At 42.1% G+C, this 144,179-nt stretch overlaps 1 protein-coding gene across 1 annotated transcript; it reads left to right on the top strand.

Annotated features, from left to right (window-relative positions):
* The first annotated feature begins 48,765 nt into the window (after positions 1–48,765).
* On the top strand, positions 48,766–143,210 carry trabd2b (TraB domain containing 2B). Its single transcript, XM_021603941.3, has 7 exons — positions 48,766–49,342; positions 52,486–53,055; positions 103,079–103,225; positions 122,653–122,827; positions 139,867–139,963; positions 141,819–142,079; positions 142,271–143,210. The coding sequence occupies exons 1-7, from the start codon at positions 49,235–49,237 to the stop codon at positions 142,506–142,508; spliced, it is 1,596 nt and encodes a 531-aa protein (XP_021459616.1). The 5' UTR covers positions 48,766–49,234; the 3' UTR covers positions 142,509–143,210.
* Positions 143,211–144,179: the final 969 nt, after the last annotated feature.

Here is a 144,179-nt window from a genome sequence, read left to right as displayed (position 1 = left end):
AATGATCCTTGGTATGACCTTCTTTATACAATTCTGTATAGTTTAGTACAATTTCAAACAGCAAAATGATCCTTGGTATGACCTTCTTTAAACAATTCTGTAGAGTTTAGTACAATTGCAAACAGCAAAATGATCCTTGGTATGACCTTCTTTATACAATTCTGTATAGTTTAGTACAATTTCAAACAGCAAAATGATCCTTGGTATGACCTTCTTTAAACAATTCTGTATAGTTTAGTACAATTTCAAACAGCAACATGATCCTTGGTATGACCTTCTTTAAACAATTCTGTATAGTTTAGTACAATTTCAAACAGCAAAATGATCCTTGGTATGACCTTCTTTAAAGAATTCTGTATAGTTTAGTACAATTTCAAACAGCAAAATGATCCTTGGTATGACCTTCTTTAAACAATTCTGTATAGTTTAGTACAATTTCAAACAGCAAAATGATCCTTGGTATGACCTTCTTTATACAATGCTGTATAGTTTAGTACAATTTCAAACAGCAAAATGATCCTTGGTATGACCTTCTTTATACAATTATGTATAGTTTAGTACAATTTCAAACAGCAAAATGATCCTTGGTATGTTCTTCTTTAAACAATTCTGTATAGTTTAGTACAATTTCAAACAGCAAAATGATCCTTGGTATGACCTTCTTTAAACAATTCTGTATAGTTTAGTACAATTTCAAACAGCAAAATGATCCTTGGTATGACCTTCTTTAAACAATTCTGTATAGTTTAGTACAATTTCAAACAGCAAAATGATCCTTGGTATGACCTTCTTTATACAATGCTGTATAGTTTAGTACAATTTCAAACAGCAAAATGATCCTTGGTATGACCTTCTTTATACAATTATGTATAGTTTAGTACAATTTCAAACAGCAAAATGATCCTTGGTATGACCTTCTTTAAACAATTCTGTATAGTTTAGTACAATTTCAAACAGCAAAATGATCCTTGGTATGACCTTCTTTAAACAATTCTGTATAGTTTAGTACAATTTCAAACAGCAAAATGATCCTTGGTATGACCTTCTTTATACAATTCTGTATAGTTTAGTACAATTTCAAACAGCAAAATGATCCTTGGTATGACCTTCTTTAAACAATTCTGTATAGTTTAGTATAATATCAAACAGCAAAATTATCCTTGGTATGACATTCTTTATACAATTCTGTATAGTTTAGTACAATTTCAAACAGAAAAATTATCCTTGGTATGACCTTCTTTATACAATTCTGTATAGTTTAGTACAATTTCAAACAGCAAAATGATCCTTGGTATGACCTTCTTTAAACAATTATGTAGAGTTTAGTACAATTGCAAACAGCAAAATGATCCTTGGTATGACCTTCTTTATACAATTCTGTATAGTTTAGTACAATTTCAAACAGCAAAATGATCCTTGGTATGACCTTCTTTAAACAATTCTGTATAGTTTAGTACAATTTCAAAAAGCAACATGATCCTTGGTATGACCTTCTTTAAACAATTCTGTATAGTTTAGTACAATTTCAAACAGCAAAATGATCCTTGGTATGACCTTCTTTAAAGAATTCTGTATAGTTTAGTACAATTTCAAACAGCAACATGATCCTTGGTATGACCTTCTTTAAACAATTCTGTATAGTTTAGTACAATTTCAAACAGCAAAATGATCCATGGTATGACCTTCTTTATACAATGCTGTATAGTTTAGTACAATTTCAAACAGCAAAATGATCCTTGGTATGACCTTCTTTATACAATGCTGTATAGTTTAGTACAATTTCAAACAGCAAAATGATCATTGGTATGACCTTCTTTATACAATTCTGTATAGTTTAGTACAATTTCAAACAGCAAAATGATCCTCGGAATGACCTTCTTTATACAATTCTGTATAGTTTAGTACAATTTCAAACAGCAAAATGATCCTTGGTATGACCTTCTTTAAACAATTCTGTATAGTTTAGTACAATTTCAAACAGCAAAATGATCCTTGGTATGACCTTCTTTATACAATGCTGTATAGTTTAGTACAATTTCAAACAGCAAAATGATCCTTGGTATGACCTTCTTTATACAATTATGTATAGTTTAGTACAATTTCAAACAGCAAAATGATCCTTGGTATGACCTTCTTTAAACAATTCTGTATAGTTTAGTACAATTTCAAACAGCAAAATGATCCTTGGTATGACCTTCTTTAAACAATTCTGTATAGTTTAGTACAATTTCAAACAGCAAAATGATCCTTGGTATGACCTTCTTTAAACAATGCTGTATAGTTTAGTACAATTTCAAACAGCAAAATGATCCTTGGTATGACCTTCTTTAAACAATTCTGTATAGTTTAGTACAATTTCAAACAGCAAAATGATCCTTGGTATGACCTTCTTTAAACAATTCTGTATAGTTTAGTACAATTTCAAACAGCAAAATGATCCTTGGTATGACCTTCTTTATACAATTATGTATAGTTTAGTACAATTTCAAACAGCAAAATGATCCTTGGTATGACCTTCTTTAAACAATTCTGTATAGTTTAGTATAATTTCAAACAGCAAAATTATCCTTGGTATGACATTCTTTATACAATTCTGTATAGTTTAGTACAATTTCAAACAGAAAAATGATCCTTGGTATGACCTTCTTTATACAATTCTGTATAGTTTAGTACAATTTCAAACAGCAAAATGATCCTTGGTATGACCTTCTTTAAACAATTCTGTAGAGTTTAGTACAATTGCAAACAGCAAAATGATCCTTGGTATGACCTTCTTTATACAATTCTGTATAGTTTAGTACAATTTCAAACAGCAAAATGATCCTTGGTATGACCTTCTTTAAACAATTCTGTATAGTTTAGTACAATTTCAAACAGCAACATGATCCTTGGTATGACCTTCTTTAAACAATTCTGTATAGTTTAGTACAATTTCAAACAGCAAAATGATCCTTGGTATGACCTTCTTTAAAGAATTCTGTATAGTTTAGTACAATTTCAAACAGCAACATGATCCTTGGTATGACCTTCTTTAAACAATTCTGTATAGTTTAGTACAATTTCAAACAGCAAAATGATCCATGGTATGACCTTCTTTATACAATGCTGTATAGTTTAGTACAATTTCAAACAGCAAAATGATCCTTGGTATGACCTTCTTTATACAATGCTGTATAGTTTAGTACAATTTCAAACAGCAAAATGATCCCCGGAATGACCTTCTTTATACAATTCTGTATAGTTTAGTACAATTTCAAACAGCAAAATGATCCTTGGTATGACCTTCTTTAAACAATTCTGTATAGTTTAGTACAATTTCAAACAGCAAAATGATCCTTGGTATGACCTTCTTTAAACAATTCTGTATAGTTTAGTACAATTTCAAACAGCAAAATGATCCTTGGTATGACCTTCTTTAAACAATGCTGTATAGTTTAGTACAATTTCAAACAGCAAAATGATCCTTGGTATGACCTTCTTTATACAATGCTGTATAGTTTAGTACAATTTCAAACAGCAAAATGATCCTTGGTATGACCTTCTTTAAACAATTCTGTATAGTTTAGTACAATTTCAAACAGCAAAATGATCCTTGGTATGACCTTCTTTAAACAATTCTGTATAGTTTAGTACAATTTCAAACAGCAAAATGATCCTTGGTATGACCTTCTTTAAACGATTCTGTATAGTTTAGTACAATTTCAAACAGCAAAATGATCCTTGGTATGACCTTCTTTAAACAATTCTGTATAGTTTAGTACAATTTCAAACTGCAAAATGATCCTTGGTATGACCTTCTTTATACAATGCTGTATAGTTTAGTACAATTTCAAACAGCAAAATGATCCTTGGTATGACCTTCTTTATACAATTATGTATAGTTTAGTACAATTTCAAACAGCAAAATGATCCTTGGTATGACCTTCTTTAAACAATTCTGTATAGTTTAGTACAATTTCAAACAGCAAAATGATCCTTGGTATGACCTTCTTTAAACAATTCTGTATAGTTTAGTACAATTTCAAACAGCAAAATGATCCTTGGTATGACCTTCTTTATACAATTCTGTATAGTTTAGTACAATTTCAAACAGCAAAATGATCCTTGGTATGACCTTCTTTAAACAATTCTGTATAGTTTAGTATAATTTCAAACAGCAAAATTATCCTTGGTATGACATTCTTTATACAATTCTGTATAGTTTAGTACAATTTCAAACAGCAAAGTGATCCTTGGTATGACCTTCTTTAAACAATTCTGTATAGTTTAGTATAATTTCAAACAGCAAAATGATCCTTGGTATGACCTTCTTTAAACAATTCTGTATAGTTTAGTATAATTTCAAACAGCAAAATGATCCTTGGTATGACCTTCTTTATACAATTCTGTATAGTTTAGTACAATTTCAAACAGCAAAATGATCCTTGGTATGACCTTCTTTATACAATTCTGTATAGTTTAGTACAATTTCAAACAGCAAAATGATCCTCGGAATGACCTTCTTTATACAATTCTGTATAGTTTAGTACAATTTCAAACAGCAAAATGATCATTGGTATGACCTTCTTTATACAATTCTGTATAGTTTAGTACAATTTCAAACAGCAAAATGATCCTTGGTATGACCTTCTTTAAACAATTCTGTATAGTTTAGTATAATTTCAAACAGCAAAATGATCCTTGGTATGACCTTCTTTATACAATTCTGTATAGTTTAGTACAATTTCAAACAGCAAAATGATCCTTGGTATGACCTTCTTTATACAATTCTGTATAGTTTAGTACAATTTCAAACAGCAAAATGATCCTCGGAATGACCTTCTTTATACAATTCTGTATAGTTTAGTACAATTTCAAACAGCAAAATGGTCCTTGGTATGACCTTCTTTATACAATTCTGTATAGTTTAGTACAATTTCAAACAGCAAAATGATCCTTGGTATGACCTTCTTTATACAATTCTGTATAGTTTAGTACAATTTCAAACAGCAAAATGATCCTCGGAATGACCTTCTTTATACAATTCTGTATAGTTTAGTACAATTTCAAACAGCAAAATTATCCTTGGTATGACCTTCTTTAAACAATTCTGTATAGTTTAGTACAATTTCAAACAGCAAAATGATCCTTGGTATGACCTTCTTTATACAATGCTGTATAGTTTAGTACAATTTCAAACAGCAAAATGGTCCTTGGTATGACCTTCTTTATACAATTCTGTATAGTTTAGTACAATTTCAAACAGCAAAATGATCCTTGGTATGACCTTCTTTATACAATTCTGTATAGTTTAGTACAATTTCAAACAGCAAAATGATCCTCGGAATGACCTTCTTTATACAATTCTGTATAGTTTAGTACAATTTCAAACAGCAAAATTATCCTTGGTATGACCTTCTTTAAACAATTCTGTATAGTTTAGTACAATTTCAAACAGCAAAATGATCCTTGGTATGACCTTCTTTATACAATGCTGTATAGTTTAGTACAATTTCAAACAGCAAAATTATCCTTGGTATGACCTTCTTTATACAATTATGTATAGTTTAGTACAATTTCAAACAGCAAAATGATCCTTGGTATGACCTTCTTTAAACAATTCTGTATAGTTTAGTACAATTTCAAACAGCAAAATGATCCTTGGTATGACCTTCTTTAAACAATTCTGTATAGTTTAGTACAATTTCAAACAGCAAAATGATCCTTGGTATGACCTTCTTTAAACAATTCTGTATAGTTTAGTACAATTTCAAACAGCAAAATGATCCTTGGTATGACCTTCTTTATACAATGCTGTATAGTTTAGTACAATTTCAAACAGCAAAATGATCCTTGGTATGACCTTCTTTATACAATTATGTATAGTTTAGTACAATTTCAAACAGCAAAATGATCCTTGGTATGACCTTCTTTAAACAATTCTGTATAGTTTAGTACAATTTCAAACAGCAAAATGATCCTTGGTATGACCTTCTTTAAACAATTCTGTATAGTTTAGTACAATTTCAAACAGCAAAATGATCCTTGGTATGACCTCCTTTATACAATTCTGTATAGTTTAGTACAATTTCAAACAGCAAAATGATCCTTGGTATGACCTTCTTTAAACAATTCTGTATAGTTTAGTATAATTTCAAACAGCAAAATTATCCTTGGTATGACATTCTTTATACAATTCTGTATAGTTTAGTACAATTTCAAACAGAAAAATGATCCTTGGTATGACCTTCTTTATACAATTCTGTATAGTTTAGTACAATTTCAAACAGCAAAATGATCCTTGGTATGACCTTCTTTAAACAATTCTGTAGAGTTTAGTACAATTGCAAACAGCAAAATGATCCTTGGTATGACCTTCTTTATACAATTCTGTATAGTTTAGTACAATTTCAAACAGCAAAATGATCCTTGGTATGACCTTCTTTAAACAATTCTGTATAGTTTAGTACAATTTCAAACAGCAACATGATCCTTGGTATGACCTTCTTTAAACAATTCTGTATAGTTTAGTACAATTTCAAACAGCAAAATGATCCTTGGTATGACCTTCTTTAAAGAATTCTGTATAGTTTAGTACAATTTCAAACAGCAACATGATCCTTGGTATGACCTTCTTTAAACAATTCTGTATAGTTTAGTACAATTTCAAACAGCAAAATGATCCATGGTATGACCTTCTTTATACAATGCTGTATAGTTTAGTACAATTTCAAACAGCAAAATGATCCTTGGTATGACCTTCTTTATACAATGCTGTATAGTTTAGTACAATTTCAAACAGCAAAATGATCATTGGTATGACCTTCTTTATACAATTCTGTATAGTTTAGTACAATTTCAAACAGCAAAAAGATCCTCGGAATGACCTTCTTTATACAATTCTGTATAGTTTAGTACAATTTCAAACAGCAAAATGATCCTTGGTATGACCTTCTTTAAACAATTCTGTATAGTTTAGTACAATTTCAAACAGCAAAATGATCCTTGGTATGACCTTCTTTATACAATGCTGTATAGTTTAGTACAATTTCAAACAGCAAAATGATCCTTGGTATGACCTTCTTTATACAATTATGTATAGTTTAGTACAATTTCAAACAGCAAAATGATCCTTGGTATGACCTTCTTTAAACAATTCTGTATAGTTTAGTACAATTTCAAACAGCAAAATGATCCTTGGTATGACCTTCTTTAAACAATTCTGTATAGTTTAGTACAATTTCAAACAGCAAAATGATCCTTGGTATGACCTTCTTTAAACAATGCTGTATAGTTTAGTACAATTTCAAACAGCAAAATGATCCTTGGTATGACCTTCTTTATACAATGCTGTATAGTTTAGTACAATTTCAAACAGCAAAATGATCCTTGGTATGACCTTCTTTAAACAATTCTGTATAGTTTAGTACAATTTCAAACAGCAAAATGATCCTTGGTATGACCTTCTTTAAACAATTCTGTATAGTTTAGTACAATTTCAAACAGCAAAATGATCCTTGGTATGACCTTCTTTAAACAATTCTGTATAGTTTAGTACAATTTCAAACAGCAAAATGATCCTTGGTATGACCTTCTTTATACAATTCTGTATAGTTTAGTACAATTTCAAACAGCTAAATGATCCTTGGTATGACCTTCTTTAAACAATTCTGTATAGTTTAGTATTATTTCAAACAGCAAAATTATCCTTGGTATGACATTCTTTATACAATTCTGTATAGTTTAGTACAATTTCAAACAGAAAAATGATCCTTGGTATGACCTTCTTTATACAATTCTGTATAGTTTAGTACAATTTCAAACAGCAAAATGATCCTTGGTATGACCTTCTTTAAACAATTCTGTAGAGTTTAGTACAATTGCAAACAGCAAAATGTTCCTTGGTATGACCTTCTTTATACAATTCTGTATAGTTTAGTACAATTTCAAACAGCAAAATGATCCTTGGTATGACCTTCTTTAAACAATTCTGTATAGTTTAGTACAATTTCAAACAGCAAAATGATCCTTGGTATGACCTTCTTTAAACAATTCTGTATAGTTTAGTACAATTTCAAACAGCAAAATTATCCTTGGTATGACCTTCTTTAAACAATTCTGTATAGTTTAGTACAATTTCAAACAGCAAAATGATCCTTGGTATGACCTTCTTTAAACAATTCTGTATAGTTTAGTACAATTTCAAACAGCAAAATGATCCTTGGTATGACCTTCTTTATACAATGCTGTATAGTTTAGTACAATTTCAAACAGCAAAATGATCCTTGGTATGACCTTCTTTATACAATTATGTATAGTTTAGTACAATTTCAAACAGCAAAATGATCCTTGGTATGACCTTCTTTAAACAATTCTGTATAGTTTAGTATAATTTCAAACAGCAAAATGATCCTTGGTATGACCTTCTTTATACAATTCTGTATAGTTTAGTACAATTTCAAACAGCAAAATGATCCTTGGTATGACCTTCTTTATACAATTCTGTATAGTTTAGTACAATTTCAAACAGCAAAATGATCCTCGGAATGACCTTCTTTATACAATTCTGTATAGTTTAGTACAATTTCAAACAGCAAAATGATCCTTGGTATGACCTTCTTTAAACAATTCTGTATAGTTTAGTACAATTTCAAACAGCAAAATGATCCTTGGTATGACCTTCTTTAAACAATTCTGTATAGTTTAGTACAATTTCAAACAGCAAAATGATCCTTGATATGACCTTCTTTATACAATTCTGTATAGTTTAGTACAATTTCAAACAGCTAAATGATCCTTGGTATGACCTTCTTTAAACAATTCTGTATAGTTTAGTATAATTTCAAACAGCAAAATTATCCTTGGTATGACCTTCTTTATACAATTCTGTATAGTTTAGTACAATTTCAAACAGAAAAATGATCCTTGGTATGACCTTCTTTATACAATTCTGTATAGTTTAGTACAATTTCAAACAGCAAAATGATCCTTGGTATGACCTTCTTTAAACAATTCTGTAGAGTTTAGTACAATTGCAAACAGCAAAATGATCCTTGGTATGACCTTCTTTAAACAATTCTGTATAGTTTAGTACAATTTCAAACAGCAAAATGATCCTTGGTATGACCTTCTTTATACAATGCTGTATAGTTTAGTACAATTTCAAACAGCAAATTGATCCTTGGTATGACCTTCTTTATACAATTATGTATAGTTTAGTACAATTTCAAACAGCAAAATGATCCTTGGTATGACCTTCTTTAAACAATTCTGTATAGTTTAGTACAATTTCCAACAGCAAAATGATCCTTGGTATGACCTTCTTTAAACAATTCTGTATAGTTTAGTACAATTTCAAACAGCAAAATGATCCTTGGTATGACCTGCTTTATACAATGCTGTATAGTTTAGTACAATTTCAAACAGCAAAATGATCCTTGGTATGACCTTCTTTATACAATTATGTATAGTTTAGTACAATTTCAAACAGCAAAATGATCCTTGGTATGACCTTCTTTAAACAATTCTGTATAGTTTAGTACAATTTCAAACAGCAAAATGATCCTTGGTATGACCTTCTTTAAACAATTCTGTATAGTTTAGTACAATTTCAAACAGCAAAATGATCCTTGGTATGACCTTCTTTAAACAATTCTGTATAGTTTAGTACAATTTCAAACAGCAAAATGATCCTTGGTATGACCTTCTTTATACAATGCTGTATAGTTTAGTACAATTTCAAACAGCAAAATGATCCTTGGTATGACCTTCTTTATACAATTATGTATAGTTTAGTACAATTTCAAACAGCAAAATGATCCTTGGTATGACCTTCTTTAAACAATTCTGTATAGTTTAGTACAATTTCAAACAGCAAAATGATCCTTGGTATGACCTTCTTTAAACAATTCTGTATAGTTTAGTACAATTTCAAACAGCAAAATGATCCTTGGTATGACCTTCTTTATACAATTCTGTATAGTTTAGTACAATTTCAAACAGCAAAATGATCCTTGGTATGACCTTCTTTAAACAATTCTGTATAGTTTAGTATAATTTCAAACAGCAAAATTATCCTTGGTATGACATTCTTTATACAATTCTGTATAGTTTAGTACAATTTCAAACAGAAAAATGATCCTTGGTATGACCTTCTTTATACAATTCTGTATAGTTTAGTACAATTTCAAACAGCAAAATGATCCTTGGTATGACCTTCTTTAAACAATTCTGTAGAGTTTAGTACAATTGCAAACAGCAAAATGATCCTTGGTATGACCTTCTTTATACAATCCTGTATAGTTTAGTACAATTTCAAACAGCAAAATTATCCTTGGTATGACCTTCTTTATACAATTATGTATAGTTTAGTACAATTTCAAACAGCAAAATGATCCTTGGTATGACCTTCTTTATACAATTCTGTATAGTTTAGTACAATTTCAAAAAGCAAAATGATCCTTGGTATGACCTTCTTTAAACAATTCTGTATAGTTTAGTATAATTTCAAACAGCAAAATTATCCTTGGTATGACATTCTTTATACAATTCTGTATAGTTTAGTACAATTTCAAACAGAAAAATGATCCTTGGTATGACCTTCTTTATACAATTATGTATAGTTTAGTACAATTTCAAACAGCAAAATGATCCTTGGTATGACCTTCTTTAAACAATTCTGTATAGTTTAGTACAATTTCAAACAGCAAAATGATCCTTGGTATGACCTTCTTTAAACAATTCTGTATAGTTTAGTACAATTTCAAACAGCAAAATGATCCTTGGTATGACCTTCTTTATACAATTCTGTATAGTTTAGTACAATTTCAAACAGAAAAATGATCCTTGGTATGACCTTCTTTAAACAATTCTGTATAGTTTAGTATAATTTCAAACAGCAAAATTATCCTTGGTATGACATTCTTTATACAATTCTGTATAGTTTAGTACAATTTCAAACAGAAAAATGATCCTTGGTATGACCTTCTTTATACAATTCTGTATAGTTTAGTACAATTTCAAACAGCAAAATGATCCTTGGTATGACCTTCTTTAAACAATTCTGTAGAGTTTAGTACAATTGCAAACAGCAAAATGATCCTTGGTATGACCTTCTTTAAAGAATTCTGTATAGTTTAGTACAATTTCAAACAGCAACATGATCCTTGGTATGACCTTCTTTAAACAATTCTGTATAGTTTAGTACAATTTCAAACAGCAAAATGATCCATGGTATGACCTTCTTTATACAATGCTGTATAGTTTAGTACAATTTCAAACAGCAAAATGATCCTTGGTATGACCTTCTTTATACAATGCTGTATAGTTTAGTACAATTTCAAACAGCAAAATGATCCTTGGTATGACCTTCTTTATACAATTATGTATAGTTTAGTACAATTTCAAACAGCAAAATTATCCTTGGTATGACCTTCTTTAAACAATTCTGTATAGTTTAGTACAATTTCAAACAGCAAAATGATCCTTGGTATGACCTTCTTTAAACAATTCTGTATAGTTTAGTACAATTTCAAACAGCAAAATGATCCTTGGTATGACCTTCTTTAAACAATGCTGTATAGTTTAGTACAATTTCAAACAGCAAAATGATCCTTGGTATGACCTTCTTTATACAATGCTGTATAGTTTAGTACAATTTCAAACAGCAAAATGATCCTTGGTATGACCTTCTTTAAACAATTCTATATAGTTTAGTACAATTTCAAACAGCAAAATGATCCTTGGTATGACCTTCTTTAAACAATTCTGTATAGTTTAGTACAATTTCAAACAGCAAAATGATCCTTGGTATGACCTTCTTTAAACAATTCTGTATAGTTTAGTACAATTTCAAACAGCAAAATGATCCTTGGTATGACCTTCTTTATACAATTCTGTATAGTTTAGTACAATTTCAAACAGCTAAATGATCCTTGGTATGACCTTCTTTAAACAATTCTGTATAGTTTAGTATAATTTCAAAGAGCAAAATTATCCTTGGTATGACCTTCTTTATACAATTCTGTATAGTTTAGTACAATTTCAAACAGAAAAATGATCCTTGGTATGACCTTCTTTATACAATTCTGTATAGTTTAGTACAATTTCAAACAGCAAAAATGATCCTTGGTATGACCTTCTTTAAACAATTCTGTAGAGTTTAGTACAATTGCAAACAGCAAAATGATCCTTGGTATGACCTTCTTTATACAATTCTGTATAGTTTAGTACAATTTCAAACAGCAAAATGATCCTTGGTATGACCTTCTTTAAACAATTCTGTATAGTTTAGTACAATTTCAAACAGCAAAATGATCCTTGGTATGACCTTCTTTAAACAATTCTGTATAGTTTAGTACAATTTCAAACAGCAAAATGATCCTTGGTATGACCTTCTTTAAACAATTCTGTATAGTTTAGTACAATTTCAAACAGCAAAATGATCCTTGGTATGACCTTCTTTATACAATGCTGTATAGTTTAGTACAATTTCAAACAGCAAATTGATCCTTGGTATGACCTTCTTTATACAATTATGTATAGTTTAGTACAATTTCAAACAGCAAAATGATCCTTGGTATGACTTTCTTTAAACAATTATGTATAGTTTAGTACAATTTCAAACAGCAAAATGATCCTTGGTATGACCTTCTTTAAACAATTCTGTATAGTTTAGTACAATTTCCAACAGCAAAATGATCCTTGGTATGACCTTCTTTAAACAATTCTGTATAGTTTAGTACAATTTCAAACAGCAAAATGATCCTTGGTATGACCTTCTTTATACAATGCTGTATAGTTTAGTACAATTTCAAACAGCAAAATGATCCTTGGTATGACCTTCTTTATACAATTATGTATAGTTTAGTACAATTTCAAACAGCAAAATGATCCTTGGTATGACCTTCTTTAAACAATTCTGTATAGTTTAGTACAATTTCAAACAGCAAAATGATCATTGGTATGACCTGCTTTATACAATGCTGTATAGTTTAGTACAATTTCAAACAGCAAAATGATCCTTGGTATGACCTTCTTTATACAATTATGTATAGTTTAGTACAATTTCAAACAGCAAAATGATCCTTGGTATGACCTTCTTTAAACAATTCTGTATAGTTTAGTACAATTTCAAACAGCAAAATGATCCTTGGTATGACCTTCTTTAAACAATTCTGTATAGTTTAGTACAATTTCAAACAGCAAAATGATCCTTGGTATGACCTTCTTTAAACAATTCTGTATAGTTTAGTACAATTTCAAACAGCAAAATGATCCTTGGTATGACCTTCTTTATACAATGCTGTATAGTTTAGTACAATTTCAAACAGCAAAATGATCCTTGGTATGACCTTCTTTATACAATTATGTATAGTTTAGTACAATTTCAAACAGCAAAATGATCCTTGGTATGACCTTCTTTAAACAATTCTGTATAGTTTAGTACAATTTCAAACAGCAAAATGATCCTTGGTATGACCTTCTTTAAACAATTCTGTATAGTTTAGTACAATTTCAAACAGCAAAATGATCCTTGGTATGACCTTCTTTATACAATTCTGTATAGTTTAGTACAATTTCAAACAGCAAAATGATCCTTGGTATGACCTTCTTTAAACAATTCTGTATAGTTTAGTATAATTTCAAACAGCAAAATTATCCTTGGTATGACATTCTTTATACAATTCTGTATAGTTTAGTACAATTTCAAACAGAAAAATGATCCTTGGTATGACCTTCTTTATACAATTCTGTATAGTTTAGTACAATTTCAAACAGCAAAATGATCCTTGGTATGACCTTCTTTAAACAATTCTGTAGAGTTTAGTACAATTGCAAACAGCAAAATGATCCTTGGTATGACCTTCTTTATACAATCCTGTATAGTTTAGTACAATTTCAAACAGCAAAATTATCCTTGGTATGACCTTCTTTATACAATTATGTATAGTTTAGTACAATTTCAAACAGCAAAATGATCCTTGGTATGACCTTCTTTATACAATTCTGTATAGTTTAGTACATTTTAAAACAGCAAAATGATCATTGGTATGATCTTCTTTATACAATTCTGTATAGTTTAGTACAATTTCAAACAGAAAAATTATCCTTGGTATGACCTTCTTTATACAATTCTGTATAGTTTAGTACAATTTCAAACAGCAAAATGATCCTTGGTATGACCTTCTTTAAACAATTCTGTAGAGTTTAGTACAATTGCAAACAGCAAAATGATCCTTGGTATGACCTTCTTTATACAATTCTGTATAGTTTAGTACAATTTCAAACAGCAAAATGATCCTTGGTATGACCTTCTTTATACAATGCTGTATAGTTTAGTACAATTTCAAACAGCAAAATGATCCTTGGTATGACCTTCTTTATACAATTATGTATAGTTTAGTACAATTTCAAACAGCAAAATGATCCTTGGTATGACCTTCTTTAAACAATTCTGTATAGTTTAGTACAATTTCAAACAGCAAAATGATCCTTGGTATGACCTTCTTTAAACAATTCTGTATAGTTTAGTACAATTTCAAACAGCAAAATGATCCTTGGTATGACCTTCTTTATACAATTCTGTATAGTTTAGTACAATTTCAAACAGCAAAATGATCCTTGGTATGACCTTCTTTAAACAATTCTGTATAGTTTAGTATAATTTCAAACAGCAAAATTATCCTTGGTATGACATTCTTTATACAATTCTGTATAGTTTAGTACAATTTCAAACAGAAAAATGATCCTTGGTATGACCTTCTTTATACAATTCTGTATAGTTTAGTACAATTTCAAACAGCAAAATGATCCTTGGTATGACCTTCTTTAAACAATTCTGTAGAGTTTAGTACAATTGCAAACAGCAAAATGATCCTTGGTATGACCTTCTTTATACAATCCTGTATAGTTTAGTACAATTTCAAACAGCAAAATTATCCTTGGTATGACCTTCTTTATACAATTATGTATAGTTTAGTACAATTTCAAACAGCAAAATGATCCTTGGTATGACCTTCTTTATACAATTCTGTATAGTTTAGTACATTTTAAAACAGCAAAATGATCATTGGTATGATCTTCTTTATACAATTCTGTATAGTTTAGTACAATTTCAAACAGAAAAATTATCCTTGGTATGACCTTCTTTATACAATTCTGTATAGTTTAGTACAATTTCAAACAGCAAAATGATCCTTGGTATGACCTTCTTTAAACAATTCTGTAGAGTTTAGTACAATTGCAAACAGCAAAATTATCCTTGGTATGACCTTCTTTATACAATTCTGTATAGTTTAGTACAATTTCAAACAGCAAAATGATCCTTGGTATGACCTTCTTTAAACAATTCTGTATAGTTTAGTACAATTTCAAACAGCAAAATGATCCTTGGTATGACCTTCTTTAAACAATTCTGTATAGTTTAGTACAATTTCAAACAGCAAAATGATCCTTGGTATGACCTTCTTTATACAATGCTGTATAGTTTAGTACAATTTCAAACAGCAAAATGATCCTCGGAATGACCTTCTTTATACAATTATGTATAGTTTAGTACAATTTCAAACAGCAAAATGATCCTTGGTATGACCTTCTTTAAACAATTATGTATAGTTTAGTACAATTTCAAACAGCAAAATGATCCTTGGTATGACCTTCTTTAAACAATTCTGTATAGTTTAGTACAATTTCAAACAGCAAAATGATCCTTGGTATGACCTTCTTTATACAATTATGTATAGTTTAGTACAATTTCAAACAGCAAAATTATCCTTGGTATGACCTTCTTTATACAATGCTGTATAGTTTAGTACAATTTCAAACAGCAAAATGATCCTTGGTATGACCTTCTTTATACAATTATGTATAGTTTAGTACAATTTCAAACAGCAAAATGATCCTTGGTATGACCTTCTTTAAACAATTCTGTATAGTTTAGTACAATTTCAAACAGCAAAATGATCCTTGGTATGACCTGCTTTATACAATGCTGTATAGTTTAGTACAATTTCAAACAGCAAAATGATCCTTGGTATGACCTTCTTTATACAATTATGTATAGTTTAGTACAATTTCAAACAGCAAAATGATCCTTGGTATGACCTTCTTTAAACAATTCTGTATAGTTTAGTACAATTTCAAACAGCAAAATGATCCTTGGTATGACCTTCTTTAAACAATTCTGTATAGTTTAGTACAATTTCAAACAGCAAAATGATCCTTGGTATGACCTTCTTTAAACAATTCTGTATAGTTTAGTACAATTTCAAACAGCAAAATGATCCTTGGTATGACCTTCTTTATACAATGCTGTATAGTTTAGTACAATTTCAAACAGCAAAATGATCCTTGGTATGACCTTCTTTATACAATTATGTATAGTTTAGTACAATTTCAAACAGCAAAATGATCCTTGGTATGACCTTCTTTAAACAATTATGTATAGTTTAGTACAATTTCAAACAGCAAAATGATCCTTGCTATGACCTTCTTTAAACAATTCTGTATAGTTTAGTACAATTTCAAACAGCAAAATGATCCTTGGTATGACCTTCTTTAAACAATTCTGTAGAGTTTAGTACAATTGCAAACAGCAAAATTATCCTTGGTATGACCTTCTTTATACAATCCTGTATAGTTTAGTACAATTTCAAACAGCAAAATTATCCTTGGTATGACCTTCTTTATACAATTATGTATAGTTTAGTACAATTTCAAACAGCAAAATGATCCTTGGTATGACCTTCTTTATACAATTCTGTATAGTTTAGTACATTTTAAAACAGCAAAATGATCATTGGTATGATCTTCTTTATACAATTCTGTATAGTTTAGTACAATTTCAAACAGAAAAATGATCCTTGGTATGACCTTCTTTATACAATTCTGTATAGTTTAGTACAATTTCAAACAGCAAAATGATCCTTGGTATGACCTTCTTTAAACAATTCTGTAGAGTTTAGTACAATTGCAAACAGCAAAATGATCCTTGGTATGACCTTCTTTATACAATTCTGTATAGTTTAGTACAATTTCAAACAGCAAAATGATCCTTGGTATGACCTTCTTTAAACAATTCTGTATAGTTTAGTACAATTTCAAACAGCAAAATGATCCTTGGTATGACCTTCTTTAAACAATTCTGTATAGTTTAGTACAATTTCAAACAGCAAAATGATCCTTGGTATGACCTTCTTTATACAATGCTGTATAGTTTAGTACAATTTCAAACAGCAAAATGATCCTTGGTATGACCTTCTTTATACAATTATGTATAGTTTAGTACAATTTCAAACAGCAAAATGATCCTTGGTATGACCTTCTTTAAACAATTATGTATAGTTTAGTACAATTTCAAACAGCAAAATGATCCTTGGTATGACCTTCTTTAAACAATTCTGTATAGTTTAGTACAATTTCAAACAGCAAAATGATCCTTGGTATGACCTTCTTTAAACAATTCTGTATAGTTTAGTACAATTTCAAACAGCAAAATTATCCTTGGTATGACCTTCTTTATACAATGCTGTATAGTTTAGTACAATTTCAAACAGCAAAATGATCCTTGGTATGACCTTCTTTATACAATTATGTATAGTTTAGTACAATTTCAAACAGCAAAATGATCCTTGGTATGACCTTCTTTAAACAATTCTGTATAGTTTAGTACAATTTCAAACAGCAAAATGATCCTTGGTATGACCTTCTTTAAACAATTATGTATAGTTTAGTACAATTTCAAACAGCAAAATGATCCTTGGTATGACCTTCTTTAAACAATTCTGTATAGTTTAGTACAATTTCAAACAGCAAAATGATCCTTGGTATGACCTTCTTTAAACAATTCTGTATAGTTTAGTACAATTTCAAACAGCAAAATTATCCTTGGTATGACCTTCTTTATACAATGCTGTATATAGTTTAGTACAATTTCAAACAGCAAAATGATCCTTGGTATGACCTTCTTTATACAATTATGTATAGTTTAGTACAATTTCAAACAGCAAAATGATCCTTGGTATGACCTTCTTTAAACAATTCTGTATAGTTTAGTACAATTTCATACAGCAAAATGATCCTTGGTATGACCTGCTTTATACAATGCTGTATAGTTTAGTACAATCTCAAACAGCAAAATGATCCTTGGTATGACCTTCTTTATACAATTATGTATAGTTTAGTACAATTTCAAACAGCAAAATGATCCTTGGTATGACCTTCTTTAAACAATTCTGTATAGTTTAGTACAATTTCAAACAGCAAAATGATCCTTGGTATGACCTTCTTTAAACAATTCTGTATAGTTTAGTACAATTTCAAACAGCAAAATGATCCTTGGTATGACCTTCTTTAAACAATTCTGTATAGTTTAGTACAATTTCAAACAGCAAAATGATCCTTGGTATGACCTTCTTTATACAATGCTGTATAGTTTAGTACAATTTCAAACAGCAAAATGATCCTTGGTATGACCTTCTTTATACAATTATGTATAGTTTAGTACAATTTCAAACAGCAAAATGATCCTTGGTATGACCTTCTTTAAACAATTCTGTATAGTTTAGTACAATTTCAAACAGCAAAATGATCCTTGGTATGACCTTCTTTAAACAATTCTGTATAGTTTAGTACAATTTCAAACAGCAAAATGATCCTTGGTATGACCTTCTTTATACAATTCTGTATAGTTTAGTACAATTTCAAACAGAAAAATGATCCTTGGTATGACCTTCTTTATACAATTCTGTATAGTTTAGTACAATTTCAAACAGCAAAATGATCCTTGGTATGACCTTCTTTAAACAATTCTGTAGAGTTTAGTACAATTGCAAACAGCAAAATGATCCTTGGTATGACCTTCTTTATACAATTCTGTATAGTTTAGTACAATTTCAAACAGCAAAATGATCCTTGGTATGACCTTCTTTAAACAATTCTGTATAGTTTAGTACAATTTCAAACAGCAAAATGATCCTTGGTATGACCTTCTTTAAACAATTCTGTATAGTTTAGTACAATTTCAAACAGCAAAATGATCCTTGGTATGACCTTCTTTATACAATGCTGTATAGTTTAGTACAATTTCAAACAGCAAAATGATCCTTGGTATGACCTTCTTTATACAATTATGTATAGTTTAGTACAATTTCAAACAGCAAAATGATCCTTGGTATGACCTTCTTTAAACAATTATGTATAGTTTAGTACAATTTCAAACAGCAAAATGATCCTTGGTATGACCTTCTTTAAACAATTCTGTATAGTTTAGTACAATTTCAAACAGCAAAATGATCCTTGGTATGACCTTCTTTAAACAATTCTGTATAGCTTAGTACAATTTCAAACAGCAAAATGATCCTTGGTATGACCTTCTTTATACAATTATGTATAGTTTAGTACAATTTCAAACAGCAAAATGATCCTTGGTGTGACCTTCTTTATACAATTCTGTATAGTTTAGTACAATATCAAACAGCAAAATGATCCTTGGTATGACCTTCTTTAAACAATTCTGTATAGTTTAGTACAATTTCAAACAGCAAAATGATCCTTGGTATGACCTTCTTTATACAATTCTGTATAGTTTAGTACAATTTCAAACAGCAAAATGATCCTTGGTATGACCTTCTTTAAACAATTCTGTATTGTTTAGCATAATTTCAAACAGCAAAATGATCCTTGGTATGACCTTCTTTATACAATTCTGTATAGTTTAGTACCATTTCAAACAGCAAAATGATCCTTGGTATGACCTTCTTTATACAATTCTGTATAGTTTAGTACAATTTCAAACAGCAAAATTATCCTTGGTATGACCTTCTTTATACAATTCTGTATAGTTTAGTACAATTTCAAACAGCAAAATGATCATTGGTATGACCTTCTTTATACAATTCTGTATAGTTTAGCACAATTTCAAACAGCAAAATGATCCTTGGTATGACCTTCTTTATACAATTCTGCATAGTTTAGTACAATTTCAAACAGCAAAATGATCCTTGGTATGACCTTCTTTAAACAATTCTGTATAGTTTAGTACAATTTCAAACATCAAAATGATCCTTGGTATGACCTTCTTTAAACAATTCTGTATAGTTTAGTACAATTTCAAACAGCAAAATGATCCTTGGTATGACCTTCTTTATACAATGCTGTATAGTTTAGTACAATTTCAAACATTAAAATGATCCTTGGTATGACCTTCTTTATACAATTATGTATAGTTTAGTACAATTTCAAACATTAAAATGATCCTTGGTATGACCTTCTTTATACAATTATGTATAGTTTAGTACAATTTCAAACAGCAAAATGATCCTTGGTATGACCTTCTTTATACAATTCTGTATAGTTTAGTACAATTTCAAACAGCAAAATGATCCTTGGTATGACCTTCTTTAAACAATTCTGTATAGTTTAGTACAATTTCAAACAGCAAAATGATCCTTGGTATGACCTTCTTTAAACAATTCTGTATAGTTTAGTACAATTTCAAACAGCAAAATGATCCTTGGTATGACCTTCTTTATACAATTATGTATAGTTTAGTACAATTTCAAACAGCAAAATGATCCTTGGTATGACCTTCTTTATACAATTCTGTATAGTTTAGTACCATTTCAAACAGCAAAATGATCCTTGGTATGACCTTCTTTATACAATTCTGTATAGTTTAGTACAATTTCAAACAGCAAAATTATCCTTGGTATGACCTTCTTTATACAATTCTGTATAGTTTAGTACAATTTCAAACAGCAAAATGATCATTGGTATGACCTTCTTTATACAATTCTGTATAGTTTAGCACAATTTCAAACAGCAAAATGATCCTTGGTATGACCTTCTTTATACAATTCTGCATAGTTTAGTACAATTTCAAACAGCAAAATGATCCTTGGTATGACCTTCTTTAAACAATTCTGTATAGTTTAGTACAATTTCAAACATCAAAATGATCCTTGGTATGACCTTCTTTAAACAATTCTGTATAGTTTAGTACAATTTCAAACAGCAAAATGATCCTTGGTATGACCTTCTTTATACAATGCTGTATAGTTTAGTACAATTTCAAACATTAAAATGATCCTTGGTATGACCTTCTTTATACAATTATGTATAGTTTAGTACAATTTCAAACAGCAAAATGATCCTTGGTATGACCTTCTTTATACAATTCTGTATAGTTTAGTACAATTTCAAACAGCAAAATGATCCTTGGTATGACCTTCTTTAAACAATTCTGTATAGTTTAGTACAATTTCAAACAGCAAAATGATCCTTGGTATGACCTTCTTTAAACAATTCTGTATAGCTTAGTACAATTTCAAACAGCAAAATGATCCTTGGTATGACCTTCTTTATACAATTATGTATAGTTTAGTACAATTTCAAACAGCAAAATGATCCTTGGTATGACCTTCTTTATACAATTCTGTATAGTTTAGTACAATTTCAAACAGCAAAATGATCCTTGGTATGACCTTCTTTAAACAATTCTGTGTAGTTTAGTACAATTTCAAACAGCAAAATTATCCTTGGTATGACCTTCTTTATACAATTCTGTATAGTTTAGTACAATTTCAAACAGCAAAATGATCCTTGGTATGACCTTCTTTAAACATTTCTGTATAGTTTAGTACAATTTCAAACTGCAAAATGATCCTTGGTATGACCTTCTTTATACAATTCTGTATAGTTTAGTACAATTTCAAACAGCAAAATGATCCTTGGTATGACCTTCTTTATACAATTCTGTATAGTTTAGTACAATTTCAAACAGCAAAATGATCCTTGGTATGACCTTCTTTAAACAATTCTGTATTGTTTAGTATAATTTCAAACAGCAAAATGATCCTTGGTATGACCTTCTTTAAACAATTCTGTGTAGTTTAGTACAATTTCAAACAGCAAAATGATCCTTGGTATGACCTTCTTTATACAATTCTGCATAGTTTAGTACAATTTCAAACAGCAAAATGATCCTTGGTATGACCTTCTTTAAACAATTCTGTATAGTTTAGTACAATTTCAAACATCAAAATGATCCTTGGTATGACCTTCTTTAAACAATTCTGTATAGTTTAGTACAATTTCAAACAGCAAAATGATCCTTGGTATGACCTTCTTTATACAATGCTGTATAGTTTAGTACAATTTCAAACATTAAAATGATCCTTGGTATGACCTTCTTTATACAATTATGTATAGTTTAGTACAATTTCAAACATTAAAATGATCCTTGGTATGACCTTCTTTATACAATTATGTATAGTTTAGTACAATTTCAAACAGCAAAATGATCCTTGGTATGACCTTCTTTATACAATTCTGTATAGTTTAGTACAATTTCAAACAGCAAAATGATCCTTGGTATGACCTTCTTTAAACAATTCTGTATAGTTTAGTACAATTTCAAACAGCAAAATGATCCTTGGTATGACCTTCTTTAAACAATTCTGTATAGTTTAGTACAATTTCAAACAGCAAAATGATCCTTGGTATGACCTTCTTTATACAATTATGTATAGTTTAGTACAATTTCAAACAGCAAAATGATCCTTGGTATGACCTTCTTTATACAATTCTGTATAGTTTAGTACCATTTCAAACAGCAAAATGATCCTTGGTATGACCTTCTTTATACAATTCTGTATAGTTTAGTACAATTTCAAACAGCAAAATTATCCTTGGTATGACCTTCTTTATACAATTCTGTATAGTTTAGTACAATTTCAAACAGCAAAATGATCATTGGTATGACCTTCTTTATACAATTCTGTATAGTTTAGCACAATTTCAAACAGCAAAATGATCCTTGGTATGACCTTCTTTATACAATTCTGCATAGTTTAGTACAATTTCAAACAGCAAAATGATCCTTGGTATGACCTTCTTTAAACAATTCTGTATAGTTTAGTACAATTTCAAACATCAAAATGATCCTTGGTATGACCTTCTTTAAACAATTCTGTATAGTTTAGTACAATTTCAAACAGCAAAATGATCCTTGGTATGACCTTCTTTATACAATGCTGTATAGTTTAGTACAATTTCAAACATTAAAATGATCCTTGGTATGACCTTCTTTATACAATTATGTATAGTTTAGTACAATTTCAAACAGCAAAATGATCCTTGGTATGACCTTCTTTATACAATTCTGTATAGTTTAGTACAATTTCAAACAGCAAAATGATCCTTGGTATGACCTTCTTTAAACAATTCTGTATAGTTTAGTACAATTTCAAACAGCAAAATGATCCTTGGTATGACCTTCTTTAAACAATTCTGTATAGCTTAGTACAATTTCAAACAGCAAAATGATCCTTGGTATGACCTTCTTTATACAATTATGTATAGTTTAGTACAATTTCAAACAGCAAAATGATCCTTGGTATGACCTTCTTTATACAATTCTGTATAGTTTAGTACAATTTCAAACAGCAAAATGATCCTTGGTATGACCTTCTTTAAACAATTCTGTGTAGTTTAGTACAATTTCAAACAGCAAAATTATCCTTGGTATGACCTTCTTTATACAATTCTGTATAGTTTAGTACAATTTCAAACAGCAAAATGATCCTTGGTATGACCTTCTTTAAACATTTCTGTATAGTTTAGTACAATTTCAAACTGCAAAATGATCCTTGGTATGACCTTCTTTATACAATTCTGTATAGTTTAGTACAATTTCAAACAGCAAAATGATCCTTGGTATGACCTTCTTTATACAATTCTGTATAGTTTAGTACAATTTCAAACAGCAAAATGATCCTTGGTATGACCTTCTTTAAACAATTCTGTATTGTTTAGTATAATTTCAAACAGCAAAATGATCCTTGGTATGACCTTCTTTAAACAATTCTGTGTAGTTTAGTACAATTTCAAACAGCAAAATTATCCTTGGTATGACCTTCTTTATACAATTCTGTATAGTTTAGTACAATTTCAAACAGCAAAATGATCCTTGGTATGACCTTCTTTATACAATTCTGTATAGTTTAGTACAATTTCAAACAGCAAAATGATCCTTGGTATGACCTTCTTTAAACAATTCTGTATAGTTTAGTACAATTTCAAACAGCAAAATGATCCTTGGTATGACCTTCTTTAAACAATTCTGTATAGTTTAGTACAATTTCAAACAGCAAAATGATCCTTGGTATGACCTTCTTTATACAATTATGTATAGTTTAGTACAATTTCAAACAGCAAAATGATCCTTGGTATGACCTTCTTTATACAATTCTGTATAGTTTAGTACAATTTCAAACAGCAAAATGATCCTTGGTATGACCTTCTTTAAACAATTCTGTATAGTTTAGTACAATTTCAAACAGCAAAATGATCCTTGGTATGACCTTCTTTATACAATTCTGTATAGTTTAGTACAATTTCAAACAGCAAAATGATCCTTGGTATGACCTTCTTTAAACAATTCTGTATTGTTTAGCATAATTTCAAACAGCAAAATGATCCTTGGTATGACCTTCTTTATACAATTCTGTATAGTTTAGTACCATTTCAAACAGCAAAATGATCCTTGGTATGACCTTCTTTATACAATTCTGTATAGTTTAGTACAATTTCAAACAGCAAAATTATCCTTGGTATGACCTTCTTTATACAATTCTGTATAGTTTAGTACAATTTCAAACAGCAAAATGATCATTGGTATGACCTTCTTTATACAATTCTGTATAGTTTAGCACAATTTCAAACAGCAAAATGATCCTTGGTATGACCTTCTTTATACAATTCTGCATAGTTTAGTACAATTTCAAACAGCAAAATGATCCTTGGTATGACCTTCTTTAAACAATTCTGTATAGTTTAGTACAATTTCAAACATCAAAATGATCCTTGGTATGACCTTCTTTAAACAATTCTGTATAGTTTAGTACAATTTCAAACAGCAAAATGATCCTTGGTATGACCTTCTTTATACAATGCTGTATAGTTTAGTACAATTTCAAACATTAAAATGATCCTTGGTATGACCTTCTTTATACAATTATGTATAGTTTAGTACAATTTCAAACATTAAAATGATCCTTGGTATGACCTTCTTTATACAATTATGTATAGTTTAGTACAATTTCAAACAGCAAAATGATCCTTGGTATGACCTTCTTTATACAATTCTGTATAGTTTAGTACAATTTCAAACAGCAAAATATCCTTGGTATGACCTTCTTTAAACAATTCTGTATAGTTTAGTACAATTTCAAACAGCAAAATGATCCTTGGTATGACCTTCTTTAAACAATTCTGTATAGTTTAGTACAATTTCAAACAGCAAAATGATCCTTGGTATGACCTTCTTTATACAATTATGTATAGTTTAGTACAATTTCAAACAGCAAAATGATCCTTGGTATGACCTTCTTTATACAATTCTGTATAGTTTAGTACCATTTCAAACAGCAAAATGATCCTTGGTATGACCTTCTTTATACAATTCTGTATAGTTTAGTACAATTTCAAACAGCAAAATTATCCTTGGTATGACCTTCTTTATACAATTCTGTATAGTTTAGTACAATTTCAAACAGCAAAATGATCATTGGTATGACCTTCTTTATACAATTCTGTATAGTTTAGCACAATTTCAAACAGCAAAATGATCCTTGGTATGACCTTCTTTATACAATTCTGCATAGTTTAGTACAATTTCAAACAGCAAAATGATCCTTGGTATGACCTTCTTTAAACAATTCTGTATAGTTTAGTACAATTTCAAACATCAAAATGATCCTTGGTATGACCTTCTTTAAACAATTCTGTATAGTTTAGTACAATTTCAAACAGCAAAATGATCCTTGGTATGACCTTCTTTATACAATTATGTATAGTTTAGTACAATTTCAAACAGCAAAATGATCCTTGGTATGACCTTCTTTATACAATTCTGTATAGTTTAGTACAATTTCAAACAGCAAAATGATCCTTGGTATGACCTTCTTTAAACAATTCTGTGTAGTTTAGTACAATTTCAAACAGCAAAATTATCCTTGGTATGACCTTCTTTATACAATTCTGTATAGTTTAGTACAATTTCAAACAGCAAAATGATCCTTGGTATGACCTTCTTTAAACATTTCTGTATAGTTTAGTACAATTTCAAACTGCAAAATGATCCTTGGTATGACCTTCTTTATACAATTCTGTATAGTTTAGTACAATTTCAAACAGCAAAATGATCCTTGGTATGACCTTCTTTATACAATTCTGTATAGTTTAGTACAATTTCAAACAGCAAAATGATCCTTGGTATGACCTTCTTTAAACAATTCTGTATTGTTTAGTATAATTTCAAACAGCAAAATGATCCTTGGTATGACCTTCTTTAAACAATTCTGTATAGTTTAGTACAATTTCAAACAGCAAAATGATCCTTGGTATGACCTTCTTTAAACAATTCTGTATAGTTTAGTACAATTTCAAACAGCAAAATGATCCTTGGTATGACCTTTCTTTATACAATTATGTATAGTTTAGTACAATTTCAAACAGCAAAATGATCCTTGGTATGACCTTCTTTATACAATTCTGTATAGTTTAGTACAATTTCAAACAGCAAAATGATCCTTGGTATGACCTTCTTTAAACAATTCTGTGTAGTTTAGTACAATTTCAAACAGCAAAATTATCCTTGGTATGACCTTCTTTATACAATTCTGTATAGTTTAGTACAATTTCAAACAGCAAAATGATCCTTGGTATGACCTTCTTTAAACATTTCTGTATAGTTTAGTACAATTTCAAACTGCAAAATGATCCTTGGTATGACCTTCTTTATACAATTCTGTATAGTTTAGTACAATTTCAAACAGCAAAATGATCCTTGGTATGACCTTCTTTATACAATTCTGTATAGTTTAGTACAATTTCAAACAGCAAAATGATCCTTGGTATGACCTTCTTTAAACAATTCTGTATTGTTTAGTATAATTTCAAACAGCAAAATGATCCTTGGTATGACCTTCTTTAAACAATTCTGTGTAGTTTAGTACAATTTCAAACAGCAAAATTATCCTTGGTATGACCTTCTTTATACAATTCTGTATAGTTTAGTACAATTTCAAACAGCAAAATGATCCTTGGTATGACCTTCTTTAAACATTTCTGTATAGTTTAGTACAATTTCAAACTGCAAAATGATCCTTGGTATGACCTTCTTTATACAATTCTGTATAGTTTAGTACAATTTCAAACAGCAAAATGATCCTTGGTATGACCTTCTTTATACAATTCTGTATAGTTTAGTACAATTTCAAACAGCAAAATGATCCTTGGTATGACCTTCTTTAAACAATTCTGTATTGTTTAGTATAATTTCAAACAGCAAAATGATCCTTGGTATGACCTTCTTTATACAATCCTGTATAGTTTAGTACCATTTCAAACAGCAAAATGATCCTTGGTATGACCTTCTTTATACAATTCTGTATAGTTTAGTACAATTTCAAACAGCAAAATGATCCTTGGTATGACCTTCTTTATACAATTCTGTATAGTTTAGTACAATTTCAAACAGCAAAATGATCATTGGTATGACCTTCTTCATACAATTCTGTATAGTTTAGTACAATTTCAAACAGCAAAATGATCCTTGGTATGACCTTCTTTATACAATTCTGCATAGTTTAGTACAATTTCAAACAGCAAAATGATCCTTGGTATGACCTTCTTTATACAATTCTGTATAGTTTAGTACAATTTCAAACATTAAAATGATCCTTGGTATGACCTTCTTTATACAATTATGTATAGTTTAGTACAATTTCAAACAGCAAAATGATCCTTGGTATGACCTTCTTTATACAATTATGTATAGTTTAGTACAATTTCAAACAGCAAAATGATCCTTGGTATGACCTTCTTTATACAATTCTGTATAGTTTAGTACAATTTCAAACAGCAAAATGATCCTTGGTATGACCTTCTTTAAACAATTCTGTGTAGTTTAGTACAATTTCAAACAGCAAAATTATCCTTGGTATGACCTTCTTTATACAATTCTGTATAGTTTAGTACAATTTCAAACAGCAAAATGATCCTTGGTATGACCTTCTTTAAACATTTCTGTATAGTTTAGTACAATTTCAAACTGCAAAATGATCCTTGGTATGACCTTCTTTATACAATTCTGTATAGTTTAGTACAATTTCAAACAGCAAAATGATCCTTGGTATGACCTTCTTTATACAATTCTGTATAGTTTAGTACAATTTCAAACAGCAAAATGATCCTTGGTATGACCTTCTTTAAACAATTCTGTATTGTTTAGTATAATTTCAAACAGCAAAATGATCCTTGGTATGACCTTCTTTAAACAATTCTGTGTAGTTTAGTACAATTTCAAACAGCAAAATTATCCTTGGTATGACCTTCTTTATACAATTCTGTATAGTTTAGTACAATTTCAAACAGCAAAATGATCCTTGGTATGACCTTCTTTAAACATTTCTGTATAGTTTAGTACAATTTCAAACTGCAAAATGATCCTTGGTATGACCTTCTTTATACAATTCTGTATAGTTTAGTACAATTTCAAACAGCAAAATGATCCTTGGTATGACCTTCTTTATACAATTCTGTATAGTTTAGTACAATTTCAAACAGCAAAATGATCCTTGGTATGACCTTCTTTAAACAATTCTGTATTGTTTAGTATAATTTCAAACAGCAAAATGATCCTTGGTATGACCTTCTTTATACAATCCTGTATAGTTTAGTACCATTTCAAACAGCAAAATGATCCTTGGTATGACCTTCTTTATACAATTCTGTATAGTTTAGTACAATTTCAAACAGCAAAATGATCCTTGGTATGACCTTCTTTATACAATTCTGTATAGTTTAGTACAATTTCAAACAGCAAAATGATCATTGGTATGACCTTCTTCATACAATTCTGTATAGTTTAGTACAATTTCAAACAGCAAAATGATCCTTGGTATGACCTTCTTTATACAATTCTGCATAGTTTAGTACAATTTCAAACAGCAAAATGATCCTTGGTATGACCTTCTTTATACAATTCTGTATAGTTTAGTACAATTTCAAACATTAAAATGATCCTTGGTATGACCTTCTTTATACAATTATGTATAGTTTAGTACAATTTCAAACAGCAAAATGATCCTTGGTATGACCTTCTTTATACAATTCTGTATAGTTTAGTACAATTCCAAACAGCAAAGTGATCCTTGGTATGACCTTCTTTAAACAATTCTGTATAGTTTAGTACAATTTCAAACAGCAAAATGATCCTTGGTATGACCTTCTTTATACAATTCTGTATAGTTTAGTACAATTTCAAACAGCAAAATTATCCTTGGTATGACCTTCTTTAAACAATTCTGTATTGTTTAGTATAATTTCAAACAGCAAAATGATCCTTGGTATGACCTTCTTTATACAATTCTGTATAGTTTAGTACCATTTCAAACAGCAAAATGATCCTTGGTATGACCTTCTTTATACAATTCTGTATAGTTTAGTACAATTTCAAACAGCAAAATTATCCTTGGTATGACCTTCTTTATACAATTCTGTATAGTTTAGTACAATTTCAAACAGCAAAATGATCATTGGTATGACCTTCTTTATACAATTCTGTATAGTTTAGCACAATTTCAAACAGCAAAATGATCCTTGGTATGACCTTCTTTATACAATTCTGCATAGTTTAGTACAATTTCAAACAGCAAAATGATCCTTGGTATGACCTTCTTTAAACAATTCTGTATAGTTTAGTACAATTTCAAACATCAAAATGATCCTTGGTATGACCTTCTTTAAACAATTCTGTATAGTTTAGTACAATTTCAAACAGCAAAATGATCCTTGGTATGACCTTCTTTATACAATGCTGTATAGTTTAGTACAATTTCAAACATTAAAATGATCCTTGGTATGACCTTCTTTATACAATTATGTATAGTTTAGTACAATTTCAAACAGCAAAATGATCCTTGCTATGACCTTCTTTATACAATTCTGTATAGTTTAGTACAATTTCAAACAGCAAAATGATCCTTGGTATGACCTTCTTTAAACAATTCTGTATAGTTTAGTACAATTTCAAACAGCAAAATGATCCTTGGTATGACCTTCTTTAAACAATTCTGTATAGTTTAGTACAATTTCAAACAGCAAAATGATCCTTGGTATGACCTTCTTTATACAATTATGTATAGTTTAGTACAATTTCAAACAGCAAAATGATCCTTGGTATGACCTTCTTTATACAATTATGTATAGTTTAGTACAATTTCAAACAGCAAAATGATCCTTGGGATGACCTTCTTTAAACAATTCTGTATAGTTTAGTACAATTTCAAACAGCAAAATGATCCTTGGTATGACCTTCTTTATACAATTCTGTATAGTTTAGTACAATTTCAAACAGCAAAATGATCCTTGGTATGACCTTCTTTAAACAATTCTGTATTGTTTAGTATAATTTCAAACAGCAAAATGATCCTTGGTATGACCTTCTTTATACAATTCTGTATAGTTTAGTACCATTTCAAACAGCAAAATGATCCTTGGTATGACCTTCTTTATACAATTCTGTATAGTTTAGTACAATTTCAAACAGCAAAATTATCCTTGGTATGACCTTCTTTATACAATTCTGTATAGTTTAGTACAATTTCAAACAGCAAAATGATCATTGGTATGACCTTCTTTATACAATTCTGTATAGTTTAGCACAATTTCAAACAGCAAAATGATCCTTGGTATGACCTTCTTTATACAATTCTGCATAGTTTAGTACAATTTCAAACAGCAAAATGATCCTTGGTATGACCTTCTTTAAACAATTCTGTATAGTTTAGTACAATTTCAAACATCAAAATGATCCTTGGTATGACCTTCTTTAAACAATTCTGTATAGTTTAGTACAATTTCAAACAGCAAAATGATCCTTGGTATGACCTTCTTTATACAATGCTGTATAGTTTAGTACAATTTCAAACATTAAAATGATCCTTGGTATGACCTTCTTTATACAATTATGTATAGTTTAGTACAATTTCAAACAGCAAAATGATCCTTGGTATGACCTTCTTTATACAATTCTGTATAGTTTAGTACAATTTCAAACAGCAAAATGATCCTTGGTATGACCTTCTTTAAACAATTCTGTATAGTTTAGTACAATTTCAAACAGCAAAATGATCCTTGGTATGACCTTCTTTAAACAATTCTGTATAGTTTAGTACAATTTCAAACAGCAAAATGATCCTTGGTATGACCTTCTTTATACAATTATGTATAGTTTAGTACAATTTCAAACAGCAAAATGATCCTTGGTATGACCTTCTTTATACAATTCTGTATAGTTTAGTACAATTTCAAACAGCAAAATGATCCTTGGTATGACCTTCTTTAAACAATTCTGTGTAGTTTAGTACAATTTCAAACAGCAAAATGATCCTTGGTATGACCTTCTTTATACAATTCTGTATAGTTTAGTACAATTTCAAACAGCAAAATGATCCTTGGTATGACCTTCTTTAAACATTTCTGTATAGTTTAGTACAATTTCAAACTGCAAAATGATCCTTGGTATGACCTTCTTTATACAATTCTGTATAGTTTAGTACAATTTCAAACAGCAAAATGATCCTTGGTATGACCTTCTTTATACAATTCTGTATAGTTTAGTACAATTTCAAACAGCAAAATGATCCTTGGTATGACCTTCTTTAAACAATTCCGTATAGTTTAGTACAATTTCAAACAGCAAAATGATCCTTGGTATGACCTTCTTTAAACAATTCTGTATAGTTTAGTACAATTTCAAACAGCAAAATGATCCTTGGAATGACCTTCTTTAAACAATTCTGTATAGTTTAGTACAATTTCAAACAGCAAAATGATCCTTGGTATGACCTTCTTTATACAATTCTGTATAGTTTAGTACAATTTCAAACAGCAAAATTATCCTTGGTATGACCTTCTTTAAACAATTCTGTATAGTTTAGTACAATTTCAAACAGCAAAATGATCCTTGGAATGACCTTCTTTAAACAATTCTGTATAGTTTAGTACAATTTCAAACAGCAAAATGATCCTTGGTATGACCTTCTTTATACAATTCTGTATAGTTTAGTACAATTTCAAACAGCAAAATTATCCTTGGTATGACCTTCTTTAAACAATTCTGTATAGTTTAGTACAATTTCAAACAGCAAAATGATCCTTGGTATGACCTTCTTTATACAATTCTGTATAGTTTAGTACAATTTCAAACAGCAAAATGATCCTTGGTATGACCTTCTTTATACAATTCTGTATAGTTTAGTACAATTTCAAACAGCAACATGATCCTTGGTATGACCTTCTTTATACAATTCTGTATAGTTTAGTACAATTTCAAACAGACAAAATGGTGGAAAGATAGGCTCACAATAACTAGTCCTCAGACTACAGTACTAACGCTTCTTCTTCACAGTTGATTTACCTCTGAGTGAGCATTATGAGTATGGAATTAGTAGCCTGCTGTCAGACACAGTCATGATTAATTGGGGAGCAGAAAAAATGAAATATGTTGCCAACCACAATAATGGCCCTGGTGTAGATTTTAAGCACAAATAGGCCGGTTTCCATGGCTTCCCTGGTCAGCATAACCGACTTTCATAAATAACCAAATTAGCACAGCTTCAGTGCTCAGCTTGAACCCAGGCACTGGCGATGCAGAGTAATCTGTTATTCTAACTCACCAAACAGAGAAAAACCTGTGAAGATATTCACTTCAACAAACAGAGACCATTTTAACAAGACTCAATGGTCCATGTCTGTTTCAAAGTCCCTAAGCGTTAAAACATTACCTTGCATTATCTTACACTGAGAAATACATTTAATTTGACTGAAGCAAGGGTAATTAATGAGGATGTTGGTTTACAAGGTGGTCCTTGGTATGTATGTCAGACTCCGTGTCTATTTTTGAGGGGTCAATGTTCATGGAGTTGTGAATGGATGTGTTTTTTAAGTGAACAGGAAAAGTGACAATTTCAACACCCTTATAATTACTTCCACAGTAACACGGAGGGTGACTTAGCAGCAGGGAAGTTAATTAGGCCAGTGTATTCACGCTGGGGCAGGTCCAATCCTGGTCCCTCTGGGCTGTGGGCTGGCTGTGTTTGGTTTGGCTCAGTGCTGCTGGGCTGGTGGAGGGTGCAGGTATCACACCTGATTAATGACTGGCTCCTCTGTCCTCAGGCACTTCCTGTTGTCCTTGGCTGAGCCTCCTCGATCTGCTCTCTTCTCTCACTTTATAACACACATTGACACACACGTGCACGGACGCATACACACACTAACTAACATGCAACTACACTTTAAACTTTACTAATGTGTTATTCATGTGTTGTAATACATTTCATGAACGTGTTGTACATATCATTGTGTGCATTTTTGACCTGCTGTGTGTCCTTTACATTCCTCTATGTGTGACCTCGGTGTCTAGTGTTATAGAGGTTAAATGGGTTAATGGAATCAGTGGAGCGCTCGCTTGGGAAACATTGAGGGAGGTTCTCATAACAGCCTCCAAACTCATTCCTCCATTCCCCATCTCAGCGCCTCGGTCTCATCTTTCTCCCAAAAGTCTCAGCCAGCCCTCGTGTTTTCCCTCACCAAGATTCCCACTATCAGCCTGAGAAAAAAAGAGAGAGAGAGAGAGGGTGAGAGAACAAAAGACGTGAGAGAAACTAGATAGAGAGTGAGAGAGAGAAAAATATTTTTTAAAAGAGAGAGAGAGAGAGAGAGAGAGAGCTGCCTAGTCATCTGTGTGGCCCACAAAAGGGACGGACCAGAGCACACACTAAATTCTTCTGTTTGTCGGCTTCCAGTGTCAAGAAGATAAATGGTTCATTATACCATTTATATGAGTGGGTGTGAGGACTGTATGAGAATATGTGAATTGCTGACAATGTTCAACTATATTTGTGTATGTTTTGAATCATGGCTGGGACAAGGTCTGGAGCTATGGCTGAAGTCTTGATGTGGATGGGGCTATGCCATTTGCAGAGGCAGGGTATAGCCTCTGGAGTGGGTTGAGACCAGATTATTATGAGATTTGTTTTAAAGAGGGATGGTTAACCACATAACGGCCCTGCTGACGGAGAGTTGAACGGCCTCCTGGGTTTGGGGAGGCTCAACGAGGCACTGGGTGATAAATCACAGACACTGCAGGAGGAGACCACAGGGCCAGCCTTCCTTTACCATGCATTTTAGCAGGCCTGCCTTAAAAAACACTGGGCTACACACGCACACACACACACACACACACACACACACACACACACACACACACACACACACACACACACACACACACACACACACACACAATAATTCAATTTCCAGCCACACTAATTCCATTTCCAGCACCTCAGCCTGTATTTGACATAACATCCATTCGATTTTAACGAGACAATCCAGGTTTACAGTAATGTGCTGAAGGACATATCAGCTAGTTTTCCAAACCAAAGGATTTTATTAATCGCTAATCTTCCTTCTATGCCTTACTGTGACACTCTGTCAGATCCATGGAACCATCCCACACTATAAACAGATATCCTTGTCTGTCTGTTGGATCAAACATCTCAGTGGTGAAGGACAAGGTGTTTTTTTAGAAGCATAATAATGACTTAGTGGACTGTAATTCAAAACTCCATGGATCACTTTCATCACAAGGATGACCTCTGTGATTACTATAATTAGAGACATTTATGTAATGTTTATGTACCATACTCATATGATTTTTCGTCTATAGAGCCAAGATCGGATCTGAAATACTGATATCAAATGTTGTGTAATTTGTTCATATCTACAGTGCATTGGGAAAGTATTCAGACCCCTTCACTTTTTCCACATTTTGTTACACTACAGCCTTATTCTAAAATGTATTAATATTTTTTTTCTGTCATCAATTTCCACACAATACCCCATACAGTGAAAACAGTTTTTTAGAAATGTTTGCTAATTTATTACAAATAAAAAACAGAAATACCTTATTTACATTGCTGCTGCTACTCTCTGTCGCTGCTGCTGCTCTCTGTTTATCATATATGCATAGTGACTTTAACTATACATTCATGTACATACTACCTCAATTGGTGCCGACCAACCAATGCCCCCAGACATTGGCTAACCGGGCTATTTGCATTGTGTCCCGCCACCCACCACCAACCACAACCCCTCTTTTACGCTACTGCTACTCTCTGTCCATCATATATGCATAGTCACGTTAACCATATCAACATGTACATACTATCTCAATCAGCCTGACTAACTGGTGTCTTAGAGCCTGTAAGTAAGCATTTCACTGTAAGGTCTACTACACCTGTTGTATTCGGGGGCACGTGACAAATAAACTAATCATTTGATTTGATTATTCAGACCCTTTGCTATGAGACTCGAAATTGAGCTCAGGTGCATCCTGTTTCCATTGACCGTCCTTGAGATGTTTATACAAATGTTTTGGAGTCCACCTGTGGTAAATTCAATTCATTGGACATGATTTGGAAAGGCACACACCTGTCTACATAAGGTCATACAATTGACAGTGCATGTCAGAGCAAAAACCAAGCAATGAGGTTGAAGGAATTGTCTGTAGAGCTCCAAGACAGGATTTTGTCGAAGCACAGATCTGGGGAAGGGTACCAAACACATCCAGCAGCATTGAAGGTCCCCAAGAACACGGTTACCTCCATCATTCTTCAATGGAAGAAGTTTGGAACCACCAAGACTCTTCCTAGAGCTAGCCACCTGGCCAAACTGAGCAATCGGGGGAGAAGGGCATTGGTCAGGGAGGTGACCAAGAACCCGATGGTCACTCTGACAGAGCTCCAGAATTCCTCTGTGGTGATCGGAAAACCTTGCAGAAGGACAACCAATCTATGCAGCACTCCACCAATCAGGCCTTTATAGTTGAGTGGCCATATGGAAATTCATCCTCAGTAAAATTCACATGACAGTCCGCTTGGAGTTTGCATAACAGGAACCTAAAGGACTCTCAGACCATGATAAACAAGATTCTCTGGTCTGATGAAACCAAGATTGAACTTTTTGGCCTGAATACCAAGTGTGACGTCTGGAAGAAATCCCACAGCATGATGCTGAGGGGATGTTTTTCAGTGGCAGGGACTGGGAGACTAATCAGGATTGAGGGAAAGATGAACGGAGCAAAGTACAGAGAGATCCTTGATAAAAAAACCTGCTCAAGAGCGCTCAGGACCTCAGACTGTGTCACGCCCTGGTCTTAGTATTTTGTGTTTTCTTTATTATTTTAGTCAGGCCAGGGTGTGACATGGGTTAATTATGTGGTGTGTTTTGTCTTGGTTTTTTTTGTAGGTATTGGGATTGTGGTATAGTGGGGTTATCTAGAAAAGTCTATGGTTGCCTGAAGTGGTTCTCAATCAGAGGCAGGTGTTTATCGTTGTCTCTGATTGGGAACCATATTTAGGCAGCCATATTCTTTGAGTGTTTTGTGGGTGATTGTTCCTGTCTCTGTGTTTGTTTGCACCAGATAAGTTTAGGTTTTCACGGTATGTTTATTGTTTTTGTATTGTTCGTGTTTATCTTTGATTAAAGATGTATCGAAATAACCACGCTGCATTTTGGTCCTCCTCTCCTTCATCGGAAGAAAACCTTAACAGACTGGGGCGAAGGTTCACCTTCCAACAGGACAATGACCCTAATCACACAGCCAAGACAAAACAGAAGTGGCTTCGGGACAAGTATCTAAATGTCCTTGAGTGGGCCAGCCAGAGCCCGGACTTGAACTCGATTGAACATTTCCAGAGAGACCTGAAAATAGCTGTGCAGCGACGCTCCCCATCCAACCTGACAGAGTTTGAGAGGATCTGCAGAGAAGAATGGCAGAAACTTCCTAAATACAGTTGTGCCAAGCTTGTAGCCTCATACCCAAGAAGGCTCGAGACTGCAATCGCTGCCAAAGGTGCTTCAACAATGTACTGAGTAAAGAGTGTGAATACCTATGTTAATGTGGTAATTTTTTTGCAAAAATTCCTAAAAATCTTTTTTTGCTTCGTCACTATGGGGTATTGTAAGTCGATTCATGAGGGGGGAAAACTATTTAATCAATTTTAGAATTAGGTCTGAATACTTTCCGAATGTATACTGAACAAAAATATGAACGCAACAAGCAACAATTTCAAAGATTTTACTGAGTTACAGTTCATATAAGGAAATCTGTCAATTGAAATAAATTAATCTATGGATTTGACATGACTCTAAAAAGACATTGGAGGCGGCTTATGGTAGAGAAATAACATTTAATTCTCTGGTAACATCTCTGCTGGACGTTCCTGAAGTCAGCATACCAATTGCACGCTCCCTCAAAACTTGAGACATTTGTGGCATTCTGTTGTGTGACATAACTGCACATTTTAAAGTGGCCTTTTATTGTCCCCAGCACAAGGTGCACCTGTGCAATGATCATGCTGTTTAATCAGCTTCTTGATTTGCCACACCTGTCAGGTGGATGGATTATCTTGGCAAAGGATAAATGCTCACTAACAGGGATGTAAACAAATTTGTGCTCAACATTTTTGAGAAATAAGCTTTTTGTGCGTATGAAACATTTCTGGGATTTTCATTTCAGCTCATGATAGATGGGACCAACCCTTTACATGTTATGTATATATTTATATAAAACAGCTATTTCAAAGCTTTCATATCGAAATCAGATACTTTCATATCTACTTGTCCTTCCTCAAAAAGCTCAATGCCGTCAGACAGTCAAAGACAGAAGCAGTCCTATTGTGCTCCACAACCTTAAGTTCAACTTCACACACAGTTTGCCTGACACCAGATCCAGTTCTCCTTCCTCAAACACCATCCTCTTTCTTTCAGACAGACACATAGCAATAGAGCAAGCCAAGACAAACAGGAACTCTGGAATTGTTGGCATTTTTTTTCTCTCCATCTTTTCCCCCTCTCTCTGGATGGTAACTGGTGGTTGGGCTCTGAAATGTTTCAACCAAACAGAGAATTCTCTGTCAGGGCTTAAAGGGGATTACATCTCACATTACAGACTGCGATTCATATAGACTTAGAATCCAGAGTCTTCTAAACAAAATGTGGACCTGTGGTGTGGACACAGGCTCCAGGCATAAGCGACAGTTTTGGGAACTCAGTCGGGTCTTATTTTACTGTTCAGAGTTAGAATAGTAGAATACACAATGTGCAATTTTGAAATTTGGTTGTGCATCACCAGTTTTTCTATTCTTATGTCAGACACTGACAGTCACTCAATTAGCCATGTCAGATAAACATGTTTAGATTGTTAAATTAGTCTTGCCAGCTTTCTAAACTTATCGACCGGGCACACAGGGCATGTGCCCAGGGGCCCTGACCCTCAGGGGGCCCCCACTGATTTTGATAGTCACTTTCACTCCGATATCATAAACAGTGCATACGAAACATTTTCTCTCTAACTCATGGCAAAATTAGTAGAACTGCATGACATTTTTTCTAAAATTGCTAAACTTCTCTCAGTCCCATGGCAAAATGTGTAGAATTGTAGAAAACTTTAAAACTGCAACATTTTCTCTACTACCCTAAATGTGAATTGCAGGAAATGTACTTTAAAACTATAAAAAGAGGTTTCCCACTAAAATATTTTGCCTGTGAGGTAAAGGGGGTACCCCCAACTAAATCTCGCTTAGGGCCCCCAAAAGGCTAGGGACAACCCTGTGTGGACATGAAATAACTGGAAATAACTGGAAATAAGAACCACATTTGTAAAGAATATCTCCTCCAATAATGCAGACGTCTTGAATTTATGTCTGTCTGTATGGAACATTGTGACATTTTCAAACATAAAGAGACTTGCATACTTCTGACAAAATGCATGACTGTCTCTGTCTTCAACCTTCGACTTCTCTTACTAATTTATGTTTTGGTGCTTTTACACATGACTTTGGTACTTGGAGGGCCTTGATGCAAACAAAGTGTGCCATTATTATCATTTAGATAAGCCATCTACCATTAATGTTGCATGTCCCGTCAACTAAATGATAATGTTCTTTAACCACTAATTGAGCAGGAATCATGTTTTCAAACATGGTGGTGTTATGATATGGTCTGTGTACACTGTGAGTGGGTATTGAATCACAGCCTGTGTCGCAGTGTTATCTGCCCCCACTGTCTATATATCTATGATCACATGCCTGTCAACCAGCCATGCCTCATTTAGACCCTGGAGATACATGATGAACTGAAAACTAACTGCTGACACCGGTCCTGACATGCCCAGTTGCCCACAATGGATTTAACACAAACACAATTCTCAGAGGTTTATAATGTGAGCTGGGTGGACTGAGAGAGAGAACAGTGACAGTTAGAACAGCAGGCCTTGTGATGGACCTTTATGGACTCCACACACCACTCACTGATGGACCTTTATGGACTCCACACACCACTCACTGATGGACCTTTATGGACTCCACACACCACTCACTGATGGACCTTTATGGACTCCACACACCACTCACTGATGGACCTTTATGGACTCCACACACCACTCACTGATGGACCTTTATGGACTCCACACACCACTCACTGATGGACCTTTATGGACTCCACACACCACTCACTGATGGACCTTTATGGACTCCACACACCACTCACTGACGGACCTTTATGGACTCCACACACCACTCACTGATGGACCTTTATGGACTCCACACACCACTCACTGATGGACCTTTATGGACTCCACACACCACTCACTGATGGACCTTTATGGACTCCACACACCACTCACTGATGGAGCAGAAATCCAATTCAGCTGGACAGCGGGCTGTGTATCACGGCGTGTGCCAGAAATTACTCATGAAATAATATTTGGACAGCTTCAATATGAAGACTGCAATATCAAAAAGTGACAGTCATCACTGAGCGTTTCCAGTGAGTGAGTGGCCGTAATATTGGAACCGATGTGATTTGGTCCCGTTCCTCGCCTCAGTAGGTTGTTCTGTGCTCAGCCCTCACTCATAAATCAAGTGGGCAACCTGTTGTGCGTGCTGCTGGGTTTTTAACCTCCCGGCGTGCAATATGTGTTTTAACACTCTGTGGTCCTTCCCTCACACCCACACCACTAAAACAAACCCTGTGTATACCTCAACATGTGGTCCAGCCTCCAACACACTCCACTCACAGCCCTCTCTACCTCTCCACAGCACTGCATTGAGCTGATGTGTGTCCATCGGGTGTCAGGGTAATGGATGAAGCTGGGCTCTGCTACCCACTGGAGCACATTCCTACTAATGGGATTCCCTGGTGGGGGTATTAACCTTCACACCATGCCTGCTGCCTGCTTGCTACCTGGGTCTGGGACTGACTATGCTTGGGGCGAGGAACATACCTGTGAAATCAGCAACAATTAATCTTCTATGAGGAGGGCAAGAGGCCTGGTGTGGACTAGAGGCTGTCAACATTAGTGTTGTTGATGTGCAGGCTGGAGGCACAAGGAACTGAGCTATAGAGCTGAACTCAGCTCTCTACCAGGTTGAGGAAGGATATAGTGTCCTTACCCAACACACTGTATTGCAGTACACAGTCTCAGCTTATAGCGCATATAGTGCAGGTAGATGAGAGGCATATTGTATACAGTATAAATACACACACACACACACACACACACATGAACACTCACACAGACACACACACACACACACACACACACACACACACACACACACACACACACACACACACACACACACACACACACACACACGCACATGAACACACACACACACACACACACACACACACACACACACACACACACGCACATGAACACTCACACACACGCACAGATACACACACACACACGGCCAAAGAGACACAGTCACAACATCCTCCCAGAAGTACAAAAATGGATCCTGGCAGGACAATAAATAAATCAAAAATGAAAGGAGAGCGAGATGCATTTTATTTTCTTAGGCATAGAGAATATTACAGTATAAACCTTGACACATGTTTGAGATCAGCTGAAGAAGCAGAAGATTACTTCTACTCTTTTCCTGGAAGGCCTTTCTGTTTTGTACATGTGTGTATGTTGCAGTTCACTCACACAGGCCTGTTTCATGTGTTTCTGCTTTGTTTGGGAGAGGGGAGCTGAGGCGGCTTCCGGGCGGGCTCTGCTGACAGCACTTCTGCTCTAAGTCTAGCAGGAGAACAAGTCAAGTGTGAGTGAGGAGAGGCTGTAGAGACGCCCAGAGAGGCGTGCAGTCTGGACGAGGAAGCAGGCTGACTACACACATGAGGAGGGGTGGGGGAGAGCTTCACTGAGCTGACCTTTCTCCTTTCCGTCACCTTTCATCCCCATAGCAGAACCTTTTTTGGTTCCAGGTAGAACACTTTTGATACCTTTCCACAGAGGGTTCTACATGGAACCCAAAAGGTTTCTACCTGGAACGAAAAAGGGTTCTCCTATGGGGACTGCCAAATAACCCTTTTTTCTAAGAGTGTACAGTCCATCAGACCATCAGTGGTTTTAGTTCTGTCACTCAGTGGATTTACTACCATAACAAATGGAACAGGGTCTTCTGGGTTATGGGAGACCAATACAGAGTCTGTGCCACTCTGAGTGCCTCGCTTTGATCAAGGAATGGAAACCAAGACAACCAAGCAATGACCAGACCGAGATGACAGAGAGAGGGAACTGGAAAAATAAGGGGGAAGACCATAAAAATAAAAACTGAAAGGAAACAGAGAAGTAGCTCTGCATTACATTACATTCATAGTCAACATGCCCTTGAAAAGTGCCTTTCAAATGAAATTCCCTAGAAACCACTCAGTCCCTCTCTCTCCCACGGCCTCACGCTTCGTCCTGGCATTTCTCTAGACCTTATTAATCACTGAGATCTGAGGAGTGTTATCTCTGAAGCCTCCATGCTGCGCTATCAGTCAAGGCGTCAGGGTTAAAAAGTTCTCTCTCTCGCGCCAATATCTGTGTGGGTTGTGAGAGTTGGGGATCGTGTTACAGGCTGGAGGCATGTTGCTCCCTGCGCTGCAGCCCAGGAAGACCCAACAGAGCACAGTGTCGGCCATGTTGTACAGGCAGCACGACAGGATAGATGTCTTGATAGGATCTGAGGAATACCAGACCTCCTCCAGCATCTTATCATGTAATGACTGACTGACTGGGAACTACTGAAAGCCTTAACTAGGAGGTGTTCAGCAGCTGACAAAGAGGAGTTAGTTCTGGTCAAGTTAGATCATAAAGGCATGATTGATGTAAAATAGATGGGTAAGTATTCAGACTTGGGAGCGAACTCAATATCCTGAAGATTGAGCATTCCCAACATGCACAGACACACAACCATCCACTTATGAAGTCATATCCTGCATGATGTTATAAGGCACAGCGGCAGAACACAGTACCACCCCAGAGTTGGTGAGTTAGTCTGATGCTCATGACAAATACTAAATAAACTGTGGTTGAACGCAGCATAAACAAGGTTGAGGTTTCGGCCCTGATGAAAACGCTGGCATCCACACACACAGCTTGCTGCGGCTCCAACAGAGGACAGGCTTTATTTCTCTGGGCAGAGCACGGGCTCCTGTCCCTGGTCTGCTCACGCTACAGACAGAAGGAAGAAGTAGAGCACAAGAACTACACCCTATAACATGGGACGGACAGCTATATCTGAGTATCGTCTGTGAGCCCACAGAATCCATTTCTTTGGTTGCGATAATATCCTTGGCTGATATGCTTTCTGAATTCAATGCTGATCCCATTGTTGCAACACCTAGAAATGAAAGCTGCTTGCAATTTAATCTTTTTCAAAATAACTAAATGAAATGTTAATCTTCAAAGGAGGCTCACGTCTAGATCTCCATTCAATACAGTCTAAAGCAAACCGAGTCTAAAGAAAGACGGATCCTAAAAACAGTGGTGTCTGTGGACCAGTAGGACCTGGAATGACATCATGCTGCAAGGTGTTTATGTGTTTCTCTATGAGCCGTGGAGCCGTGGAGCCGGGGTTTGGGGCATTGGTATCACAATCACTCCAACCAGGATAAGCTGTCCGACCGACCAGAATAGCAAATGTGAAAGGATTGTTGACTGACAACAATCTCATACAACAGTGTCATATTATTTCCATAATATTATGATATCCACAGCATCCTTTGTATGGCTCTGAGCTCTACAGTCCTGTCACAATGGCTGCTGTAATCCTACATGATGACTGGAGACAGAGTTTTATTCTTCTTCTCTGATTCTTTTACAATGCAGATAGATTTACTTATCAGCAGGAAAAACTCCAGTCATTCCCCTCTTCTCCTGTATAGGGAGGGAAAAGGCTAACAGGGGCCCCTGAAAATACATCATACAATGAGTCCCATGGGCTGTGATCAATGGGAAGATGCAATGCATCATGGGATCAGAGGACGAGTGAGTGTGCCAGCCAGTCCTTTGATGTGAGTGCTCAATGTGCTTCAAAAGACAAACACAGGGGTCCATTTGTGTGTGTGTGTGTGTGTGTGTGTGTGTGTGTGTGTGTGTGTGTGTGTGTGTGTGTGTGTGTGTGTGTGTGTGCGTGCGTGCGTGCGAGAGAGAGAGAGAGAGAGAAAGAGAGAGAGAAAGTAAACATTACTCATTTTCAGTGGTGTAAAGTACTTAAGTAAAGATACTTTAAAGTACTACTCAAGTTGTTTTTTGGGGTATCTGTACTTTACTATTTATATTTTTGACAACTTTTCCTTTTACTTCACTACATTCCTAAAGAAAATAATGTACTTTATACTCCATACATTTTCACTGACACTCAAAAGTACTCGTGACATTTTGACAGGAAAATGGTCCAATTCACCTGCCTATCAAAAGGACATCCCTGGTCATCCATCCCTACTGCCTCTGATCTGGCGGACTCAATAAATACAAATGCTACGTTTGTAAATGAATGTCTGAGTGAGAAAATGTGCTGTCTGGTTTGCATAATATAAGGAATTTTTAAATTATTAATACTTTTACTTTTGATACTTAAGTGTATTTTAGCAATTCCATTTCCTTTTGATACACAAGTGTATTTAAAACCGAATACTTTAAGACTTTTACTCAAGTAGTATTTTAATGAGTGACTTTCACTTTTACTTTTTTGTTAAGGTATCTGTACTTTTGCTACAGTATGACATTTTCCACCACTGTTCCACAATGGAAACTTAGATTATTCTAATTGTTCACACTATCACATATAATCCAAAGAAAGGAGAGAACAAATTCCAAGCAGCAAAAAATCCCCTGACTGTCACACTATCCATCTCTCTCTCTCCAGTCTCTCCTGTCACACTATCCATCTCTCTCTCCAGTCTCTCCTGTCACCCTATCCATCTCTCTCTCCAGTCTCTCCTGTCACCCTATCCATCTCTCTCTCTCTCTCTCCAGTCTCTCCTGTCACACTATCCATCTCTCTCTCTCTCTCTCTCCAGTCTCTCCTGTCACACTATCCATCTCTCTCTCTCTCTCTCCAGTCTCTCCTGTCACACTATCCATCTCTCTCTCTCCAGTCTCTCCTGTCACCCTATCCATCTCTCTCTCTCCAGTCTCTCCTGTCACCCTATCCATCTCTCTCTCTCTCTCTCTCTCTCCAGTCTCTCCTGTCACCCTATCCATATCTCTCTCTCTCTCCAGTCTCTCCTGTCACCCTATCCATCTCTCTCTCTCTCTCTCTCTCTCTCTCTCTCTCTCCAGTCTCTCCTGTCACCCTATCCATTTATCTCTCTCCAGTCTCTCCTGTTACACTATCCATTCATCTCTCTCCAGTCTCTCCTGTCACACTATCATCTCTCTCTCTCCAGTCTCTCCTGTCACCCTATCCATTTATCTCTCTCCAGTCTCTCCTGTCACCCTATCCATCTCTCTCTCTCTAGTCTCCCTATCCATCTCTCTCTCTCTCTCCAGTCTCTCCTGTCACCCTATCTATTTATCTCTCTCCAGTCTCTCCTGTCACCCTATCCATCTCTCTCTCTCCAGTCTCCCTATCAATCTCTCTCTCTCTCTCTCCAGTCTCTCCTGTCACCCTATCCATCTCTCTCTCTCTCTCTCCAGTCTCTCCTGTCACCCTATCCATCTCTCTCTCCAGTCTCTCCTGTCACCCTATCCATCTCTCTCTCTCCAGTCTCTCCTGTCACCCTATCCATCTCTCTCTCTCTCTCTCCACTCTCCTGTCACCCTATCCATCTCTCTCTCTCTCTCTCTCTCCAGTCTCTCCTGTCACCCTATCCATCTCTCTCTCCAGTCTCTCCTGTCACCCTATCGATCTCTCTCTCTCCAGTCTCTCCTGTCACCCTATCCATCTCTTTCTCTCTCTCTCAAGTCTCTCCTGTCACCCTATCCATCTCTCTCTCTCCAGTCTCTCCTGTCACCCTATCCATATCTCTCTCTCTCTCTCTCTCTCTCTCTCTCTCTCTCTCTCTCTCTCTCTCTCTCTCTCCAGTCTCTCCTATCACCTTATCCATCTCTGTCTCTCTCTCTCTCCAGTGTCTCCTGTCACTCTATCCATCTCTCTCTCTCTCTCCAGTCTCTCCCTCCTCCTGATTGCTGAGAGATAGCCATCCACTGAATGTTATTACACGCAAGTGGGGTGATCTTACAGCAGAAACAGTGGAAAACACACACAACCCCAGAGCATCCTAACGTACAGTAGTCAACCTCCTAGTTTCGACTATGTTGTCCAAAACATTGTTTCAGCCTCTGTGTGCTCCACAAACACAGAATCAGTCATAGGAAAAACACGGAAGTTGAACACAGATCTAGCGGTAGATAGGATAACAGTCGGTTTCAACATACACTACTGTATCCCTCCTCCCCACCATCCATCCATCACTGCCTGGAGACCATGTTATATATGACGGAAAGTTCCTCTGGATCAACTGACCCCCTTATGACAGCCTTCCCCTCCCCCACTTCTCTCCCCCCTCCCCACTACTGCACAGACTCTTACCCCTCGCTACCTCCAGGACATCCGGAAAGTGAAACCACAATAAGAAAGAGTCAATATTATTCAAAGTACACAAAGCAGGAAGATCTTTCAGCAGGCTGAACATGGAGAGAGGAGAGGGGGAGACGGTGTCTAGTGTAGCTCAAGACAGTGTGTGGATGAAGGGGAAGGACGGACTGAAGCCCGAGCTCCACAGTCAATCACATTGTCAGCCTCTCCTGTGAAGTAAAGAAGCCTGAAGCAGTGTTGGGCCATTCTCTAGATACGTCAGCATCATCCATACTCACATTCTCTAGATACGTCATCATCATCCATACTCACATTCTCTGTGATGTTCTTTTTTTATCTACCAATCACTACATGTCAAAATCTGTCTCTGACTATTGTCAGACTACGTCTCTCTCACCCCTTGTCCTCTGCAAGCTACCGTAGAAAGTGTAGGTATCAACACACTTCTGTATTCCACCACTAGGGGTCCCTCTTCACATGATGAACACCATCATACATTGTGACACCATAAAACAGTTACAATGGACATGAATGTGTCCTCTTTTATACCAAATAGATGTGTAGACACAGAGAGAGACTGAGAGCTAATACCTCAGCTTTGGTCTTCTACAGAGCATCAGGCCGGCTGTCATGAAGCCACGTGGACATGTATACACAAGACCCATAGAGCTGTGGGCCTGCAGGTATTACCAGAGGACATTATCAGAGGACATTACCAGCATGCATTACCAGAGGACATTACCAGAGGACATTATCAGAGGACATTACCAGCAGGCATTACCAGAGGACATTATCAGAGTACATTACCAGCAGGCATTACCAGAGGACATTACCAGCAGGCATTACCAGAGGACATTATCAGAGGACATTACCAGCAGGCATTACCAGAAGACATTACCAGCAGGCATTACCAGAGGACATTACCAGAGGGCATTACCAGAAGACATTACCAGCAGGCATTACCAGAGGACATTACCAGAGGGCATTACCAGAGGGCATTATCAGAGGACATTACCAGCAGGGATTTCCAGCTGGCATTACCAGAGGACATTAACAGGGGGCATTACCAGCAGGCATTACCAGAGGACATTACCAGCAGGAATTATCAGAGGACATTACCAGCAGGCATTACCAGCAGGCATTACCAGGGGACATTACCAGAGGATATTACCAGGGCATTTGTTAGTGTTCTCTTTCCCTTTGTCCATGTGTATGTGTGCACTCACGCACATACATTTCTTATAAGCATATTATACCGTAGTGATCAATGTCCGAAAATTGACATTGAAAATGCGTGTCAATGACAGGTCCAATCATGGATGTATTGTACAAGTTTCCCCACTACCAAGATAACTGAACTGAAACAATGAGCACATGCACAGAATAAGAGCTCTGTCTAACTTACTGTCCCCCTCGTGCTATCTCTTTCTCCCTCTCTCTGTGCCTGTGTCTTGCTAACACGTCCCCAGACATCCATTTTCAGGATTGAGGGTTTTCTGTGGTTTGCAAACAGAACATTAACTTTAAAGTATTTTCTTATGCCGTCTGTCTCTGGTATATATATATGCTGTAAATCCTGGCCGTTGTCCAGGAATCTCCTGCATGCAGCAGCTCATAAGCCTCGTCTAACCAGCCAAGAATGTGAACCAGCCTCCTTCAAAGAGAAGCCTTTCACAAGGTGTGGTTAAAGCAGGTAACTGTGTCTGCAGGTGGTCACATTACAACAGAGGAGGCTGCAACTGAAATCACCTGTCTTGCACAAGAACTAACTGCAAGGGGAGTTGCAAGGGCAAATAGGTACATTCGGATTAGATTAGATATGAGTAGGCCAAGTCTAGGAGGTAGGTATTCTTATCCTGATGCATGAAAAAAGCTACTTTGAAAATGTTTTCATAACCAATACTGTGGGGTAGACATAAATCAAACCCTTAGTAGACTGATTTGGGATCAGTTCTTAGATGAAACGATCACAAGTCAGCTCATCAATGTGAATGTAGAGGGAGATAAAAGACACATAAAAGACAGCAACAACCCCAGAACAAACAGATCATTTGTTACATGTGTATCCAGAATCCAGTTGGAGAACCGTGAGGACAGTCAGAGTCAAACACAGACCAGGCGTCCAGAGATGATAGGAGAGGAGTGAGGAGAGAGAGTTAAAACAAGACAGAGGACAAAGAATGGCTTGTCCAGGGCCTTTCTGCCATCGCCCCAGAGGGGAGGCCCGGGTGGCACTTGTTTGAGGGCCTCCCATGATAAATGGCCCACTACTTGATTCTGTCACACTGTCTGCCATGTGGACAATAACATGGGTCATGGCATAGTTTTGACACTGTGGACTGAAGAGAGGGAAAACTTTGTCTCTCAACATGGCCATTCATCGGAACCATTCAGAATTACACAAGATGACCATATCTAAGAGGGCTATTATAAGATAAATAAATAAAAAAACTCTTCACATTTGTCTTTACTGAGATGTTTAATTGTAGGCATTAATCACTCATGACTTGGACACTGGGTCTAAGGGCCCATATTAAACTCTTGTGCAAAAACTGTCAAACAAGCAATGACAGTGATACATGTGAACCAAATGAAAATGAAACATATGACATGTTTAACATAACTTCAGATTTGTTGAAGGACTCCTGGCTTGAAAGGCACCAGACTGGCATTGCAACATTGTCTCACCTGCCCTTTCAGTGGTTGGCAACATGGCATTGCATTATTTTGATACGTGCAGGGTTTTAAGCACTGGAATTACAGATGACAGTTTGAATAACTCCATCTCCCATATCATCTCTCACTCACGCGCAAAGCTGTGCTCTCCCTTTCCCCTCAAAACCTACCTTCCCCTCCTCTTAAAATAAGCATTTGGGGAAAATATTCTAAGCGTACCACCTCCTCCACTCAACCAGCCAGGCTTCAAACTTCTAGAGCGCACTGCGAAAACTTTCCTCTGCAACTGCTGAAAAACCGACTGACACAGGACAGCGCCGAGTGAGAAGAGATAGGGAAAGTAGAACGCGTAGCCCGTTAATAGTTGCCTGGGGTTTGGGAATGGCGGAGAGTCGGAATGATCTATGTCCTCCTTCCGAATGGCACATGTGAGCCGAACCCTGTCTCCTACGGGTCTATTTTGTTACATGTTAGGAGGCGAAAGCCAGTAAACAGCGAGAAAGAGACAGGGGGAAGGTTGAAGTATCTACAACAGCCTGTCGACACCACTATCCTCTCATCTCGAGATGGTCTGTCCGCAAGGACTTCGATGGTTCCTGCTTACCGCTCTCTTGCACGCTGTCGCACCCCGGGACACCCGCGAGAGACCGAGGCAATGTGACCCACCGAAGTCGGTAAGTTGTGCGGAGTAATTACAGTTACTTACCTGTTTCAGTAATGTCATGAGGCAATGTCACACATGAAGATGCCCTTGAATGGATAGACTCAAGCCTTTTAGCTAAATATTTTGGGTTAATTGCAAATGTATGTGTCTAGTCTACAACTGCTGTAGGCTGTAGGCTACAACCAATTCTACAATTTAAATAAACGCAATTTGCTTACACAGTGTTCCTGAATAAGTTGTCTTATGTGCAGCGGATAGGCCAATATAAAAATAGTGAGATATTGTGTAGTTATTGAGTTTTGTGTAACAACCAAATTAACAATAACAACAACAAGTTTTGAGTTGTATTGTCATGGAAATATTGACATGCTATAATAACTACCTACACGTTAAATACAAGAGCAATAATTATGTTTATAGCAACTTTATTAGGCCACCGTATTATTATAGTATAATTATCACATGTGTTATTATTAATATTATTATTATGCCATCATATATTGTTAGGCTAATCCATTATTTCAAGGCTTCGTTAATAGGCCTGTAGCCTACAAGTTGAAGAGGGAAAGCCCATGGCCTATAATTGAAACAATTTCCAATCAGCATAATTGCTTCCAATGGCACCTCAAAAATACGTTATTTTACTTGACATAGCCTATTCTTGAGTTTCCTCACATAAGTCTGGGCCTGAAAAATGGAAGCAGTTGCCAAGCGAAATATGGTTCATGCGCGCCTACCATATGCCTGTTTATATGACAAAAGATAGTGGGGAACACAAACGGGTGACTTGACTTTACATACATTTATTTGGAAAAGTTTCAATTACCTTTAAATCCAAACGGATCAAGTTTCAATGAAACACGACCTATTAAAACAGTTATCGGGCATATTTGCAAAATTATGGAATGGGCTTGTTTTCACAAAGGGAGTCAGCCCATTCGAATTCATTTAATTGGAGTGTTATTTTATCTGGCCATGACCATGTTGCACATGCTCCCGTCTGTATGTCTCTCAGTGTGCATTTCTCATGGTTCTAATTCATTTTCTTCTGATTCTTCTCTTGTGCTGATGATAGAGACAATGCGTGTCGTACGCGTAGATTACATGACTGGTCTGGTCTACATGACTGGCAGAAATTCCCAGATAGAAACGCAATAGGCCTACATCATAACAGGAATTACATGACTGCAGTAATAACGTTCATTACAGTTCATTTTAACGGGGCATGATGTGATCTATTAATATAATACACATGTGTTATAATACATTATTGAAAATATTTCTCAGGGTTGACTTGATAGTATTGCTACAACATAGTCCACAAAATAATGAAATTGTTAGTATTTTTAACCTGCATTTTATAATGGCATTGTTGTCAGGGTCCAGGGATGAACTGTATATGTTGTTCCCCCTTCATGTGATTTGTAATACGTCAGTACAGAGGTATCTGTTTTGTGTTAAAAGTAATTACCCAATAAAATTGAGTTGTTCACATCAGTGCTCCGGAGCGAGCTACAACCAGCGGGCGATGAGCTCTCCTCAGGTCTGGGCTCGGCCAAGTCAAGTAAAACGGACTTCAACTATCCTTATTCGATCGTAAAGAAGTCTTCCTGTCTCGGTGAAGACGGACAGACGTTTGACGATTTAATGATTAACAAATGATATGTATAAAGTTACCAAAATATATAGCCAAAATATAGCTTAGTCAAAATATAATAGTCAGAGCTGTAGGCGTCACCCATGCATTTATTTTGTTGTACTTAGGCTATGCTAATGTGAAAATCCTTTCCAAAGAAACGTTTTGAAACGTCTTAATCACAAATTGCAAGTTTGAGAGGATGTGCAAGCATTTTAGTATAAAACATAGTTCAATGCAATAATTAGGCCTAAAATTATACAAATTACATTTATGCCAATAACAATCCCTTGCAAAAACAATAATATTTCCAAATATTTAATACCTTTTGACAGGGTTTTGAAATCCTTTAAAAAATGTAATTGAAAATGACAAATGTTAGCATGGCATTGGCATTACAATTGTTATTACAACTGGGGAAGTTTTCATTGAATTAGGGTATAAATAAACATTTAAAGGGGCTTGGCCTCCCAGATAGCATATGAACATATCATGAAAGTCATGAAATAAATGTTTAGAATTACAGGAACTGTGCTTTAAAACAGCAACATTTTCTCTCAGACTCATGGCAAAATGTGTAGAATGTCAGGAAATGAGTTCTAAAACAGCAACATTTTCTCTCAGCCTCATGGCAAAATGTGTAGAATGTCACGAAATGAGTTCTAAGACAGCAACATTTTTGGACCATGTTGGTGGACCCAGCGAAACTGCTAAGCTACTGATACAAATTTAAAAAATCCTCAATCCCAGCATCATACCAGCATCTCTATGGTTTGACTTATGTTTTGCAGAGCTATGATCTATGGATGTTTTTGTAAAGAAGGCATAAGGACCCTCATCAAATCCCTGGAATGTTAATGAACTGTAAGAAATAGACACATAAACAAAGCTTTTTCCATTTGATCAGACTTTTATAGTGTTCAGTAAACCAGATACAGTAGCCACGTTTGTCAAAATGTTCAGCAAAGGCCTATTTGTGTGCATTTTGTTGTTTGTGTAGGCTATCCAATGGCTTTTGCAAAAAAGTACTTCCTCAAGTAAAGGATATCCCAGTTAGGTGGGTTGCAGCAGTTTTATATGGTTCAGTATGTTTATACTGCCGTAGCAACCCTTGAAAAGCTTCCCAGCTTCACAGAGGCATTGGCAGCACAGCTATGCACCTCAACAATACACTGGGGTCTGTTTACAAGGAGAAAGCTTCACTATAAACTCATTGCCTCAGAACAGCAGACAGACAGAGAGCAGCACAGTGGAAGTTAGCTGACAAGGTTTCATTGAGTCCCTTGCCTTTATCTCCAGCTGACATTTCAACAGATTCTATTGCATTGACCTGTATCTCAACCAACTAAAAAGCCTGTTTTGAATCACTAAATCACAAAAAGTACTTTTGACTTAACTACTGTCAATGGCCTTTACTCAGAAGGTTAATTTACTCTATTCAAATACTGATTGTCATAAACTCTCTCTCCCATCTCCTCATCCCCATCCTACCCCTCAACCCCCCTGTGCCCCCATAGCAAACCGACATGAACTCTTTCCTCTGGACGGTGGAGCGCCCAGCTCCCTATCCCCCCTCCTATCTCTTTGGGACCATCCATGTGCCCTATACCCGTGTGTGGGACTTCATCCCAGATGTCTCCAAACGGGCCTTTCAGACCAGCGCCAACGTGTTCTTCGAGCTAGACCTGACTGACCCCCTGACCATCTCCAAGTTGACCAACTGCCAGTTGCTGCCCCACGGGGAAAACCTGCAGACCCTGCTGCCCCGGGACCTGTACCGCCGCCTCAAACGCCACCTGGACTATGTCAAGCACATGATGCCCTACTGGATGACGGCAGACCAGCGGGGCCGGGGGCTGTACGCTGACTACCTCTTCAATGCCATTGCAGGGAACTGGGAGAGGAAGAGGCCTGTGTGGGTGATGCTGATGGTTAACTCTCTGACGGAGTCAGACGTGAGGTCGCGGGGGACCCCCGTACTGGACCTGTTCCTGGCCCAGGAGGCCGACCGCATGGGGAAGAGGACAGGAGCGGTGGAGCGGGTGGAGGAGCAGTGTCACCCCCTCAACGGACTTAACTTCTCCCAGGTAAGAGAGGGGGCTGTGGAGGGGGTGGGTTTTGGACATGATCATTGGAGTTGGAGGATATGTGATTGTTGGATGCATTTGGTTGGCGGCTGGGGGCAGGGAGTTGGGAGATTTAATAGAAGGGAAGTCTTGGGAGGAGTTAGTGGAGAATGTAGAAGATGACAATGGGAGGAGAAAAATATGATTAGAAACAGTATTTTTCAAAGCTGTGTATGTGGTTTTAAAGTTATTATTGTGCCTGAGCCTTACAAAACAGACACGAGAGCTGAATCAGCTGACGAGGTGTGACGTTGACAGCTGTAAGTGTAACATAAGTTAGTGAAGGTGTGAGGTAAAAGACTGTGTGGGACGGGTAGTCCTCTTTTCACTGGGCTGACTGCCTGTCTTGGTGCTATGATACAACCACTGTTAGTATCTTGCTCTGTAACTTAACACTGAAAGATGGACAGAATAACCAAATGACTTGATGACAGAAACATGGGGAATATCCGTGTTTTATATCTCCTTGGAAGGGCTGTAGTGGAAGGGTAACATGGAGGTCTAAATAAAGGATGGCCCAGGAATGGTTAGGGGGAGGTCAACTCAAGTCAATTTTTTCAAACTCTGGGAGGTCCAAGCATGTCTTTGATGTGCTAGGACTGGGAGGCTATTCCCCTGCACACACACACACACACACACACACACACACACACACACACACACACACACACACACACACACACACACACACACACACACACATACACACACACACACACACACACACACACACACACACACACACACACACACACACACACACACACACACACACACACACACACACACAAGCCCGGCATGCCTGGGCCTCCCGAGTGACAGGGTGCGGGGCTCCTGCGCTAATTTGAGAGGCACTGGGCCCACACAGCCTCTCCTCTTTCATCAGCACCTCCTAACTACGCTGTCAAAGAGCACACACACACACACACACACACACACAAACACACACACACTCACACACACACACACACACACACACACATACATACAGCTGCCCTGCACATGCATGGGAACCTGGAACACAACTGCCCTACAACGGAGCAATGTTGCAAGGCCAAGTCATGAACTTCTCAGTGTAGTAGTATACAGGATGCAGGGATAATATAAGTCTAATTTCTAATGACCACAGCCTGGAGCTAACACTCTATCATTAACTCTTGGTGTAATGCCTGTTATTTCCAATGAGAACATGAGTAAATCACCAATACAAAGTATTGGACGACTGCCTGCCTTTCTATTGTTCCAGGGAAGGGACATTTTTATAAGGCAGGTGTCACGTCCTGACCTTAGTTCCTTTGTTATGTTTCTTGTTTATGTTCGTCAGGGTGTGAGTTGGGGTGGGCATTCTACAGTGGGGCAAAAAATGTATTTAGTCAGCCACCAATTGTGCAAGTTCTCCCACTTAAAAAGATGAGAGAGCCCTGTAATTTTCATCACAGGTACACTTCAACTATGACAGACAAAATTAGAAAAAAAATCCAGAAAATCACATTGTAGGATTTTTAATTTATTTATTTGCAAATTATGGTGGAAAATAAATAACAAAAGTTTATCTCAATACTTTGTTATATACCCTTTGTTGGCAATGACAGAGGTCAAACATTTTCTGTAAGTCTTCACAATGTTTTCACACACTGTTGCTGGTATTTTGACCCATTCCTCCATGCAGCTCTCCTCTAGAGCAGTGATGTTTTGGGGCTGTTGCTGGGCAACACGGACTTTCAACTCCCTCCAAAGATTATCTATGGGGTTGAGATCTGGAGACTGGCTAGGCCACTCCAGGACCTTGAAATGCTTCTTACGAAGCCACTCCTTCGTTGCCCGGGCGGTGTATTTTGGATCATTGTCATGCTGAAAGACCCAGCCACGTTTCATCTTCAATGCCCTTGCTGATGGAAGGATCTCACTCAAAATCTCACAATACATGGCCCCATTCATTCTTTCCTTTACACGGATCAGTCGTCCTGGTCTCTTTGCAGAAAAACAGCCCCAAAGCATGATGTTTCCACCCCCGTACTTCACAGTAGGTATGGTGTTCTTTGGATGCAACTCAGCATTCTTTGTCCTCCAAACACAACGAGTTTTGTTTTTACCAAAAAGTTATATTTTGGTTTCATCTGACCATATGACATTCTCCCAAACTTCTTCTGGATCATCCAAATGCTCTCTAGCAAACTTCAGACGAGCCTGGACATGTACTGGCTTAAGCAGGGGGACACGTCTGGCACTGCAGGATTTGAGTCCCTGGCGGCGTAGTGTGTTACTGATGGTAGGCTTTGTTACTTTGGTCCCAGCTCTCTGCAGGTCATTCACTGTGTGGTTCTGGGATTTTTGCTCACCGTTCTTGTGATCATTTTGACCCCACGGGGTGAGATCTTGCGTGGAGCCCCAGATCGAGGGAGATTATCAGTGGTCTTGTATGTCTTCCATTTCCTAATAATTGCTCCCACAGTTGATTTCTTCAAACCAATCTGCTTACCTGTTGCAGGTCTACAATTTTGTTTCTGGTGTCCTTTGACAGCTCTTTGGTCTTGGCCATAGTGGAGTTTGTAGTGTGACTGTTTGAGGTTGTGGACAGGTGTCTTTTATACTGATAACAAGTGGAGCGAGTGGAGGACAGAGGAGCCTCTTAAAGAAGAAGTTGCAGGTCTGTGAGAGCCAGAAATCTTGCTTGTTTGTAGGTGACCAAATACTTATTTTCCACCATAATTTGCAAATAAATTCATAAAAAATCCTACAATGTGATTTTCTGGATTTATCTTCTCATTTTGTCTGTCATAGTTGAAGTGTACCTATGATGAAAATTACAGGCCTCTCTCATCTTTTTAAGTGGGAGAACTTGCACAATTGGTGGCTGACTAAATACATTTTTTGCCTCACTGTATGTGTTGTTCTAGTTTTGGTTTTCTATGTGTTTGGCCTGGTATGGTTCTCAATCAGAGGCAGCTGTCAATCATTGTCTCTGATTGAGAATCATACTTAGGTAGCCTGTTTTTCCCACTTGATTTGTGGGTAGTTGTTTTCTGTTTTGTGTTGTTGCACCTTAAAGGACTGTTTCGTTCACTCTCTTTGTTGTTTTGTTATTCAGTGTTTGGTTGATTTATTAAATATTAACATGGACAGATACCACGCTGCATTTTGGTCCGATCTTGACTACTCTTCCTCCGATGAGGAGGAGAACCGTTACAGCAGGTGTATTGTTGGATAACATTTGTGTTGTTGGAGGTTATTTTTCTAAAATCATAATGAATAACTTGAATAAACTCAGTAGCATAATGGACTTTTGGACTTTCGTGCAAGCAAATTATCAACCATCTCAAGTTGTATGAAAAGAGTTCAAAACCTGAAATGAAAGAGACGTGGAAACAATTATAGTCAATTATAATTTGCGATGTAATTTGAACACTATGGTTGATTGGATCTCTCTCTATGGTGATTGGATCTCTCTCTTTGGTGATTGGATCTCTCTCTATGGTGATTGGATCTCTCTCTATGGTTGATTGGAACAAAGATGAGGTCAGGCTGACAGACTGAAAAAAACGAGAGAGGAAAAGCGAGAGAGAAAGAGAGAGGGAGGGAGGGAGGGAGGGAGAGGGGGTAGAGAAAGATGAGAGAGGGAGGGAGGGAGGGAGGGAGGGAGGGAGGGAGGGAGGGAGGGAGGGAGGGAGGGAGGGAGGGAGGGAGGGAGGGAGGGAGGGGGAAAGAGAGCGTTCTCTCTAAACTTTAGAGGAGAAATCTGGGTAAACATTCTGATGCTTGTTGCTGTTGTTCTGGCAGAAAAGACCTATGTGCTGCCTTTACAACAAACATTGTGTGTGTGTGTTGTGTTTTTGGGTATGTGTGTGTTTTATGTACGCAGTTGTGTTGTGTCTTTATGTTATGTTAACTCACGTGGTTGTGGTCATGTCAGTGCGAACCCTAATCTGAAACATGAGCTCTACTTCTTCTGTGTTGGCTAGATCTGACAGCTCCAAACCCTACTATCCACATATCATTTGTTCCCAATAAACGTAGCTGATTACAATATCCTGTAACTTGCCGCTCCCGCGTCATCAAGAGGGTCTCCGATGGTGATTCTTCATCTGCCATAATTATTTTCATACTGTAGGCACCTGGCCCATGCACAGCCAGTGACCTGGAACTGTGCAGCTGGCCCTGGGGCATGGGCTAGCCCAGCTTCGCATCCCGTCCCCTCCCCTCAGCATGGGGACAGTGTGGTGGTGTCACTGAGGTCTCCTGACCTCACAGGAAGTGATCTGTCCAGATGAGAGGTATAACTGATAAACAGTTTCCCCCATGGTGAGAAGTGTACCCTGGCCTCCCGGGTGGCGCAGTGGTTAAGGGCGCTGTACTGCAGTGCCAGCTGTGCCACCAGACTCTGGGTTCGCGCCCAGGCTCTGTCGTAACCGGCCACGACCGGGAGGTCAGTGGGGCAACGCACAATTGGCCTAGCGTCGTCCGTGTTAGGGAGGGTTTGGCCGGTAGGGATATCCTTGTCTCATCGTGCACCAGCGACTCCTGTGGTGGGCCGGGCGAAGTGCACGCCAACCAGTGTTTTCGCTGACACATTGGTATGGCTGGCTTCCGGGTTGGATGCGCGCTGTGTTAAGAAGCAGTGTGGCTTGGTTGGGTTGTGTATCGGAGGACTTTCAACCTTCGTCTCTCCCGAGCCCATACGGGAGTTGCAGCGATGAGACAAGATAGTAGCTACTAAACAATTGGATACCACAACATTGGGGAGAAAAAGGGGTAAAATCTAAAGAAAAAGAGAAGTGGCCAAAAAGTTGGACCCGTTCTGAAATGGACATGGTGCTTTCCCATCCGGAACTGATGCATAAATAAAATGCATAATGCATAATGCATAAATACATTTTTTAAATATAGAGTTCCAAATGGACCCATTCCGTATAGACCTCGTCTGATCCAGAGGGAAGCAGCAGAAAAGTCCATTTTGAAGCTACTTTATTAATCGGATCTGATAAAGTGCGAGATAGAGGAGGTAGAGGTAGAGGTAGATGACACTCTAGCAGGGGCAGTGCTGTGTGTGTGTAGGCTACTGTGAGTGTGAGCGAGTGACACGTGGAATGGGGAGGAGGGAGAGATGAGAGACTGCAACCAACAAGCCGACTCGCGCAATAGTAGACTAATAACTGCCATAGCTAGGTTATTTATCTTCCAATATGATTACGTAGTACCTGTGTTGACAGCATCAAACCGGGAGAGGCTAGTTAAGCTAGGCTAATTGAGGCTGCATGCGCTTTCTCGTCCTACACAGTTACAAACAACAACTAATCTCCTAACTTTTGCCCCTCGTGGAGGCTCTATGACTGCAGACTATTGCCACTTTGATGACTTATGATTGGCCAACAAGCTACAGTATGTGTGCCACTCTCGTGAAAAGCAAAGAGCAGCAGCATAAATTAGGAAAAAAAATCCTCTCTATCTCTGTCTACTGCAGCGGTCAAGTTCTGCTCTATACTGAACAAAAATATAAACGCAACATGTAAAGATCCCAGAAATGTTCCATACACACAAAAAGCTTATTTCTCTAAAATGTTGTGCACAAATTTGTTTACATCTCTGTTAGATAATCCAGCCACCTGAGAGATGTGGCATATTAAGAAGCTGATTAAACAGCATGATAATTACACATGTACACCATGTGCTGGGGACAATAAAAGGCCACTCTAATGTGCATTTTGTCACACAACACAGTGCCACAGATGTCTCAAATGTTGAGGGAGCATGCAATTGGCATGTTCAATGAAGGAATGTCCACCAGAGCTGTTGCCAGATGATTTGTTAATTTCTCTACCATAAGCCGGCTCCAACGTTGTTTTAGAGAATTTGGCAGTACAATCGCAGACCATGTGTAACCACGCCAGCCCAGGACCTCCATATCCGGCTTCTTCACCTTCGGGATTGTCTGAGACCAGCCTCCCGGACAGCTGTTGAAACTGAGTTTGCACAAAATATTTCTGCACAAACTGTCAGAAACAGTCTTAGGAAAGCTCATCTCTGTGCTTGTCGTCCTCACCAGGGTCTTTCTTGACCTGACTGCCATTCGGCGTCATAACCGACTTCCGTGGGCAAATGCTCACCTTCGATGACCCCTGGCAGCTGGAGAAGTATGCTCTCAGACAGCGTGTATGGCATTGTGTGGGTGAGGGGTTTGCTGATGTCAGCATTGTGAACAGAGTACCCGATGGTGTTGGTGGGGTTATGGTATGGGAAGGCATAATCTACAGGCAACAAACACAATTGCATTTTATTGATGCCGATTTTGTCACGTTCTGACCTTTATTTCCTTTGTTTTGTCTTTATTTAGTATGGTCAGGGTGTGAGTTGGGGTGGGCAGTCTATGTTTTGTGTTTCTATGTTTGGTTTCTGTTTCGGCCTAGTTTGGTTCTCAATCAGAGGCAGGTGTCGTTAGTTGTCTCTGATTGAGAATCCTACTTTGGTAGCCTGGGTTTCACTGTTGGTTTGTGGGTGTTTGTCTGTGTTTGTCACCACACGGGACTGTTTCGGTTTTCGTTCATGTTCACATTAATTGTTTTGTAGTTCTTAGTGTTCAGTTTATGTTTTATAATAAACGATATGGACACTTACCACGCTGCGTTTTGGTCCGATCCCTGCTACACCTCCTCTTCAGACGAAGAGGAGGAAATCTGCCGTTACAGATTTGAATGCACAGGGATACCGTGACAAGATCCTGAGGACCATTGTGGTGCCATTCATCCGCCGCCATCACCTCATGTTTCAGCATGATAATGCACTGCCCCATGTCTCAAGGATCTGTACACAATTCCTGAAAGCTGAAAAAGTCCCAGTCTTCCATGGCCTGCATACTCACCAGAAAATGTTACCTGTTGAGCATGTTTGGGATGCTCTGGATTGATGGGTACGACAGGGTGTTCTAGTTCCTGCAAATATCTAGAAACTTTACACAGCCTTTGAAGAGGAGTGGGACAACATTCCACTGGCCACAATCAACAGCCTGATCAACTCTATGTGAAGGAGATGTGTCGTGCTGCATGAGGCAAATGGTGGTCACGCCTGATAGTGACTGGTTTTCTAATCCACGCCACATTTAAAAAAAAAATTATCCCTACAGATGGAGCTCTGGCGCACTTACAGACCTGATATAACTTTGGTTTCTGTTTGCAGTAGCAGTGAGGCAGCAGTGAGGCTGTGGAAACAAAGGCTTGGGGAGAGCATGTTTCTCCAGAGCTGTGGAGGGCGATACAGGCCGACAGATGGGTGGGCCAGCCAGCACCAACCACTCTCCAAAGGCACGCTATCCACAGCGAGGGGGAACCTGCAGGAAGCTAGGACTTCTAGAGGGGTGCAAGCTGGTCACCGTCCAGCAGACGCTTTCTGAAAAAGTCAACAACAACCACAGGCACCTCTCTCCCACTCCCCCGTCTCAGTGCACTACATCTATATCTACATGTAGACCTGAGCCTCTGCTGCCTGCGTCTCTCCGTCTCTGGCCTGGTGTATAAATACCCCTATTTATTTACTCTGGTTCACTTTGCAGCCGAAGCACAGCCCTTGTCAGCGGGAGATGACATCACAGCTGTGCCCCCCTTCTCTGTGTTGAGGCCAGAGGTGGCGACTGGGCTGGCAGAGCAGTGAGGAGACTCTTGAGTTCTGAGTTAGGAGCTGAACGTTCAGGGGCCCCAGAAGAGAAAAGGCTAAGTTACTGGGCTGTTTTCCAGGCAGGTCACCGTGATATAAGTCAGTATTGGACGTCCATCCATGTCTGAGGACATCAGGAGATGACGTGGAAACCGGCCACTAGGGGCAACAGTGAGTGCTGTCGGTTTTGCTAGGGCGTTCTGGATGGGGATGGCGGATGGGTGTAAGCATCTACCTGTGGTTCGAAAGGTTGCATGTTCGAATCCAGCGATAGAAAGTTGTTTTTGATATTTTTGTTTTAAGCCTATCCCAAACCTTAACCCTTACTTTAATTATTCAGAGTTAATGCCTAAGTTTAAGAATTTGGACTTAATGCCTAACTCAACCTGAAACACTTTGAAATGTAACATTTGAGAAACATGGATGAACGCCTAATTCTGACGTGAGACAGTGAGGGCTTGTTGCGATTTACACTGTGACCTGGAGAGGGAGTCTCCTCAGCATGGACAGATCTGGTTTCTCCTCAGCAGGAGCTTGGGGTGCCCTGTGGTGCACTGTGACAGAGACGTCTATTTCAATCAGCCCTGCCCCCGACACAGCTCAGTAGTCCTTCTCTGCTCTAGCAAAGACTTTAGGTTGAGACTTTCTGCTGTGCTGACATAGCATACAATATCGGCCTCTCACATATTGTGGTTAGGTTGGTAAAAATACCCCGTGGGCATTGCCTTCCTATGCATGCACAGAATTTTGTTTCTCTAATTTAATACGTGTTAAACTGAAGAACATACACGAGTCTGAGATGATACGCTGAGCCTGAGATGATACGCTGAGCCTGAGATGATACGCTGAGACTGAGATGGTACGCCGAGCCTGAGATGATACGCTGAGCCTGAGATGATACGCTGAGCCTGAGATGATACGCTGAGTCTGAGATGATACGCTGAGTCTGAGATGATACGTCGAGTCTGAGATGATACGCCGAGTCTGAGATGATACGCCGAGCCTGAGATGATACGCCGAGCCTGAGATGATACGCTGAGTCTGAGATGATACGCTGAGTCTGAGATGATACTCTGAGTGACCAGAGAAATAAAGATCTCCCTTGTCTCGACAGGGTCACGGAGAGCACTGATGAAGACAAGCTGTGTTCAAAACACACATCTCCCGGGTATCATATCAAATCATGACAGAACACTTTTCAGTGTATTCATTGGATGGCTCTCGTATAAATAATGCATATTTAAAGGGAGGAATTAGGTAACATATAACCTGGTCTTTAGTCAAATATTTACATTCCATGGCTGATGTGTTAGTATGGGTCTGAAGCGCTCCTCTGGCCACAGGGCCTGGAGACAAGTGATGGAAAAAACAGTTGTCTCCTCTGCTCCCTAACCTGGCTCCTTCTGGCTCCATGCTCCCTCCCTCCCTCTCTCTCACTCCATGTCTTGGGGCTCTCGCTGTCCCACTGCTCAACTGTACACACCTGGATCTGAACACACAGAACAGAAGAGTAGGAGAGTATAGTTCAAACACCGGGCCTCTCCTACTATGTGTCTACCATGGTTAGTACTACGACTCTGCTACTACATTGATTGTTACAATGTTGGAAAGAAACCCCAAAGGAAACACGGGTAGATATTCACTCTTTACGAGTGACGTTAGAGGATGATGTCAAGCCTCGTATGACTCCTAGTACAAATATGTGGAAAACTGCCGGGCAACACGTATCAGACAGGATATTTCCTGGCTCCGTTGGCAGGCGGAGGGCCAACCACCGCTCTAATGACTTAATTGGCTTCTTAATGACTAAATTGCCCTTCTGCTACCCAGAACCACTTAGGCTATTATACACTGGCCAGAACAGTGGCTTACGGTGGAACCCAGTGAGGAAGAGAGGCCAGATGTGGATGTAGAGTGAGTGGTGGGAGTGATGACTGTAGCTACAGGACATCAAAGAGATGGGGTGAATACAGGTCATATACTATTGGTTCAGTTAGACACAAGTTGGACAGTTTCTTGCCGGTCAAGGATAATACTTGGTATCTCTATTCTATTCCATTCTATGGTTACTCCATACAGCCATATCTCTGTGGTCTTGAGAAACACCATGTCCCTCTCCCACCTCTGAATACCTGGCCAGAGGAGAGGACCTACTGTAGATAAGTAATGGATTCACCACATTGTCACTGAGGTAGCCACTATAGTGAGACAGTGGGCTAGAGAGAGCTCTATCCCATACCGTTGGGTTCCCAGTGCTGAAACCATCCCTTTCCTGTTTCAAACGGAACATGGGTACCTATCTTTGTTTTAATGGCCGCACGTCACTCAATGGATCATTATCCTCCTATGCCTGCTCTTTCTCTCATGATACTGTCTCTCTTTCTCACATACACTCACCACAGTGACCCATGCAGTGAAATACACACACGCACACACACAGACAATGAGAACATGGGTAACAAACGCCAAGCAGATCAGTCTAGGGGCAACAAAACAATGGAAACAAAACAGTGGATTTGGAGGTGGTCTCACTGTGCCTCTGGGCAGGGGCATGTTTTTTCCTGGCAGGGTAGGTTGGATTGGGTTGTCTGAGGTAGCGGCTGATTGATCGCAGACAGGAATGTGACTCAGTGATTTCCTGAGCAACCACAGTTTCCCTGCCTGGAACCCTGTTGTCTGTCAGAGCGTGATAACCATCTCAGATCTGAATCACATACATTACAACCACCTTAACATTGCCGCTCCATGACTTGGTGTTGGTGTGTTGTTGTCTGTGCACAAATGCTAACAGTCACAGATCACTAGCCTTGAGAAATTAAGTGTTTGTGTGTGTGTGTGTGTGTGTGTGTGTGTGTGTGTGTGTGTGTGTGTGTGTGTGTGTGTGTGCAGGCTCATGTTTGTGCGTGTGTCACCCTCATAGGCAGGCTTGTCAAGGGCTCTTGGGTGTGCATTAGTGTAGGCCTCTGACTGAACCCTGCTTTAATGTGACCCATGCGTTTCCTCTGCCCTCTGTTCCCTGTCCCCAGTTATACACACCCCAGTGAAGCACTTCACTTCACTTCTGCTCAGCCCCACCTCACCCCAGTCTCACCCCTGCCCCACCTCAGCCCCACCTCAGCTCCGCTCAGCCCCACCTCACCCCAGTCTCAACCCTGCCCCACCTCAGCCCCACCTCAGCCCCACCTCAGCTCCACTCAGCCCCACCTCACCCCACCTCACCCCTTTAACGCTCTCAATGCTCTCAAAGCGTGCTCGACTCCGCACCTCTGTACCAATCATGTGTATTATTAAAGAGGAAGTGAAACTCAGTTCTGAGTCTTTAAGGAAGGAGTCCATAACTGTTTGAGGCTGATTGGTTAAGCAGGGATGCTCTTAGACTGTCTATTTTCTTTGTTGAATCAGTCCTGATTGAGGTCACACCCCAGACTATTCCTCTACTGCCACTGACAGAGTCAGAGTGGTGATGACTCAGGTCGTCCATCCACCCCAGCCCACAGACTGATGTGAAACCCGCCAGTTGGAGCTCTTGAAATGGAGCTCCTCTCATAAACTTTTACTGGGGTGCACATAAATCCACTGATTCCCGCTGTTCCCCCGCGCAACCGTGTGGATCGACGCCCGCCCCCCCCCCCAGTCCCCTTGTCCCTCCCCAGGCCAGCAAGGAGGGAGGGCAGGACGCAGGCTCCACTGACATTAACAAGGCCTCAAACACACAGGCACTGGTACCAACTCAATGAGCTCTGTGGGGAGAAATGACAGCAGAGCAGTTAGTCCAAATCCCATTCATCCATGTTTAAAAGCACTCGGCTCAGTCAAAGTTATTTTTGTTGATGGATAGTTTCATGAGAACACGTTGATCCCTGGGTCCAGCTTGGCTCTGGGCTGACCCAGTGATGGAGTAGTAAGGTCAGGGCTGGAAGGGATAGCTGCAGTGCCCACCAGTGTTAACACATTGTTATCAGCAAGGAAGAGATCCTTCACAGTGTTCTGATAGGAAGGTCATGTTTCACTCCACGTCCCCGTCTCTGATGGATCGGCAAGGGTGTAACTGGAATACATGACTTCATAGTGTGTCTGGAGGTGGGAGTGTGTGTTGGTTTGCATGTACGTCAGTGGAGGCTGGTGAAAAATTGAGGAGGATGGGAGACCCACAGCATAAGCACAGACTGCACGGAGACGACAAAGAGTGTTAAAAAATCTAATTATTTTAACCTAAAGCATTTCATAGAGACATTTATAGTACAATATTATGGGGAATGGGAATGAGAGGGCTACTTACACAGTGTTGGGAAGGGATCACAGCAGTGGTTGAATGAGGGTATGAGTCATGAGTTGAGGTTTTCAAAGGTTTGACTTCAGTGCAGGACAGGGGTTGAGGTGTTCAGAGGCTTCAGTGTAGGACAGGGGTTGAGGTGTTCAGAGGCTTCAGTGCAGGACAGGGGTTGAGGTGTTCAGAGGCTTCAGTGCAGGACAGGGGTTGAGGTGTTCAGAGGCTTCAGTGCAGGACAGGGGTTGAGGTGTTCAGAGGCTTCAGTGCAGGACAGGGGTTGAGGTGTTCAGAGGCTTCAGTGCAGGACAGGGGTTGAGGTGTTCAGAGGCTTCAGTGTAGGACAGGGGTTGAGGTGTTCAGAGGCTTCAGTGCAGGACAGGGGTTGAGGTGTTCAGAGGCTTCAGTGTAGGACAGTGGTTGAGGTGTTCAGAGGCTTCAGTGTAGGACAGGCTCACCATGAATGGAACGTGTTGGAGAAGAGCTCAATTCTTCCACTGAGGGCAGGACAGGATTTGACTGTGAAGACAAAAAACACAAAAAAACACACTACTCTACATAGAAAATTGGCAGGTCTACTCACATTGCTTGGAGAGGAGAGGACACATGAGACGTGGCTTCAGTCAGGAGAGTTGACAACGGTAGTGGTCATCACCTCTTAATCAGGGAACAGGAGGGGACTTAACTGTAAATACAAATAGTATATACATTCCATTACAGCAGCACCACCATAGGTTTGGTCAACAATTTTCTCCATGAAGTTAAGCTCAGACATCTCAGAGTTCACAAAGTCAAACACAGACTGTGCATCTCTCCCACTTGACACATCAAAATAGCTCAAGAAATGTTCCTGCATAAAGCCCTTATCATCCACATACCTGACAACTGATGACCGCGAGCAGACTGGTGGCACAATAGGACCCAGAGTGATGGGGCAATTCTATCCCACTTGGGCCCAGAGTTTTTCCGTATCTGGTAACCTAACCAGGAAAACTCCGGACCCTACCCTATGACAGTGAATAATCAGTTTTAAAAAGGTTTTATACTGGCTATGATGGGATCCGTTTTTCTAACCAGGTCCGTTTTTCATCTCCTGGAAAAAACTCCTGGCCATGGGGAGGATGACAACCCTGTCAAACTGCAGCAAATTAATTATATTTAGACTAGACTAACAGGGGGGTTTCCTCTACCCAGACACAGAGACAACAACTGATGGACAACAGAACTCACAGGGCTGAGCTTCCTTTATGCATGTTTGTATAGCGCAGGCCTATGCAACTGTAGGCCTAATAAAACATTTACACACATGTCTGTCTATGACATCACTATTATGTTGACTGATTCATTCCAGGTAATAATTTGGGATTTAAAAAGGTCTAGGCAACCAGGCCTGCCCAAATTTGCATATAACCCAAATTTGATCACATTCACATTTTCTCCTGACAAACAAATGGACTATAAATACGTAACGCTACCAATTTGTTTACCCTGACCAGATGGACAGGATGGATAGGCTGCATGCAGATGTTATTATTAGTAGCCTACAGTTGATCATACTGAATAATCGTCTCGTTTTCATTCCATACAGCATGTCAGATCTCTAATGTTTAGGTGTGCCTATAATGAAACATTTATGTAAAGAGTTATTTATTGTGTCTGTCCAGAGTGATGATGTGTTATCACCTTTGCTAAATAAATACCAGAGGAAAGTGGAAAGCCTACTCTTTATAATCTTTCATTTAATGGATGATGCTTTGGAAGCAATCAAATCATTCTGAATTGATTTCGACGTCCCAGAGAAGGCAGTACAAACTTACATATGCTCAGCAAGTAAAGCGTCTTAACGTTCAATTACATCTGCAAGCTCCTTGTAGTTGACCTTGTTAGCAGAACTTTCCCACTCGTCCACTCCATTGTTGCGAGCATTAACTAGCCATTCTGGTGGAGAAAACTGCACTCTGGTAGCTAGCTACTTGCTACTAAAGTTAGCAAGGCAAATTTAAATAAATTGAAATAACTAAACACAAAAAATAAAGTTCTAAAACCAAGAAAACAATATATAATCTACCTCCTCCGTCTCCTGTAGTTTGAAGAAACATATTTGAATGTAATAATATCATAAAAAGGCTCAACTATCACCATTCACTCTTATCTTTATCCAATATGCCTCCAACTCACACCCTCAAACATGTAGATCCCCTGAACGCAGCTCACTTTCCAGCTCCCACCCTCAAACATGTAGATCCCCTGAACGCAGCTCACTTTCCAGCTCCCACTCTCAAACACGTAGATCCCCTGAACGCAGCTCACTTTCCAGCTCCCACCCTCAAACACGTAGATCCCCTGAACGCAGCTCACTTTCCAGCTCCCACCCTCAAACACGTAGATCCCCTGAACGCAGCTCACTTTCCAGCTCCCACCCTCAAACACGTAGATCCCCTGAACGCAGCTCACTTTCCAGCTCCCACTCTCAAACACGTAGATCCCCTGAACGCAGCTCACTTTCCAGCTCCCACTCTCAAACACGTAGATCCCCTGAACGCAGCTCACTTTCCAGCTCCCACCCTCAAACACGTAGATCCCCTGAACGCAGCTCACTTTCCAGCTCCCACTCTCAAACACGTAGATCCCCTGAACGCAGCTCACTTTCCAGCTCCCACTCTCTAACACGTAGATCCCCTGAACGCAGCTCACTTTCCAGCTCCCACTCTCAAACACGTAGATCCCCTGAACGCAGCTCACTTTCCAGCTCCCACCCTCAAACACCTAGATCCCCTGAACGCAGCTCACTCTCCAGATCCCAATCACCTGAATTCTAATCACCTGTTCACACACTATGTCACTATCACACACTATTTAGTTCAGGTCTCTGCACCCCATCACTGTGAGGTATTGTTTGTTTTGAGACACACGTCTTTCTGAGCTCTGGATTTCCCGTGAGTTACTCCTCCTGTGTATGATAGTTTTTGCCTGCCTCGCTAACGATGCCTTTTGCCTATTCCCTGCCTGTACTTTAGTCGGATTTCCTGTTATCAACCTATTGCCTGATCTCCCAGACTACATTACTAGCCTTTTCCCTGCCTGTACTGTTGCTCTTTTGGACCCCCTGTGTATGACCTTCTGCCTGCCCCTGGACCTCCCTCCTCCTGTACTCCTTTGCAATAAACACCAGCGCTTGAAACCAGCTCTCTGTCTCCCCTCGTGTTCATTACAGGAATAGCTGTCCGGCTACACCATGGTGCTAGCCTAGAGTGTGTTGTTGAAACTACTGTAGACCTTCATTGCAAAATAGTGAGTTTTAATCAGGTATTTGGTGACGTGAATATATTTAGTTTTATCTAAAAAGGATAACTTTTTAAATGTTTAATTTAAATAAAATAATGTTTAATTCACTGAGTAGGATGGTCCTCCCCTTCTTCCTCTGAGGAGCCTCCACTGGTGTGCGTGTTTGCATGTGTATGTCTGTACCTAATGATGTGTGTGCGTGCATGCATGTTTGGTGCATTTGAAATATGATTAAACACAGTTGAGCGTGGGGTTAGCGTTCTGAAATCCCATGCAAAAACAACAGCTCAGGCCCTCAATGGGGAGGCTTAATAACAAAGAAAGAATGCTGCGACCATGAAAATGTTTCACTTTGTTAAAACCCCAACTGCTAATCTCTGGGCGACAAACACATTCTACGTCCATGTTCCCTCCACTGCCGGAAGAGTTCAGGAATTTGCTGAATTCAGGCCTCGGGTTCACCTTTCAAAGTTTTATTCCCAGGCACTTCTTAGAGCCAGAGGGAGTAGGATGCTCTCTCCTTAGCTTACTAAACTCAACTCCAAGTTTCTGATAATCTCCACCATTGGAGTTGAGCAGAGACCAGGCTTTGTGAAATGAATTTCTGACTACATCGATTTGCCTAAGGTCAACATATATAAAAAAAAATATTATTACATAACTTACATTGCACCTATGTTTGTCCTCTGTAGTTACTTGACTTTCTTTGTTTGCTGAAATCCATACTTTTTCGATAAATGTTAATCAGATGTGCCAATTAAATCTCAACAAGGGAACTGTCTGTGGTTGTTGTATTGGATGAAGTGTTTATTAAAACATTTGGATTTTAGCAAACAAAGGCACGCATCTACAGAGGACAAACATACTGTAGGTTCAAGGTAAGCGACACGTTTTATAATTGACATTTTTTGAAGTATTGACCTTGGGCGAATCGATGTAGTCGGAGCTGAAATCCACAAAGCCTGGTCTCTGCTCTACTTCGTTGGTGGAATTCATCAGAAACATCCTTCTCCATGGAGTTGAGTTTAGTCAGCTACCCTCTTCTCTGCCCCTCAAATGACCCTCATCCCCCAATCCCTCCACCCTCCCTCCCTACCTTCTCTGCTGTCGTACATGATTCCCTGTGACTGGCTCAATGGTGGAGCGCAGGTTAGTGGTTGTGCTCTATTGTTCAGGTCAGTTGTAGAGCTGGGATTTGGGATTATGGAATGTTGGCTCCCCTTCTGCTGACGTGTGACCTCTATAGGCCTTACCTTGAGAGCAAGGAAACAGGGAGAGGAGAGAGAGAATGGAGGGAGGGAGGGAGGGAGCGCAAAGGAGAATAGGGGTGAGGGAGAGAGAAAAGTAGATATAGAGAAATAGGAGATAGAAACATAATAGGGGAGGGGCATGAGAAAAGAGGTAGATTCAGCAGACCCACGCCACTCAGAGTCAGAGCAAGAGGAAAAAGAAACGAAAATAAATGACTCAATTTGGATGTGGAAAAGAGAGGTAGAGAAAGGGCAAAAAACACAGGAAACCTTTTACCTTCTTCACTGGGCAGGTTTTACCAAAACAAAATAGATGTGAGATTTCTCTCTCTTTTCTCCTCTCTCTCTCCTCTGTCTCTCCACTCAATTTCACCTGTCATTCACCAGTGGAGTTTTTCCCCCCTCTCCCAAAGGCAAATGTTCTCTACCTCTCTTTTGTGCTCGCTGGAACAGTTTAAATACAGTACCAGTCAAAAGTTTGGACACACCTACTCATTCCAGGGTTTTTCTTTATTTTTACTATTTTCTACATTGTAGAATAATAATAAAGACATCAGAACTATGAAATAACAAATATGGAATCATGTAGTAACCAACAAAGTGTGAAACAAATCTAAATATATTTTGTATTTGAGATTCTTCAAAGTAGCCACCCTTTGCCTTGATGACAGCTTTGCGCACTCTTGGCATTCTCTCCACCAGCTACACCTGGAATGTTTTTCCAACAGTCTTGAAGGAGTTGGCTGCTTTTCCTTCACTCTGTGGTCCAACTCATCCCAAACCAACTCAATTGGGTTGAGGGCGGGTGATTGTGGAGGCCAGGTCACCTGATGCAGCACTCCTTCACTCTCCTTCTTGGTCACATAGCCCTTACACAGCCTGGAGGTGTGTTGGGCCATTGTCCTGTTGAAAAACAAATGATAGTCCAATTAAACGCAAACCAAATGGGATGGCGTATCATTACAGAATGCTGTGGTAGCCATGCTGGTTAAGTGTGCCTTGAATTCTAAATAAATCACTGACAGTGTCACCAGCAAAGCACCCCCACACCATCTCATCTCCTCCTCTATGCTTCACGGTGGGAACTACACATGCGGAGATCATCCGTTCACCTACTCTGCTCTCACAAAGACATGGCGGTTGGAACCAAAAGTCTCAAATTTGGACTCATCAGAGCAAAGGACAGATTTCCATCGGTCTAATGTCCATTGCTCGTGTTTCTTGGCCCAAGCAAGTCTCTTCTTCTTATTGGTGTCTTTTAGTAGAGTTTTTTTTGCAGCAATCAACCATGAAGGTCTGATTCACACAGTCTCCTCTGAAGAGTTGATGTTGAGATGTGTCTGGTATTTGAACTCTGTGAAGCATTTATTTGGGCTGCAATTTCTGAGGCTGGCATCTCTAATGAACGTATCCTCTGCAGCAGAGGTAACTCTGGGTCTTCCTTTCCTGTGTCGGTCCTCATGAGAGACAGTTTCACCATACCACTTGATGGTTTTTGCGACTGCACTCAAAGTTCTTGAAATTTTCCAAATTGACTGACCTTAATTTCTTAAAGTAATGATGGACTGTCGTTTCTCTTTGCTTATTTAAACTGTTCTTGCCATAATATGGACTTGGTCTTTTACAAAATAGGGCTATCTTCTGTATACCACCCCTACCTTGTCACAACACAACTGACTGGCTCAAACGCATTTAGAAGGAAAGAAATTGCGCAAATTAACTTTTAACAAGGCACACCTGTTAATTGAAATGCATTCCAGGTGACTACCTCATGAAGCTGGTTGAGAGAATGCCAAGGGTGTGCAAACTCTCATCAAGGCAAAGAGTGGCTACTTTGAAGAATCTCAAATATAAAATATATTTTGATTTAGTTAACACTTTTTTGGTTGCTACATGATTCAGGTGAAATAAAAAATTCCATATGTGTTATTTCATAGTTTTGTTTTCTTCACTATTATTCTACAATGTTGAAAACAGTAAAAATAAAGAAAAACCCTGGAATGAGTAGGTGTGTCCAAACTTTTGACTAATACAGTGTTTATAGAAGGCAAATGAGTTGAGACATCACATTTACCAAATAAATGCTGCAGCCGTAGTCCCTGAGGACAGTGGTTGCTCAGGGATTATATATGTCCTGATCTCCCCAAACAGGGAGAGGACAGCAGACAGGAGGAGATAGTGTGGGAGAGATTGAGAGAAAAGGAGAGAGCAGGGGGAGGAGCCAGAGATAGGAGGGTAGAGAAGGAGAGAGCAGGAGAGTGCTGGCCCGAAAAGGAGAGACCAGAAAAGAGAGTAGAAAAGAGAGAGCAGGGCAGAGAAGAGAAGGAGAGTGTGCAAGACAGAGAAGGGAGAAAACATGAAGGAGAGAGAGAAGAGATCAGTAGAGCGAGGGGTTTTATGTATCCCTACTAAGATACTGTAAACTGGGTCCATGGCTCTCTCACCTCTCTCTGACAGGCCTGCCTCTCTGAAGCTGCCTCTGTGGTGTGCATCATGTGATGGGTAATTGGCCTGTGGTTCCACCACAGTTGTGCAAACAGATTAGCAGTGAAACGTGTCGGCTTGCAGGGATCTCGCAGGGCTCGGAGGTGAATGTGTGTTCTGTGCTGTCTGAATCACAGATGTGGGTCTGTGTGGGAAAGAGTTTGATGGACTAATGGATTAATGGTGATCGGGTGGAGCAATTGGCTTATACAGTACATGCATTCCCAAGAACACACACACACACACACACACACACACACACACACACACACACACACACACACACACACACACACACACACACACACACACACACACACAGTACATGCAAATAGCAGAGACGCTGTATAGATACCCTAGTATAGTGTTAATTGTCCAGTCGTCCTTGTACCATAGCCTAAATGATTATCCTGTGAACAAAGACACTTTTCGAGAGAAAGGAGCTCAGTTTTGTGAGTAGACTCTACACACCATCAGCATTCCGGCAGCAAAGCTAAGGCGACAGAGACAGAGAGTGAGGGAGAGAGAGAGGGAGAGTAATTAAGAAAGCGTCTGAACACGCAGGGCCATTCAGATATGTGAGTTTAGCTTGGCTCAGAAAAGTCAGTGTGTAAGCAGCCGGGGTAATTGGTTTCTGATGCCCCATGTCAGCCATGTGCCAGACCACCTGCCTGGGGTGGGAGGAGGAGGGAGAGGGGAGGAGAGGAGGGGGAGGAAGAGGGTGAGTAACAGCATCTCTCCATTTGCCACCCAAGGTGAATGCCCAACTCAGCTCACCCGATCCCAAGCTATCCATAACCAACCCTCTCACCTCAGCTCTGGCTGTGCCCCCATGGCTCAGGGCTGTAGCAGGCTTTACAGTATGTGGCCTATGTCCCTGATTGGCTCAGGCTTTATTATGATGGTCAGTCAGCCAATTGGGGGGGGGGGGGGGGGGGGGGGGGGGGGTGGAGACCTGTCCTCGTTGTTGGATGCCAGCGGATGTGGCCACAGGCTCTTATGTCACAAAGCAACTTTACAGATCTCTTAATATGAAAAATATGGGGCCTAGACCGAGAATGCCAGAACCGTTTAAAGAGCTCAAGCCCTGTTATTTTACAGAGAAGCATTAGCAAATCCCCTCTTTTGATATATGTACGTACTGTTGATTCTCGCAGGTAATACCCTCAAACACAGCTCACTGAATCCTAAAGACAATACATGTGTATATGTCATTGTCAGGCAAAACTCTCTGAGCAGAGTTCATGGATGGGGAGTGAGAGTTGGAATGGAAACACGCCTTTTTTTATTGCCTTGAAAAAAGCCCAGGAAGAAAGAGAGAGAGGAATGGAAAGCGAGAAAGAGAACTTGAGTGGAGCAGACCCCCACAAAGCCTATGCTCAGCTGTGGTGGCAGCCAACTCAAGCACTTGCGCCGGTGGTGTGAATGGCCTTTTAATGCCTGCTAACAGCCTGGGTGTTTAGCAGGATGGAGATAGGATGGGGGTGACGACAGACAGCGTGTGGACTCCCTGCTCTGCTGACTTCCTGCTTTGTCCCAGGGGCCCGGGACCCTCTTCACCTGCAGCTTCCCCTCTTACACACTGACACATAACTACTACATTCTGCCACCTTTATTACACCCACTGTGTACACTCTCTGTACCTTGATTACACACTATTAACACACTGTGTACAGTCATAGGGTTAGTTACACCATACAAAAAGCTCCTCAAGTACATAAATCATCACATTGATACTGTATGCTCTTGTTCTCACAAGACTGTCTCTGTTTCAAAGTTCCAATTAATGTTCAGACAGTCATTAATGACTTTTTAACTGCAGTTAGTGTATGTGGTGCTTGTGAATGTCCTGTAACCGATTCTACTGTACCATAGGGGAGTCAGGGGAGTTAGGGGAGTCAGGGGAGTTAGGGGAGTCAGGGGAGTCAGGGGAGTTAGGGGAGTCAGGGGAGTCAGGGGAGTTAGGGGAGTCAGGGGAGTTAGGGGAGTCAGGGGAGTCAGGGGAGTCAGCTGAGTTAGGGGAGTCAGGGGAGTCAGGGGAGTTAGGGGAGTCAGGGGAGTTAGGGGAGTCAGGGGAGTCAGGGGAGTCAGTGGAGTTAGGGTGCAGAAATGGGGAGGCTCTGACACCTCTGACATTATCATCCAGGTGTGTGTGTGTGCGTGCGTGCATGCATGTGTCTACTTTTCCTAATGTCTTACCGGGCCAATCCCAACCAGATCCTTACCCTCACAGGCAATCTTACATGAAAGAAGAAGAGTAGCCCCACTAAGAACCATTCATTCACTGCCCCAACAACCTGGTAGGCCAACCTTCACACAGCTGACACATGTTAGCTAAAGACCATGACGTCTCTGCGCTTTCCAAACAAACTGTTTAAAGAGGTGTAGAGAACCAAAGGGAAATGGACAGAAAGAGAGAGGTGGGAGGATGAAGTGTAAGAGAATAAACAGCTGAGTGTGTTTTTATTGAGGCTCTCCGCTGTAGGACACGTTGTAGGCTGGTGCCAACATGGAGGAGCTGAGCTGCTGAGCGCCACTCTGTTCAAGGGGCTGTTTAAGCTTTAACACTTCTCCTCCTCCTCCCTCGACGTTCCAACCACACTCATCTGGGACACCCTGATTATGTGTTAAAACCTCAGCAGTTTGAAAGGAGGGGAAAAGAGTTAGAAGTCTGTTAGATATTCAAAGAATTCCATCAGTCCTCACTGTGGTGGTGAGCTTGGGGTTGCTGAGGAAGGGGGTTCTAAAGTAGGGGCACACGGTTTGGGAGATGTTTTTGTCACAGGTTGAACCTTATTCATTGAATGGATACTAGCGTACCTATCGCTCTCTCATCTCTTTTATGGTGTGCGTTCTTGCAAGTGAGGCTTGCTTCTTCTGTATGTTGTCTTGGGTGGGTCAAAACCATTGCTCTTGGATCACTTTCAGTCATTAGTTCTCCCTCATCTGGGTTGAAACCCAGTGAATGGCGACAGACCCCGGATCAGTGTTTGAGGGCCAGTGCCTACTGTTTTGGCAGTTGAAATGCAGTCTGATGCTTAGTCTCAGAACTCAATTTTCTCCTCGAAAGGGAAACACAAATAAATTCCTTTCAATCAGCCAAGGGTTACTTTGAGGCTCATTTGGAAGGAATGTTATTGAAACTTAAAGTAACATTATTCAAAAGGCGAAATGTGCTTTCCTAAGCTTGATTTTCTCTCCGCTTTCCTTTGATATACTCTGGGGTAATCCAGGCGGAGTTTTGATGAAGACACATTTTCCAACATTCTACTTTAGAAGTACAGAATAGATTCTCTGTTCAAGTATACTAATGATTTTCTTTTTGACTACGTAAGATACTGAGGTAGGCTACTGGATGTGTCAGCCATGATTTCTAGGCTTGAGTTAGCTTGTCTCAGACAAGTTGTCTGTGTTGGATGAGAGTACAGAGAGAGTCTGAACCTAGGCAGTAGAGTTCTGGTGAGAGGCTGATGATACTTAGAGGAGTATCGCCCAATTGTTAAGATGCCTTTCTCTCTCCATCTCTTCTGGCTCCCTCTCTCTCCCTCTCTTCTATCTTTCTCTGGAAGTGCTCTGGGGAAAAGGTCCTGAGTTCAGCTCCTCTGAAAGGGGATCCAAACCGTCTGCTAATGAGAACGCCAAGCCTAACAGGGACTGACAGCTCTTGTGACTGACGACTGTATGTGCATGTTTATGAGTGTGTGTGTGTGTGTGTGTGTGTGTGTGTGTGTGTGTGTGTGTGTGTGTGTGTGTGTGTGTGTGTGTGTGTGTGTGTTGTGTGTGTGTATGTGTTTGGGGAGGGTTGGGATGGGTGGGGGTGCTGGGGTTGGGGGGATGGCGTCCAGCCGTGGCAAGTATCTGTGTGCATTTCTTTGGGGAGGCAAAGAGCCGTTGTTCACTTATTTTGACACGCAGTACAGTACACACATGTGTATACACACGGACTGCTAACATCTTCAACTCAGACAGGAATGAATGAGATATAGCAGCTTAATAAGAAGGGTTTGAATAATTCTGGCCAATAGTTTTGTAAGTGGTGCTCCCGAGTCAAAATGGCTGCCCATTTTTTGTGTACTACATCATCCAATTTGTGTGATATGATACAAATACAATTTGTGCAATATGTTATGAATTTGTTATGCTTAAGATCCCGGAGTGCACCTTTTATAGCCAACCTCCACCCAATCCTAGTTCCAACATTGCTCCAACCACTGTCATCCCACTCCACCCTGTCTATCTACCCAGAGATCAAAAGCAGATGGGTGAGAGTGGAACGGGGGAGAGAGAAAGTGAGGGAGGGAGGGTAGGGAGTGAGGGAGGGTAGGGAGGGAGGGAGGGTAGGGAGGGAGGGAGGGAGATAAAGGCAGAAAGGTCAGGCAGGGAGTGAGGGAACAGTCAGTCTCAGATGAAAGGAATCCCCCCAATCCTCTCAATGATAAACATGTGTCTCTGTCACCGTCCGTCCTCCAGTCTGATGATGCACGCCTCACAGGCGCTGTGTGTCCGACACACTGATGCTCCACACCAACACCTCTCCCTATCCACTTGGCCCCAGGAGTCACCACAGCACTAACCAAGGCATCTAACAACTCAACTCATCCCTCGATTTCCCTTCACCGCTAGACACCATGCCTCCTCTCCTCCTCTCCTCCACTATTTACTGCTCTCAGGCATGGTGTCATACTGAGTACCAGAGGTTTAGGGATCTCTCTCTGCAGCCCTGTGTGTGTAACAGCAAATTAGGATCTCTGGTTGAAGGGGAGCAAGGGCTTTAAATACAAGGCTGGTGGTTTAGAGTGGGGCTCTATGGTAGTCTGTTGACTCATGGCCGTTCCTGGCCTCTCTCCATCGGCAACTGGCGGGCCTAAAATGAAGCAGGAGAAGTGGAGGGGGGAGAGGGGGTAGAGAAAGATGAGAGAGGGAGGGAGGGAGGGAGGGAGGGAGGGAGGGAGGGAGGGGGGGTAGAGAAAGATGAGAGAGGGAGGGAGGGAGGGAGGGAGGGAGGGAGGGGGGAAAGAGAGCGTTCTCTCTAAACTTTAGAGGAGAAATCTGGGTAAACATTCTGATGCTTGTTGCTGTTGTTCTGGCAGAAAATACCTCTGTGCTGCCTTTACAACAAACATTGTGTGTGTGTGTTGTGTTTTTGGGTATGTGTGTGTTTTATGTACGCAGTTGTGTTGTGTCTTTATGTTATGTTAACTCACGTGGTTGTGGTGATGAGGATACTTATTTGTGGGAGGATACAGCAGTGTTGGAGCGCAGATTCCCCCCTCTGCCCCCCTCCCCTCCTGGCCCGGCGTTGTAAAAGGACCCAGCATTTTATGTGAGCTCCAGCAAACATGGTTGTTTAACAGCTGTGGTCAACACGGCTGTGTGTACGCGACACGGCTGTGTGTACGGGGCATGGCTGTGTGTACGGGGCATGGCTGTGTGTACGGGGCATGGCTGTGTGTACGGGGCATGGCTGTGTGTACGGGACACGGCTGTGTGTACGGGACACGGCTGTGTGTACGGCTGTGTGTATGTGGCATGGCTGTGTGTACGGGACACGGCTGTGTGTACGGGGCATGGCTGTGTGTACGGGGCACGGCTGTGTGCATGGCTGTGTCAGTAATGCTCTGCAGACCGCCGACGTGGAGCCACGACAACCACCGCCACTCACCCACACTGAGCCTGGCACACACACACACAAAGAAACACACACACACACATGCACACACAGACACATGCACAGTAAAGACAGTCACACACATTCATAGTCTCACAGACTCTGGGTTATGGTTAAGGTTAGGGTTAGGAGTTAGGCTAAAGGGTTAAGGTTAGGGTTAGGAGTTAGGTTAAAGGGTTAAGGTTAGGGTTAGGAGTTAGGTTAAAGGGTTAAGGTTAGGGTTAGGAGTTAGGTTAAATGGTTGAGGTTAGGGTTAGGAGTTAGGTTAAAGAGTTAAGGTTAGGGTTATGAGTTAGGTTAAAGGGTCAAGGTTAGGGTTAGGGGAAGGGTTAGGTAGCATGCAAATAGTTGCAAAGTAGTTCAAAAGTAGTAAGTAGTTGCTAATTAGCTCAAATGCTAAAGTTCTCTGTAATGAGATTCTCACACACTCAACGTTTGGGTTGCTAGACTTTCGTGTTATTTATGTTTCTACCTGTTAAATGTAACTAAATGTAATCTAAATAATCCCCAAAAGTAATTATTGATCATGAGAGTGCAACAAACAGTAACTAGTAATGCTGCATACTCCAAGAAAGGATAACATCTCACCTTTCTGGTAAAAATAGTTATGAATTACAAAGGTGTAGTGACATTTGAGGACACAAGCTCAAGTACACAGTACAATTATGAAAAATAATATGAAATATTTTATATAATGTATTTCCTATTCAACAAAACTGTATAAATAAGACTTGAAATAACTTATATATTTTTCTAAATATAGCATAATACATTTATAAAACTTCTAACTATAAGATTTCAACTTCCTTATTACTGTAAAATACATACTTGTATATTTAGTGTTAGAGAAAATGTACATATTTTCTAAAGTTCTCGCTTGATCAAAACTTCTGCCCCCACCGCTGTGAACATCTCACAGAGCTCATGCTTGGCTTCCTCAACTTGTTAGTAACTAGCCTTTCATCTATATTAATATTGTCCATATTTGACAAACAAAAAGGGTTTTTTGTTTAAAATCGCTGAATTATTTTATAATATATATATATATCTCTGAATGCGCTACAGCGACGAAACCACACTCTCCTGCTGCGTTACGATGTAAGTATTCCAGCAGTGGCGTGTATACCATGGATGCCAAGGGAAGCCAGACTTCCCCAGAAAATTTACCAAGAAAATAACTATACAAAATAATTTATCTTTCGTCTCTGTGTTTCACACATTTCCTTCAATTCGTAAGAGGCTGAATATATCTCCCTGGAGAAAGTATCAGAGCGAATGAAACAGCGCCCCTCTGTCTCAGTATGTGTATCTATCTGGTGCTGTCTGGTCAGAAAGAGTATGACATTGTTGCCGCCCGTAGCCTTGAATACAAGGGAAGCCAGCGAGCATTTGGACTCCCTTGATTTAAAAAATGATAATAATAGCCAATCAGCGTTGAGCTAAACTGAGTGAGCTCAGCTGCGAATGGTCCTGGCGCACCATAAAGTGTCAAGGGAAGACAGTTTAGATTTGGCTTCAGGCCAATCACATCACAAGCCAAACATCATTATTGACAGAAGAAAACTTGAATTGTTGCATCTTGTTGTGTTGATGTCATCTAGTGGTTAGCTAGCTAGCTAAAATCGTCCCTTTCCTAAATTTGCCACGGATGGAGATTGAGATTTGGACTTGTGGTTTAACTTATTAATTCTCCATACTGGCCAATGATTATAATGGCGATTCTGATTCAACCATAAATTCATTCATAGTTGTGCCCCTGGCCTGAGATGAAGGAAGTTCAATATGAAGCTAGATGTAATATGCTAACGTTAACTAGCTGGCCTGGTGCATCATTGTTCATAAAAGCAAGTTAGGCTAGCAAGCAAGTATTTTATCCAGGTAGCCTAGGACAACAAAAACTAAAAGCATGTACTGTATGACAGAGTCATTGACCGTTTAGGCAACATGAAAGAGGAGGATGGCATTAGTGTTTCTCTACAAGTAGGGTGAGTCAACATGTTTTTCTACTTGCACGAATGCGCATAGAAATCAGTACCATGGACAGCCACATCATATTTAGCTTACATTGATTGGACTAAATCCTTTTTGGTATATTTGAGTTGTTACTGTATTAGACTAAGAAGGTGATTAGATGATGTTGAAATGGTGCTGGAATAGTGGAGGCAGCTCCAGTTTTCTTTGCTACTTGCGGTAACTCTCTTTGGTTCAAAATCAATAGTTGTTTAGTCCGAAAATGTCGGGAACATTACCTTGCTTGACCATGCTGTTGGTCGTGTAATTGTTTGTAATATACCATATGTTTGGTCGACTTCACCAGACTGTTGATGCTCTCCGGTTTTGTAATGAAACAAATGGGTGGTTGAATTTGTTCTGCCACTGTGTCTTCTTATTGTCTCAGGGTGAGGCCTATATATCACGGTGTCAAGGCATACAGTCTGAACTAACAGGTTATAAAGCAAACAACACAATTATCACAACACAGGTTGTAATATGGATGTTTTTCTGCATTGGCTTCCCATGTCATTTTACCCACGCTACTGGATTCCAGGCAGTGGCTGTGATGTAGGGATCAGCCAGGAGTTGATGGACAGTCGGAAGAGCGAATAAAATGGTTGATGGGACATCCCAGCTTCAAGTGCTGTTAGATGTCACATCCGGCTTCACACAGGCAGAAGAGACATACTCCTGTGTCTGTGAGAATCAGGGCTACCACTCAATGCAAGCCATATGTTGGTCGGAATCATGCATGTCCCCAAAACAGGGGAATTTACATCTTTAAAGGAATACTTTGGGATTTTGGCAATGAGCAGGGGTGTAGTGACATTATTTAAGGCGAAGGAGCGTTTTGTTTTTACATAACATAATAATGTCCTCAATCAATGTTTGTACCGACAGATGTGGCCAGTTGAATAGCCTGTAATGATAGAATATGCATAAAATGCATCTTCCAATTGCAACATCAGCCTATGCCCACACATACAGTGAGTGGCTTGCGAATGTATTCACCCCCCTTGGCATTTTTCCTATTTTGTTGCCTTACAACCTGGAATTAAACTAGATGTTTTGGGGGTTTGTATCATTTGATTTACACAACATGTCTACTACCACTTTGAAGATGCGAAATATGTTTTATTGTGAAACAAACAAGAAATAACACAAAAAAACTGAAAACTTGCATAGCATGCATAACTATTCACCCCCCCGAAGTCAATACTTTGTAGAGCCACCTTCTGCAGCAATTACAGCTGCAAGTCTCTTGGGGTATGTTTCTATAAGCTTGGCACATCTAGCCACTGGGATTTATGCCCATTCTTCAAGGCAAAACTGCTCCAGCTCCTTTAAGTCGGATGGGTTCCACTGGTGTACAAATCATACCACAGATTCTCAATAGGATTGAGGTCTGGGCTTTGATTAGGCCATTCCAAGACATTTAAATGTTTCCCCTTAAACCACTCGAGTATTGATTTAGCAGTATGCTTAGGGTCATTGTCCTGCTGGAAGGGGAACCTCCGTCCCAGTCTCAAATCTCTGGAAGACAGAAACAGGTTTCCCTCAAGAATTTCCCTCTATTTAGCTCCATCCATCATTCCTTCAATTCTGATCAGTTTCCCAGTCCCTGCCGATGAAAAACATTCCCACAGCATGATGCTGCCACCACCATGCTTCACTGTGGGGATGGTGTTCTCGGGATGATGAGAGGTGTTGTGTTTGTGCCAGACATAACGTTTTCCTTGATGGCCAAAAAGCTCAATTTTAGTCTCATCTGACCAGAATGCCTTCTTCCATATGTTTGGGGAGGGGAGTCCCCCACATGCCTTTTGGCGAACACTCTTTCGTAAAGCCCGGCTCTGTGGAGTGTACGGCTTGAAGTGGTCCTATGGACAGATACTCCAATCTCCGCTGAGGAGCTTTGCAGCTCCTTCAGGGTTATCTTTGGTCTTTTTGTTGCCTCTCTGATTAATGCCCTCCTTGACTGGTCTGTGAGTCTTGTTGGGCTGCCCTCTCTTGGCATGTTTGTTGTGGTGCCAAATTCTTTCAATTTTTTAATATTGGATATAATGGTGCTCAGTGGGATGTTCAAAGTCTCAGATATTTTTTTATAACCCAACCCTGATCTGTACTTCTCCACAACTTTGTACCTGTTTGGAGAGGTCATTGGTTTTCATGGTGCCACTTGCTTGGTGGTGTTGCAGACTCTGGGGCCTTTCAGAACAGGTGTATATATACTGAGATCATGTGACACTTATATTGCACACAGGTGGACTTTATTTAACTAATAATGTGACTTCTGAAGGTAATTGGTTGCACCAGATCATATTTAGGGGCTTCATATCAAAGAGGGTGAATACATATGTACACACCCCTTTTCTGTTTTTTATTTTTTAGACATTTTTGAAGCAAGTTATTTTTTTCCTTGAGTGGCCCAACCAGAGCCCAGACTAGAACCCAATCGAACATCTCAGGAGAGACCTGAAAATAGCTGTGCATCGACGCTCCCCATCCAACCTGACAGAGCTTGAGAGGATCTGCAGAGAAGAATGGGAGAAACTCTCCAAATACAGGTGTAGCTTCATACCCAAGAACACTCAAGGTTGTAATTGCTGCCAATGGGGCTTCAACAAACTACTTAGTAAAGGGTCTGAATACTTATGTAAATGTGATATTTACATTTTTTATTTTTAACAAATTTGCAAACATTTCTAAAAACATGTTTTTGCTATGTCATTATGGGGTATTGTGTGTAGATGTATGAGGGGGAAAACTATTGAATCCATTTCAGAATAAGGCTGTACTTTCCAAATGCACTGTACATCCTGCCTAGTGATGCGCTCTGTTGAGTTTTGCCTAATTATAATTTTTGGGGGACTATTCAGCTTTAGCTAACCATCCTAACGTCTCATTAGAAATGAGGAGGTGTTTTTTGTGTAACAGTAACTTTATAGGCCTACTATGCTATGGTATTATATTTGCTTCTGTTATGTGAAATGCAGAAGAATCATTATGTAATGTTGCGAGACACTGATTCAGCTTTGATCTTTACTAAAAAAGCACCATTGTGAGAAGTGATCATCTTCTATTTGTAATAATAATGATGTGATGGTTATGACCATTAGGCAACAGATCCTAATGAGATTTTAAGCGATTGGAGGGCCCTTTGTGGTGCTGAAAGGACAGCGCCACTGTGCCAGGATTTCACAGTGATATTAAAGAACTTGTGGTGTTGAAGAATAGCTGAAAGATGGCTCTGCCATTCACAAATGAACAACAGTCATTTGCAGTAGGCCTATAGCCTAATAAGCCCTATGACTACGTGTTATACCGTACCTTGAGAAAGTACTCACACCCCTTGACTTTTTCCACATTGTGTTGTGTTACGGTCGCCTGAATTGAAAATGGATTACATTGAGATATTGTATCACTGGCCTTCACACAATACCCCATAATGTCAAAGTGGAATTATGTTTTTAAGACATTTTTATAAATGATTTAAAACTGAAAAGCTGAAATGTCTTGAGTCATTAAGTATTCAACATCTTTGTTATGGCAAGCCTAAATAAGTTTGGGGTATAAATAAACAAGTCATACACTACACAACCAAAAGTATGTGCTCGTCGCACATCTCTTTCCAAAATCATGGGCTTTAATATGGAGTTGGTCCCCCCTTTGCTGCTATAACAGCCTCCACTTTTCTGGGAAGGCTTTACACTAGATGTTGGAACATTGCTGCGGGGACTTGCTTCCATTCAGCCACAAGAGCATTAGTGAGGTCTGGCACTGATGTTGGGCGATCAGGCTTGGCTCGCAGTCGGCGTTCCTATTCATCCCAAAGGTGTTCAATGGGGTTGAGGTCAGGGCTCTGTGCAGGCCAGTCAAACTCTTCCACACTGATCTCAACAAACCATTTTTGTCTGGACCTCAGTTTGTGCACTGGGCATTGTCATGCTGAAACAGGAAAGGGCCTTCCCCAAATCTGTTGCCACAAAGTTAGAAGCACAGCATTGTCTAGAATGTCATTGTATGCTGTAGCTTTAAGATTTCCCTTTACTGGAACTAAAGGGCCTAGTCTGAACCATGAAAAACAGCCCCATACCATTATTCCTCCTCCACCAAACTTTACAGTTGGCACTATGCATTCAGGCAGGTAGCTTGATTCATCACTCCAGAGAATGTGTTTCCACTACTCCAGAGTCCAATGGCGGCAAGCTTTACACCACCAGCCAATGCTTGGACTTACGCATGGTGATCTTAGGCTTGTGTGCAGCTGTTCGGCCATGGAAACCCATTTCATGAAGCTCCCTTACGAACAGTTCTTGTGCTGACTTTGCTTCCAGAGGCAGTTTGGAACTCGGTAGTGAGTGTTGCAACCGAGGACAGAACATTTTTGCGCACTACGCGCTTCAGCACTTGGAGGTCCCGTACTGTGAGCTTTGTTGCTCCTAGACGTTTCCACTTCACAATACCAACACTTAGAGTTGACCGGGGCAGCTCTAGCAGGAAAGAAATTTGATGAACTGACTTGTGGGAAAGGTGGAATCCCGTGACGGTGCCACAATGAACGTCACTGAACAAAATGAAGATTTTGCCTTCATTGATTGTGACAGATATTGTTTTCCGTGACCATGTGTGCTGGACACTGTATATGGTACAGACAGCTGATTTCTGATTCCACTGTGACACCTCACTCTCTCTTGTGTAATACAGGAGCCTAGCCTAGAGTTTGTTAAGTGCTTTGAAAGAAAATGGGTTCCCGGTATTAAAACAACAACTACCAAATAATAGTAAATATTAATTAAGAGGGGCTTGGGCCCAGCAGGGAATGTGGTGAGATAGAGACGAAGAGGAAGATTGGTAAAATGACAAGGCCACCGTCAACTCCACAACAACAGTACATTACACACATCACACACAGCCATGTATTCTATACCCTAGATCAGAGGAGGGATCTCTTCCTTTACAACAACACTGAAATAAACAGCTTTAGAAACTGAGCGCGGCCGATGGGAAATTGCTTCCTCTGTGGTGAGACCCTGGCCATGGGGCAAGAGCTCAGGCCCCATGGTCAGCCCAGGCAGAGAGTAGGGCTGCAGTCTCAGCTCTCAGGCGCAGATCTGAGGAGAGATAGCATCACGGTCAGGACAGGGTCAGAGTGGAGTGAGGTGAGGGTGAGAGGAGGGGGTGTAGGAGGAGGGTATGTGTGTAGGGAGTGTATGGAGGGTGTTTGTGCCTTAATAGCTCCCTTTCCTCACCAGCTCCCCCCACAGACCCAGAGGTGACACAGCAGCCAGATGCACCATGGGGACCAGACTGAGTCCCTTCTCAGGACCCACAATGCAATAGTAAAGAACAGTAAAGAATAGGATATACTGTGGTAGTACACGCTGATTCACATGATCCTAGCAGCAAGGGGTCATTGCTTCTCTATAGCTAACTGTTTGTTAAACAAGAACAAGAGGTCCACTGTAGCTTCAGTATGGTGAAATAGGAAACCACACTACATATGTGCATCATCAAACCTACTCATGTAGGCACACTTGAAAGCTTGTGTGTCCCTACTCCATGGGTACAACCCTGTGTGGTGCAGAAACACAATACCAATTTTCCACTGACCGTTGAGTCTCATGACTCAATCCCTAAAGGACACCTCCCTCCCTACCGTGAGTAATTGCCTCGTTTGTTAAAGTATCGGTTTCCTTACACTCCCTCCAGCCAATCTATAGCTCCCACATTTAGAGGCATCCTGCCTGGAAATGTGTGGACCACCTATCAGAAAAAAACCTATATGCTGTGATGCTGCCCAGTGCAGGGTCTGTGTCTGGGTGACTGACTCTGCCTGCCCCGGCCTATGGAGGCTTCTCTGTTTTAGGGACAGAAGGAGGAACAGGACTCCCCGTTCGAAGCAGGAAGGGAACGACTCATTGGATGCAATCAGCAGAAACCAGACAGCCCAACTTTACTCATAGGTTTACTATTGTACACACAGAAGGTCTGGGTCCAGAACAGGTAACCCTACCCCAGAATCCCCAGAACACTACCCTACAATTACCACTCTGCCATGTTTATATTGTTAAGGAGAACAGTTATGACACTTTGTTTTGTCCACTTAACCGACAACAGGAATGGATGTGGTTGAATTCTGTAGTTCGAAAATACAAGGGAGATACTAGTCCAGCCTCTACTGTTGTCTGTGCATCCATCTTCACTGTACTGTACTCTTCAATGAATGGTTTCAGAACGGAGAACTCTGCCCTACTACAGAGGAGTTCCAATCTTGCTTACATCGCCTGTCTTTCTCTGCTTTTCCCCTCATTTGTAGACTTGGGGGATGATTAGTGGGCCATTGAAAACCACAATCCTGTGATTTGTTGGTCACCATGACCACAGCTCCTCAGCTCTACACCGCGTCTGCCCTTGAGCCCAGCATGCTTTGTGTTTAAGCTGCAACTCTTACACGGGCCGTTCCCATGCACCAATTCTCCCTGTCAAGAGCTCCGCTCAGCTGTGGTCCAAACCAAATGTTTTTCCAAATAGAAGGGGAGTGCTAAAACTATTACTAATCTCAATCATAGTCATCATCATATTTCTGCATAGTGAGCAGTTTCTTCCCCGTGGCCGTGATGGCTGGCTTTCAGGCTGTGAGGTTATGGAAGCGGGGAGGGAGGGAGTGTTTGGCTGATGCAGGGGCAGCATTGATGGAGAGAGGCAGCAGGGGGAAGTAGGGGTGGTGGGGGCAGTGCTGGTGACAACATTTACCGAACTGTGCTTCTGTTGTGGGGAGCCAGACAGACAACAGAGCTGCTTTAGCTCATGTCTCAAGAAGGGAAGAAAGGGACAGAGCAGAGAGGGACAGAGCAGAGAGTATCAGAGCAGAGAGGGACAGAGCAGTGAGGGACAGAGCAGTGAGGGACAGAGCAGTGATGGACAGAGCAGAGAGGGACAGAGCAGAGAGTATCAGAGCAGAGAGGGACAGACCAGAGCAGAGAGTATCAGAGCAGAGAGGGACAGAGCAGTGAGGGACAGAGCAGTGAGGGACAGAGCAGAGAGGGACAGAGCAGAGAGGGACAGAGCAGAGAGGGACAGACCAGAGCAGAGAGGGACAGAGCAGAGAGGGACAGAGCAGAGCAGAGAGGGACAGAGCAGAGAGGGACAGACCAGAGCAGAGCAGAGAGGGACAGAGCAGAGAGGGACAGAGCAGAGCAGAGAGGGACAGAGCAGAGAGGGACAGACCAGAGCAGAGAGGGACAGAGCAGAGACGGACAGAGCAGAGAGGGACAGAGCAGAGCATAGAGGGACAGACCAGAGCAGAGCAGAGAGGGACAGAGCAGAGAGGGACAGAGCAGAGAGGGACAGACCAGAGCAGAGAGGGACAGAGCAGAGAGGGACAGAGCAGAGAGGGACAGAGCAGAGCAGAGAGGGACAGACCAGAGCAGAGCAGAGAGGGACAGAGCAGAGAGGGACAGAGCAGAGCAGTGGAGAGCAGGGTACTGTTTACGCCTCTCTGTTATCATCCCTTTTCCAAAGCCTGCATGCACCACCTCACCCAGATGCATGTACTCAGCGAGCCAGACAAAACAACAAACAAACAAAACAGAACATGAGGTTCACACACCCTCTCCCCGCGTCCACACAAAACATGAGAAGGAATAAACCTTCTCGTAAATAAATGAGAGAGATTACATAAACATTCTAAATCTTGGACAACGCTCAAATCAACACAACCCAGAGCCTAACTAAAGAGTCATGAAATAATTATAGGCTTATGAGAGTAGTAAAAGGCCCCAGCTCTGATATGACATCCAGCTCTGTTCTCACCAATGGCCAGCACTGTCTTTACCCATTTTACCCCCCAGCAGCCACCATGACCACCAGCAACATACAGTACAGTAACCCTTACTGTTAATCACTATTATTATTCATCTACTACAGTATGCCCATAGGACACTTCCTGTCCTGATAAGTGTTAATGCACCAATCAGACCCATGGAGTTATGACTGTGTTATTGTCATGAATGGGAGAGCCATCAGTGGTCGCTGCCCAATATGACTGACTCTACTCCCATTGTTTCCTTTTCAAACAGGCATTAAGGGATCTGGGATACACTTCAAGTGTCTCTCTTATAGTGGATCCTTTTGGAGAGCTTTGTGTTAAGGTTTGGTCTAAGGGGCTAGGGCTCTGTGTATTGTCAGGGTGTGAAGGTTATATATGGTGAGAACTATATCTAGGCTAGGTGTAACAGAGGGTAGAGGATTAGAAGAGCTGTTGATTCTACAGTACTGTAGGTTTAGGGTTTGGGCATGGGGGACGAGTTGTGGACTAATTAGGACCAGCAGTAAACAGGGAGCCTCTCTCATTGCCAGCCTGTTGGATATCTCATCTCTCTCTCTCTCTCAATTCTCATTCTCCCTCTCTTTCTTCCTGTCATCTCTGTCTTTCTGTCTGTTTCTCTCTCCCTCTGATCGTTCTCCATCGCTCCCTCAGTTTTTTTCACTTTTTCTGTCCATCATGCAGGTTGGGTTGGCTTGGCTCCCTGTCATGGATTGGCCAGTGGTGAAGGTGGGGTTATTGGGGGGGCGGGGGGGGGGGGGTTGTAGAGGTGTTGGCAGAGAATGTTGGGGGGGAAAGGGGTAGTCAGGAAGTGGAAAGAGAAGGCTCAAGTGTAGCCTTGTTAATGTAGATTAAAGAATAAAAGGCTTCAGACTGGCTGTTACTTCATCTGCTTTCAATTCACACTCTCTGCTTCCAAGGTACTTTTGGACAGTCCTCTGGAGAGACCGAGAGAGAAAGGGAGAGAGGGTTGGAGAGACAGAGAGAGGGAGAGGGGATGCCAGGGGCTAACATGACGTATCATCTGACCACTGGAGGAGGGGGGGGGGGGGGGGGGGCTGGTACTGTGTGTGTATACTCTCTGTGTCTGTGTATACTCTGTGTGTGTTTGTGTGTGTGTTAGGTTTGTGCCTAATCATGAATTGAATTTTGAATTGATTTGGATACACCCCACAGGATGTACACTCTTAGAAAAATAGGCGCTACAGTATCTAGAACCGAAAAAGGTTATTCGGTTGTCCCCATAGGAGAACCATTTGAATAACCTATTTTGGTTCCTGGTAGAACCCTTTCCACGGAAGATTCTACATGGAACCCAAAAGAGTTTTACCAGTAACCAAAAAGGTTACTATCCTATGGGGATAGCCGCAGAACCTTTTTGGAACCCTTTTTTCTAAGAGTGTAGAATTGGAGTTTGAGTGACAGGAAGTAGAACTTCCAATTCAAAGAAATTTCACTCAGTCATAGAACATGAGAATTTCATTGAATCTGACAGGTCACACTTCCAGATACCAAAGAATATATCACATTTCTCTGGAAACAATATTTATATACTCTTTTAACCAGAGTGCTTACGCTCTCAGAAAAAAGGTCCTATCTAGAATCTAAACGAGTTCTTCGGCTGTCCCTATAGGAGTACCCTTTGAAGAACACTTTTTGGTTCCAGGTAGAACCCTTTTGGTTCCAGATAGAACCCTTTAGGGTTCCATGTCGAACCCTTTCCACAGAGGGTTCTACATGGATCCTAAAAGGGATCTATCTTGAACCAAAAAGGGTTCTCATATGGGGACAGCCGAAGAACCCTTTTGGAACCCTTTTTTCTAAGAGTGTAGAATAGCAAATTATATTTCCACCAACCATTCCATTTGTTTGGCTTCTTTTTGAAGGCTTTAGGGTCAACTTGAGGGTTAGACTAAATGTAAGTGATTCGTGAAATATAGTAACTTGGAATATTCATATATATTTGTTTTCCTTATCATTCATTTCTTTTCAGTTGGTTCATCAATATTTTATATGCATGTATATAGTGACATGTTTAATGTTTTATGTACAATATGTATATTTGTATAGACTACACCTAATATAGAATAGAAGAGGCACTGAATTCCATTATATTTCCTTTAATTCAAATTCTAATTACAATTCTGTATCAATTCAAGAATTGAACTGGAATTTATGAGACATTCTCAGTTCAACTCGGAATTGGGCACAACCCTTGTGTGTGTGAGAGTGAGAGGACATGGCTGAACAGCAGGGTTCTCTGACAGGCTGTCCAGTGAGGGGGAATCCACAAATATCCACAAATCATTTTCACCAAGAAAAAAACAGTTGTGTTTTTTTGAAGGACATATTGTCAAGTGTCAGTGTGCAGCGGTGAGGATGGAGTCAGGCGCAGGACACAGAACTGAGGTAAATAACGTACTTTACTCAAAAAGCAACAACCATAAAATTCCACGCAGGGAAACTACACAATGAGACAGCAGTCCAATAACACTCACCAAGGAACAAACACGCACAAAACATAATGAGAACCACGGGGTTAAATAGGGGAAATAATTATAACGCAATGGGAACCAGGTGTGTACAATCAAGATAAAACAAATATAAAAAGAAACGTAGGTCGGTGGCAGCTAGAAACCGCTGACCGCCGAAAGCCGCCAGAACAAGGAGAGGCACCACCAACTTCGGCTGAAGTCGTGACACATATGTAGGATCTTAATTTGAGCCAGTTTGCTACAGCAGAAAAATTATCCTGCAGCAACAGGAAATGTGAATTATTAAGTGGATTATAATTAATGGACATTTTTTTGTAGGGGTTGATACATTTTTCGTTATTGCAAATCAAGTGTGACATTTTTAAGTGGAAATTACAAACTTTAGAAGACTTTTTAAACCTCAAATACACTACAAGTTTTCATTGGAAAATTCCTGCAGAAACAGGATGATAAAATGAAGATACGGCATCTGAATTGGTGTTCTTCCCAGCGCTCAGTGCGTGCTGTCGGGCCTGCAGTGGAGAGCTGAGCGGGGTTTGTGCCTCTCTTACACACTCTTTCTCAGACAGCTTGTTCTCATTGGGGAGATGATTTCTGATCTGTCTTCAACGGATGTGCTGACAGAAGTTTTTAAAAAATATAATAAAATACATTGAAAATGACAGGGCAGCATGACCCTCAGGCACCTTGTGATTCCCCATAACTACCCCCCCCCCCCCCCCCCCCACACACACACATATTATCTCTGTGTATTTTTCACTGCCCTCAAGGTACAGCCTCTCCAGATTGACTGTGCTCCGTAAAATTTGACATTTCTCCCTCTGATTTGCCGTGAAATGGTGTGTTTGTCTGGGATTACGCTGCGTTAGTGTTTGGTGTCTGGAGGAGCCGTGACTGAGGGGAGTAAAGCCTGCCCTCTTCCCTTTGGCTGCTGCTGCTCGGTCAGACAGACACTGCACTGTACACTCAGCACGCACACTGACTGCACCATAACACACAAACACACACACACATACACACAAACACACACTGACCGCCAATAACACTCAAACATACATACACACATACACACAAACACACACTGACCGCCAATAACACTCAAACATACATACACACATACACATAAACACACACTGACCGCCAATAACACTCATAACATACATACACACATACATACAAATACACACTGAACGCACCATAACACATAAACACACACACACACACACACACACACACACACACACAAATACACACTGACCGCACGATAACATACATGCGTGGCACACACACACACACACACATAAATACACACTGACCGCACCCTAACACACAAACACACACTGAACGCACCATAACACACAAACACACACACAAATACACACTGACCGCACTATAACATAAATGCGTGGCACACACACACACACACATATACACACACATAGACACAAGTAATGTAGAAAGGAGTGGGAGCAGAATGCAGGAAGGAGGAAGAGAAGATGAAAGCAAAATAAACAGGGTTCAGACAGACGGTGGTGGGAGGGAGAAGGCAACCAATCAGAGGAAGAAGAAGGAGAGGAGAGGGGAATGAAGAGAGAGGGTGTGTGATGTTGTTGATAACTGTGTGGAGGATCGAGGTCTGTCTGGATGGAAGAGTGAGGAGAGGAGAGGTGGGCTGGTGGAGGGCAATGCTGGGCCAGCTGTGCTCCAGACCTGATCGAAGAGGGGGATGGAGGGATGGGGTGGGCAGGGGAAGAGCACAGAGGCTTTCTCTCCTGCTCTCCTGCTAACTATAAACACATGGCTTTCGCTCTCTCTATCCCCCCTCTCTCAGTTTCACTCTTACCCCCCTTCACAAATGGACACACATGCACTACACACAGACATTAACTCATACATAATAGCCTTTCAATCATGCTCCTTTTATATGGAAATGCTGTAGTTATTTAAATGCTATACCATTCCATAGTTCTGTACACTACCCAGGCAATATGGAGCAAATTGAGAGAGCCGCTTATCAATCAGTGCAGGCTCCAGTAACGTCAGTCTGAACTGACACAGGCCCAAGATCAGATGTATGAGGCATGAGGACTTCACGTCATACTTCATCTGAGCTGTGTGTGAGAGATGGGCTGTACCTGGCACTGCCTTCACACACACACAGCTCTGGTGACAGGAACCACTCAGCACAACCTCGGAGGAATTAAGTCTTGCAAAGGGACTGGTCCTACCCCCACACTGCTGCTCATATCCCCTGAATCTGCATTCGTTTTCTGGCCATGGCACAATTTATCTTCAATCACACACCAGATGATGTGCTACTCTCATGTTTCAGCAGGACCTAAGAACGGAACGTTGCAGAAATACAAATCATTCTTAGGGAATTACACTGTCTAAAGCTATTAAATGAACCAAAGCAGACTGCAAGATAAGAGAAAAGTGGCCCCTTGGTTGGAGCTGTATGTTTTATACATGCAGGAGTCTCCCTGGTCTTTCTGACTAAGGAATGAGTCCACTCATCTGGTTCTGATAGCATCACACATCATAATGGAGGCCGATGAAGCCCATGGGATTCAATAAGATCATTCCCTGGGAAAAGAGGAGCTATATGCAGAATGTGTTGGTGCTCACAGTACAGGCCTGTCTGTAGGCTGTGGGCTGCTGGCTTACACAGGTCAGGTCTTTCTGTGACCTAACAACGGTACTGCTATGTTCCTCTGCTCCTTTCTCTACACCCCCACCCCTTACCTCAACACCCAGCAGTGCTGAAAGACAGTAAGATTGAGCACTATTTCACCCCTTCTTTCTTATTTAATTCCTCCCACTCTGTCTTTCTCTTTTTCTCACACCATTCCTGGGTATTCACGGTGAAGAGGCAGCTGTTCTCCAGCTCAAACGATACTTTATTGTTTTCAAAATGTTCAGGCGGGAAGGAATGGATGAATGGTGTTGTATTTGGGCTGCGTGTAAAGAGAGCCGGGTCGATCCCCCCACATGTTCTTATTTACTGGGCTGGGGGCTAGGGAGAGGGGCTTTGGAGCCAAGGCCCGGGTTTGGACTGAGAGAGATGGGGACTGAAGGAGAGCAAAGAGTGGAGGCTAGGAGACGGAGAGATTGACCAAGGGAGAAGGTCAGAAAGGACGGATAAGAGAAAAGGATGAGGAGATTTGTCCCCCCGCCAGGCTGAGATGGTCCTGCAGAGTCCATCACCGGAGCCCCTGGGTTGGGAGAGAGAGGGGAGGGAAGAGAGAAGAGAGGGAGGAGGAAGTGGGCGGGAGAGGGGAGGAAAGAGAGAAGAGGGAGGCTTTCTGCAGAAGCTGGGAGCACCAGGCTACTGCCACTGGGATTGTCCCCAGGTAATCCCTGGGTTTCCTGGGCTGAGAGAGACAGAAGGGTGAGAGAGAGAGAGAGCAGGAGGGATAGAGTGGGAAGAAGAAAGATAGAGAGATAGGGAAAGTCAAAACCAGAAAGGATGTCTTCAAGGGACAATAGTTTTATCTGGCTGTGTGTGTGTGTGTGTGTGTGTGTGTGTGTGTGTGTGTGTGTGTGTGTGTGTGCGTGCGTGCGTGCGTGCGGCGTGCGTGCGTGTGTGTGTGCGCGCGTGCACGTGCATGTGTGCGTGCGTGTGTGTGCTTGCATGTCTAGAGTGGGTATTAACCAGGGTAAAGACTGTGTAAGGGACCCGGCTGTTGCTATTGCCAGATGTGATCAGCTGAAGGCATTGCTTACCTTCGAATAAGCGAAAGTTACACAAAAGAGGCGCCAAGGGGTTGTAAAAATATTTAGGCAATTCTTGGAAGTTGGAAATCACATTTGAAAGCATTGTTATGCTTTATAGCACTGACAGGTTACCGGGTTACCTAGAAAAAATATCATGTATGAGGGATAGCTGATAAAACTGTTGGAGACTATGGTGAAGCTACTACCAGCAGAGATTGTACAGACAACTTTGAAGTGTTCTTGTGCGTCACGATCTCCATTTCCTACAGTAATGTATTCAAGGTGTGTTTTAGACTGGATGTAAAAGATCAGACGACGTTGCTTTTGAAAGAGCAATAATGACATGGTCAGTATGACATTCAAACAGGCATCAAGCAGACACTATAAAGATATTAGGTGAAAAGAGGAAATGTATACTTTTCAGACTTCTGTGATCAGACAGTAGACGGTGGGAGTTTAAGGGAGTTTAGAGGATTGTGACTTGGTGTCTTTTCATAGGCAGCGATGCACAGGTTCTCTCAGGCACGCACAAGCATGAACGCACACACATAGCCGCAGGAAGTAGGGGCGCTGAGGGTGCTGTAGCACCCCCTGACAAATCAGAATGAAAGAAAAATATGAATACATAAGTTATTTCACAAAAGCAGTGGCCTGGGCATTTAATAGTCCTGTATTAGCTGACTGATATAGCCGTCTGTACCGCGGGCCAAAAACAACATCTGCACCCTCACCCCCAAACATTTTCCCGCGGCTATGTGCACACACACACAGACACGCACACACGCTTGCACGCTTCAACGAGATCACACAGTCACAAAACCTATAGTATCCCCCGTAGCGGAGCCACTCAGCAGAGTGTGTGTATGATGATTATCCCAACCCTAGTTAACTCTGGATGTTATTACAGCCACGTTCACCCCCGTGTTCCAAGGCCACTATGAATCCCATTCCCTTTGGGCTAAGCCCCGTGCCTTCCCTGCGGAGCCCAGCCGAGCGTGTCCCTGGGTTAGGGGTCCGGGGTCTGCTGATGAAACACAACCACCGCTAGGAGCTCCCAGGGGGAGGCAGGCAGTGGAGAGGAACAATACCTTAAGCTGTTTTCTATGTATCTTGATCAGTGGTGATTAAATATCTGTGAGTAGACTTCTTCAAATACTTCTCAGATCTCTTGCCTGATGCTGGCAGACCTCTCCATGCTTCTCATGCCGCTCATGCACCTGTGCCTATCCAACATTAGACCCAGTGCCCACCTCCAATAATGATGCCTCCCTACCCTGACCACTCCTACAGAGAAAATACCCCCCCCCCCCCCATCTGCATAACACATGTTTCATTAGAACCTGCCCTTATTTGTTTAACATTCTCTACCTCTCTCTTTCTCTCTTTATTTCACTCTTCATTTATTTTGTTCTGTCAATGTACTTTGAGAGGGTAGAAGGGTGCCCCATTCCTCAGTCTCAGTGGAGAAAAAGAGAGAGAAAGAGAGTGTGTGAGAGAGAGAGAGAGAGAGAGAGAGAGAGAGAGAGAGAGAGAGAGAGAGAGAGAGAGCGTAGGAAAAAGAGTTTGAATTTTAACACCTATTTTCAAAGAGTGAATGCGAGACAAAGAGAGAGAAAGAAAGAAAGAGAGTGAGAGGAGTGAGGTAGTTGACATGAGCGAGCTGTCCAACACCTTGTCAACAGCACCTACTCGTTACATGTTATAACAGCATAAAAGTCTCAGAGGGAAAACCAGGAACACTAATGCTAACAAACAGCCAGAGTCTAATACACTTCAAGGTCAATTGCTTCTATGCACACACGTGTTGATAAATGTGGGGGTTTTCTGCTCCTTCTCCTTTTTGGAAAAGAATGTTAACGTTCTCTCGTTTTTTTCTAGCTCTCTTTCTTTCCACAGACCACTAATGAAATTTTGGAATGCTGACGTTCCAAGACTGTCAGCGTGGAGCACTTTCCAGCTTGGATCTTTATGCAATCTTTCCTAAATGATAATTTGAGGTTCTCACGAAGGCGTTGTGATGAGTAACCTGTGTGAAGTGACGTGTGTTGATAAATCACATGCAATAATCACCACCCATTTCTGCAAGGTACTGTGATGTCAGGGGTCTAACCTGTGACAACCTGTCCCTTAGGCAGAGAGAGAAATCAAATCTAATTAAATCAGATTGTATTTGTCACATACACATGGTTAGCAGATGTTAATGCGAGTGTAGGGAAATGCTTGTGCTTCTAGTTCCGACAGTGCAGTAATATCTAACAAGTAATCGAACAAATTCACAACAACTACCTTATACACACAAAAGTAAAGGGATGAATATGAATATATACATATAAATATATGGATGAGCCATGGCCGTGCGGCATAGGCAAGATGCAGTAGATGGTATAGAATACAGTATATACATATGAGATGAGTAATGTAGGATATGTAGGAATTATTAAAGTGACGTTTTTTAAGTGACGAGTGACACCTTTATTGAATCCATTTATTACATTTATTAAAGTGGCCAGAGATTTGAGTCTGTATGTTGGCAGCAGCCACTCTATGTTAGTGATGTCTGTTTAACAGTCTGATGGCCTTGAGATAGAAGCTGTTTTTCAGTCTCTCTGTCCCAGCTTTGATGCACCTGCACTGACCTCACCTTCTGGATGATAGCGGGGTGAACAGGCAGTGGCTCGGGTGGTTGTTGTCCTTGATGATCTTTCTGGCCTTTCTGTGACATAGAGTGGTGTAGGTGTCCTGGAGGGCAGGTAGTTTGCCCCCGGTGATGCATTGTGCAGACCGCACTACCCTCTGGAAAGCCTTGCGGTTGTGGACGGATCATTTTCCATACCAGGATGCTCTCAATTGTGCATCTGTAAAAGTTAGTGAGTGTTTCAGGTGGCAAATTTCATCAGCCTCCTGAGGTTAAAGAGGCACTGTTGCGCCTTCTTCACCACGCTGTCTGTGTTGGTGGACTATTTCAGTTTGTCCGTGATGTGTACGCCGAGGAACTTAAAACTTTCCACCTTCTCCACTACTGTCCCGTTGATGTGGATGGGGGGGTACTCCCTCTGCTGTTTCCTGAAGTTCACAATCATCTCCTTTGTTTTGTTGATGTTGAGTGAGAGGTTATTTGTCCTGACACCACATTCTGAGAGCCCTCACCTCCTCCCTGTAGGCTGTCTCGTCATTGTTGTTTATCAAGCTTACCACTGTAGTGTCATCTGCAAACTTGATGATGGAGTTGGAAGCGTGCATGGCCACACAGTTATGGGTGAACAGGGAGTACAGGACAGGGCTGAGAACGCACCCTTGTGGGGCCTCAGTGTTGAGGATCAGCTTGGTGGAGATGTTGTTTCCTACCCTCACCCCCTGGGGGCGGCCCGTCAGAAAGTCCAGGACCCAGTTGCACAGGGTGGGGTCGAGACCCAGGGTCTCAAGCTTAATGACTAGTTTAGAGGGCACTATGGTGTTAAATGCTGAGCTGTAGTCAATGAACAGCATTCTTACACAGGTATTCCTCTTGTCCTCTTGGGACAGGGCAGTGTGCAGTCTGACGGCGATTGTATCGTCTGTGGACCTATTGGGGCGGTAAGCAATTTGGAGTGGGTCTAGGGTATCAGGTAGGGTGAAGGTGATATGATTCTTGATTAGTCTCTCAAAGCACTTCTTGATGACAAAAGTGAGTGCTACAGGGCGATAATCATTTAGTTCAGTTACCTTTACTTTCTTGGGAATAGGAACAACGGTGGCCACCTTGAAGCATGTGAGCACAGCAGACTGGGATAGGGATTGATTGAATATGTCCGTAAACACACCAGCCAGCTGGTCTGCACATGCTCTGAGGACGCAGCTAGGGATGCAGTCTGGGCCGGCAACCTTGTGAGGGTTAACACGTTTAAATGTTTTACTCACGTTGGCCACGGAGAAGGAGAGCCCACAGGCTTTTTTCATCTGAAGGACAGCCACTCTGTCTGTCAACACTCACACACACACTACACACACACACACACACACACACACACACACACACACACACACACACACACACACACACCAGTGGGGATCGATTCCGTTTAAGACTAGGGAGGACAATTCTTTTTTTTTATGAGCACGGCCTTAATTCTTTTGGAACATATTGGATGACTGTCATTCCTATTCCATTCACCCAGCACAATGTATCATTGATAGGTTTAGGCTCTACATGATACTCAAATTTTTCCTATACCCATCATGAGGTTGCTACAACCTAGCCTGTGAAATAGATTTGACGACATACACTACACGACAAAAGTATGTGGATACCCATTCAAATCAGTGGATTCGGCTATTTCAGCCACACCGTTGCTGACAGGTGTATAAAATTGAGCACAAGGCCATGCAATCTCCGTAGATAACCTTTGGCAGGAGAATGGCCCATACTAAAGAGCTCAGTGACGTTCAACGTGGCACCGTCATAGGATGCCACCTTTCCAACAAGTCAGTTCGTCAAATGTATGCCCTGCTAGAGCTGGTCAACTGTGCTGTTATTGTGAAGTGGAAACGTCTAGTAGCATTACAGCCTCATTTTAAAATGGATTAAATTGTTTTTTTCTTCTTCTCATCAATCTACACACAATACCCCATAATGACAAAGCAAAAACAGGTTTTTAGAAATGTTTGCTAATTTATAAAAAAATATTACATTTACATAAGTATTCAGACCCTTTACTCAGTACTTTGTGGAAGCACCTTTGGCAGCGATTACAGCATAGTGTCTGCTTGGGTATAATGCTACAAGCTTGGCACACTTGTATTTGGGGAGTTCCTCCCATTCTTCTCTGCAGATCCTCTCAAGCTCTGTCAGGTTGGATGGGGAGCGTTGCTGCACAGCTATTTTCAGGTCTATCCAGAGATGTTCGATCGGGTTCAAGTCAGGGCTCTGTCTGGGCCACTCAAGGACATTCAGAGACTTGTCCCGAAGCCACTTCTGCATTGGCTTGGCTGTGTGCTTAGGGTCGTTGTCCTGTTGGAAGGTGAACCTTCACCCCAGTCTGAGGTCCTGAGCGCTCTGGAGCAGGTTTTCATGAAAGATCTCTCTGTACTTTGCTCCTTTCATCTTTGCCTCGATCCTGACTAGTCTCTGAGTCCCTGCCCCTGAAAAACTTCCCCACAGCAATGCTTCACCGTAGGGATGGTGACAGTTTTCCTCCAGGCGTGTCGCTTGGCATTCAGGCCAAACAGTTAATTATTGGTTTTATCAGACCAGAGAATCTTGATTCTCATGGTCTGAGAGTCTTTCGGTGCTTTTGGCAAACTCCAAGTAGGCTGTCATGTGTCGTTTACTGAGGAGTGGCTTCTGTCTGGCCACTACCATAAAGGCCTGATTGGTGGAGTGTGGCAGAGATGGTTGTCCTTCTGGAAGGTTCTCCCATCTCCACAGAGGAGCTCTGTCAGAGTGACCATCAGGTTCTTGTTCACCTCCCTGACCAAGGCCCTTCTCCCCTGACTGCTCAGTTTGGCTGGGCGGCCAGCTCTAGGAAGAGTCTTGGTGGTTCCAAACTTCTTCCATTTAAGTATGATGGAGGCCACTGTGTTCTTGGGGACCTTCAATGCTGCAGAAATGTTTTGGTAAACTTCCCCAGATCTGTGCTTCGACACAATCCTGTCTCAGAACTCTACGGACAATTCCTTTGACCTCATGGCTTGGTGTTTGCTCTGACATGCACTGTCAACTGTGGGACCTTATAAAGACAGGTGTGTGCCTTTCCAAGTCATGTCCAATCGGTTGAATTTGCCACAGGTGGACTCCAATCAAGTTGTATAAACATCTCAAGGATGATCAATGGTAAATGTATTTCTGTTTTTTATTTTTAATACATTTGCTGAAATGTAAAAATAATAATAATAATTCACCTTGTCAATATGGGGTATTGCGTGTAGATTGCTGAAGTTTTTATTTTTTTATTTCATCAATTTTAGAATAAGGCTGTAATGTAACAAAATGTGGAAAAAGTCAAGGGGTCTAAATAATTTATGAAGCTCTCTCTTGCTCTCTCTCTTGCTTCTCCTTCATTTAAAAATAAATCATTTGTTAAAAACTGTTCAACTATTGTCTTTCTCTCTCTTTGAGTCAACTACTCACCACATTTTATGCACTGCAGTGCTAGCTAGCTGTAGCTTATGCTTTCAGTACTAGATTATTTCTCTGATCCTGTCACGTTCTGACCTTTATTTCCTTTGTTTTGTCATTATTTAGTATGGTCAGGGCGTGAGTTGGGGTGGGCAGTCTATGTTTGTTTTTCTATGATTTTGGTATTTCTATGTTTCGGCCTAGTATGGTTCTCAATCAGAGGCAGGTGTCATTAGTTGTCTCTGATTGAGAATCATACTTAGGTAGCCTGGGGTTCACTGTGTTTTTGTGGGTGATTGTTCCTGTCTCTGTGTTTGCACCAGATAGGACTGTTTTGAGTTTTCACATTTCTTGTTTTTGTTAGTTTGTTCATGTGAAGTGATTGATTAAAACATGAATCAAAACAACCACGCTGCACTTTGGTCCGCCTCTCGTTCAGATGAAGAAAACCATTACAGATCCTTTGATTGGGTGGACAACATGTCAGATCATGCTGCAAGAGCTCTGATAGGTTGGAGGTCATCCACTGGATGTTGTCATAATTACTGTGTAAGTCCATGAAAGGGGATGAGAACCATGAGCCTCCTAGGTTTTGTATTGAAGTCAATGTACCCAGAGGAGGACGGAAGCTAGCTGTCCTCTGCCTACACTACACTATGGTTATCACGCCCTGACCTTGGAGAGCCTTTTTATTTCTCTATTTGGTTTGGTCAGGGTGTGATTTGGGTGGGCATTCTAGTTTGTCTGTTTCTTTGTTGGCCGGGTATGGTTCCCAATCAGAGGCTATCGTTGTCTATGATTGGGAATCATACTTAGGCAGCCTTTTGTGGGTAACTATTTATTTTCTGTGCGCCACGGTTGCGTCACGTTTGGTTTCTGTTTACCTGTTTTTTGTGAAGGTTTCACTCCGATTAAAGATGTGGAATTACATGCACGCTGTGTCTTGGCTCATTTATGACAGGGAGTTTGAAGACAGTGAACGTGACAATGGTACAACCCTATAGAGTGCTGTTGAGGCTACTGTAGACAATCATTGCAAAACAGTGTTAAAATAAATTATTTGGTGACATTAATATATTTAGTATTGTTTTATCTAAAAAAAAAAGTTTTATGTTTAACATTTACATTTTTTTTTAAATTCATTGAGGACAATGGAGCCTCCACACACAATGGAGCCTCCACACACACACACACACACGCATGCACGCACGCACACACACACACACACACACACACTCATTCAACACATCACAGCGAAGGCGCTATGGCAACAGCACAGAGATGTGCAGTCTCCGCAGTGTGAGAACAATATTGACTTACCACACCTCACCACTCACAGCCCCCTTTCCAAAACTCCCTCCACCCCCTTCCTCACTCCCTCACTCCTTCCCTCTTCCTCCACCAGGTCCAGAGTGTCTGGTGCAGTTTTCTGTATTTAAGGAAAGTCCCAGCACTGGCAGCAGTACAGAGGGGCTGGTGCTCCCTACCTCAGCCCGAACCTCAGCGCTCTTTCTACCCAGGGCCTGCTCTGGCATTGCTCTTGGCAGCAGTACAAAGCCCTGGGCAGGCATAGAACCGTGTAGGTCAAGGGCTTGGGCAACGCCAACGCACATATGTGCCTGAGCTCGCCAGGCATCACCCTCCAATGTGACCTGGCGTGGGGGGAAGGAAATTAAGACAATAAAGCAAGCAGACGTGAGATAGGAATAAATATATGAGGTATTGTCATTATGGAGCCGGCAGGGGGTCCTGGAGTGGGAATGAAAGCATATTTGCCGTTATGGCCACAGGTTTGATCAAGGCCCATTTTGGGATTACCGCTTTGGCAGGAGGACAGCACGCCGCTGCGCTCTCAGCTGAAAATAGATTCTGTGAAATACGTCTAATAAAATAAATAAGATTACTCACCTCTCTCCTTACAGTGTGAGAGGCTGAGTGAGGTCCTGGGGTAGGTTGCGTGCGATTGGGAAAGATGAGAAGAAGTTAGAGAGTGGACTGAGGGAGGGAGGAAGGGAGGAACGAAGAGGGAATGGGAGAGAGAGGCATCCCTGCTGTCAGCTCTCCAGTGTTTTCTCCCCTCGTTAGAACAGAGGCACCCTATTAAGGCACTGCCTGGAAGACTGGTTAGCAAATACAATGACCTCAGACTACACCAACTAGAGAAAGAGAGAGAGAGAGAGAGAGAGAGAGAGAGAGAGAGAGAGAGAGAGAGAGAGGGGATTAGGGTGTACTGAGCTCATTGTTAAGGTTACTAACAGTTTAAGCAACATTCAATAAGGCAATACAATAAGGCATTTATCAGTTCAAGAAGTGATTGCAAAAACATGACATAATTGTGTGAATTATTACATATAACTCAGAGTGCGTTGAATTCGGGATAGATCAGTTGCACAGCTGTATGCCTTAAGCCTACACACAAATCATGCGGATGGGCTGTCGACCATCAGTATTTACCATAGCCATCACTTTTCTTTACTGACCCGGCTGGAGGCAATTAGGAATAAAGGGCTGGATGGAGAAGTAAATAGCGGTGATATACAGTATACATGCATACTGTACATACGTACGTCATCAAGGGTGCAAATCAACTGACCGCACCATCATAGGATATGAATGTGTCAGTGGGCGGAATCTGAGATAGCCTGAAACTCAACCCTCTGTACTCTGAGTAAACCACTCTCTCCCTCGTACCCTCCACCTAGCGCTCCTGTCAGAACACTTATCCCTGATTGACAGCTGGCTGGGGGCTGCCAGGCCAGTCAGAGGTGGGTGTGGGAGTGAGGGGGCGGGAGCTGGGAGGGTTAACCCCTGGTGTCTGGTACAGCTGCAGTGTCGCTGGGCCCGCTGGCTGCTGCACGCCATAAATTATCTCTGAAGAGGGTTTACTTTTTATTTTAATGGGGGCTGTAAATTTACGTTGTTGAGGCCCTGAGAGAGCTATTTTTAAAGGGGCACTCTCTGTCTTTTCAGCTCTCCCTTCTATTTCCCTGAGAGGGCTGGAGACACTGGAGCTCTGCCATCCGTCTTGTGGTCTTTTTTACCTGCAGCCAGTTTGCACTTGATGGGCAACATTAGGAAACTAATAGAAATAAGCTTCTGTAAACTATACATCATACAGTACAGTACAGTGCAGTATGTGTATGCTTGTATGCTTGTGTTAGTGTGAGTCATAATACAGGAAGACTTCCAAGTAGTGCTGTTATGCTCTCATTGTTCCACACGGTAAAGTCCCTAACAGGTACTCCCTCCACCCTCTGCAGGTGGTGTTTGCTCTGAACCAGACCCTGCTGCAGCATGAGAGTGTGAGAGCAGGCAGTCTGCAGGGCTCCTTCACCACAGAGGACCTCATCACACACTATAACTGTGGAGACCTCAGCTCCATCATCTTCAACCATGACACTTCACAGGTACGTCCACCAGGGCTAGAAGACCCAGTGGGGCTAAAGCCGTGTTATTCCATCGTGGTCCTGAAGATACAGGCTTTTGGTCACACCTTACCATCAAGTTCTGACCTACTGTGACCACACACTATGGTTTTGGGGCGGCAGGTAGCCTAGTGGTTAGAGCGTTGGGCCAGTAACCAAAAGGTTGCTAGATTGAATCCCAAAGCTGACAAGGTAAAAATCTGTCGTTCTGCCCCTGAACAAGGCAGTTAATATGAATTTGTTCTTAACTGACCTAGTTAAATAAAAAAATACAAAAATGGTTGTCACACACCATGTATAAATCCTCTATGGTCATACCAGCTACAGTATGATCATATTTCAACAGTCAAAAATACTGTATGTATATATATATATATATATATTTTTTTTTTAACCTTTATTTAACCAGGCAAGTCAGTTAAGAACAAATTCTTATTTTCAATGACGGCCTGGGAACAGTGGGTTGGTTAACTGCCTGTTCAGGGGCAGAACGACAGATTTGTACCTTGTCAGCTCGGGGGTTTGAACTCGCAACCTTCCAGTTACTAGTCCAACACTCTAACCACTAGGCTACCCTGGTATATGTTGTCACATGACTACACACATGATTATCACTGGCTGGGGGATAATATAAGCACTGTTTAGGAGTCTGAACTAGGGTCAATTCAGCATATTACAATCACTTTACCTTCACGGGTGTATTATTTGGTCCAGACAAATGATGCAATAAGACATTATCTTCTATATCCCTGGCCCCTAAAGACCATGCCTCCTACAGTTGTCTGCATCGTCCCTCCACTAAATCAGTCCAGTTAGCCTTGGTTCTTTATATAATAATAACACAGAATTAACATTCCATACCACATGCTATAACCATCTAATGGTTGATGGCGGTGCCTGGCCGAGCTGATCTATGGCAGGCCTTATGAACTCTTCCGGAGTAGCAGGTGTTCCCTGATAAATGGATGGTAATCCCCTGCTCGTATGCTCTCCCAGCTCCATCTTCATCTACTTGGGGCCTGATGGGCCGCAGGGGGGAGAGGTTAATGCAGACGGCCTCCTCAGTCCTAGCCTCAGCCTATCCACCAGAGAGTGTAGCGCAACTAGGAGGTTCAAAGGGAGCAGGCTTGAGGAGGCCTCGGCCAGGGCCGCGACCAGAAGTGAGGAAGGGAGGAAATATTTCCCTGTCATTTCTCATTTCCTGAGCAGCCAGTATAGAGTGCAGCTAATAGGCCTTCCTGTGATAGGTTATCTGCATGTGGTTACCCCCCCCCCTCTTAACCCCCTCCCTTTGACCATTATTAAACGCTCAAGCGGTCCTCATTCATCAGAGAACCGCTGAGGCCTCCCCCTCACTCTCTTTACTTTACTTTTCTCTGATTCTCCTTCTCTAGCCCAGTCACTCCCATAGGCCTCACTAGTGCTAACCAGAGCAGAGAGAGAGAGAGAGAGAGAGAGAGAGAGAGAGAGAGAGAGAGAGAGAGAGAGAGAGAGAGAGAGAGAGAGAGAGAGAGAGACAGGGCAAGAAAGAGACAGGGCAAGAAAGAGGCAGGAGAAAATAAGAGAGAGGGAGGATTTGAGGGAAAGGGTATTTAGAAAGAGGAAGGAGAAAAGTTTTGTATTTTTTTCATTGGGGGGTGGTTACAGGCACAATATTTACACTTAAATAATTTCATAATCCATATATCTTCAATTCATTATTTACCTGTGGACTGCCACTCAGAAGAAGAAAAATGTAATAAAAAATAGAACATTACAGTAAGTGCATAACTGCAAAGTCTTTACTTACTTCAGTATAAACAGGAAGATAAAGCTAAATAAAAGTTGAGCCTCCACCCCCGACACCCCATCCCATTCCACCAACCTGTCTCCACCCCCAACCCCCCATCCCATTCCCCCAACCTGTCTCCACCCCCAACCCTGATCCCATTCCCCCAACCTGTCTCCACCCCCGACCCCCATCCCATTCCCCCAACCTGTCTCCACCCCCAACCCTCATCCCATTCCCCCAACCTGTCTCTACCCCCAACCCCCCATCCCATTTCCCCAACCTGTCTCCACCCCCAACCCTCATCCCATTCCCCTAACCTGTCTCCACCCCCAACCCCCAATCCCGTTCCCCTAACCTGTCTCCACCCCCAACCCCCATCCCATTCCCCCAACCTGTCTCCACCCCCAACCCCCCCATCCCATTCCCCCAACCTGTCTCCACCCCCAACCCTCATCCCATTCCCCTAACCTGTCTCCACCCCCAACCCCCAATCCCGTTCCCCTAACCTGTCTCCACCCCCAACCCCCTATTCAATTCCCCCAACCTGTCTCCACCCCCAACCCCCAATCCCATTCCCCTAACCTGTCTCCACCCACAACCCCCATCAGAATCCCCAAACTTGTCTCAACCACCAAGCCCCAATCCCATGCCCCTGCCCTGTCTCCACCCCCAACCCCCCATCCCATTCCCCAAACCTGTCTCCCCTGCCAACCCCTCATCCTATTCCCCTAACCTGTCTCCACCCTCAACCCCCATCCCATTCCCATAACCTGTCTCCAACCCCCATCCCATTCCCCCAACCTGTCTCCATCCAACCCCCATCCCATTCCCCTAACTTTCTTTACCCCCAAACCCCCTATTCCATTCCCCCAACCTGTCTACACCCCAAACCCCTCATCCCGTTCCCCTTACCTGTCTCCACCCTCAAAATCAAATCAAATCAAATGTATTTATATAGCCCTTCGTACATTAGCTGATATCTCAAAGTGCTGTACAGAAACCCAGCCTAAAACCCCAAACAGCAAGCAATGCAGGTGTAGAAACACGGTGGCTAGGAAAAACTCCCTAGAAAAGCCAAAACCTAGGAAGAAACCTAGAGAGAAACCAGGCTATGAGGGGTGGCCAGTCCTCTTCTGGCTGTGCCGGGTGGAGATTATAATAGAACATGGCCAAGATGTTCAAATGTTCATAAATGACCAGCATGGTCAAATAATAATAATCACAGTTGTTGTCGAGGGTGCAGCAAGTCAGCACCTCAGGAGTAAATGTCAGTTGGCTTTTCATAGCCGATCATTAAGAGTATCTCTACCACTCCTGCTGTCTCTAGAGAGTTGAAAACAGCATGTCTGGGTCAGGTAGCACGTCCGGTGAACAGGTCAGGATTCCATAGCCGCAGGCAGAACAGTTGAAACTGGAGCAGCAGCACGGCCAGGTGGACTGGGGACAGCAAGGAGTGCTTATGCCAGGTAGTCCTGAGGCATGGTCCTAGGGCTCAGGTCCTCTGAGAGAGAGAAAGAAAGAGAGAAATAGAGAATTAGAGAGAGCGTACTTAGATTCACACAGGACACCGGATAAGACAGGTGAAGTACTCCAGATATAACAAACTGACCCTAGCCCCCCGACACATAAACTACTGCAGCATAAATACTGGAGACTGAGACAGGAGGGGTCAGGAGACACATTGGCCCCATCCGAAGATACCCCGGGACAGGGCCAAACAGGAAGGATATAACCCCACCCACTGTGCCAAAGCACAGCCCCCACACCACTTGAGGGATATCTTCAACCACCAACTTACCATCCTGAGACAAGGCCGAGTATAGCCCACAAAGTCTAGGCGCCAACCCAGACAGGAAGATCACATCAGTGACTCAACCCACTCAAGTGACGCACCCCTCCTAGGGAAGGCAAGAAAGAGCACCAGTAAGCCAGTGACTCAGCCCCTGTAATAGGGTTAGAGGCAGAGAATCCCTGTCATCCCATTCCCCTAACCTGTCTCAACCCCCGACCCCCCATTACATCCCCTTAACCTGTCTCCACCCCCAACCCCCATCCCATTCCCCCAACCTGTCTCCATCCAATCCCCCATCCCATTCCCCCAACCTGTTTATATCCAACCTCCCATCCATTACCCCAATCTTTCTCTACACCCAACCCCCCCATCACATTCCCCTAACCTGTCTCCACCACCAACCCCATCCCATTTCCCTAACCTGTCTCCACCCTCAACCCCCATCCCATTCCACTAACCTGTCTCAACCCCCGACCCCCCATCCCATTCCCCCAACCTGTCTCCACCCCAAACCCCTCATCCCATTCCCCTAACCTGTCTCCACCCCAAACCCCTCATCACATTCCCCTAACCTGTCTCCACCACCAACCCCATCCCATTTCCCTAACCTGTCTCCACCCTCAACCCCATCCCATTTCCCCAACCTGTCTCCACCCCCAACCTTCCAACCCATTCCCCCAACCTGTCTCCACCCCAAACCCCTCATCCCATTCCCCTAACCTGTCTCCACCCCAAACCCCTCATCCCATTCCCCTAACCTGTCTCCACCCCAAACCCTTCATCCCATTCCCCTAACCTGTCTCCACCCCAACCTCCCAACCCATTCACCTTACCTGTCTTCACCCCCAACCCCCATCTCATTCCCCCAACCTGTCTCCATCCCCAACCCCTATCCCATTCCCCAAACTTGTCTCCACCGCCACCGCCAACCCCATCCCATTCCCCTAACCTGTTTCCACCCTCAACTCCCCATCCCGTTCCCCTAACCTGTCTCAACCCCCGACCCCCATCCCTTTCCCCTAACCTGTCTCCACCCATCAACCCCCCATCCCATTGCCCCAACCTGTCTCCGTCCCAAACCCCCATCCCATTCCCCAAACCTGTCTCCACCCCCAACCCCTCATCCAATTCCCCATAACCTGTCTTCACCCCCAACCCATTCCCCTAACCTGTCTCCACCGCCAACCCCATCCCATTCCCCTAACCTGTCTCTACCCTCAACACCCCATCCGTTTCCCCTAACCTGTCTCAACCCCCGACCCCACATCCCATTCCCCTAACCTGTCTCCACCCCCAACCCCCATCCCATTCCCCCAAACTGTCTCCATCCAACCCCCATCCCATTCTTCCAACCTGTCTCCACCCCCAACTCCCCATCCCCGTTCCCCCTCATCCCATTCCCCTAACCTGTCTTTACCCCAACCTCCCAACCCATTCCCCTAACCTGTCTCCACCCCAACCCCCCATCCCATTCTTCCAACCTGTCTCCACCCCCAACTCCCCATCCCATTCCCCCTCATCCCATTCCCCTAACCTGTCTTTACCCCAACCTCCCAACCCATTCCCCTAACCTGTCTCCACCCCAACTCCCCATCCCATTCCCCTTACCTGTCTCCACCCCCAACCACACCCCCATGCCATTCCCCTAACCTGTCTCAACCCCCCATCCCATTCTTATATCAAGTGTATTAAATACTGATTGGCTGACAGCCGTGGTATATCAGACAGTATACCACGGGTATGACAAAACACTTATTTTTACTGCTCTAATTACGTTGGTAACCTGTTTATATTAGCAATAAGGCACCTCAGGGGTTTGTGATATATGGACTTATAACAGTTCCACCCAAAATAAGCTGCCATGTATGGTATAAAAAAATTCTCTGCAAAAAAGACTGAGGCCACCATGGCATTAGCTATCGCTGAACATTGTTCCATGCTGACATGTGATCACATTGGAGAAGCATGTAGAGCTGCTTTCTCAGACTCCACTGCTGCTACCCACTTCAAAATGCACAGGACAAAGTGCACAGAAATGATTAATGGTTTTATAGCACCATAATACTTTATGAAAAGGTTGGTCGCAGATGTGGGTGACCAGCGTTTCAGCCTCCTCTTCAATGAGTCCACGGATGTAAGTATTTCTAAGTACCTAGGGGTTGTGATAAAGTACTTTAGTGACACCAAGCAGACAATTGTATCAACATTTCTGAGGCTTGTTGAGTTGGATGGTGGAGATGCCAAATCTATAGCCCGTGCTGTTGTGGCTTTCCTCGAGAAGTGTTGTCTTAAAAAAGAGAAACTCCTGGGGATAGGGACTGACAATGCCTCTTATGACGGGGATTAACAATAGGGTCCATAAAGTACTGAAGGAGGAGTATGGCCTCAAATATCTGGTTCTTATTCGCTGTGTGTGCCACTCTCTGCAGCTTGCTCATTTGTAGTTCTAAACATATTTAGGGTGTTTTTTACTCACTTTTTGTCACTCCCACGACATTATTCCTTTCTCCTACAGCATCCATCACAATTACATGCACATGGCCAATTATGCAAATTAGGTGACATCATCATAGCGACTTTTATGACAGCCAATAGCTACTTTCCTTACTGAGGAGTTGGTAACACTGACAGGACACTAGCGCCCCACCTCGACAACATCTGGTGAAATTGCAGAGCGCGAAATTCAAAATACAAAAATCGTAATATTAAACATTCACGGACATAGAAGTGTCTTACATCCTTTAAAAGCATAACTTCTTGTTAATCCAATCGCATTGTCAGATTTCAAAAAGACTTTAGGTCAAAAGCATACCATGCGATTATCTGAGGACAGCGCCCCACACACAAAAGCATGAAACATTTTCCAAACCAGCAGAGGCATCACAAAAGTCAGAAATAGCGATCAAATAAATCACTTACCTTTAAAGACCTTCCTCTGTTTGCAATCCCAAGGGTCCCAGCTACACAACAAATGGTAATTTTGTTCGATAAAGTCCTTCTTTATATCCCTACAACGTCTGTTTAGTTGGCACGTTTGATTCAGTAATCCACCCATTCCACTCGTGCAACGTGCATACAAAGGAATCCCAAAAGTTACCAATAAACTTCGTCCAAACAAGTCAAACAACGTTTCTAATCAATCCTCAGGTACCCTAATATGTAAATAAATGATACAATTTAAGACAGAATGTAGTATGTTCAATACCGGAGATAAATAACGAGGTGCGCGCCACAAGATTACGTTCAAAATGAGAGCCACCTTGAAAAACTACAATTACTAAGTCATTTTTCAAAAAATAAGCCTGAAACCCTTTCTGAAGACTGTTGATATCTAGTGGAAGCCATAGGAACTGCAATCTGGGAGGTATTCCTTTGAATCTCCCATAAACAAGCATTTAAATTAATAATTCAGGATGGATTCTCCTCTGGTTTTTGGCTGCCATATCAGTTCTGTTATACTCACAGCCATTATTTTAACAGTTTTAGAAACTTCAGAGTGTTTTCTAATCTATCTAATTATATGCATATCCTTGCTTCTGGGCCTGAGGAACAGGCAGTTTACTTTGGGCACGTCATTCATCCGAATTTCCGAATACTGCCCCCTATCCCTAAAAAGTTAAAGAGTAACTGTATCCACTGGTGAATTGGGGGAGAGTGAGGTGATTGCCATCTAAGATAACATATTTTTTTGCATCAGTGCTGCCTGCCAAAAAATTTAATGAAAAATCGAAATCAAATCAAATTTTATTTGTCACATTCGCTGAATACAACAACCTTACAGTGAAATGCTTACTTACAAGCCCTTAACCAAAAAAGTAATTTTAAGAAAAAATATGTTTTAAGAAAGTATTTACTAAATAAACTGAAGTAAACAATAAATAAATACAAATAAAAATGAAAAAAATAAGAAAAAACTAAAATAACAAAGAATTAAAGAGCAACATAAAATAACAGTAGCAAGGTTATATATATATAGAGGGTACTGGTCAGAGTCAATGTGCGGGTTGTCGAGGTAATTGAGGTAATATGTACATGTAGGTAGAGGTTAAGTGACTATGCATAGATAATAAACAGAGAGTACCAGCAGTGTAAAAATGGGGGCGGGGGTCAATGCAAATAGTCCGGTGGCCATTTGATTAGCTGTTCAGGAGTATTATGGCTTGGGAGTAGAAGCTGTTAAGAAGCCTTTTGGACCTAGACTTGGTGTTCCGGTACTGCTTGCCGTGTGGTAGCAAGGGGAACAGTCTATGACTAGGGTGGCTGGAGTCAATTTTTAGAGCCTTCCTCTGACACCGCCTGATATAGAGGTCCTGGATGGCACGAAGCTTGGCCCCAGTGTTGTACTGGGCCGTATGCACTACCCTCTGTAGTGCCTTGTGGTCAGAGGCTGAGCAGTTGCCATACCAGGTGGTGATGCAACCAGTCAGGATGCTCTCGATGGTACAGAGGTAAAACTTTTTGAGTATCTGAGGACCCATGCCAAGTCTTTTTAGTCTCCTGAGGGGGAATAGGTGTTGTCGTGCCCTCTTCATTAATGTTTTGGTGTGTTTGGAATAGTCGTTGTCGTGCCCTCTTCATGACTGTCTTGGTGTGTTTGGACCATGACAGTTCGTTGGTGATGTGGATACCAAGGAACTTGAAGCTCTCAACCTGCTCCACTACAGCCCCGTCGACGAGAATGGGGGCGTGCTCGGCCCTACTTTTCCTGTGGTCCACGATCATCTTTGTCTTGATCACATTGAGGAAGAGGTTGTTATCCTGTCATCACACGGCCAGGTCTCTGACCTCCTCCCTATAGACTGTCTCATTGTTGTCGGTGATCAGGCCTACCACTGTTGTGTCGTCGGCAAACTTGATGATGGTGTTGGAATCGTGCTTGGCCATGCAGTCATGGGTGAACAGGGAGAACAGAAGGGGACTGAGCACGCACCCCTGAGTGGCCCCAGTGTTGAGGATCAGCATGGCAGATGTTTTGTTACCTACCCTTACCACCTGTGGGCGGCCCGTCAGGAAGTCAAGGATCCAGTTGCAGAGGAAGGTGTTGAGTCCCAGGATCCTTAGCTTAGTGATGAGCTGCGTGGACACTATGGTGTGGAACGTTGAGCTGTAGTCAATGAACAGCATTCACACGTACAGTAGGTGTTCTTTTTGTCCAGGTGGGAAAGGGCAGTGTGGAGTGCAATAGACATTGTGTCATCTGTGAATCTATTGGGGCGGTATGCGAATAAGGACGGGTCTAGGGTTTCTGGGATAATAGTGTTGATGTGTGCCATTCAAAGCACTTCATGACTACAGATGTGAGTGCTACAGGTCAGTAGTCATTTAGACAGGTTATGTTGGTGTTCTTGGCCACATGAACTATGGTGGTTTCCTTGAAACATGTTGGTATTACAGACTCGGTCAGGGACAGGTTGATGATGTCAGTGAAGACACTTGCCAGTTGGTCAGCGCATGCTCGGAGTACACGTCCTGGTAATCTGTCTGTGAATGTTAAAGGTCTTACTCACATCAGCTACGGAGAGCGATTGATTGATGGAGAGATTCAAGGAGCTATCATCTTTCAGTAACATAATAGATGCAAAGCATTGAATATTTATATTCAACCACTTCAAAATGGTTGATGTAACTTTGCCCCAGACGCATTTCCATTCAGGGCACTCCTCCCACATCATATACAGTGGGGCAAAAAAAGTATTTAGTAAGCCACTAATTGTGCAAGTTCTCCCACTTAAAAAGATGAGAGAGGCCTGTAATTTTCATCATAGGTACACTTCAACTATGACAGATAAAATGAGAAAAAAAATCCAGAAAATCACATTGTAGGATTTTTTATGAATTTATTAGCAAATTATGGTGGAAAATAAGTATTTGGTCAATAACAAACAAGCAAGATTTCTGGCTCTCACAGACCTGAAACTTCTTCTTTAAGAGGCTCCTCTGTCCTCCACTTGTTACCTGTATTAATGGCACCTGTTTGAACTTGTTACCAGTATAAAAGACACCTATCCACAACCTCAAACAGTCACACTCCAAACTCCACTATGGCCAAGAGCAAAGATGTCACAAATATTACCGAAGGTGACTCCCCTTCTTGTTCGGGTGGAGCTCGGTGGTCGTCGTCGCCGGTCTACAAGCTGCCACCGATCCTTTGTTCTGTGTTCGTTTGGTTTTGTCTAATTGGTTTCACCTGTTTCTTGTTTGGTTATTAGGGTGGTATATAAGTTCGTTCAGCCCGCTTCTGTTTGTGCGGGCTTGTTCGTATGTATGTGTTAGAGTGGTTTGTGTTTGCATTTCGGGTTTCTCGCTGTCCTTTATTTTTTCACATTATTGTTTTCAATTTTTGTTCCTGTGATTTATTCTGGGCATTAAAGCGTGTTTTTCCCGCATCCTTTTGCTCTCTGCGCCTGACTCCACACCTTTACACTCAGAAGCACGCACCAAGATATGGAGTCAGCAGGAGCAGCAACCACCCCTCTTCCCACGATGGAGGAGAGAGTCCTTCATCACACGTCCATCCTCCATCGCATCGGATCAGCGATGGATCAAATGATGGAGAGGATGGATTGTTGGGAGAGGAGTGGTCTCCCTACTACCCCACCTACCCTCCCACCAGCAACTCTACCATCTCCCCCAGCGGGATCTGGTTCCAGCGCTCTGCGCATTACGCCTCCAAGGGAGTACGATGGAGCAGCGGCGGGGTGCCAGGGATTCCTGCTTCAACTAGACCTCTACCTGGCCACCGTTCGGCCGGCTCCCTCGGACGAGGAGAGCGTGAGTGTCCTCGTCACTTGCCTTACGGGTAGAGCCCTGGAGTGGGCCAATGCTGTCTGGAACGGGCCCGACTAAGCGAGGGGCAACTACCCGGAGTTCACCCGCCGTTTCCGGGCCATGTTCGATCACCCTCCGGAGGGCTGAGCGGCGGGTGAGAGGTTGTTCCATCTTAGGCAGGGGACGAGGAGCGCGCAGGACTTCGCGCTAGATTTCCGGACCTTGGCCGCTGGAGCAGGGTGGAACGACAGGGCCCTGATAGACCATTACAGGTGTAGCCTGAGAGAGGACGTCCGCAGGGAGCTGGCTTGTCGGGACACTACGCTTAGCCTGGATGAACTGATAGACCTGTCGATCCGGTTAGACCATCTGCTAGCTGCTCGCGGACGTTCTGAAAGGGTCCTGTTAGTTCCACCTCCTGACCCTCCCGCTCCTATCCCAATGGAGCTAGGAGGGGCCGCGTCCTCCTGTACCAGTTGTGGCCGGAGAGGGCACACTTCAGGTCGGTGCTGGAGGAGTTCATCTGGGAATCGAGAAGGCAGGCAGAACACTCCTCGGTCACCCCAGGTGAGTAAGCACCACACTCTCCCAGAGTTTCCTGTTGGTCACATGTTTTTATTAATTTGTTTCCTTAAATTTTTTCCCTCTCTCCAGCATAAGGCGCTAGTAGATTCAGGCGCAGCTGGGAACTTTATAGATCGCGGACTCGCTCAGAGGTTGAGGATTCCGTTAGTAAAAGTAGACCCCCCTTTTCCCGTGCACTCTTTAGATAGTCGACCATTAGGGTCAAGGCTGGTCAGGGAGGCCACAATTCCTTTGGAGATGATTACGCAGGGGAATCATAGGGAGCGAATTAGTCTGTTCCTTATCGATTCACCTGCGTTTCCGGTGGTGCTGGGGATTCCCTGGCAAGCTATTCACAATCCAACGATTTCGTGGAAACAGGGAACTCTCCAGGGGTGGTCTGATGAGTGTTCAGGCAGGTGTGTAGAGGTTTCCATCGGTGCGACAATGGTGGAGAGTCCAGACCAGGTTTCCACCGTGCGCATTCCCGCTGAGTATGCCGATTTGGCTATCGCTTTCAGTAAAAAGAAGGCGACCCAATTACCACCCCATCGACAGGGGGATTGCATGATAAACCTCCAGGTAAACGCTGCACTCCCCAGGAGTGGAACCATTTCCTTGTTTGACAGCTAGGTTTTATGGGAATTATGACTCATACTGTGGTACTCTATTTCTCTCATGCAGCCTGATCCAATCAGACTGAAATGATTACTGTCCAGCCAATCATAATAAAGGTGACTGTGGTGTGTAAACCAAGATCCATTTGTATCCTTTATCACAGGAGGAGACGTTGGCTATGGAGACATATGTCACCGAGGCTCTGGGACAGGGGTACATTCGGCCCTCCATGTCACCCGTCTCCTCGAGTTTCTTTTTTGTGAAGAAAAAGGATGGTGGTTTGCGTCCGTGTATTGATTATCGAGGTCTAAATTCCATCACAGTGGGTTTTAGTCACGGTGGGTTTTAGTTATTCTCAGAGACCTGCACGGACAGGGTGTGGTAGTGTACATTGACAATATTTTGATCTACTCCGCTACACATACTGCGCATGTGTCTCTGGTGCGCAAGGTTCTTGGACGACTGCTGGAGCATGACCTGTACGTGAAGGCGGAGAAATGTGAGTTTTCCAAACGAGCCGTTTCCTTCCTGGGTTATCGCATTTCCAGCTCGGGGGTGGTAATGGAGGGTGACCGCGCCAAGGCCGTGCGTAATTGGCCGACTCCGACCACGGTAAAGGAGGTGCAGCAGTTCTTAGGGTTTGCCAATTACTACCGGAGGTTTATCCGGGGTTTTGGTCAAGTAGCAGCTCCTATTACCTCACTGCTGAAGGGGGGGCCGGTGCGTTTGCAGTGGTCAGCAGAGGCGGACGGAGCTTTCCGTAGGTTGAAGGCGCAGTTCACTGAGGCGCCAGTGTTGGCGCATCCGGACCCTTCTTTGGTGTTCATAGTAGAGGTGGACGCATCCGAGGCTGGGGTTGGAGCGGTGCTATCACAGCGCAAGGGTGCGCCACCGAAGCTCCGCCCCTGTGCCTTTTTTTAGAAGAAGCTCAGGCCGGCGGAGCGGAATTATGATGTGGGGGACAGGGAATTGTTGGCTATGGTTAAGGCCCTGAAGGTGTGGAGACACTGGCTTGAGGGGGCTAAGCACCCTTTCCTTATCTGGACTGACCACCGTAACCTGGAGTATATCCGATCAGCTAGGAGACTGAATCCTCGTCAGGCAAGGTGGGCCATGTATTTCACTAGATTTAGTTTTACTATATCGTATCGACCAGGTTCCCTCAACACTAAGGCCGACGCGCTGTCCCGACTCTATGACACCGAGGACCGGTCCATTGATCCTACTCCCATCATTCCGGCGGCTAAGCTGGTAGCGCCAGTAGTATGGGAGGTGGACGCGGACATCGAGCGGGCGCTAAGGGAGGAACCTGCGCTAAGGGAGGAACCTGCGCCTCCACAGTGTCCGGATCGCTGTTCGTGATCAATTGATTCGATGGGCTCATAGTCTACCCTCGTCGGGGCACCCAGGTATTTCTAGGACAGTGCGAGGTCTTAGGAGGAAGTACTGGTGGCCCACCTTGGTGAGGGATGTGCGATTCTATGTCTCCTCTTGTTCGGTGTGCGCCCAGAGTAAGGCTCCTAGGCACCTGCCACGAGGGAAATTACAACCCCTCCCCGTTCCACAACGGCCGTGGACCCATCTATCGGTGGATTTTCTTACTGACCTTCCCCCCTCTCAGGGGAACACAACGATCAATGTCCATCCTCATTGTGGATCGGTTCTCTAAGTCCTGCCCTCTTATCCCATTGCCCGGTCTCCCTACGGCCCTGCAGACTGCGGAAGCCCTTTTCACCCATGTCTTCCGGCACTACGGGGTGCCCGAGGATATAGTTTCTGATCGGGGTCCCCAGTTTACCTCCCGGGTGTGGAGGGCATTCATGGAACGTCTGGGGGTCTCGGTCAGTCTGACCTCAGGTTATCACCCGGAGAGTAATAGGCAGGTGGAGAGAGTGAACCAGGAGGTGGGTAGGTTTCTGCGGTCGTATTGCCAGGACCGGCCAGGGGAGTGGGCGAGATACATCCCCTGGGCAGAAATGGCCCAGAACTCACTAAGCCACTCCTCTGCCAACATGTCACCATTTGAGTGTGCGTTGGGGTACCAGCCGGTCCTGGCACCATGGCATCAGAGCCAGACTGAGGCTCCTGCGGTGGAGGAGTGGGTGCAGCGCTCTAAGGAGACCTGAAGGGCCGTCCAGGAGTCATTACGCCAAGCGAGTGGACGGCAGAAGAGGAGTGCTGACCGTCACCGCAGTGAGGCCCCCGTGTTTGCACCAGGGGACAGAGTCTGGCTCTCGACCCGAAACCTGCCCCTCCGCTTGCCCTGCCGGAAGCTGGGTCCACAGTGTGTAGGGCCATTTAAAGTCCCGAGGAGAATAAACAAGGTTTGTTATCGATTATTACTTCCTTCGTATTATCGCATTAACCCCTCGTTTCATGTGTCTCATCTCAGGCCGGTGGTAGCTGGTCCCATGCAGGAAGGTGAGGTTCCGGAGGTCCCTCCGCCCCCTCTGGACATCGAAGGGTCCCCAGCGTACACGATATGAGCTATTCTGGACTCGAGACGCCGGGTGAGGGGCTTGCAGTACCTCGTTGACTGGGAGGGGTACTGCCCGGAGGAGAGGTGCTGGGTCCCGGTGGGGGATATTCTGGATCCATCTATGTTGAGAGAGTTCCATCGCCTCCATCCGGATTGCCCGGCGCCTCGGCCCCCGGGTCGGCCCCGAGGCCGGCGTCGTCGCGCTGCTGTCACGAATATTACCGGAGGTGACTCCCCTTCTTGTTTCTGGTGGCGCTCGGTGGTCGTCGTCGCCGGTCTACTAGCTGCCACCGATCCTGTTCTGTGTTCGTTTGGTTTTGTCTAATTGGTTTCACCTGTTTCTTGTTTGGTAATTAGGGTGGGGTTATATAAGTTTGTTCAGCCCGCTTGTGCGGGCTTGTTCGTATGTATGTGTTAGAGTGGTTTGTGTTTGCATTTCGGGTTTCTCGCTGTCCTTTATTTTTTCACATTATTGTTTTCTATTTTTGTTCCTGTGATTTATTCTGGACATTAAAGCGTGTTTTCCCCGCATCCTTTTGCTCTCTGCGCCTGACTCCACACCTTTACACTCATTGAGCGTTACAGAAGAGCTGTCAAAGGACACCAGAAACAAAATTGTAGACCTGCACCAGGCTGGGAAGACTGAATCTGCAATAGGTAAGCAGCTTGGTTTGAAGAAATCAACTGTGGGAGCAAATATTAGGAAATGAAAGACATACAAGACCACTGATAATCTCCCTCGATCTGGGGCTCCACGCAAGATCTCACCCCGTGGGGTCAAAATGATCACAAGAACGGTGAGCAAAAATCCCAGAACCACACGGGGGGACCTAGTGAATGACCTGCAGAGAGCTGGGACCAAAGTAACAAAGCCTACCATCAGTAACACACTATGCCGCCAGGGACACAAATCCTGCAGTGCCAGACGTGTCCCCCTGCTTAACCTTTCTGATCTCCCCATCCCGGATCCGGGATCGTGAATACAGACTCAAGCTCATTACCATAACGCAACGTTAACTATTCATGAAAATCGCAAATGAAATGAAATAAATATGCTAGCTCTCAAGCTTAGCCTTTTGTTAACAACACTGTCATCTCAGATTTTCAAAATATGCTTCTCAACCATTGCAAAACAAGCATTTGTGTAACAGTATTGATGGCTAACGTAGCATTTAGCATTAGCATTCAGCTGGCAACATTTACACAAAAAAACAGAAAAGCATTCAAATAAAATCATTTACCTTTGAAGAACTTCAGATGTTTTCAATGAGGAGACTCTCAGATAGCAAATGTTCAGTTTTTCCTGAAAGATTATTTGTTTAGGACAAATCGCTCCGTTTTCTGCGTCACGTTTAGCTATGAAAAAACCCCTGTATCCAGGATTGTGTAAATCTATCAGCAAGCTCATTAGCATAACACAACGTTAACTATTTATGAAAATCGCAAATGAAATGAAATAAATATGCCATCTCTCAAGCTTAGCCTTTTGTAAACAACACTGTCATCTCAGATTTTCAAAATATGCTTCTCAACCATAGGAAAACAATCATTTGTGTAAAAGTAGCTAGCTAGCGTTAGCATTTAGCGTTAGCCATTAGCGTTAGCATCCAGCACGCAACATTAACAAAAACATAAAAGCCTTCAAATAAAATCATTTACCTTTGAAGAACTTCTGATGTTTTCAATGAGGATACTCTCAGTTAGATAGCAGATGCTCAGTTTTTCCAAAAAGATTCCTTGTGTATTAGAAATAGCTCCGTTTTACACATCACATTTGGCTACCAAAAAAAATCCGAAAATTCAGTCCTCAAAACGCGAACTTTTTTCCAAATTAACTCCATAATATCGACTGAAAACATGGCAAACGTTGTTTAGAATCAATCATCAAGGTGTTTTTCACATATCTCTTCATTGATACATTGTTCTTGGACACATGCTTTCTCCCCTGAATCAAATGGTAAAGTAGAAGCAGCTGGCAATTGCGCACCGAATTCGACGCAGGACACCAGGCGGACACTTGGAAAATGTAGTCTCTTATGGTCAATCTTCCAATGATATGCCTACAAATACGTCACAATGCTGCTAAGACCTTGGGCGAACGACAGAAAATGTAGGCTCATTCGTTGCGCAATCACAGCCATATAAGGAGACAATGGAAAACAGAGCTTCAGAAATTCTGCTAATTCCTGGTTGATGCATCATCTTGGTTTCGCCTGTAGAATGAGTTCTGGGGCACTTACAGACAAAATCTTTGCAGATTCTGAAACTTCAGAGTGTTTTCTTTCCAAAACTGTCAAGAATATGCATAGTCGAGCATCTTTTCGTGACAAAATATCGCGCTTAAAACGGGAACGTTTTTTATCCAAAAATGAAATAGCGCCCCTAGAGCTCTAACAGGTTAAGCCAGTACATGTCCAGGTCCGTCTGAAGTTTGCTAGAGAGCATTTGGATGATCCAGAAGAAGATTGGGAGAATGTCATATGGTCAGATGAAACCAAAATATAACTTTTTGGTAAAAACTCAACTCGTCGTGTTTGGAGGACAAAGAATGCTGAGTTGCATCCAAAGAACACCATACCTACTGTGAAGTATGGGGGTGGAAACATCATGCTTTGGGGCTGTTTTTCTGCAAAGGGACCAGGACGACTGATCCGTGTAAAGGAAAGAATGAATGGGGCCATGTATCATGAGATTTTGAGTGAAAACCTCCTTCCATCAGCAAGGGCATTGAAGATGAAACGTGTCTGGGTCTTTCAGCATGACAATGATCCCAAACACACCTCCCGGGCAACGAAGGAGTGGCTTCGTAAGAAGCATTTCAAGGTCCTGGAGTGGCCTAGCCAGTCTCCAGATCTCAACCCCATAGAACATCTTTGGAGGGAGTTGAAAGTCCGTGTTGCCCAGCAACAGCCCCAAAACATCACTGCTCTAGAGGAGATCTGCATGGAGGAATGGTCCAAAATACCAGCAACAGTGTGTGAAAACCTTGTGAAGACTTACAAAAAACGTTTGACCTCTGTCATTGCCAACAAAGGGTATATAACAAAGTATTGAGATAAACTTTTGTTATTGACCAAATACTTATTTTCCACAATAATTTGCCAATAAATTCATTAAAAATCCTACAATGTGATTTTCTGGATTTGTTTTCTCATTTTGTCTGTCATATTTGAAGTGTACCTATGATGAAAATTACAGGCATCTCTCATCTTTTTAAGTGGGAGAACTTGCACAATTGGTGGCTGACTAAATACTTTTTTGCTCCACTGTAAAGGAATGTGCCTACCTGATTTAGGGGACACAGTGAACACTTAGGAGTTGAGGCCAATTTCATCGTAAAATGTTTCCTTTGTGTTAAATACAGTCTGTGAACAAACCTAAAGTGTATAAATTGATGGTTCAGATTATGGGATGCCAAGGTCATATTTTTCCATATTCTATTACAGTTAAAGGGTTGTTCAGATTCAATTAGATTTGTGGACCATCAGTTTTTAATGGCTAGAGACTATTGACGCTAACAGCGCAGCTCATCACTCACACATACCTATGTAATTAGATGCTTTTCATGCAGCTGTCCAGTCCTTTTCATCATATTTAGTGCTGCAGCTCAATCAGCAGCCAAGTCACCCGTGATACAAGTCAGTATTCAACATCCATCTTATTTTACAATGAAGGCTTACCCCTCCCCTAACCCGAACAACGCTGGGCCAATTGTGCACCGCCCTATGGAACTCCCGATCACAGCTGGTTGTGATACAGCCCAGTATCAAACCAGGGTCTATGTGATGCCTCTATCACTGAGATGCAGTGCCTTAGACCGCTGCGCCACTTGGGAGCCTTAAAATGTTTGAGGACGTTGGAAGATGATGTAGAAAATTGGCCACTAGGGGCAGCAGTGAGCGCTGTGAACCTTCAAGTAGGTTTGGGTTTTGCTAGGGTGTTGTTGACGGGGATGCAGATGGGAGTAAGCATCTGCCTCTGAAGGTTCCAAAGGTTGCAATTTTGAATCCAGCTTTTTAAGCCTATCCCAAACCTTAACCCTTACCTTAACTATTCAGAGTTAATGCATGAACTTAACCCTAAACTTAAAAATACAGAGTTAATGCAGTTTGAAATGTGACGTTTGCAACAACTTCGAAATTTGACAAACATGGATGAATGTCTAATTCTGACTTGAGACTGAGAGAGCTAGTTGCAATCAGACTCAGGCTGTGATCAGCAGCTACAGGTGTCCACATCATACAGTACAGTTCAGGGCCCTCCAAGAGACAAAGCCCCAAGAGACAATACAACCACACACACACACACACACACACACACACACACGCACACACACACACACACACACACACACACACACACACACACACACACACACACACACCCCTGTACCCTCTGAACTCTTTTCCTGATAACCCCTTCCTGTCTTTCTCCATCTCTCTCTTCTTTTCCCCTCTCCCTTCGCTCCCTCCATCTCCACTGGGGAGAGTAGCCCTGGTCAGGAAGTGGAGAGGAACTTGTTCCTAACAAACACTTTGACCCCAGAGCTGTAGGAAACTGAACAGGATACTCCCTGAGAGCAGTATAGTGGGGCTCAGGTGCAGTCTGCAGCCTGGCCCTGGTGTGTATGTGTGTGTGCAGCTGTATAATAGAGCAGAGCAGGATCCTCAGACTACCCCTGTAAAGGTGGCCCTTGAGGCCCCCCTCTAAACGCCAGACTCCCTCCCACTCCACTCCGATTCCCCCAGGACCTCTAATCATCCCTGCAGATTAACGGCCTGCCTAGCCCTCTGAGCCGGCCAAGCGCTGACTACAGCCAGGACGCTGTCGGCTGTAAATCAATCAAACCGCAATTAAACACACATTCTCACACATTCTCACACACACACACACACACACACACACACAACCTTGTGGGGACACACAATTCAGTCCCATTCAAAATCCTATTTTCCCTAACCCTAACCCTCAACCTATACATATACACACATCAGTAGAATCAGTCCTCTCTCTCTCTCTCTCTCTCTCTCTCTCTCTCTGTAGCAGGTAGTCATTTTCCATCAGGCTGTCATGCTACACACACTGGCAGAAATGTCAGGAACACTTTCTCCTGCCAGGTTGCACACTCACACGGGCACACGTGTGCCAGGACATCACTAACACCCTCCTTCTCTCACTCTGTCCTTCTCTCTTTCCCTGTTCTCTCACTCTGTCCCTCTCGCTTTCCTTTTCTATCCCCTTCCCCTCCCTCTCCCGCTCTCTCTTCCCCCTTCCTTCCCTCTTTCTTTCTTTCTTTCTTTCTTTCTTTCTTTCTTTCTTTCTTTCTTTCTTTCTTTCTGTCTTTCTATCTCTCTCTCTCTCTCTCTCTCTCTCTCTCTCTCTCTCTCTTTCTCTCACTCTCTATCGCGCTCTCTCAGCTCCCTCACTTCATCAACAGTTCCCTACCGGCCCATGAGAGGACCACGGCGCTGCAGATTGACAGCTACTTCCGTCAGGAGCTCATCTACAAACGCAATGAGCGAATGGCACGCCGCATCTCCGCCCTCATCCAGCGAAACCCCTCCCAGACCTTCTTCTTTGCTTTTGGTGCAGGTGAGTGGGGAGGTTTGGGAGGTCATGAGTCCAGGAAACCCTGATCTATGGTCACCTCTACAGATTAAGGGGAGGATTTAGGGATGGTAATCTGAACCTCGATCTGTGCCTATGGGCACTTCAATGGGACCCCATCTCTGGTGCTTACAGAAACTCTGTGTGTCTGTTTTTCAGCAGCACTGAAGCTTAGTGATGTGACAGAGGGAGCTGGAAGTGGCGGCAGGGTGGATGGGGGGACAGTAGTAAATGGTAGATGATCTTTCTTTATGGCCCAGTCAGAGGTGGGTTTTGTCAGCCAGAGCAGAGGAGACAGATGAAGTCAGGAGGCCATGTTCACAGTGCTCCCCTGCACCTCAGCCCTCCTTCAGCTGCCTCCAGCCACCAGTAAAGACTAATGGAGCGTAGAGCTGAGGAGAGGAACTTACAGTGATACACACCCCACATCTCAGTGGATGCAAGGAATGCTCACGGTTACAGTTGCGAGCGTGCATGTTTGTGTGTGTGTGTGTGTGTGCGCGTGTGCGTGTGTGTGTGTGTGTGTGTGTGATAGCACGTGAGAAAGAGATATCAGTTTTGTGTCTAGTGAGTGTTTGTAAGAATGTTAATGTGTGTTTATGGTGAACAATTGGTGAACAATTTTATCTAATTCACATGTTTGAAAGCAAAACTGGAGAAAGAGCAGGACAATAATAGTCTTCAATGGTTCCCAGATCTCTGGCATGAAGAAACATATGTAAAATACACTCACACACGCACACACACCCACACAAACGCAAAAGTACGTGCATGCACACACACACACACAGCTATAGTGCCAATTACCAGCAGTTCCTCCCAAATCCAGAAATAAAGGAACCATGAGCTGTTTGTTTCAATTAGAATTCCATGCTGATGCTGCTAATGTTTCCTGAATGGTGCATTGTGTCCTGTAGGAGAGGGGAGTGTGTGTGTGTGTGTGTGTGTGTGTGTGTGTGTGTGTGTGTGTGTGTGTGTGTGTGTGTGTGTGTTTGCATGCGAGCCTGTGTGTGTGTGCGTGCGTGTGTGTGTGTGCGTGCATGTGTGCGTGTTTGTGTGTGTGTGGTTGTGTGTGCATGGGCATACTCTGTATGTGTATTAGGAGTAACTAGTTAATTTTCATCTAATTAATCCATGACCAGCATTCCAGTGAACCGGCAGAGGAAATAAGGCTTGATGAATCTGAAGATACATTCTTCCTTTATTAAAAAGTGTTTTCATTGGGAACACAGAAACCCATGTGAACCACAGATAACAAGTGAACCAAAACCAGTCATCCCAGCCAGAGCTAAGGAATGAGAGAGAGAGAGAGAGAGAGAGAGAGAGAGCAGTTTGGAGGAGTAGGGGGTTTAGTGGGGGAGTAGGGGGTTTAGTGGAGGAGTAGGGGTTCAGTGGGGGAGTAGGGGGTTTAGTGGAGGAGTAGGGGGTTTAGTGGAGGAGTAGGGGGTTTAGTGGGGGAGTAGGGGGTTTAGTGGAGGAGTAGGGGTTCAGTGGGGGAGTAGGGGGTTTAGTGGAGGAGTAGGGGGTTTAGTGGAGGAGTAGGGGGTTTAGTGGAGGAGTAGGGGTTCAGTGGGGGAGTAGGGGGTTTCGTGGAGGAGTAGGGGGTTCAGTGGGGGAGTAGGGGGTTTAGAGGGGGAGTAGGGGGTTTAGTGGGGGAGTAGGGGGTTTAGTGGGGGAGTAGGGGGTTCAGTGGGGGAGTAGGGGGTTTAGAGGGGGAGTAGGGGTTTAGTGGGGGAGTATGGAGTTTAGTGGGGGAATAAGGCGTTTAGTGGAGGAGTAGGGGGTTCAGTGGGGGAGTAGGGGGTTTAGAGGTGGAGTAGGGGTTAGTGGGAGAGTAGAGATTTAGTGGGGGAGTAGGGAGTTTAGTGGGGAAGTAGGGAGTTTAGTGGAGGAGTAGGGGGTTCAGTGGGGGAGTAGGGGGTTTAGAGGGGGAGTAGGGGTTTAGTGGGGGAGTAGGGAGTTTAGTGGGGGAGTAGGGGGGTTAGTGGGGAGTAGGGGGTTCAGTGGGGGAGTAGGGGGTTTAGAGGGGGAGTAGGGGCTGTAGTGGGGGAGTATGGGGTTTATTTGGGGAGTAGGGGGTTTAGTGGAGGAGTAGGGGGTTTAGTGGAGGTGTAGGGGGTTTAGTGGGGGAGTAGGGGGTTTAGAGGGGGAGTAGGGGGTTTATTTGGGGAGTAGGGGGTTTAGTGGGGGAGTAGGGCGTTTAGTGGAGGAGTAGGGGGTTTAGTGGAGGAGTAGGGGGTTTAGTGGGGGAGTAGGGGGTTTAGAGGGGGAGTAGGGGGTTTAGTGGGGGAGTAGGGGGTTTAGTGGGGGAGTAGGGGGTTCAGTGGGGGAGTAGGGGGTTTAGAGGGGGAGTAGGGGTTTAGTGGGGGAGTATGGAGTTTAGTGGGGGAATAGGGTGTTTAGTGGAGGAGTAGGGGGTTCAGTGGGGGAGTAGGGGGTTTAGAGGTGGAGTAGGGGTTAGTGGGAGAGTAGAGATTTAGTGGGGGAGTAGGGAGTTTAGTGGGGAAGTAGGGAGTTTAGTGGAGGAGTAGGGGGTTCAGTGGGGGAGTAGGGGGTTTAGAGGGGGAGTAGGGGTTTAGTGGGGGAGTAGGGAGTTTAGTGGGGGAGTAGGGGGGTTAGTGGGGGAGTAGGGGGTTCAGTGGGGGAGTAGGGGGTTTAGAGGGGGAGTAGGGGGTTCAGTGGAGGAGTAGGGGGTTCAGTGGAGGAGTAGGGGGTTTAGTGGAGGAGTAGGGGATTAGAGGGGGAGTAGGGGGTTTAGTGGAGGAGTAGGGGGTTCAGTGGAGGAGTAGGGGGTTTAGTGGGGGAGTAGGGGGTTTAATGGAGGAGTAGGGGGTTCAGTGGAGGAGTAGGGGGTTTAGTGGAGGAGTAGGGGATTAGAGGGGGAGTAGGGGGTTTAGTTGGGGAGTAGGGGTGCTTTTGGGTTTGTAGGCACGGGACCATATAGAACATTTACTGCTTCAATATGTCCGATAAGAACACTCATTTTCATTTTCCCATTTTGGGAATACTCTACACGACCCTGATGAAGAGCTGGTATGGGGTGGACTGGGAGGTATAGACTCTGATGTAGGGCTAGTATAGGGTGGACTAGGAGGTATAGACTCTGATGTAGGACTGGTGTAGGGTGGACAAGGAGGTATAGACTCTGATGTAGGGCTGGTATAGGGTGGACTAGGAGGTATAGACTCTGATGTATTGCTTGAATAGGGTGGACTAGGAGGTATAGACTCTGATGTAGGACTGGTGTTGGGTGAACAAGGAGGTATAGACTCTGATGTAGGGCTGGTATAGGGTGGACAAGGAAGTATAGACTCGGAGGTATAGACTCTGATGTATTGCTGGTGTAGGGTGGACTAGGAGGTATAGACTCTGATGTAGGGCTGGTATAGGGTGGACTAGGAGGTATAGACTCTGATGTATTGCTGGTATAGGGTGGACTAGCAGGTATAGACTCTGATGTATTGCTGGTGTAGGGTGGACTGGGAGGTATAGACTCTGATGTAGTACTGGTGTAGGGTGGACTGGGAGGTATAGATTCTGATGTAGGGCTGGTATAGGGTGGACTAGGAGGTATAGACTCTGATGTATTGCTGGTGTAGGGTGGACTGGGAGGTATAGATTCTGATGTAGGGCTGGTATAGGGTGGACTAGGAGGTATAGACTCTGATGTATTGCTGGTGTAGGGTGGACTAGGAGGTAAAGACTCTGATGTAGGACTGGTGTAGGGTGGACAAGGAGGTATAGACTCTGATGTAGGGCTGGTATAGGGTGGACTAGGAGGTATAGACTCTGATGTATTGCTTGAATAGGGTGGACTAGGAGGTATAGACTCTGATGTAGGACTGGTGTTGGGTGAACAAGGAGGTATAGACTCTGATGTAGGGCTGGTATAGGGTGGACAAGGAGGTATAGACTCGGAGGTATAGACTCTGATGTATTGCTGGTGTAGGGTGGACTAGGAGGTATAGACTCTGATGTAGGGCTGGTATAGGGTGGACTAGGAGGTATAGACTCTGATGTATTGCTGATATAGGGTGGACTAGCAGGTATAGACTCTGATGTATTGCTGGTGTAGGGTGGACTGGGAGGTATAGACTCTGATGTAGTACTGGTGTAGGGTGGACTGGGAGGTATAGATTCTGATGTAGGGCTGGTATAGGGTGGACTAGGAGGTATAGACTCTGATGTAGTACTGGTGTAGGGTGGACTGGGAGGTATAGATTCTGATGTAGGGCTGGTATAGGGTGGACTAGGAGGTATAGACTCTGATGTATTGCTGGTGTAGGGTGGACTAGGAGGTAAAGACTCTGATGTAGGACTGGTGTAGGGTGGACAAGGAGGTATAGACTCTGATGTAGGGCTGGTATAGGGTGGACTAGGAGGTATAGACTCTGATGTATTGCTGGTATAGGGTGGACTAGCAGGTATAGACTCTGATGTATTGCTGGTGTAGGGTGGACTGGGAGGTATAGACTCTGATGTAGTACTGGTGTAGGGTGGACTGGGAGGTATAGATTCTGATGTAGGGCTGGTATAGGGTGGACTAGGAGGTATAGACTCTGATGTATTGCTGGTGTAGGGTGGACTAGGAGGTAAAGACTCTGATGTAGGACTGGTGTAGGGTGGACAAGGAGGTATAGACTCTGATGTAGGGCTGGTATAGGGTGGACTAGGAGGTATAGACTCTGATGTATTGCTTGAATAGGGTGGACTAGGAGGTATAGACTCTGATGTAGGACTGGTGTTGGGTGAACAAGGAGGTATAGACTCTGATGTAGGGCTGGTATAGGGTGGACAAGGAGGTATAGACTCGGAGGTATAGACTCTGATGTATTGCTGGTGTAGGGTGGACTAGGAGGTATAGACTCTGATGTAGGGCTGGTATAGGGTGGACTAGGAGGTATAGACTCTGATGTATTGCTGGTATAGGGTGGACTAGCAGGTATAGACTCTGATGTATTGCTGGTGTAGGGTGGACTGGGAGGTATAGACTCTGATGTAGTACTGGTGTAGGGTGGACTGGGAGGTATAGATTCTGATGTAGGGCTGGTATAGGGTGGACTAGGAGGTATAGACTCTGATGTATTGCTGGTGTAGGGTGGACTAGGAGGTAAAGACTCTGATGTAGGGCTAGTATAGGGTGGACTGGGAGGTATAGACTCTGATGTAGTACTGATGTAGGGTGGACTAGGAGGTATAGACTCTGATGTAGGGCTGGTATAGGGTAGACTAGGAGGTATAGACTCTGATGTAGTAATGGTGTAGGGTAGACTGGGAGGTATAGGGTTGGTGTAGACGGTTTGGTGTATGGTGAATGGCCTGTGATGACCTCTCCTGGGTGCCTGAGAGGTGAACAGGAGAGTGCCAAGTCACCTGTGAGTGGGCCATCTGTCTGTCTGTTCATCTGCGTTCCTTCAGCTGAAAGGCCGGTATGTATGTATGTATGTATGTATGTATGTATGTATGTATGTATGTATGTATGTGTGTGTGTGTGTGTGTGCGTGCGTGCGTGTGTGTGTGTGTGTGTGTGTGTGTGTGTGTGTGTGTGTGTGTGTGTGTGTGTGTGTGTGTGTGTGTGTGTGTGTGTGTGTGTGTGTGTGTGTGTGTGTGTGTGTGTGTGTGTGTGTGTGTGTGAGGGCTGACAGGTAGTGTGAGCTGATGGGAAACGGCTGCAGCGCGGCCATAACCGGGTGATAACCCAGGGAGTACATACACGTGAGCACCAGGCCGTGGAGACCTACGTTTCCTCTAGGTTTCTGCCTGAAGCAGCCCTCAGAAAAGCTGATATCAAAACATCCCACAGTCACCTTCTGACATCAACTTCTGCTACCACTTTACTTATGAAGTGTTCTAATGCCTGATAAACATGCGTAGCACATTATAGATGCATTCATAGAGCATAGTACTGGGGAGGCCTATGGGAACACAGACCGGGACTCTTTCTCTCTACCACCATCTGTCTGTCTATGTTTCATCTCTGTCTGTTTGTCTTCCTCTGTCGCTGTCTGTCTGTCTTGGCCATCCATCCAGGGTCTTCTCTGGCACCCTCTCCATCTTCCCAGCTGCAGTCTCCTCAGAGTAGAGAAGAGCTGGAGGAGAACTAGTGTTTATAAGAGCTCCTTCCTTCCATATGGCCGATAACTATTAACGGCCCCCGCAGCATTTACCTTGGATGCCGTTCTCCAGGAACCATGTCCAAACTACAGAAAGAAAACAAGAACAGGAGGAAAAGAGCGGACGCTCAGGTTAAGGCCTTCTAGAGTTACCTGTGTTGTTCCATGCTTTTTCCGGGGGTAATTAAACTATACAATGTGTGTATAATGTGGTTTGGGCAGGCCATTCATCTTGCCACAGCATCCGCCCCCCACACCCTCTCCCTCATGCCAAAATCTCCCCACAGTCCCAACGCTCTAGCAGCCCCATGGTACACGGTGTGTGTCTGACTCTGGGTAATGACATATAGCGTCTCAAGGGCATTATTCATTTTCATACACAGCTTATTTATGAAAAGAGTGGGGATCATTGAGTCATAACATAACAAGCAGAAAATAAATACTCTCTGACTCTCTCTGGTGCCCCCTGTTGGGGGGAACGTTTCTGGCATGAGAGTGGTGTTATAGTGAAGTGGGCATTGCTGCTCCACTTTATGCAATTCACTGTACATGCTGCTCTGCTAGGTACCAAGTAATCACACTATTAGTCAAAGGAAAGAATCACTGAGGCTATGGTACATCAACAGTATGTTAGGACAGACTGTCTTTTCGTACTGTCTGAACCTCCCCCTCTCTCTATATATCCAGTGCTTTGTTCTGTACTGTATGATCCAGGGTGTTACTGTTACTGCTATGTATTGTTACTGTTACTGTTTCTGTTACTGTAGAGTTACTGTTACTGTTAATATAGTGTTACTGTTACTATCACTGTTACTGTAGTGGTACTGTAGTGTTACTGTTACGGTTACTGTTACTATTACTGTTACTGTAGTATTACTGTAGTGTTACTGTTACTGTAGTGGTACTGTAGTGTTACTGTTACGGTTACTGTTACTATTACTGTTACTATTACTGTTACTGTAGTGTTACTGTTACTGTACTGTTACTGTTAATATTACTGTTACTGTCACTGTACTGTTACTCTTACTGTCACAGGAGTATTACTGTAGTGTTACTGTTACTATTACTGTTACTGTAGTATTACTGTAGTGTTACTGTTACTGTAGTGGTACTGTAGTGTTACTGTTACGGTTACTGTTACTATTACTGTTACTGTAGTGTTACTGTACTGTTACTGTTAATATTACTGTTACTGTCACTGTACTGTTACTATTACTGTTACTGTGGTATTACTGTAGTGTTACTGTTACTGTAGTGGTACTGTAGTGTTACTGTTACGGTTACTGTTACTATTACTGTTACTATTACTGTTACTGTAGTGTTACTGTTACTGTACTGTTACTGTTAATATTACTGTTACTGTCACTGTACTGTTACTATTACTGTTACAGTAGTGGTACTGTGGTGTTACTGTTACTGTTACTGTAGTATTACTGTTATGGTTACTGTAGTGTTACTGTTACTGTTACGGTTACCGTGGTATTAGTGAAACTGTTACTGTTACTGTTACTGTAGTGTTACTGTTACTGTTAATGTAATGTTACTGTTACTGTTAATGTAGTGTTACTGTTACTGTTACTGTAGTGTTACTGTTACTGTTACTTTCACTGTAATGTTACTGTTAATGTAGTGTTACTGTCACTGTTACTGCCACTGTAGTGTTACTGTTACTTTCACTGTTACTGTTACTGTTACTTTCACTATTACTGTTACTGTTGCTGTTTTTGTTACTGTCACTGTTACTGTTTCTGTAGTGTTACTGTAGTGTTACTGTTACTGTTTCTGTAGTGTTACTGTAGTGTTACTGTTACTGTTACTTTCACTGTTACTGTTACTGTTGCTGTTTTTGTTACTGTCACTGTTACTGTTTCTGTAGTGTTACTGTAGTGTTACTGTTACTGTTTCTGTAGTGTTACTGTAGTGTTACTGTTACTGTTTCTGTAGTGTTACTGTAGTGTTACTGTTGCTGTTTTTGTTACTGTCACTGTTACTGTTTCTGTAGTGTTACTGTAGTGTTACTGTTGCTGGTACTTTAGTGTTACTGTTACTGTTACTGGTACTGGTACTATTACTGTGGTGTTACTGTAGTGTTACTGTTATTGTTGCTGTAGTATTACTGGTACTGGTACTGTTACTGTGGTGTTACTGTAGTGTTACTGTCGCTGTCACTGTTACTGTAGTATTACTGTTATTGTTGCTGCAGTATTACTGTAGTGTTACTGTGGTGTTACTGTAGTATTACTGTTATTGTTGCTGTAGTATTACTGTAGTGTTACTGTTTCTGTAGTGTTTCTGTAGTGTTACTGTTATTGGTACTATTACTGTAGTGTTACTGATACTGTTACTGTACTATTACTGTTACTGTTACTATAGTGTTATTGTTACTGTTAATGTAGTGTTACTGTAGTGTTACTGTACTGTTACTGTTATTGTTGCTGTAGTGTTACTGGTACTGTTACTGTGGTGTTACTGTAGTGTTACTGTTATTGTTGCTGTAGTATTACTGTAGTGTTACTGTTTCTGTAGTGTTTCTGTAGTGTTACTGTTATTGGTACTATTACTGTAGTGTTACTGATACTGTTACTGTACTATTACTGTTACTGTTACTATAGTGTTATTGTTACTGTTAATGTAGTGTTACTGTAGTGTTACTGTTACTGTTACTGTTACTGTAGTGTTATTGTAGTGTTACTGTAGTGTTACTTTCTCTGTAGTGTTACTGTTACTGTAGTATTACTGTAGTGTTACTGTATTGTTGCTGTTACTGTTACTGGTACTGTTACTGTGGTGTTACTGTAGTGTTACTGTTATTGTTGCTGTAGTATTACTGTAGTGTTACTGTTTCTGTAGTGTTTCTGTAGTGTTACTGTTATTGGTACTATTACTGTAGTGTTACTGATACTGTTACTGTACTATTACTGTTACTGTTACTATAGTGTTATTGTTACTGTTAATGTAGTGTTACTGTAGTGTTACTGTACTGTTACTGTTATTGTTGCTGTAGTGTTACTGTTACTGTTACTGTTACTGTAGTGTTATTGTACTGTTACTGTTACTGTAGTGTTACTGTACTGTTACTGTTACTGTTGCTGTAGTGTTACTGTACTGTTACTGTTACTGTAGTGTTACTGTTACTGTTACTATAGTGTTAGTGTTACTGTTAATGTAGTGTTACTGTAGTGTTACTGTACTGTTACTGTTGCTGTAGTGTTACTTTTTCTGTAGTGTTATTGTAGTGTTACTGTAGTGTTACTTTCTCTGTAGTGTTACTGTTACTGTAGTATTACTGTAGTGTTACTGTATTGTTGCTGTTACTGTTACTGGTACTGTTACTGTGGTGTTACTGTAGTGTTACTGTTATTGTTGCTGTAGTATTACTGTAGTGTTACTGTTTCTGTAGTGTTTCTGTAGTGTTACTGTTATTGGTACAATTACTGTAGTGTTACTGATACTGTTACTGTACTATTACTGTACTATTACTGTAGTTTTACTGATACTGTTACTGTACTATTACTGTAGTGTTACTGATACTGTTACTGTACTATTACTGTAGTGTTACTTATACTGTTACTGTACTATTACTGTTGTGTTACTGTTACTGTTACTATAGTGTTATTGTTACTGTTAATGTAGTGTTGCTGTTACTGTTACTATAGTGTTATTGTTACTGTTAATGTAGTGTTGCTGTTACTGTAGTGTTACTGTTGCTGTAGTGTTACTTTTTCTGTAGTGTTACTGTAGTGTTACTGTACTGTTACTGTTAATATTACAGTAGTGTTACTTTCTCTGTAGTTTTACTGTTACTGTAGTATTACTGTAACAGTTAGTTAAACACACACACACACACACACACACACACACACACACACACACACACACACACACACACACCTTCTCTATATAACACAGCAATATGCATGTACATGTAGGAGGAGGAACTGGTGTGACAGTGTTTTGGAGTCAGAGAGCAGTGTTTCAGCAGGTTTGCATTTGCTAGTTCCTTGATGCTGCCTTCATTCCCTTATTGAAAACATCCCCTGGAATGTCCTGCAGCAGCCATAGCCCAGCCACCACTTCACTGACACACACAGTGAAGGAGAGAAAGTAGTGTGTGTGTGTGTGTGTGTGTGTGTGAGAGAGAGGGGGCGGAGGCGAGTGAGTTTTATGGCCTAGAGAGTTGTTAATTAATGTATACAGTAATACAATATATACTAATATTTGTATTTTTAGACAAGTTGCTTTTGTCTGTTATACAAGTTTGTGACTTTGTGTGTGCACTGTGCATGTGTGTGTGTCTATGTACGTGTGTGTAATAGGTTATTGTTCAGTTTTGGACAGATGTGTTTTGCAGTTGCATGTGGAGTGGTGGGTTAAAGCCATAGTTGTATTCTTGCACTCTAGATGTTGCCTGCTTTGTCACAATGCCTCCCCCTCTCTCTTTCTTCTCCCCTCTCTCTCTTCTTCCATCTGTCTCTGTCTGCTTTCCTGTCTGCCTCCATCCCCTTTATCACACTGACTATCTCTCTCCTCCATAACTCCATCTGCTCTGTCTCACTCTGTCTTTCCTTGTCTTCCCTCCTCCCAGTAGGAACGTTTTATGGAGCGAGAGAGGAGGAGACACCAGGGAAAGACGACTAGTGGTCTCCCCCGGATAGTTCAGTATTGTATTTGTACAGGTGTGTCATGGTGTGTGTTACTGTATCGGTGTGGGTGTGCATCATTTAACAGTGGTGCCTCTGTCTTAGTGCCCACCCTGTTGGGCTGACGTGTCCCTCTCTGCCTCCCCCTGCGTGAGACTGACGATGCACAGGCCCCGTCTCCCGTCGCTGAGCTGGGACTGTGGCGGGGAGACAGCCTTTTTTGGCTCTCATACATCTTTAACTCACACGTACACACACACACACACACACACACACACACACACACACACACACACACACACACACACACACACACACACACACACACAAACACACATATACACACAGACACACACACACACACACTCATACACACAGACACACAGAGACAGACACACATACACACACGCACACACAGTAGACAGGCAGATACACACACACAGGTGCTCGTATAAGATCTGTCTGATATTAGATTCACTACAAGTCAGAGCTGAAGAGGTGCAATATTAAAACATAATGTTTTCATCAGTCATCTCCCCATTAGCAGAAGACCCAGTGTGGAGCCCCATCACTTTTCTGTCTCCTCTCCTTACAGTCTCTATACAGTGCAAGGCAGATTCATGACAACCTGTCACAAACGTAGTATTGACATTCTTACATATTTTTTCAGTCCCGAGTCCTGACCCATAGCTTTCTACATACAGTATGTATGACACAATCCCCTGTTATCATTATAACTACTAATAATGAATCTGGTATAAGGTTAGAGGTTGGGCCAATAGTGCCAGTCCCTCTTTCTGTCAGGCCTGTATCCTCTCTCAGTCCCTCTCTCTGTCAAGCCTGTATCCTCTCTCAGTCCCTCTCTCTGTCAGGCCTGTATCCTCTCTCAATCCCTCTCTCTGTCAGGCCTGTACTTTCTCTCAATCCCTCTCTCTGTCAGGCCTGTATCCTCTCTCAGTCCCTCTTTCTGGCAGGCCTGTATCCTCTCTCAGTCCCTCTCTCTGTCAGGCCTGTATCCTCTCTCAATCCCTCTCTCTGTCAGGCCTGTACCCTCTCTCAATCCCTCTCTATGTCAGGCCTCTATCCTCTCTCAGTCCCTCTCTCTGTCAGGCCTGTATCCTCTCTCAATCCCTCTCTCTGTCAGGCCTGTAGCCTCTCTCAGTTCCTCTCTGTCAGGCTTGTATCCTCTCTCAGTCCCTCTCTCTGTCAGGCCTGTATCCTCTCTCAGTCCCTCTCTCTGTCAGGCCTGTATCCTCTCTCAGTCCCTCTCTCTGTCAGGCCTGTATCCTCTCTCAGTCCCTCTCTCTGTCAGGCCTGTAGCCTCTCTCAATCCCGCTCTCTGTCAGGCCTGTAGCCTCTCTCAGTCCCTCTCTCTGTCAGGCCTGTATCCTCTCTCAGTCCCTCTCTCTGTCCCTCTCAGGCCCTGACGTGTTAGCTTAGCATTAGCCTGTGTGCTGGTGTGGATCCCAGGCAGCTCTAATTAGATCTGTAGGGCTCATTAGTCTGCTTGTAGATTACATGCTTCATTAGCCTCTGGAACAACATATCACAGCTCATTCAGCACTAATGGCTGCTACGCCACATTGCACTCACACTTGTACACTCACTCCATCTCCATAACTCTCCTCTAGCTAATACAAACACACACATTCTCTTTGTCACACACACCGGCACACATTGCAAGTATTGCACGGACATACAAATGCACGCAGACACACAATGTCGATTACACTTGCAATTTTTTACACAATTTGTCTAAAGTCTGTCATTAATTGCTATGTATCAGCTGATCTGAGACCTACAAATTTATCTAACATGTAGCAGAGGGACTTGTTGTAATAAAGAGGGGATGAGGGGGTGAAGGGTGGAGGAGAGGAAATGACATGATGAAAGTTGGAGCAGGAATGAGATGAGAGCGATAAAGAGAGCTTTGAGTCGGGGTCTATGAGGGTGCCATGGCTTCCATCACATTCATGCACTGCATAGCTACCGTCAGCATGTGTGTGTGTATGTCTGTCTGTGTGTCTGTGTGTAAGAAAGGAGCCTTTCTCCAGACGCCTGCCAGCTGCCCTCCCCCTCCCGTCCTGTCCTAGCAGAGAAGGAGTTAAGACCTCAGCTGTCAGCAACAAAAACAAACTGAAGGGGCAATTTTCACTAAATGTTTTAACCCCACCACAGGCCCAGCCCAGCAAATCCCTGTCTCCCCCTCCTCCCGATCTTTTCTCTTGCCTTACCTCCCTCTTTCATCTCTCTTCTTCCGCAGTCTCTCTCGCTCCTTCCCTCCTCCCTCCCTCTCTGTGTCTCTGTCTGCCAGGGGAGGTTCACACACAGCAGTGTGGCAGCAGTGGCTGGAGCCTGTGGGGTCTGGCAGACAGAATGAGAGCATACAGACAGTCTAAATATGGAATGCCAGCAGGAATCACTTTAAATGTTCCTACAGAAAGTCACTGGCCCCTACAGTGGTCCTGACATAGTCCATGTGGTGCAGAACCAAGGATGCCATGGTCAGGCTGTGTGTCTCTGATTATGCAGTGTAAAAGGGGTTGACCTACAGGGGGTAAATAAGTATAAATGCTTTTTCTGACTTGATGCATTAGGGGACCTGGATCGAGACACGTCCGTTCGCAATCATTGGTCATCACACCCCACCGGTAATGGCATTCAGAGGGTCTCACCCACTCCACGGGGGGTAGTCAAGGTGTGATGTGTGTTGTCTTAAATAAACAGTTGTAGAAGGGTGCTATTAGCCAAGGAATCATTCCATGTTATACATATATATACATAAATGGCCAATGGTGTCTTGATGCATTAGGGGACCAGAACTGGGACACGACCGTTCCCGGTCATCGGTCATCACACCCCACCGGTGGAAGCACTTATTGGGCTGCATGCATAGGAAATGAAATCATTATGAAAGGGAGGAGGGGAGGAGAAAAGGATGAGGAGGGGAGGAGAAAGGGATGAGGAGGGGTAAGGAGGGGAAACACTCCTGATTCCCATTAATCCCTCTACTAAAACAGAGCCTGAGAGCTTCAGGGTGGAATTTCCTGATTCCTGCCTTTAGATTTACACGTCAAGCGAGAGCTGCTCTGTTCAACACCATGGTTCAGCTGGTTCAGATGCAATGCGGCTAGGATTTCTTTCCCCCGGTTTGTTGACTGGAAGGCTGGGAGGTGATTTATAGATGAGCTGGTACTGTAGAAGTATACATGTACACCCAGGGTTACAGTGCAGGGATGCTGGAGTTATTAAAGCTTTGTTACATTAATCATTCTCACATTGTGGAGGGGGCTGATAGTGCTCAGGCAGTGAGTCAGACAGGGACTTCCCCGAGCATTTATACAGAGGCAGGTACATACTCACACGCATGCACGTGCCCACACACAAGATTACATGCATACACACGCATACCCACCGATACACACACACACTGGCACGTTGTGAACACATACAGCAGATAGCACTCATATTTCCAATTAGGGTAGAGGAATGCATCCTTATTTTCCTTGGCCAACTTTTTTTCTTGGAGTCCAGATTTGTGTGGTTTGTTTCCATTCCATCACCACCCCTTTGTCTCTCTCCTCATCCCTCTCTTCTCTTGTCCTCTCCCTTTTTCCCCCGGTCTGTTGTTCCACAGCCCGTGAAGCAACAGCTTGTGTTTGTTTGCACCATAGTAACAGTGAACAGCATGCGTTCTGTGTGTTCTGTGTGTGGAGGTCTACGCCGTCGTCCCCCTCCTCCACCTCAGGTGTCCACCAGCCAGCCTGCCTGCCTGCCCATGCTCTGAGAGCATGGATCCCTCTCTCCTTCTTACGCTGGCACAGCCTCCCTCTCCCACTGGCCTGTCCCTATCCACATCAATCTCTACAGTAGAGGGATTATCCCTATGTCCACTCACCATTCAGCATCGCTTGACTATATTGACAGGGTGCAGGGATGGGTATAGGGAGGAGTGGAGCAAGGCGAGGACAGGCTGAGGGAGGAATGGGGTGCTGACACGGCTGGAGTCAGGCCCACAAAGCTCTCAGCCTGGGTGGCAACCAGACACACGCTACTATAGAGGAGAGAGGGATGGGGAGAGAAAGAGGCGGAATATGTGGCTATTGAATGTGTGTGTTTGTGTGTGTTGCAGGTGTGCTTGAATGTTTGTTTGTGTGTGTGGGTTTTTACATATGAAATCTGGAACCCTGGTTCGGTTTCCTGGAGCTTTTTTTACATTTGATTCCACAAAATACGTTTTTCTTTTACAAGACCTGTAAATAACTGTTTCAGGTTATGATTTGAGAGATGCACATTCTACATAACGTTAACAAGCTAGCTAGTTTACAACGCAATTCACGCTGCCGCGTCACAATACCTGGTACTCTTGTCCTGGATTCTGGAACCGTTACTCACACAGGTCCAGGATTCGTTTCAGCCTGGGATCGTTTGCGTTTCACACATGCTTTATAGCGTGGATCAGGGTACCTACAGCTCCAGGATCATACAGGGGATACGTGAAAGCACCCTGACAAATCAAGAAAGAGAGAAGAATGCAAGATATCAGAAATGTATTTTCTAGCTCCTCTAATGGTCTCTAGAGTCAGAAACATTCCCTCTGAGAGATACAGACCAGACAGGGAGGAGGGTACACTTGGCCCCCTGTAGCAGGTGTGTGTTGCTGGCTACAGTCCTTAACTCTGTGGCTGTCTGGTGGCCAGGAAGAGAGATGACCACACACACACACACACACACACACACACACACACACACTTCTAATTCATCCCACACATACCCCGGACCAGACTAAATGACTTCCTCTGCCTGTGGTAACCGTACGCCTCAGTAAGAACTCTGTTCAGACTGTTTATGTATGACATCAAACAGAGACTAAATAAACAAGACACATCAGACAGATTGACCTCACAGGAGGAATACACAGGGCTTTTTTTCACTGAGCACTAAAGGGCTTCATAGCTGAAATGAATCAAATATCTGCTTTACACAGACACGGGGGTCATTGAAGCTGTCTGCGTCCATTCTGGGAGCAGCCTTCAGCTGTGGAGGGGACAGGAGAGGACAGGAGAGAGGAGGAGAGGAGTAGAAAGGCAGAGTGGAGGGGGGTAGGAGTAGTGGTGGCTATTCAGCAGCCCAATGATCTGGATGTTGGCCAGTCTGTTAGTTTTTGCCATGATGCTCCTGTACTGCCCGCGTCTGACTGATGCAAGTGGGGAGAACAACAGGCTGTGGTGGCTGAGGTCCCTGATGATCTTGTTGGTCTTCCTGCGACCCCCCCCCCCCCCAACCCACCTCCCACCTCTCTCCTCTCTCTCCTCTGGAGGGGCCTGTTGTGGGGGAGGGAGAGTGCTGTAATCTGGCCGTCTGATCTGGCCGACACTCTGCGGTAGCCTCTCCTCTCTCATCATGCCAATCCCAACACAGCCTTTGAACTCCGCCGCCAAGAAAGTCTAGTACCGCTTTTTTCTCCCCCAGGAATGATCAGAAAAATCATAATAATAAAATAGAGGGTCTGAAAAAAGCTGGCGAGCTTGGGAGCTTGAAGATTGTCAGCGTGCTGTTAATAAGCTGGAGGAGCGTGCGGAGGGGGTGATGTCAGAGAGCATTAGGCCTTATTGCTGGGTTGAGTGACACCTGGGATTATCATCTGTAGAGAGGAATAAAACAGCTTTCATCAGAGTGGGGCTGGGGCATGTCTGTTTGATGTCAGAGTGAAGGAATCACACACACACACACACACACACACAGGGGTTTGGGGAAGGAGGCCAGGAGCAGAGTGCACTACAATATGGGGTCATTAGGAACAAGTGTAGTGAATGATCAAGGGCCAGTATGTGTTAGGAACTAAGGATGGTCTCACTGCCACCATAACAGGCTCACTGCCACCCTGTCTCTTCAGACCTCTGATTCAGACTGACTAGAGACTACCATGTCTCTTCAGACCTCTGATTCAGACTAGAGACTATCATGTCTCTTCAGACCTCTGATTCAGACTAGAGACTATCATGTCTCTTCAGACCTCTGATTCAGACTAGAGACTATCATGTCTCTTCAGACCTCTGATTCAGACTAGAGACTATCATGTCTCTTCAGACCTCTGATTCAGACTAGAGACTATCATGTCTCTTCAGACCTCTGATTCAGACTAGAGGCTATCATGTAACCATCTGTCATCATTACTAAAGAGAAGAGATTTTATGGACCACATTGCCTGATCAGGAAAAACTCTGGGCCCTATCTGAGATGTGAACTGATCTGTTGTGTTTCCTGTTAGGTCACTTCCTGGGGAACCACAGTGTGTTGGACATCCTGAGACAGGAGGGCTACGAGGTGGTGCACACACCATCACACTACCAGGAACCAATCCCAGAGTGAGTACAGAGACACACCCCACCCACGCAGCAGGGCTACAACCCAAGACACACACACAGACTACAGTATTGTTTACGCACTAACACAAACACACACATTGATACATGTGTGTATGGCCATTGAGCACTAATTCATATGAGCCCTCTCACAAACACAGTCACAAGTTACCCCATAACTTTACAATCCCACATCAACTAGAGCAGAAACACATGACATGTACTAATTGACCCCCACAGATGTGCTAAATGTAGAAACATGTTTTAGTACATGTAGTACACCATTACAACCAGAGCTCAGCTAAGTAGGAATCCTTTGATTCCCCCAACCCTCACTCCCTCACCCTGCCAGCTGTGAGAGGTGTGCCAGCCCGCTCCTTGCTACCCCTTGGCATGGCTACCTCATAGAAAGGCCTCAACCATTTGCCTCCTGGAGAGGGGTGCTGCATCTCCTCACGCAAACCAGCCCCCAGTCTCCTGTGAACTCTCCCACCCCGAACAGGCAGGCAGCAGCAGGAGGACTTGGGGGGGGGGGGGTTGATCCAAGCAGGTTGGGCCCATTAAAATAGCAGCGCTAATGGTTACAAGACTCACATGAACTAGGGTGAAAATGGAAAAATTAGGAACAATAAGGGAAATCGCATAAAACAGAGCTACATTAAAACCTCCCATCCAGCCACTGCTTTTACAAACTCACTTCCCCACTGCAAAGTCCAGCTGTAACCAACCCGTTCCTTCCTGGCTCATACACAGAGCAGGCCCCAGCCGAGCTGAAGGCCACAGCAGTTCTGTTTCAAAAACTGACAAGTGGACTGACTGTGGTCGAAACACAAAAACACAAAACCCCTCAAAGCATGTTGTGCTCTCTGATATGAGGTGACACAACAACACAATACATCAGGAAGCTTCTCGAGTGTTTATCAAGTGTAAACCTCTAAACTGAGCCTCTGAACCCAGAGGCACCACGTGTTCTCTGCTCAATAGAGATATTATGACAGAAGGAAAACGTGACTCAGTGTAGAGTAGCTATAGCAGCCAGCCACTGTAGTCAGTGTAACACTGGCAAACACAGAACTCAGCACTGTGTTGTCTGGACTTGGCGCCTCATTATGATGTCAAACCTCCAGGGTGTTAACTGATGGGAAAGCAATATGACCCTTCATATACATAGTAGGAAGAAGTTTCCCCTAGATGTTGAGGTATATGGGGTTTGGGGTTTTCTGATCCTATATCTGTGCCTACAGGCAACTACCGGTAACCAGATAGGGAAAGACAGATAAGGAATGAACTCCCTGTGGATTAGTGTAGGGCCGTGTTTCAATACTGTTGAAATCTATTCTAACTTCCTCCTTTCCTGCTCGCACATGATTGTGTTGATCAAAGCAATGTAATAGAACCCTTACTTTCACCTATCCGACCGTTACATTAGGGACTACTTCAATGAAATGAATATGGTAAGGAGGAATTTCTAAGGTATTGAGTTGTCAGGGTGGCTGGGGCAGATGTCACTCAGACAAGCCTCCACATGGGTTACAGCTTCCTCCCTTGTGGCTCGTTTAGACACTTAGTCAACTTTTTACAAGCACAGAGGGCATTGTGTCCCTGTTTGAAGTTCAAAGCCCTTTGGACCATATAGATAGACTAGAGAGCACCGTGATCACCTTAAACCACACACCATTACACATTCACACACAGCATACAAGGAGAACCTCCCTAAAGTATCTGACATAATATGCTTAAACTGCTCACCAACCTTGTTCTGTTATCTTTAATCTATTCTAGTGATAAGGGAGCATACAGCCAGGTCTATACCATAGAGCTATGATATTTAATAAGCATATAGTGTTCTGTTCCACAGAGAACCAACAGAGAACCCCAGCGATGGGGGCTCCGATGCGGGTAAAACCTCTCCCTATGACTGGGTGACCAGCCCCTCAGACCTGGATGGTAGCCTGGATGGTTTGGAGGAGCTGGAGGATGAGGAGCTACCCCACATGCTGCTGCCAGACAGCCTGAGCCAGCTAGAGGAGTTTGGGAGACATAAGCGCCCTCGGAAGGCCCACCGCAGCCATGGCCGCCCACGCCTCTTCAGTGACCTGTGGGTCCGCATCGGTGACGGGTGAGAGAAGAAGAGAACAAATACACACACTGTCTCTAGGTCTTTATTGAACCCATTCAATGACAACCGAAAATAGCATAAAATGAAGGGTAGCAGACAGTGCAACTGGACACTCACACAGCAAGAGACCCTAACAAGCTCTACCACAGTGTTCCTGTTAACCTGACTGATCTTGTTCTCCTACCCTCCAGCACCACAACTCCTCAGCCTAATGTGAGGATAACCAATGGCTATGTGACAGTGGAGCCTCTACTCACCCACCAGGAGCAGAGGAGGAGGACAGGCCTCTACCCTCCAGTGGAACCCCCCAGCCAGTCCTCACCCTCAGCGCTGCCCACCCCCAGCTCAGCCCAGTACACCATCGGCACCACCCACGCCCTCACCTGCCTACTAACGTTACTCACCTCACACCTGCTGTTCACCTCCTGACCACATGGTGGAGCTGTCTCCACAGACAAAAACTCATACTGTCTCTATACCTGAGCACCGTTATGTGCCAAGAACCCTAGAACATACAAATATCTACATATAAAGATTCTGCAAATGGGAACTGGAGGTGGAAATGAACTGCTATGGGCATGGAACTTACACAGAACATAGAACATGTAGACATGGATATGAGGGTAGAGGACAACAGACAGACACACCAAGGACTTCTGAGACAGAGCTGTCCGTCTTCAGGCTTCTGTGAAGGGAACAGGATCAGTCTGTGAAAAGTTATTTAAACTCTCAATGTGTGGAATAACTTTCACCCATGACAAATAGATAAACGGTCTCTATCAGAGAACTAATGGAAGATACTATATATACAACATCCATATTATGAAATTGTCAGTAGAGGCCAAGTCTTAAAATCACAAGAAAGCAATATGATAAATAATCATAATAAATGTTATTATTATGAATAATATTTGATATTAATGATGAGAATAGACATACTAATCACTATAATAACAGCTATAACTCTGTAATAAGGTCTGATATCTTAAAGACAGGATGTGGAGCACACATTGGACGTTTTTGTAAATTGTGCATTTTGTTCATAAAGAAATATTGTATATTTATTATTTCTCGAAGAGTATATTTTCATGCATTTGATGATTCCTGGAACAATAAACTTTTGGAAATTCCCTCAGGTTTCTTGGAGTTCCTATTTCTCTAGGCCTGCATGTCAATACTAATGCCAGTTAGTATTCCATTCCAAGCACGGTGGGCTAATGTAAAGGTGAGCTTAGACCTACAGAAAACTTAGAGGGGAATTCTCCAAGAATTGAATTCACTGCCCTCTACAGGATCCAATTGGAATGCAGGGATTGTCATCAAGTTACACGGCATGGTTCCACTTTCACCACCAGGTGGCAACAGCGGCTTTAACAAAAAACAACTATCATAAAACGCTCAAACTCCAATGTGAAGCCAATTAAGACTCCATGGTCATGGACACTTCTGCTACTCCCACCACTTTCAGCAACGCTCTTGTTAGCTTTTATGTAGTCACAGTATATATATTATGTAGAATTTATGTAGTCACAGTATATATATATATTATGTAGAATTTATGTAGTCACAGTATATATACATATATTATGTAGAATTTCCAACAGTGTCGGCTTTAGCACAATATGTTATTTTTCTGCAGCAGGCTAGTCTACAACAGGTGGCAATGGTGACAGTGAGTTGACTATTCAAAGAACTCAAACAAAGCTAAGTGCTTTGTTTATATATATATATATATATATATATATATAAACTAGGATTGAAACTAGGATTGTCGTATTTTCACTGGTGTCATATTATTTTATCTAATCAAATTCAGTGTACATCTCACCATAGGGCTAAATCATTTGATTTAAAAAATCGAAACACAATTTCAGTGGTTAAATTAATTTGGTTATTGTTGGCAGCCTGGTTAAACAACTATTATACTTTTTTTCAGTTGAGAAAACGACTCATTGACTTGTAACCAGTTGACTATATTTTTTTAGTTTGATCCAAAGAGTATTAAAACATGTTTTACAGTGTAGTCCTATTCCACACTGCATCTACCAGAGTAGGCTACCGCTCTTTAGATGTATTTTTACCTTTGGTATTTGATTTGTT

Source organism: Oncorhynchus mykiss, chromosome 5, assembly GCF_057628025.1.
Source record: "Oncorhynchus mykiss isolate SJ-2025 chromosome 5, ASM5762802v1, whole genome shotgun sequence".
Taxonomy (NCBI): Eukaryota; Metazoa; Chordata; class Actinopteri; order Salmoniformes; family Salmonidae; genus Oncorhynchus; species Oncorhynchus mykiss.
This window is presented reverse-complemented; position numbering and strand designations above follow the sequence as displayed.

Excerpts from the sequence above, each read along its gene's own strand:
- trabd2b (XM_021603941.3), top strand. The coding sequence starts at position 49,235 with ATGGTCTGTCCGCAAGGACTTCGATGGTTCCTGCTTACCGCTCTCTTG. Across the intron at positions 53,056-103,078 it reads ACGGACTTAACTTCTCCCAG|GTGGTGTTTGCTCTGAACCA; the intron begins GTAAGAGAGGGG and ends CACCCTCTGCAG. Across the intron at positions 139,964-141,818 it reads TACCAGGAACCAATCCCAGA|AGAACCAACAGAGAACCCCA; the intron begins GTGAGTACAGAG and ends TCTGTTCCACAG.